This window comes from Equus przewalskii, chromosome X (genome assembly GCF_037783145.1).
Source record: "Equus przewalskii isolate Varuska chromosome X, EquPr2, whole genome shotgun sequence".
In the NCBI taxonomy this organism is placed as follows: domain Eukaryota; kingdom Metazoa; phylum Chordata; class Mammalia; order Perissodactyla; family Equidae; genus Equus; species Equus przewalskii.
In genome coordinates, this window is record NC_091863.1 from 71,491,116 (window position 1) to 71,635,294 (window position 144,179).

At 36.2% G+C, this 144,179-nt stretch overlaps 2 pseudogenes; both read left to right on the plus strand.

Annotated features, from left to right (window-relative positions):
- The first annotated feature begins 29,757 nt into the window (after positions 1-29,757).
- Positions 29,758-31,117, plus strand: LOC103551328 (endophilin-B2 pseudogene; annotated as a pseudogene).
- Positions 31,118-40,882: 9,765 nt separating this feature from the next.
- On the plus strand, positions 40,883-112,636 carry LOC139080869 (tubulin alpha-3 chain pseudogene; annotated as a pseudogene).
- The last annotated feature ends 31,543 nt before the right edge of the window (positions 112,637-144,179 follow it).

The following is a 144,179-nucleotide window of genomic DNA, read 5'->3' on the forward strand; positions in this document are numbered from 1 at the left end:
AAGTCACATGACATCTTGATAGATGCAGAAAGCACATTAGACAAGATACAGCATTCATATATGATAAAAACTCTGAATAAAATAGGTATAGAAGGAAAGTGCCTCAACGTAATAAAGGCCATATATGACAAATCCACAGCTAATGTCATACTCAATGGTGAAAAACTAAAATCTATCCCTATAAGCACAGGAATAAGACAAGAATGCCCACTTTTGACACTTTTATTTAACATAGTATTAGAAGTCCTAGCAAGTGAAATTTGGCAAGGAAAGAAAAGAAAGTCTCCAAATTGGAAAGGAAGAAATTAAATTGTTACTTTTGCAGATGACATAATTTTTTATATAGAAACCCATAAAAAATCCACCAAAAATCTATTAGAAAAAATAGATGTATACAGTAAAGTTGCAGGGTACAAAATCAATATACGAAAATTAGTTTCATTTTGATAAACTAAAAATGAATTATCAGAAAGAGGAATAAAGAGTACAATCTCATTTAAAATTGCAACAAAAAGAATAAAATACCTAGGAATCAATTTAACCAAGGAGGTGAATGACCTGTACACTGAAAGCTGTAAAACATTATTGAAAGAAATCAAAGAAGTGGAAAGATGTTCCATGCTCATGGACTGGAAGAATAGACTTAGTTAAAGTGTCAGTATTACCTAAAGAAATCTACAGATTCAATGCAATCCTAATCTGAATCCTAATGACATTCTTCCTGGAAATAGAACACAGAATCCTAAAATTTATATGGAACAACAAAAGACCTCAAATAGCCAAAGCAATCTTGGGGAAAAAAAACAAAGCTGGAGCTAACCCACTTCCTGATTTCAAAATAAACTACAAAGCTATAGTAATCAAAAAAGCATAGTAGTGGCTCAAAAACACACAGATCAATGGAACAGAATTGGGAGCCTAGAAATTAATTCACACGTCTATGGAGAGCTAATTTTCAACAATGAACCCAAGAACATACAATGGAGAAATGAGTCACTTCAATAAATGGTGCTATAAAAACTAGACAGCCACATGCAAATGAACAAAAGTAGATCATTATCTTACACCATACACAAAAGTTAACTCAAAATGGATTAAAGACTTAATTGTAAGACCTGAAGCCACAAAACTCCTAGAAGAAAACATAGTCGGTATGTTCTTCGACATGGTTTTAGCAGTATCTTTTTGATTATCATGTCTCCTCAGACAAGGAAAACACAAGAAAAAATAGGCAAATGGGGCTACATTTAATGAAAAAGCTTCTGCACAGCAAAGGAAACCATCAACAAAACAAAAAGACAACTTACCAACTGGGAGACAATGTTTGCAAATCATATATCCAACAAGGGGTTAATTTCCAAAATATATAAAGAACTGCAATTCAACAACAAAAACAAATCTGACCAAAAAATAGGCAGAGGATATAAACAGGCATTTTTCCAAAGAAGATATACAGATGGCCAACAGGCACATGAATAGATGTTCAACATCACTAATTATTATGGAAATGCAAATGAAAACCACAATGAGATATCACTTAATTCCCATAAGAATGTCTATTATTAAAAAGACAAGAAATAACAACTGTTGCAGAGGATGTGGCGAAAAAGGAACCCTCATACACTGCTAGTAGTAATGCAAACTGCTTCAGTCTCTATGTAAAATAGTACGGAGATTCCGCAAAAAAATTAAGAATAGGACTATCATTTGATTCAGCTATTCCTCTTTTGGGTATTTATCCAAGAACATGAAAACACTAATTTAAAAAGATATTAGCACCTCTATGTTCACTGCAGTATTATTCACAATAGCCAAGGCTTGGTTAACTGCCCATCAACAGTTGATTGGGTAAAGAAGATGTGCATTTATGTATAATGGAATACTACTAAGCCATAACAAAGATGAAATCTTGCCATTTGCGTCAACATGGATGGAACTTGAGGGTATTAGGGTAAGGAAAATAATTTAGATGGAGAAAGCTAAATACCATCTGATTTCACTCATATTTGGAAGACAAAAACACAATAACAAACACATAGACACAGAGAAAAGATTGGTGGTTACCAGAGGGGAAGGGGGGAAGGTGGAAGGGTAAAAGGGCATGTGTGTAAGATGATGGATGGCAAGTAGACTTTGGGTGGTGAACACAATGTAGTCTACACAGAAGTCAAAATATAATGATGTACATCTGAAGTTTATATACTGTTATAAACCAATATTACCTCAATAACAAATTAATTTTTTTTAAAAAATCTTTGTGAAACAAAGTCAGCTGTTTTCCCGGGGTATTTCTCTTGCTGACAAAATTTGTAAGAGATAACATGAGTTTATCTGACTTTTGGTAAACCTTGATAGAATAAAAGTATTATATTTAATGCTGATAACTCTAAAGACACATCTATTATAATTAAAACAACAACTTAAACTAGCTTTATTTACCAAAGATTATCCTAGATTATGTGAACTTGAAAAGCATTTTGGGTAGTTTCTGTTTATTTCTGAGAACTCTAGAATATCTAATTTTTAATTTATATAAGTGCTTGTTTGTTTTAAGTCAATTAAATAGAGCTCTTTTATAAATTAACTTTAGTAATACCTCCAGAGGTTAAAAAAAAAAAAAAAAAGAAATCATATCTCCAACATAAGTATATAGCCACATACAGACAGATACAGAGAACTTATAGTTATTGATATTTGTGGGGAAGACACTTAAGCCTTTTCATTTGCTGAATTTCCACATACCTCCCTTCTTATTTTTTTCCTTCTGATGAGAAACTTCAACCTAGAGCTTGCATTTCAAAGAATGGCTTAGTTCCTAGAAAAGATGGGGGTAGAAAATCTACATTACAAAGGCACAGATAAAAGCATTGAAGTTTTCTCTCAAATGCAGATTTTGAGACATACTGCCTATTATCAGAGGTCTAGGATAATTTAAATTTTTAAGTGCAGGACAATTCTAACATCCCAATATCTACAAGTATTTTGGAATGAATAGATGTTTTGAGGATGGCAAAGATAGATAAGCTTTTGAATTTCTGCTTGCACCACATTTCTGGTTTCATAGAGATTTATAAGACAGAGTTGTTTTTTAGTCCCCAAAGCACTAGGTTGCTGCTTAAATGGTATTAAAAGATTGACATACCCATCCACCTATATTGTAGTGTCTTTGTCTCCTCCTGGGTACATTTAGCTTAGGGGAAAAGGTCTAAAAGATATTTCCTATCAGGTTCTGAATATCGGGTTCTAATTTGGTCAAATTTTGATGATAAAATTACTAAATTCTTTCAAATATCTTGTTAGGTTTCACCTGGGACAAACAATAAATATTTTTGACAGTATTAAACAGCCCTATTAATTTTAACTTATTTTCTCCTTGGATGTTTAAGAGAATAACAGCAGGTTACCAAAAAATGCCTCTGAGTACCTTCAGCTTTGCAAGGGATCCATAAGAGGGCTCTCCTTCAAAGGTAGATATGGAGGCATTCTAAATTGATATTGAAGAATTTGCATAAGACCTTTGAAGACATTCTCCACTCCAGTGTCTCATTTGATTACAATTGAGACAGCAATTTCTTATCCGGTGTTTTGATAAGCGACCCCTAGAAGGGTATAATGGGGGAGGCTTAAGTGCTGTTTCAGATACCTCTTTTGGCTTCAATTTTTTATTGGAGTTTTCAAATATTCCTTCAATGAAGATATTTTGGAATCTTGAAGGCTTTTGGAATCTTCTGTGTACCAATTAAAATAGATATCCCATTCTGTTTTATATGGGAACCCTTACTTTCAACTGCACTCCTTAAATGAACAATGTTGTCATATTGGATCATTCCCCATATGGCCTTTGTAACTCTAAGCTGTCTTTAGTAAGACTTTTCATTTCTTGTAGATATTTACAGCTTCTAGGACCACAGTTCTTAAATATAAAATAAGCAGATGTGCCAGAAGGTGGCACACTCAAGTCTTGGGACATAAAGAGAGTCATTTCTTTTAGCTAGGCTTTCGGGTTTCTCAGAGCCAAACTAATAGCAAAGAGGAACATGTGGTGGGGTTGGGAATCGTGTGGTGTTTACAATGTAACTCACTGCATGGAAAGTTTTTTGACATTGGTGAGTGACCTAGTGTCAATCTGACCCATTCTGTGATCAAATGATACTATCTTGGGAGTCTTCTTGAAGTAGTGAGTGCTCTAACAGCCTTTCAATGATTGACTCATGCTTACTAGTTTTTGAAGCTTTCTGTGTTCCAAGATTCCTATCTAGCAATAGCCTTTACCTCATGTGCATATTAATAGAAACTAACAGTAACTGAAGAAATGTAACTGTGGATACCAGCAGTAGCCAAAAAACTAGGGGCTGATGAAAGGACTGAACCAGCAGACCTCAAAGAATGGGGACTGTGGACTGATTGCAAAGAAATGGAAAACCATAGCTGTCACTAGCAGTTACCAATGTAATCTGGGGATAGAATGAAGGGCTGAGGTTTAGACATTACTGTGGCCCATAATAGACCCAACTACAATCCCAGACCTAGTCTAACTCTTAAATTGGGCCCAATCACACTCTGGTCAGTAAGCACCAACAGTTTCCTCTATGGGGATCTGTGGCTTTGGGAGAGGACTGAACCAGCAGACTCTAAAGAATGCTGACTGTGGACTAATTCCAAAAAAGATGGAGAACTGCAAGTGCCACCAGCAGTTCCAAATGTTGAATCTGGGGAAGGATTCCAAACAAACGGGGAATGGCAGACTAAAGAGTCAGCAGCTCCCAATGTGGAATCCAGGAACAGAACCAAGGACTGGTATTTCCAATAAAATAGGGAACTGTAGAAAACCAGTTAGATCATGTGCTTGATGCAAAGAGAAGTGGAGCTGAGAATTGACAGGAACTTATCTCTGGCCCTTGGAAACAGCAAGAAAGACAGTGAACTCAAAAAGGGGTTCACAAGAGTCACACTTTGCTTCTCATTGTCCCCAAATGCCACTGGAAGTTTGCTTTGGATCTCCTCACTGCCACCAAGTTGGTTAAAAATCAAAATTCCAACTGAGTAAATTTGAAGACCTAATTGGCTTTATTAAGTGATTCATAAGGGACTTGCAGCATCCCTTCTAGCAAGTAGAGATACACCAGGGAGTTGTACAAAATGGAAGATTTTTATAGACAGAAGAGTACGACAAGGAAGTTATTAGCAAAAGAAAAAAATGGAGTTTCAGGTCAGGCCATCTTCTTTTCGGGGAAGGACATGGCATGGGTCTTATCATGAAGATTACCTCATTAGTGTTAATCAGAAAATTTCAGATTGACTATTTAAAGGTCACATTCTTGGAAGAAGTTGAAGCTGCAATTAAGTCTTGGTTTGCTGTTGTGGGGGCAAAATGACTCCATTTTGAGCCTGTTATTTCTTTTTCAATAGAAGTAAATAGTGAAGAAGTAACAAGGTTTGTTTATACAGTTTTCTTGGCCCTAAATTCCCTATCTCTGGTGATAAGGATACCTCCCTTCTGAAGTTGGGTAACTGAGGGTTTCTGTAGCTGTTTGATAACAACATGATTGACTTTTGATCTTGTTCCCAATTCAGACATAGATGAATCTTGTCAATTTGCTATTTTGTTGTTTAACTTGAGGGGTGACTCAGGTCTCGAGGATTTGAGAGTTTGTTTTGCAGAGAAAAAGAGAACACATTTGGGGAGGTTGTGATCACCTGTTGGCTGTCGGAGATTGCCCAGGGGCTTATTGGGAGTGACCCCTTTGTTTCTCCAAAGCTCCACCTCTCAAGCCCCTTAGCTCTATAGAACCCCCCTGCTTTCTGCTCTTGGGAAGGCAGATTTGAGTGAACCCGTGTTCCCACCTTCTTGTCTTGGTCAACTTGATTGGGGCCTTTCTCTTTCTCCAAGCACTGATGTCTCAATGTTTGGCTTGCTGCACATCAGGCACATGAACTTGAGATTAAGGGGTTCAGTGTCAATTTTTATGAGCCAGCCAGGAGTCTTATGCCCGTGGCTGGATGGCCCTGGGAGGGTGTGAGCAGTCAGAAGTCCCTGGCAGCTGCACAGGTATCTTTGCCTGAGTGACTTCCCCTGCCACTCGCCACTTCCCTCTGGTATCAGCTACCTTTCATTCAATGCTTGCTTGGAGTAGAGAAATGCATTGGACTTTGGTCCCTGCGAGTGAGTATGCATCTGTCTTGTCTGTGAGTCTGTTGTCAGGTGAGTTGTCAAAACATGTGCAGTCATGAATTTTCTGTCTTCAATTTGCATTTTGTGTGATTAAATGGAAAACGACCCGCATTTTCAAGAGATTCAGGAGATTGTTGGACTTCACCTTCTTTTGTTTGTCGTGCATGAGTTGGTTTTTCCTTTGTTGAGTGAGTTGCCACAACACGTGTGATTGTGAATTCCCTGTCTCTCTATTTGCATTTTTTGTGAAAAGAGGGCCCCTCATATGTGAGAGATCTAGGAGATTGTTGGACTTAACCTTCTCTTTTTGTCCTTTGGGAGTTGGTTTTGCATTTGCTTGGTGAATCAATATGACACACACAGTTGTCAATTCTCTCTCTCCATTTGAAATCAGGGACCCTTGTTTGGGAGAGATCAAGGGGATTGTTGGACTTCACCTTTTGTTTTTGCCCTGCAGCAGTTGGATTTTATCTTTGTGTGGGTGAGTTTGTCTTGTGTATGTGTAAGTTTGTTGGTTTGATTTAAATGGGCATGTCTTCAGGCTTATTGGTAGCAGTGGTGGCCTAGAAGGGAGGGTAAGGTTGATGGGAAGGTGGTGTAGATGTGGTGTGGGGTGGCCTGGTGTCCTTCCCCTATCATGGCAGCTGTGGTGGCCCAAGATGCAGTAGGGATGGAGGCAGCAGGAGGAGCATCCTGAGGGCAGGCTGGTGCCTAGTGTGGGTGCTCTGCACTCAGCCTTGCCCAGCTCAGCCCAGGGGCCATGAGCAGTGGTGGCAGCAGCAATGGAAGAGGCTTGGCACCCAGTCACTTCACTGCATGCATGATATCAGGCTGGAGCCAGAATAGATATGTCCCTGGCTCAGAAATTTGCAGGCCTTGTAGGAGGGCTGTGCCAGGGACTGACCCTGGCTGGAATACATTTTTGAAGTCTTATTTTGAAAGCCATGCAAATAGTACCCAACCATCCACTTACTGGTCTAAATTAAGAGAGATCCAACAAGGCCCTGAGGAAAACCCCTCCTCCTTTTTTTTCAGCAGCTAGGGGACTGCCTCAGGTGCTATATCCTGGCACCCAGTGCAGTACAGTGGTTCTTAATATCTATTTCATATCTCAAAGTGCTGCAGACATCTGTAGGAAACTCCAAAAGTTTGTATAGATCCTGATACTAGTTTTACACAGCTAGTAGAGGCTGCCTTTAAGGTGCTCAACAACCAGGATGTAACTGAGGATGAAAGAGAAGATAAGAAGATAAAAAGGCAAAGTGCCCTGCTATCTGTGGCCCTACAGATTGCTCAAGGGAACCCAAGGGAAAGGAAGACACAATGGGTGAGTGATCCCAGCCCCCAACAAGGGACCACAAGCCACCAACAAAGTTGAGGGTTAACCAATGTGCATACTACTGGCAGGAAGGACATTTGCAGTGGAACAGTATGAACCATCCCCAGAGAGGGATGGGATTGAACAGGACTGGGTCATGCCACCTTCCCTTGACTACAGATGTGATGTACTGGGGCCATCGGGCTCCCCAGTTAGCTCCAGGAGTCCCAGGTGACCTTGGGGTAGGAGGAGAGCGTGTTGAATTCTTGCTCAATACTGGGCCACATTCTCAGTGTTGAACACCCAAAAGGGGTCAAGGAAAGCTAGGACATAAAAAAGATTTCAGGAAAAGGAGAGATCAAAAGATTTCTTGAGCCCTTGACCTGTGAAATAGGATCAAAAATGCTGAATAATTCTTTTCTATATGTACCAGAATGCCCTGTTCCCCTTCTAGGGAGGGACATGCTATCTAAGTTAGGGGCTTCAATGGGCTAGGAACAAGATAAAATAGACATCCAAGTTCCTAAAAGTTTGCTAGTTGAGTCATAGCCTTATCGCAAGAAACATCAGCACCTGAGAAGGAAGACAGTCCCCTAAATGTATTGAGAAGTATGGGCATCAGGAAAGGTAAAATTGAAGCACATAGATCACTGGCCCCAGGTGAAACAATATCCCTTGAAGCCAGAAGCCATGATTGAAATCTTTCCTGTAATCAATAGGCTTTTAGAACAGGGATTGATCAGGCCATGGAGATTCCCATGGAACACCCCCATTTTTCTTGTTAAAAGTCTGAGAACAGGGGAATATAGATTTGCTCAAGACTTGGGGGTGTCAATGCTACACTGTGCTGAATTTAAAAGATGCTTTTGAGTCCTCATCCCCACCCCGCCCCAGGTGATGTTTGATCACTTTGCCCTTCCTTCAGCAAGAATCAGTGTGATATTGTGATTTATAATAAGAAATATCTTCATTTTGTTTCTGGTACAAAGCTCCTAAAACCCTGTGCTTTGCAGTTTAAAAGCCACAGGGGCATCATTTGTTATAATAATTACTTTTGCCCTCAGTTCCTGAAATGAGTCCAGAGCAATAAAGGTGAAATGGGTATCTTTTGTTATTCAATAACAAGCCTCTTTCAACTACATCTGAATTTGTTAATAAAGTGATTTTTGGAAAACCCCTAAGGTTGGGGGATGGTTGCCCGGGGAAACAATTGTGTGATTAGAGGGTTAGAACTTTCAGGCCAATGCCCTTCCCCACACCTCCAAAGTGGAGATAAGGGCTGAGGATTGAGTTCGATATGGAGTTCAGAGACCTTCTGCATTGGTGAACACATGGAAAATTTGGGGAGAGGGACACACCCAGAAAGGAGCTTGGGAGCTCCACATCCCTTCCCCACATGTCTTGCTCTATGCATCCTTTCCATTGCTGTTAAGTAAAATGTTTTCCAAGGGAGGGTGTCCTGGGAACCTCTGGGCCGTGGATAGTTGTTCAGAAGCACAGGTGACAATCTGGACTTGCAATTGGCATCTAAAGTGGGAGGCAAAGTGTAAACTGGTGGGATCTGATGTTATTTGCGGGTAGACAGTGTCAGAATTGAGTTAAATATGTTGAATTTCTTAATCGGGGATATAAAGTGTCTAAAGGGAAGGCACAAATATCTAAAGAGACTATAAAGTATTTGGGTTTTATAATTTCAAAAGAGCAACACAGCCTTCCTCAAGAGAGAGAAATGGTAAAAACTTGTAGACTCCTACAAGGATTCTTGGGGATGGCTGGCTTTTACCACACGTGGATCCTTAACTTTGGGTTAATTGCTAAGCCTCTCTATGATGAACTAAAGGAGCCAGAAATGGGCCCCTTTGAATGGGAAGCTACATGACCAAGCTTTCAATAAGCTTAAAGACTTACTAATGGAAGCACTTGCACTGGCCTTACCAGACCTTAGCAAAGCATTAGAAATGTAACTTGGAAGGATTCATCCTGGTACCTAAGGCCCTTCTGAGATAAATTGTTAATCAAATCCCTCATGGCAGCCCCAGTCAATGGGAAAGACTGAAAAGATTAACCAGGAAACCGATTTAACCTGGGAGAAGGTGTTGGCCTCTTCCCTTTTGAGGATCTGTGCAGCCCCTCAAAGTAGGCTTGAATTGGGCCCCTTTGAAATGATGTATAGGAGACCATTGTCAGCTTCATCAGTGGAGGGAGGTTATATACAACAGAAGGAAATAGCAATCAGGAAGCATTTAAAATTTTTAAATGAAATCCAAACTTCTGTTCAAGAGTTTGCCTCTCACAGGTCCCTGTTCCTGTCAGATGTTCCACTCTACCACACCAAGGCAGGTGACCAGGTTCTCCTTAAGTCTTGGAAGGAGCATGGGCCAGAGGACCAACTAACCCTCAAGTGGACCAGGCCTTGTGAAGTCCTACTGACTACCCACTCATCAGTCAAATTGGCTGGAACCAAGCTGTGGATTCATCACACCCAAGGGAGCCTTGGCCCCTCCATGACAAGAGCACTCAGAAGCTGAAAAGAAAAAAAAAAACAACTGGTTTTGTGAGCCACTGAAAGACCTTAAGCAGCTGTTCTGGATTAAGACAGTAGACACCAAACAATCAGATAAGTAAAATGAATTGGGTTCTTGAATTTCAGGTTCTGGAAATTTGGGTTAATCAAATATGGAATAAGGTGCTGTTCTAAGACTGTAGATAAAATCACTCAAATAATGATAATGCAAGATACAACCCACTATCTAAGCGTATTTCCAATTTCAGGTTGAAAAATGTCCTTCCTCAGTTTCCCTATCTCCATCCACTTTCAGTAGAAAGTAGCCAGAACAATCCACACCTCACTTCCCACAAGAATAAGGAAAGCAAAAAAGACAGTGAGGATTGCAGCCAGGTTCCTGAGGGTTACAGTACATATTCAATAAGAACATGATTGCCTTTTGACCTTATTCTCAAGATATACATAGATGAATTTTGTCAATATGCTGTTTTCTTGAGGGATGGCTAATTTCTGGTTTAACTTGAGTGGTAACTTGAGTCTCAAGGACTTGTGAGTTTTTTTGCAGAAGAAAGAGAATACATTCAGGGAGGTTGCGATCACCACATGGCCATTGCAGATTGCCCAGTGGCTTATCAGGAGTAACCCCTTTGTTTATCCAAAGCTCCTCCTGCCAGGACCCTTAGCTCTATAGAACTCCCCCTGCTTTCTGCACTGGGAAAGGTGGATTTGGGTGAACTCATGCTCTAACCTTCTTGTCTTGGCCAACTTGAATGTGGCCTTTCTCCATCTCCAAGCAACAATGTCTCAGTATTTGGCTTGCTGCACATCAGTCACATGAACTTGAGATTAAGAGGATTGGTATCACTTCCTTCTGGTACAGGGAAAGTCCCTAACACATGGGAGATTTATCTCCTGCTTTGAGGGAAGGACAAATTGGGGAATTCAGAATGAACTTCTTGTCACTGGGTTTTCCCAAACCTTTTCATCTTAAGATATTCAGTATGCCAAGGTTCCATATTTTGGGGTAGCGTTTCCTGAACCCCATGATAACTTTACTGTTGAAAAATTAAGTCACAGTTCTGGAAGCCTTATTGAATTTGCTGTCTCAGCTTTCCCCCCGGGGTTTTATGGATGCTAATAAAAACATTAAGTTAATTAACAAAATTGTAGAGAAAGAGAGGATAATCAAAGGACTCCTCCAGAAAAGTTGTAATTTTTAAATAGTTATTAAGAAATAAAGTGAATAAAGAAATATTAATAGTGTAGAACAAAGAGGAAAAAGAAAGAGGATTTTCATTATCCCAATAGGGTAGAAATCTTTAGATGGTTATTAAGAAATGGGACAAATAAAACAGACACTGATGACGTTGAAAAAAAGCTCTTACTATAGCACTCCCAAAGATTGGGCAGGCCAAAAGGACTCCCTGTTGGTCCCTGAACATTAAAAAGCCCCAAACATATCAGCTCTATTTACCCCAGGTCAAAGAAAGGTAAAAGGCCAGAAAGGAAAGATTATAATGATAAACCTTACTTGCAATCTCTTGGGACAATATTCAGCTGGATTAAGCAAGATAAAGATTGACAAAAGAGCCAGGGTTACTTGGCCCAACTCCATGCTTGGGACCCAAAGTCTTATGTACTCAAGTTTGTAAGATGGTTGTGGGGGTGGAGATGAAACATTTCTGGGGCTGTTTGATATGGTAGACTGATGCACTGTGGTACTAATATCCATGGTGAAGCCCTGATGTGGGCTACAATTAGATTGAGAGAATACAGAAATGTAACAATCGATAGGATTATTATAACTGAAATGTTTAAAGAGGCTTTATGTAAAGAAATTATATCTCATTTACCTGAATGACTTTTTTACTGCATAAAGGGGCATGATATACTCACTTCAAGCCAAAAACCAATCATCAAGAGGCAAGATGGTGGCAGAGAAGGGCCATTTTATTAAGCAATAAGCTAGAAAATCAGATGATGGTGTGTTAGTTAAGCAGATATTCAAAGTTACAATATGGTTTCTTTTCCACAATATGGCTTCCCTATATCAAACTTGTGTTTAATGGGTGTCAATCCCCCTCTTTTGTTGTTCATTTCTCAATCTTGAGAGATATCCTGCTGATGAGGGACATAGTTTATTCCATCTCATTGAACCAGTCTCTTACCAAGACAATGATGCAGGTGGGCTCCCAAAGTTAGGCCTATATTGTGTAAGCAAGTAACTAGGTATTTAATAAGAAGTAATTCTAGAGAAACAAAAATAAAAACAAGGTTAATGGTGGGAAATCAGTTTCTGAGCCCAGGGGAAGCCAGTCAAAAAGATTTCTAGATGTCAGAGTCAAGGCATCATTTTTAGTTTGAAATATCTCTGATGATGTCATCGTGTCTCTTTCTGAATGGCTTACAAAGCAACAGACATTAATCTCTCTTAAGTTTATATCAAGTTGTCCAGTTTCAGTTTGCAGAGCTTCAGGAAAAAGTACAATTTCAGTTCACAATGATTTCAAATGAAAATGATGGAAAAAAATTGAAAACATTAGTTTCAAGGTTTGTAGCCAGACATTTCAGGAGACTAGAAGAATTCAGGATCCAGTACAGTTTACAGATCAAAAACAAAAACCTCAAAGATCTTTCTCTCTAAGATCACCCTCATTTCTACTAAAGAGCCAAATTAAGACTAATTGGTTTATAAAATAAGTCTAGTTTCAATAAATTTGGCCTGATAATTTACATAAACACAGCAAGAATAGAAATTGATCATATAATCTCTTTTAAATCTGCTTTGCTGGAACCTTTCATAAGGAATCTCAGATTGAACCTTAATGTCCTCTTGAGGCCAGAAAAGCCAAGCCAGGGACTTGTCATCAGACTCCATTGGAAATACCTACAGATTTGGGTGAATTCCTCTCTTTTCAAGCTTCCCAATATATCCTGAGGGTCCTGGCAGCAGTCAGAGAAGTGACCTTACTTACTCACTTGGTAAAGCTGCTGAGAACCCTGTAATAATGGGACCAGGCCAATATTTCCAAGAGGCTTTATTCCATAAAGTGAACCTTTGTTCCTCAAAAGCTGTCTTTTCATATCTGAGTCTGAATGTTTCTCTCAAATATGACGTTCCAATCAAAGCTGTGGTAGTATAACCAATGTTTCCAATTGTGTCTTGTTATGAGGAGAACAGATTGTTATTGAACTTAAGCAGACAACTGTATTGCCAGGAAAAAAAATACTCACTTACTAAGAGTTTCCAAATTCTGGAAGGATCAGGTAGAGAAGAAAAAGATAAATGTCTCAGTTTTACTTACAAAGGTATAGTTTTACCAAATTGTCATAAGTTGTAGTTAGCTTAAGCAAAAGAGAAAAGGTTTCCTCAAATCTGGAAAAAACAAAACATCAAAAAGTCAGCAATATCTCAAATGAAATGTCATAAAAATTATAATCATCCTCATCAGTTCTTTCAGTCCTGTGTAATGGATTCTTGATCTTAATCTTCTGTTAGCAGAGTTATGAGGCCATCACTTTCACCATTAGAGTTCTGTAATTTCTTACTGAGTTTAGTTTTATGGTCTGAAAGTTTATCAGAAACCTGTATTCTAAAGTAAGTGTCAGAATCCTTTCCATGAACCTCTCTGAAGATGAAATACATCTGTAAAAATATCAGAGTAAAACAACTATCTGGAAATGACAAAAGACTCAAAAAGGGCAATTGAAAAAGAAAGTTGGCTATTTCTGTAACATACAACACTTTCAAATAACAACTAGAATTAAAGCTGACAACCAGGAGAGATCAGAATTTTAAGAATGTTATATAATTAAAAAAATTATATCAATAACATTTACCCAATTAATACCACCTAAGAAGGTTTATCATCACTTATTTGACAATGCTTCCCATGTAATTTAACATACCAAGTAAACTTAGTTATTTTAGTATCTTCTTCTTTATAGGAAGAGGGAGAATAAATTTCTTTGACTAGTCCCAGGGATGCTCTGAAAATTCTCATAGAATTTTTTTTCCCCTCAGGTCAAAAGAAAGACTTCATTTAGGATATGAATTTTTGGGGAAGCTTGTTAAAAATATCAAAATGTTTTAAAACACTTAGTAAAATAGAAAACAACATTCACTGTGAGACAATGCTCAGTTATCAACTCAAAGTGACAACAGAAACAATCAATAGTAAAAAGAGAGTTAAAACAGTCAAAACAAAAAGAACCCTAATAGACAGACCTCAGTCTTTTGAACATAGGAAATTATTTTAACAAAACGTAGATCTTCTATCTCTTAAGTGAACTTATTCAACAGGAAGGAAAACCCTCTTATAACCTCTTTATCAAGAGGAGACTAAAAGTCCAGGAAAATTACCCTTTTAACAGAGAGAGAACAAAATTCTAATTTTGTACCACCTCACTTTTGATATTGAAACTTGCTTAATTAAATTTATTTCAATCAGTCAACTTGACCATGCACAACCCATTTCTGAGGGTTCCTCCTCCACAAACCTTCTATAACTTTCTGTTTTACATTCATAATTTGTCCTACACCTTCTTTCTTCCCTCCTAGAACTTTAGGAAAAATTTATCTCCCTTAACAAAACAAGCAAACATATTTCCATTCTTTCTACCTTCTTTACTGAAAACACGTCTTACTTTCCTTGAATACAAGGATGTTTTCCTTATTAAATTTAGTAGAAGTTTTATCGTTTACAGACCTTAGTGAAAACCAAAATGTAAGCAATTATGAACTGTCTTTTATATAGCATTTTAAACACTTTTCATAATTTCTAGAAACATGCTACGTCATAATACAACATTTTAATAAAATACGGTACATGAATACTAATAGGCCCAAGCATTTGTTGGTTTCTCTATAATAAGAAGCTAAAAGTAGATAAACTTAGACGCATTTAGTGACAATGTTTCAGTATGTTATCTTATTTGAAAATGACCCAGGGCCAGCCCAGTGGCATAGTGGTTAAGTTCATGTGCCTGGGGTCACAGGTTCAGATCCCAGGCACGGAACTACACACTGCTCATTAAGCCATGCTGTGGCAGTGTCCTACATACAAAATAGAGGAAGGTTGACACAGATGTTAGCTCAGGGTCAATCTTCCTCACCAAAATAAAAAAGAAGAGGAAGAAAGTGACCCAGATATTCAATGAATTTTTTCTGTATGATTTTTCTTTTGGTGAGGAAGATTGGCCCTGAGATAACATCTATTTCCAATCTTCCTCTTTTTTGTTCTCCCCCAAAGCCCCAGTACATAAGTGTATATCCTAGTTGTACATACTTCTAGTTCTTCTATGTGGGATGCCACCCCAGCATGGTTCAATGAGTGGTACTAAGTCTGTGCCCAGGATTTGAACTGGCAAACCCTTGGCTGCCAAAGCAGAGTTCATGAACTTAACCACTATGCCACTGGGCTGACCCTTTCAATTAATTTTTTGTTGTTTAATTTCTCCTAGCAAAACTTTAAAGTTTCAGGTTACCAGAGAGATTTTGGAAGTTATTTTAAATATGCATGCCATAACACATAAAATGTTCACCCAATACTTTTATCTTTTTCACATTTAATTTAGTCTACTCATTCCCAATAATTACTTAGATTGCCTATAAAATTTCATGAGACAGACAAAATTAGCTGTTATTTTAAGTTATTATTTTTGCTTGCCAGTTTTGTAATAGAGATAACTTCAGCTTATTTGACTGATAAACATATAATAAAGCTTGCATGTTTGCATCACATACAATGCTGATAATTTTGAGGATAGGCCTATTTTAATCAAACCAACAAACTTAAATAAGCTTTTATTTACCAAAGATTATTTTATATCATGTTAACTTGAAAGATATTTGGGTTGGTTACACTTAGAAATAATTTATGTAAGTGCTGACTTTAAGCCAATTGAATAGAGTTCTTTAGAAATAATACCATCTGGAGGTAACAAATCACATGTGTATAACATACATATAGACACACAAACACACAAATTTTGTTTTAAGCCTTTTTTACTAATATTTGTACAGAAAACACTCAATATGCTAGATTTTTGGTGATGGTGCTCTTATGGCCATTTTCCTGCCTTTTCCTTGTTTTTTCAGTCCTAGGAATTAGTGATGGGCTAGATAGTCCCCAGAGGGCTTTTCAAGTTGTTTGAGCTAAGGGAAATGAGAGGAACCTGAACTTCTTCTAGAGGTGTATCATTAGTCTTACAAGGATTTTTTTTAAAGATAGTTGCTCTTGACTCCTCAGAAATTGAGTTGTAACTCAAATGACATTATAGGTTGATACACCTGTCCAACTACATCATCACTAATTTGCTTTTTTCCCCCTGGGTTCTTAATTTTACCTTAATTTTGGGAAGAAGGCCTAAAAACTATTTTTATCAAGCTCTGAATATCAGCTACCAGTTTGGTTGAATTTCTCATCGTAAATTGCTAAATCCTTTCAAATATCTTGTCAAGTTTCAGCTGGGACAAACAGTAACTATACCTAGCTGTATGGAACAGCAACTTCCCAGAAAATCTTTGAGTCTCCTTAACTTTGTGAGGGGCTCATTTGGGGCCTTTCTTCAAAGAAAGATTATGGGCTACCTGTAAAACTATGACCTAATAGACTTTTCTTTTAGATAACTTAATTTTTTATTAGCTTTTTGCAACAAAACTTTCAATTTTTAAAGTGCATTTTTAAATGATCTTATCTAATGGAACATTCCTTCTAATGGTCAAAGTAATTCCCCTGAGGCCGATGGCAGTTTGATAGGACCCTTAGCCACAAATGGGAGTGCAACCCACATTTCTATCCAACCATTTCTGACTGCAAACTTGAGTGCAACTGTATTTTTGTCCCACCATAATTTTGGGACCCCCCCCCCCAATCTGACAATTATCAATCCAAGGCCTCAGGGCACAAAACAATCTTGGTAAGATTCTGTTGTTCTCTGTAAACATTTACAGCTTCTGGAAACTTTTGGTAGAAAGGTGGAGCCCTTGACTATTTAAAGATTAAAGATTTGTCCTTTTTCCTTGGTTTGGAGGCTCAAAGAAGTCCAAAATGACCCCTGTAATTTTAAATAATCCTAGCGTATCTTGCTAGCTGTTTATAGTTTTTCCCATTTTAGAGGGCTTTTCCCAAGGTGGCCACAACAAACAAGGTAATTTCTAAAGACAGCTTGTTATAATCACTGAGAAACTCAGTCCTCAAACAGCCAATTTTAACAAATTAAACAGTCAGACATAGACAAACATGAATGTATACCAAATTCCAATACTCTGGGACTCTAATCCAGGGTACTCTGGGACCCTACCCCAGAGCTGGGCATTCTAACCCAGTCTTTTTGACTATCCCAGTGGCTGTAACCATTTTATATTGTCTCCCTTAAACCCACAGTCCTAGCCTTAGGACTTTAACACAGCAAAAAATCTCACCAGTGGGGCCTCTAACCCACAATCCCGATGAGATATTAGACAATTTTAGGCACAGGTGCATTTTAACAAGGTCATTAACCCAAGAGATGTCTGATCCTTGAGCTGTTTACAGACACAGACACGTAAAAAACAGCCACCAGTGAAACGATTCCCAGACTCCCACCATACATCAGTCTTATACCTCTTTCCACTCTGCCAGGGCACCCTATTAACCAGGTGGTTCCCTCTTTCAAAGAGAGGGACCCATGATGAAGAGGAAGGAATTTTTCAGTGCTATGCCCCTGAGGTAGCTTACCTTACTCCAGATGTGAGCCTGTCGACTCACCAGAAGTAGCCATTTCTCTTTCCACCATAGGGAGTGTTAGGAGGCAGCCGGCATTGGCATGGGAGAGCAGGAAGGGATAGATCCCTAAGACAAAGGGAGCCTTGGCAGCTGCTAGGGACTTACCTAACAGGTCACCCATCTGAGGTCAACTTTCCATGAGCAGGACTTAAAGTCCCCCCAGAGTTGCCAAATTTCGGTTACAGCACAAAGGGGCATGATCTGCTTGCTTCAAAACAAAAGTCAATCATCAAGAAACAAGATGGTGGCAGAGAAAGGGCATTTTATTAAGTGATAAGCTAGCAAATCAGGAAATGGTGGACTAGTATCCTAAAGAACCATCTTAAGGGGGGAACAGAATCTTGAAGCAGTATATAGGCCAGTGGGTTATAGGAGAAGGGGTTAGGAATGTTGATCTTCTGGTGTTACAGACTGGGAGTCTCCACTCCAGACCTTTCAGTTGTCATTGATGATGGCTATCAGCATAGACTCTCCCTCTGGTGGTCATCACAGTCCTAAGGAACTCAAAAGAACAAAGTTACTATCTTATTGCAGGTAGGAGGTACATACACAAGCAGGGATAATAAAATCCACAGAGCAGGTAGATCTCCTGGAGGGTGCATATCCAACTGGGTTAGTTAGTCAGAGGTCATTCAAAGTTACGATATGGTTTCTTTTCTACAATATGTCTTCCTTTATATTAACCTTGTGTTGAGCCAGTATCATTTATGTTAATGGATATGGTAAAACCAAAACCTTTTGATAAAGTCTTAATGAAGTCTACAATTAGGATGTAAGTGTTGGTGGAATAAAGGTGAAAATTTGGAGAATTTGTATGTTTGAGCAGGGTGTATGTAAAGTTGCAATGCCTTTTACCTGAAAGTATTATGGGGATGAACAGTGTGGCTGACTGGGGAACATTTTCCCTACCTAGTATAAAACAGAAGACATGCAAATCTGTCCATTAAGCAATATTATCTGGACATGCTAAATGGAAACCAAAAAGATTGCCTGAGCCCACACAATATAGAATAGAAGCTGGAGTGCTGATAAGAACAAATTCTCTGTACACTAGCTCTGTGTGGAGCTTATACTGGAGCTCATGGCAAAAGCCTGTGAGTGCCTCCCAGTCAAGATTAATAGGACTTTGTCTGAGAGTATTTCCATTTGAGGGACAATTATTAACTTGCTACTAGGCATTAATTGAAACTGTCCCTATGACTGAAGGACATAAAACAATTTTGAAACCTGAAATATCCATGATAGTTTGAGTGAATTTGTAGAAACTCTCTAAGGGGAAGGGCAGAACTCAAAGGAGTTGCAGAATAAAATAGAAATAGTTTTTATATCATCATGCTACTGGGGGAATGCGAGAAAGAGATACTCATGAGCAGGAAGTCTTTTTTACCCTAGGACTGACTTTGGAATCACCTGAGGAGCTGCCAAAACCTGTTACTATGGGGATAGTAGCATATAAACAGCTGTTAATTGACCAACAAATTGCTGCTTGGTTTACAGATGGCAGTTCCAAGATGAATGGAACTGTTTTCTGTTTGGAAAGCCACACATTAAGACTAGTAGATGGAAAGACTGAAGAAGACAAAAACAAATCAACTCAGTGGGATAAATTGCATGCTGTTTCCTGGCAGTGACAGAAGAATTGAACAGTGGGGAAAGCTCCTATGTTTGCATTTTACTGAGTCATGGGCGGTGACCAATGCCCTGGCCATATGGCTAGGCAGAAGGACAATGGAGACCTAGCCTTTTAAAGGGATGCCGATATGGGGCATAGCCCTATGAAAATCTCTAGGGAATTTGATGGGTGCATTAAAGTAGGATATGTCCATGCCCACTAGAAGAACTCCCTTCCAGGTTCTGAAGTTAATTGGAATTGACAAGCAGATATTGTCATGTGCTCCGTTAAGGTGGCCACCTGGCTCCATGAAATCAGTGGATATGGGTATTACTTCAATGCAGAGATACGCTGAACCTAGACATATTCCTATTGCACCCTCTGAGGCACAAAATACCAACTGTTCTGTTTGCCAACAAAAGAGACAAAGACTGCAGATGGTTATGTAGCAGATTTCCTTAGGGGGGAAGGTCCTAAACATAGCTGGAAAGTGAGACTGAGGTCAGTAGCCCTGTGGGGTATAAATGAGTCTTGACAGGAATAAATACTGATTCTGCACTGGACTTTGCAGACTGAGTAGTAGATACAAATACTCAAAATGTTATTGAAGGATTCAAACAGAAGATATGACTCCAATTTGGACAGTCGATTGTCATTTTCTTCAAACAAAGGAACACAATTTATAACCCATAATGTATATTTAAAAATCTTATGTCAGAATCCCTAATGGCTTGATGGGGCATGTTGTGTCTTCGCCCCATCTGGCAAAATTGGTGTTAATAGTGAATGTAGCTAGAATGATGGACTGGATAAGTAATAATGACTGAATGGGATTCTAGTAATGTACTGATATTTTTGGACTGTTATGATCATTTTGTTGAAAGAGTTTCATGGCCTGAAGCCAGGGACTGGACTGGGATATAATAAGGAATATATATTTGGTCTCTGTCCTTGGTTCCTGACACAGAGCTCCTAAAATCCTTGTAATTTTCTGAATGATGGTGGTGATAGGAGCTTCTTACGCAGAGCTTCTAAGATCTTTGGAATCTTTGAAGTGATGAGTGTCTTTATGTATGCTAAAGAAATGACTGATGGCTGGGGCACCTAGATAGTTTCAGAATGGAGGCTGGTCAGCAGAAAGAAAAAGTATGATTAGAAGGTTGGAACTTTAGCTCCACCCCTCAGCTCCAGGGAGGAGAGAGGGGCTGGAGGCAGCGTTATCAACTGATCATGTCCACATGATGAATCCTCCATAAAAATCCCGAAACTATGGGGTTTAAAGGGCTTCTGGGTTAGTGAACACATCCAAGTGCTGGGAAGATGGTGCACTTCAACTCCATGAGGACAGAACCTCCTGCACTCAGGACCCTTCTGGACCTCACCTATGAACTTCTTTATTTGACTATTCATTTGTATCTTTTATTATGTTTTTTATAATCAACTGGTAAACATGATTAGCAGACACTTGGTCCTGTCTAAAATGTCCATCAGATACTGGGTCCACATCAAAAGGTCCTTGATATTTGGTCTTGTCCAAACACATTCACCAGACATTTGGTCCATAAGACATTTGGTCCATCAGACTTTTGGTCCACTCCAAAAGATGCTTGACATTTGGTCCTGTCCAAAATGTCCATGAGCATCTTTGGTTCATGCCAAATGGTTCTGGACAGGACCTCAAGGTGAGGACGTAATGTCTCCATGGATGTTTTGGACAGGACCAAATATGACCAGATATCAAGGACCTTTTGTCATGGGCTCAGTGTCTCCATAGATGTTTTACACAGGACCAAATATCCTACAAGGGGTAAACATATGTGTTTTCCTGAGTTCTGTGAACTGTTATAGCAAATAATCAACTCTGAGGAGGGAGTTGTTGGAACCTTAAATTTATAGACAGTTGATCAGAAGTATAGGTGACAACATGGGACTTGTGTCTGGCATCTGAAGTGAGGGCAGTCTTGTGGAACTGAGCCCTTAATCTGTAGAGTTTGCACTAACTCCAGGTATTTAGTGTCATAATTGAATTGTGGGACACCCAGTTGGTGTTTGAAGAGTTGAAGAATTGGCTGGTGTGCAAAAATCTCCCATATATTTGGCGTCAGAAGTGGTGTGAGTGAAAAAAGTGTTCCTTTACATCATTAAAAATATGCAACATTTACGTAAAAAAGAAAGCCATGTGTGTATAAAAAGTGAAGAATTAAAACAAAAATGAAGACATCCCTATAATTGGAGTAAATATTTCTCCTGATGTAAATGTATATTCCAGGTATGTGTCTCTTAGGTCTGATTTAGTTTTGTATTAGTTTCTGCTTGAAATTTGTGAAAAAAGATGTATGAATTCTCTGTTCCTCTCTTCATCTCTTCATAATGATGCCCTATTTGGTGGAATAAATGTATGTAAACATATATGCTTTAACGATTAGACAAGATTTTCAGTTGCCTATAAGTGTGTGCCTTTGAAATTCAAAATGGGCTTGTTCCCTAAGTATATTACACACTTCTGACATAATTTCACTCATTCAAATATTTTGCATTATTTTTTAAGCAGAAACCTTAACTCAGTTTTATTTCCTATCACCATTAATTCCAAATAAGTGAATTCTGAACAAGTTGTTTTGTTTGTATTGCAGAGAAACACTCTCAGGTGTTGCAAATAAAATACCATCGTTAAAACTTGAGTTTTCGGTCAGGTGGGTTTGCTTTAAATCTCTGACACTTACTAGCTGCAAAACCTTAGACTGGGAACTTTGCCTTTTAGTGACTCAAAATCCATATCTATGTGATGGGAATAAAGCTGTATTTAGTAGGGTTAAATGAGACCACGAGCCAAAACTTTTTAACTCCATGTCTGGAACATAGTAATTACTGAACTCATATTTTGTTATTGTGCTATGGCTCATGTTGGCTAAAAGGTCTAGCAGCATGGCACTGATTACCTAAAATCTGAACAGTTTATTCAAAATAATTGAATCTTGATTTCATTTTTAAGTGGTTAGCCAGGGGAAAATAGCATTAAAATAGCATATCTGGCACAATACCAAATTCAAGTTAGATATTAATAAAAAAGAAGGCTCTTCCATCATTAACACATGGCTTCTAAGGCTGTCCTGGAGGTCAGGATCTTACTGGTAGAAGGGGGAAGAGAAAGTTAAGGATAACTTGGGGGTTTTTTATGAGGTATACCTAGAAATTATGTTCATCACTCCTGGCTACATTCTATTGGCCTGACCTCAACCTCAGTTAATAGTAGTACTATTACCTAACTACAAAAGAGACTGGGACATCTAATCTATCTGCCTATGCAAGAAGAAAAGGAAACAATTGTAGTGAGCAGGCAGGCAATCTTTGCCACACTGACTAAATTAATGGAATCACAAAATTCCAGAAGTACACCAGCTTTACAAAGGATTTTTTTGGAAAGTGGGAGACCATTTGAGCTGTAAATTTATGCATAATTTGATTTGATGAGAAAACACAGATATTCCATCACAAAAGGATATCTCCATTCCTTTATCTTTGAAATTCCTGATTTGCTTTCTTATCTGAGACAGGGTAATATTTATCAGAGGTTAAATATGTCTTTCTTTACTCTGCGGAAGTTATGTCATATGCATTCCTTCACAGTAAATCCATTTTTATACAAAGTTTGTAGAAGGAGATAAGGGATATATTTTCTCCCCATAATAATTTCCTCTGCAAACACCAGACAATAATCCTCAATTTTCCTGCATATATCCATTATTAATGAAATCTCCTTGCTAAGTAATGTCTGTTATTGAAGCAATAAGCTGGTGCAAAAATTCTCCCTTTCACTGTAGCTCTTGTATAACCAGCAGATTCACAATAATCAAGTCTTAAGTGAGACAGCACTGGGCAAACAGACAGAAGTATGACAGCCACATAGATTAATTACTCAAAATGTATTATCAATGCCTGGTTCACTGTAGGCAAAATCAAAGTTACTATGCAAGTTTATTATGAAATAAAGTATTTTTCTGAAAATCCTAAATTGTGTATCATGCAGTTTATATGAGAGTAGTCCGAAATGTCTCCACTACACACACACACATCTTCACCCTTATATATGTTTATATTTATGTGGCTGAGTCAATACTATTTATTTTCTGTAATACTGTTTGTTGAGTATAATATATGCTTATATAAATCCAGTATATGGTAATTTATTTAGAACTAAATGGGTGTATTTTAAAATTTATTTTAAATTTGTAAGGAAACTTTTACGATAAGCTTTATATGTTTATCTCTGTATGTTTATAAACACCTAGGTATGCACTCACTGATATGTTGCCACAATTAGCTCAACCTCCTCTATACTTTCTATAAATGCATATGTTTTACTAGAGTTTTAGAAAAAAGAAAAATGCAATAATTGATAGCTCTCTTCACATGTAGCTTTTCTTAACAGTAAGACCATGTTTCTTTCTTCCTAGCTTATTAATTGTGGGATGTTATAAAGAATGGCTAGACTTAATTAGAATAAACTTTCAAATTTTAATCTGCAGTATTCTTCTATGAAGGCTTCCCTGTTTATTATTGCCCTCATTTATATTCCTCGTCTCAGAATCCCTACTTATATTTTAGCCTGTAATATACAGTGATTATTTATTTTTCTACTCTCTCGTATTTTTGATTATTATTGGCTCTGTGAGTATTTTCTCCCTGATTGAATTGGGAGGTCTTTGAGGGTAAGCATAATGTTTTCTCCTCTTGAATCTCCTAAAGTATCTAGCACAGTGCTCTACACAAAACATGTGTTGATTTAAGTGCTAGTGAGCATATGGAGAAAAGGGAACCCTTCTACACCATTGGTGAGAGTGCACACTAGTGCAGCCACTATGGAAAACATTGTGGAGGTTCCTCAAAAAATTAAAAATAGAACTATGTTATGATCCAGCAATTCCAGTTCTGGGTATATATTCAGGAAATGAAAGGAAAATGGAATCACTAAAAGGAAATGAAATCACTATCTCAAAGAGACATCTGCACCTTTATGTTCATTGCAGCATTATGTACAATAGCCAAGACATGGAAACAACCTAATGTCCATCAACAGATGAATGGATAAAGAAAATATGATTATATATATAATGGAGTATTATTCAGCCATAAAAAATAAGGAAATCCTGACATTTGTGACAACATGGATGAACTTTGAGGCCATTATGCTAAATGAAAATAATTCAGAAAAAGACAAGTACTGTATAATCTCACTTATATGTGGAACATAAAAAACAAACAAACAAACTCATGGAAACAGAGAATAGATTGGTGGATGCCAGGGGTGGGAGACGGGGTTGGGAGAAATTGTTGGAGGTGGTGACAGTGTTCAAACTACTAATTGTAAGATGAATAAATTCTGGGGATGTAATGTACAGCATGGTGACTATAGCTAATAATAGTGTATTATACATTTGAAGTTGCTAAAAGAGTAGATTTTAAAAGTTCTCACCAAAAAAATTGTAACTATGTAAGCTGATGGATGGGTTAACTAACCTTACTGTGGTAATCATTTTGCAATATATACATATGTAAAATCACTACATTGCACATCTTAAACTTACATAGTGTTATTTGTTAACTATATTTTAATAAAGCTTAAAAAAATTGAAAACATTCGCTGATTGACTTATACATAGTGGAAAAGGAGAAAGTTGTGATGAATTAGTGATAATTTTTATTTAAATTTGGAATTCAGATAGTTGTTTAAAATGCAGGACAAATTGTTCCGTCTTGTAGAGGCAAGGCCATCAGGCCATGGGCCATGCCTTCAGGAAAAAAAAAAAAATACTGTAGAGAAGAAGGAGAGGGTCTTGGGTATATGATACGAGGCAACTTTGCTCTGTTTTCCACAGACAAATGTCAGTGATGATAGTGAGGATTTAGAGGGGAAAGTTCAATATTTTAATGCTGGGTCAAGCCAATTGTGCTTATCTTAATCTCTCTTCTTCATGTTATGACTTTTGGGGACTCTTGCCTCAAAATTACCTTTTTTTTTGCTTTAAAATGTGCTTTCCTTTAGACCACGACAGACTACTAATGAAAATGCTTGATTGTTTTTCAATTTTCAAGTCTATAGATTTCTAAGCTCTATACCGTTTATTCCCATATTACACATTGACCCTCAGGTCTAACCATTACTGTGTCTCTGTGAAGAGTGGGCATTATACATAAATGGAGTAGACAGCCGTGCATATTGCATGATCCAAGGTTTACAGGGAAGTGCTTTCACAAAAGTAGCTCGCAAGCCCTCTCTGGATGTCTCAAATTTCCATACTGAAAGCCTCTGTTAAAATACACATATGTTATTTGCTAGTGGCAAAACACTGAGCTTTTGTCTTCACTTAACACTTAGAAAAAATGAATTTACATTATCAGTCAGCCGACAGGGAAAATTACCAGATAGTAAAGCTTGGTTTGAGTGAAAGTGCCACATATAATAACAGATCAAGAAAGGTTCTCTTTCAGGGGTCGTCACATAGTGAGTCTAAATAGAGGGAAGAAGAAACAAACCTTTCTTCTGCTGGTACCCCTTCATGATCCTAATTCCATGCATGAAATAACCTACATGCCACCTCGTGTATATATTCTCCATGTCTTCTCAAACTTTACAATAAAATAGTATGACATACAAGGAAGTGCATGAACCCTGGAATTAAGTAGACCTAGAATCCAGTGCTGTATGGTCCTGGATATTTTTGTAAGTCTCTCTACCTTATCATCTTTATATATAACGTTAATATGTACCTCTAGATTGTTTTAGAGATTAAACTATTCATCTAATATCTAAATTTTCCATATGTGCATGAAAACAATGTGCATTCTCCTCTTGGATAGTAAAATACTCTGTATTCAAATTTATTGATTATGTTTTTAAAAGGCAAAATTGTGTAAAGGTTCTGCTACTTACCAGTTGCGTGATTTGGGGTAAGGCAATTAAACATCATTTGCAATAGTTTCCCATCTGTGAAATGAAGATCATATTAGTACTAATTTCACAGGCTTGTTTTGAGGTTAAGGTGAGTTAATATATACAAAGAACCTTGCACATAGTTATTAATATATCATTATTGATTTATGTCTATTCATCTAACCATTTTTGGAAAAGAGGAGCTAACTCTCTAAACTAAAATTGTGGGTCTATCAATTTACTCTTTCAGTTTTGTTAATGATTTGCTTTGCACTATTTGAGGTTATGTTGTTTGGTTCAGATTTTGCATAGTATAGCAATACTATATACCTTGGTAAATTTGAACTTTCAACTTTATTCAATGAGCTTCTATATCTCCAGTAATGCTTTTTGATTAAAATTCTATTTTGTTTATTAATATAGATATATAAGATTTATTTTTTTAGGAGTTGTCTATTTTTTTTACAAACTTTTGTTTTCCTTTTATTTCCTTTTTGTTTTAGCTGTGTGTCTTGTAAAGGACATACAGTGGAGTTTTTGTTAATCCTGTTGTCTAATTTTCACTACTTCATTTTGCTTAAACACATTTTACAGACACTTTTTTAAAATTTTGAAATACTTTAAGACTTACAAGAAATTGCAAAAATATTACAGACTTCTCATTTCAGATTCTACCTTTAAAGATCTTGGAAAGTGTCACTCCCATTCTGATAGCAAGAAAAAGCTGGGTGAATTAAAGATCAATGACTATTCCTGGACTTATCAAATAAATGAGGTTGCCTAAATTCTGAAGAGACAGGTTCATCCAGAGACATAAAACAACTGAGACATGCTTACCTGGAGAAACCATTGGACCCTATAAACTGTAGGAACATTTAAATAATAATTTTGATGAATTGCTGGAGGTTAAGTGGGGACTATCATGAGATTTAGAACTGCTTGGAACCCCAGTCCTAGAGGAGATTCCACTTTCGTGGATTTTCTTTCCAGGAATCCTACCAGATTCTAACAGAGAAGATCTGAACATGATTCTTTCATGGACCTGGCAGTGGGAGGGGCAGAGTAGCCAGTGTGAAACCATCTAAGTTCTTTCTCAATAGCAAGGTTTTACTTTTCATGGAAAAAGACTTCACCAGAAGGTGGGGCAGAAGCATTATTCCAGTTGGGAGAGAAGATATGAATTCCATCCAAGGTCTTTCTGGTTTTCTGTTTTATCTAAGAAAAAATACAATTATCAGGACACAAGGCTTCAAGGAAATAGGTTGGGAATGCTGAAGCCATGTTAGGTTATAAGGGGAATGGAAAAAAGCTATGCCCCTGTAGTAGAGAAAGAAACACTTGTGTAGGCTACAGCCTAAAAGCATAGGCCCATTAATAGACTGAGAATGAGAAGATTATAGAATGATTCCTCTTTCCTATACACTACTACCAAGCACAAGATTCTTGTTTGATAAGAGTAGATTACAATTGAAAGAGCTGTAAGACACAGACCTTTTCTGAGAAGCAGTGCAAATGGACCCCCCCAAACCAAGAAGAGAGACAAAAATAAGGACACTAGATAAATCTGAGGCCTCATGCATATAGCTACAATAAACATTAATCACCGTCTAACTCTTAGATTAACATAAGTGCTCACACTAGAGGTCCATTTACAGTGGTTACAATTACTCAGTAAAACATGCCCTATTTTCAACAAAAAATAACAAGATATACTAAAAAGGCAAGAAAAAACACAGACTGAAGAGACACAGCAAGCATCAGAACCAGACCCAGATGTGACACAGATGTTGGACTTATCAAACAGGGAACTTAAAGTGACTATAATTAATATGTTCTTGATTCTAAAGGAAAAAATAGACAATATGCAAGAACAGATGGGTATTGTAAGCAGAGCGATGGGAACTCTAGGAAAAAGTCAAAAGTAAATACTAGAAATAGAAAAACATTATAATCAAAATGAAAAATGTCTTTTGATAGGATCAACAATAGACCCAACACAACTAAAGAAAGAATTAGGTAGCTTATGGTGGGTCAATAGAAACTTCATGAACTGCAAAAAAGTAATAACGACAAAAATAGAACATAATATCCAAAGACTGTGGGACAATTTCAAAAGGTGTAAAATATGCATAATTGGAATAAAATGGGAAGAGAGACAGAAAAGAGCAGAATAAATATTTGAAGTAATAAAGCCAAGAACTTTTCAAAATTAAAGACAGATAACAATCCAAAGATCCAGGAATTTCAGAAAGACTCAAGCAGGATAAATGTTAAAAATAATAAACATAAAATAAAAACTATACCTGGGTATATCATATCCAAAGTGAAGATAACACAAAGAAAATCTTGAAGGAAGCCAAGGTCAGGAAGAGAATACTTTACTGACAGAAGTGCAAGGATTACAGTTACAGCAGACCAGTGATTAGAAACCACGTATATAGGAAGAAATTGGGGTAAAATCTTTGAATCTTTAAAAGAATTCTATAGAATGAATTGAATTCTATGTTTAGTAAAATTATCCTTCAAAAGTGAAAACAAAATACTTTCTCAGAAAATTGTTTAAAATGAGAGGATTAATTATAAGCAGATGTTCTCTGTAAGAAATATCAATAGAAGTTCTTCACTCAGACGAAAAACATATATAGGTCAAAAGCTGCGGTCTGCATATTGAAAAGAAGAATATAATAGAGGAAAGTAAAGGCAAGTTAAAATCTACTATTTTTCTCATTCTAATTGATCTAAAAGATAATGGTGTATTTAATGAAATAATCATGACATCATATTTTGTGAATATAGATTATGAATAAATTAAATGGATAACAGCAATGCCACAAAGGGCAGGAGCGAGCAATTAGAAATACTCTGTTATAACATAATGCAATGTAAGGTTATTTGAAGGCAGAAATAGATATTTTAAAATTTGTATTATAAACTATAGGGCAACAAATAAAAATATTTAAAAGAAATATGAATGATATGTCATATACCAAGGGGGAAATAGAGTACAATAGAATAAATGTTCAATTAAAAACAGAGTGGGCGGGAAAAGTGGAAAAAGAAACTAAATGTAAATGCAACAAATAGACAAAATTTACAAGGATGGTAGGTTTTAATCTAATTATAGCAATAATCACTTTAAATAGAAGTGGTCTAAATGTGCCAGTTAAAAGACAGATTGTTAGAGTGGATAAAATTAAAAAAACAATACTCAACTATTTGTTGTCTACCGGAGATTCATTTTAAATATAAAGAATTAGGTTAAACGTAATAGTATGAAGAAAGATGTTCCATGCTAACACTAATCTAGTCAAAAAACAACAACCCTGAAATAGCTGTATTTACGTCAGACAAAGCAGACTTCACATAAAGGAAAATTATTAAGGAAAAGGAAAAACATATATTGATAAAGGAATCATTTACCCAAAAAGACATAAAAATCCTAAACAGGTATGGATCTATTAAGAGTATCAAAATACATGAAGCAAAAATTTATAAAAGGGAAAAAACAAATACACAAATCCACTTTTATAGTTGGCGTGGACTTCAACATGAAGTCAGATGCAGGCATCTTCCTCAACCGGGACATGCTTTTCACACAGGAGAAATTCAGCCAGGCTGAGAAGACCGAGTTTGAGGCCCACTTTTAAAACTTTCTGGCCCAGGAAGACAGCAGCAAGAAGTGGATGGAGAAAATCCTGAGGCAGTCAGAGGTACTGCTTCAGAGTGCCACTGTGGCCCAACCCCAGTGCCCGAGTGGAGGAGTTCCCATATGAGAAGCTAGACAGGAAGCTGACCTTGTGGGTCACCAATATGGAACTGCTGCATCAGTCCATGTCAGAGATGGCCAGTGGGCTGGGCCCCACTGCTACCTAGGGGAAGACATTGATCAAGGTGGCAGAAACTGAAAAGTGCCTGGGAGATACAGAAGATTTTATCCTCATAGCCCCCACCAACTTCCTCATGTCCCAGTGCAACTTCCAAGAAGGGGGCTGGAAGATGATTTCCAAGGAGGGGTGGCTCCTCCAAAACCTGTGTCTGGACTTGAATGCCTGCAAAGCACTCCTGAAGAAGGCCAAGGCTGCAGAAGCCAAAGCCACAATGGTGCTTGAATTTCAGGAGACTTGACCTTGTAATTAAATTCTCTCCAGCAGCGCCTCCCTGCTTTGGAATGATGAGGTGGACAAGACTGAGCAGGAGCTCCAAGTGGCCCCACAGGAGGTCGACCAGCAGGCAGAAGTGACCAGTCTCCTGCTGGAGGGAATCAGCTGCATTCACATGAAGCATCTTCGTTGCCTCCGTGAGTTCCTAGAGTCTCAGACAACTTATTACGTGCAGTGCTACTGCTACATGCTGGACTTACAGAAACAGCTGGACAGATTTCCAGGCACCTTCATGGGTACGACAGAACCCACCTACCTGCCCCTGAGCAGCAAGTCGCCCACCACCACAGCTACTGTGACTGTGGTACCCTCTGTGGCTGGCCTGGCCTCTTTGGGGGAGCCTGCTCTGCCTGGTGAAGGTGGCTCTATCTACCAGCAGAACTCAGAAGGCCTGGTCCTACCTGCTAACAGAATCCAAAAGACTGTGTACTCTATGACTACAAGGTGGCTGAGAGCAGTAAGCTGGCCCTGCTTGCTGATGAGCTTGACACCATCTACAGAATGCTTGGCACGGACCCTGACTGGCTCATTGATGAAAGAGGCAACAAGAAGGGCAAGGTCCCTGTCGCCTACTTGGAACTACTCAGCTAAGCAAGCTCCCTCCCAGACCCCTGCCCATTTTGACCTGGGCAGAAGAGAATGGGTACAACCCTGCTACTTATCCTATCTGTTGGTGACCCAGCTGCTCAGGGTGGGGAGACTAACCCCATTCTCTCCTTACTTTCAGTCATGCAGTCATGAGGGGACCCCAGAGGCTGAATGATATCACCCCTTCCTCCAGCCCTGATTCCGACTTGTGGTTCTGGAGCTCCCAACCCTAACTACAGCCCCTGAACACCCCAGGCCTCCTGGCTCCTGCTAAAGAGGGAGGGGTCTGTCTGCAGCAGCTGCAATCAGCACCTAGGCCTGTGAATGGGTCAGCCACAGAGAGCCTGAGGGAGCCCTGGGGCATACTCTTGGCAAGAAGAGAGCACCTGCTTTTTAGTTGCCAAAAGTAGCAAAGGGGGAAAGGCAGGAAGCTCCCAGGGACAGTATGCTGTCCCCACAAGATGAACTGGAGTAGAGAGGGAGCCTGGCCTGAGAGGCAGGTTTGGGCCACTGAACAGCACCTCCCAGTTCTATGCTTCCCCTCCCACTCACTTAGAGCCCAAGCCAAGTATGGTGGCTATAGCCTGCATCTCTCCATTCTCACTTTTTAACTTATCTTTTTACTCTGTCTATCTGCTTGCTCTCTAGCAGTGACAACTAATAAACTATACTTCATGTGCAAAAAGAAAAAACAATAATGACAAGCCCACTACTAACATAATACTCATTGGTCAAAAGCTGAAATCTTTTCCTTGAAAATCAGGAAGAAGATAAGGATACCCACTCTCACCACTTTTATTCATATAGTATTGGAAGTCCTAGCCAGAGCAATCAGCCAAGAAAAAGAAATAAAAGTCATTCAAATTGGAAAAGAAGAAGTAAAACCATCTCTATTTACAAATGACATGATATTTTATACCTATTATAAACCCTAGAGGCTGCAACAAAAAACCGTTAGAACTAATAAACAAATTCAGTGAAGTTTCAGGATACAAAATCAATATACAAAAACCAGTTATTTCTGTACACTAATAATGAACTATCAGAAATGAAAATTAGGAAAACAATCCTCTTTACAATTGCTTCAAAAAGAATAAAGTACCTAGAAATAAATTTAACCAAAGAGGTGAGAAACTGTACACTGGAAACTATAAGACATTGATGACAGAAACTGAAGATGATACAAATAAATGGAAAAATATTCCATGCTCATGGATTGGAAAAATTAATATTGTTAAAAAGTCCATACTACCCAAAGCAATATATAGATTCAATACAATCCCTATCACAATTCCAATGCCTGAAATAGAACAAAAATTATTAAAATTTGTGTGGAACACTAAAAGACCCCGAATAGCTTCTTGAGAAAAAAGAACAAACTCAGAGGCATCATGCTTCGTTTTCTCAAACTATATTACAAAGTTATAGTAATAAAAATAGTAAGGCATTTGCATAAAAACAGACATGTGGATCAATAGAACAGAAAAGAGAGCCCAGAAATAAACCCACACATATATGGTGAATTAATTTAGAACAAAGGAGCCAAGAATATATAGTGGGGAAAGGACAGTCTCTTCAATAAATGGTGCTCTGAAAACTGGACAGCCACATGCATAAGAATGAAACTGGACTACTGTCTTACACCATACACAAAATTAACTCAAAATGGGTGAAAGACTTGAACATAAGACTTAAAACCATAAAACTCCTAGAGGGAAACATAGGTGGTAAGGTCCTTGACATTGGCCTTGGTGATGTCTTTTTTGGATTTGACACCAAAAGCAAAAACAACAAAAGCAAAAATAAACAAGTGGTACTATAACAAACTAAAAAGCTTCTGCAAAGAAAATCATCAACAAAATGAAAAGGCAACCTATGGGACGGGAGAAAATATTTGCAAATCGTGTATCTGATATATATATATATATATAATATATATTATATATATATTATCTGATATATAATATATATAAGAGATATCTGATATAAATCATGTACCTGAAATATATAAGGACTCATACAACTCAGTAGCAAAAAGAACAATGATTAAAAAATGGGCAGAGGATATGTATAGACATTTTTCCAAAGAAGACATACATTTGGCCAACAGGTACATAAAAAGGTACTCAACATCACTAATCATCAGGGAAATGCAAATCAAAACCACAATGAGATATCATTTCACACCTGTTAGAATGGCTGTCATCCAAAAGACAAGAAATAAGTGTCAGGGAGGATGTGGACAAAAGGGAGCTCTTGTGCACTATTGGTGGGAGTGTTAATTGCTGTAGCCACTATGGAAAACAGTATGGAATTTCCTCAAAAAATTAAAAATAGAATTAACATATGATCCAGCAATTCAACTTCTGGGTATTTATCCAAAGGAAACAAAAACACTAACTTGAAAATGTATCTGTACCTTCATGTTCATTGGAGCATTATTTACAACAGTCAAGACGTGGAAATAATCTGTGCCCTTCAATGGATGAATGAATAAAGAAAATGTGGTATATCTATACAATGGAATATTATTCAGCCATAAAAAATGAAATCCTGCCTTTTGCTCCAACATGTATGGACCTTGAGGGCATTATGTTAACTGAAATAAGTCATACAGAGAAAAGCAAATATCATATGATCTCACTTATATGTGGAATCTAAAAAACAAACAAAAAACAAAAAAAACACCAAACTCATAAGCACAGGGGACAGATTGGTGGTTTCCAAAGTGGGGGTGGGGGTTGGCAAAATGGATGAATGGGGTCAAAAGGTACAAACTTCTAGTTATAAAATAAATGAGTCATGGGGATGTACAACATGGTGACTATAGTTGATAATACTCTATTATGTATTTGAAAGTTGCTAAGAGAGTAGGTCTTAAAACTTATCACAAGGAAAAAAATATGTAACTACGTGATGATGGATGTTAACTTCTCATGGTGATCATTTTGCAATATATGCATATATCAAGTCATGTTATACATTTGAAATTAATATAATGTTACATGTTAATTATATCTCAACAAATAAATACATGATGCAAAAACTTACAAAATTGAAAGAAGAAATATACAAATCCACTTTTAAAGTTGGAGACTTCAACATGTCTCTGTCAATACTTTATAGATTGCAGGCATGAATTATATCCATAAGGATTATGTAAAAGACATAAAGAACACTACCAATTTATTTAATCTAATCAGTATTTATAAAATATTCCATCTGATAGCAACAGAATCAGCATTCTTCTTAGCATATGATAAACTTTCATCAAAATAAACAAGATTCTGGGCTACATAATACACAATTAAAAATTTACAAGAATTTAAGTCACATAACATATGTTCTCAGAATACAAGAAAATTCAACTATTAATGAATAGTACAGAGCTAGTTTGACAATTCTGAAATATTTGGAAATTTAACAAGAAAATTCTAAGAAACACAGGGTCAAAGAAGAAGCCTCAAAATAAATTTAAAAAGATTTTTTGTTACCAAAGTAAAATGAAAATAAAGCTTATCAAAATGTGTGTGATGTCGCTGATGAAATAATCTAAGGGAGAATTTATAGTATTAAATGTAAATATTAGAAAAGAAAGATCTTAGATAAATAATCTAAGCTTCCACCTTAGGAAACTAAAGAAAGAATACCAACTTAAAATCAAAGCAATCAGAAGAAAAAAATAAGAAAAGGAGAACAAATTAATTAAATTGTAACCAAGAAAATTATAGAGAAAAATCAATAAAACCAAGTACTGCTCTTTTGAAAATATCAAGAAAATTGATAAAAATCTAGCCAGCCTAAATAAGAATAAAAGGTATACAACACAAATTACTGATATCAGGAATGAAAGAGAGGTCATCACTACTGTTCCAATAGATATTCAAAGAATAATAAAGCATAGTACAAACAACACTATGCCGCAAAATTTGATAATTAAATGAAATAGACAAATTCCTTGAAAGAAGTAAACCACTAATACTCACTTGAGGAGAAATAGATTAAATTAGTAGTCTAAAAGTTAAAAAAAAATGAAAACACAAGGTTTGGATGGTTTCATTGGTGAATTATACAAAATATTCCTAAAAACTTATTACCAATTCTACCCAGTCTGATCCAGAAAGTAGAAGGAGAGAATACTTCCTAACTCTTTATTTCATTTCATTTTATTTTATTTTATTTTTGCTGAGGAAGATTTGTCCTGAACTATCATCTGTTGCTAATCATCCTCTTTTTGCTTGAGGAAGATTCACACTGAGCTAACATCCATGCTAATCTTCCTTTATTAGGTATGTGGGTCACTGCCACAGCATGGCCACTGAGGAGTGGAATAGGTCCATGTCCAGGAACTGAACCCGGGCCACCAAAGTGGAGTGTACTCTGTTTATGCAAACTCATCTTGGTGTCTGATCTCCATGTCCAGTGATGAGTCACTCTTCTCTTCATGGTACAAGGGGCAGGCACCTTCATAAAGGGAAATTTGTGTGCTGCTTTTAGGTAGATAAGGAGAGGCAGATAACTCTTCCTGCATCTGTTGATCCTCAATCAACCTCAACTAAAAATAATCTTTACACAAAACTGTTATGTTTTAGGGTGGCATATCCCAATTCCCTTCATAGATATTATAAGAAAATAAATCTGTAGACTAATATCTGTCATAAAGATAAAAAAATTAGCAAACAGAATCCCAGAACATCTAAAAATCATAATACATCATGATGACGAGGGGCTCATATGAGGAATGTGGCACTGATTCAACATTTGTAAGTCATCATATTAACGGACTAAATAAGAAAAATCATATGATTGTATCAATTGATTCAGAAAAAGGATTCAATGAAATTCAACACTCACTCATGATAGTAACTCTCAAAAAATAGGAATAAAAAGAAGCTTCCTTAACCTCATTAAGTGTATGTACAAAAAATCTACAGCTAACATGGTAATTAAAGATGGTTAGAATCTCAATGATTTCCGCTTAAGACTTGAAGAGGATACAAATAGCCTTTTTCACCTGTTCAACATAGTCCAGGGAAAATTCACTAGTGCAATAACTGAAGAAAAAGAAATACAAGTGATACAGATTTTAAAAAGAAAATAAAATTATCTGTTTTGCAGATAATGTAATTATCTATGTAGAAATCCTCATAGAACATAAAAACAAAACAACTCCTGGATATAGTGAGTATAGCAAGGCCATATAATAGAAGATCAATATATAAAATTAAATATTTCCTACATACCAGCAATTAACAATACTCTTTACAACAGCACCAACGTAACCTAGCAAAATATGTACAAAATCTATATGTGGAAACCTACAAACTATTGATAACTGAAGGAAGAAATCAAGAAAGATCTAAATAAATGGAGAGATATTGCATGTTCATAGATTCAAAGGCTCATTATTATTATTGCCAACATTGTTAATTCTTCCCAACTTCATAGATTCAACATAATCCCAATCAAAATTTTGTAGATATTAACGGATTCTATAATTTATGTGGTAAAGCAAAGGTCCTAGAATAAACAACATGATTCTCAAAAAAACTATTCAGCAATAAAACATCAATCAAACCACATTGTATCAAACCATGCTACAATTTGGATGAATCTGAATGCAAACTAAAAGAAGATAGTCTGAAAAGGCTATGTAGTATCTGATTCCATCTATCTGAAAAGGCTGTGTAGTATCTGATTCCATCTACCTGATATTCTGGAAAAGGCAAAACTGTAGAGACAAAAATCTCATCAGTGGTTGTCAGGTGTTTGTAGGGGTTGAAAAGGAAAAGCAAAGGAGATTGTTCTGTATTCTATTTAGATAATACTGTAGTGATGGATGTATAACATCATGCATTTATAACAACTTATAAAATTTCATAGCACGAAGGTTTAAATTAATATATTCAACTTAAAAAATCAATTTAAATCAAATCAAAAGGGTGGAACGTAGATGATGATGAAAGAATCTTACAGTATTACAAAAGTATGGCACACCTCATTGAAGAGGATGGGAAAACAGTGCTGACAGAAGTAACTTTGAAATGAGTATAGACTATAAAACCAAACAAAAAAGAAATTGTGCAGAAGCACTGTATATGAATTGGTAAATTTGTTTCTCATGGGTGTATGGGTTAACAATTCTGTAACCACAGCAAATGTTACTGTGATTAAACAAATAATTAAGTCAATAGAAGATATTTGGAGTCAGGTTTCTAACCATTGGAGTGGGAGATAATAGATAAGTAAGGTGGGAAGGCTAGAATAAACCGTAGTGGTAGTGGATTAGAGTTGCAGACATCAATACGAACTCATGTACCCTTCATCCAGATTTCCCCACTGATAACATCTGACATAGCCATGGTACATTGTCAAAACCAGGACATTACATGGTAATAGGTACTATACAATTAACTCATGTACAGATCATGTTAAGATACCACCATTTCTACGTTTTTCTTTTCGGTGTATTGTTCTATGAAATTTTATATGTATAGATTTGAGGAGTTATCATGAAAATCAAAATACAAAACTGTTCCATCACCACAAGAATACTACTTCAAATTACTCCTTAATAGTCATAATCTACCCAAACACTAACCTCTAGCAACCACTGATCAGGTCTCTATTACTATAATTTTGTCAATTCAAGAATGTCTTGTAGATTCTTCTTATATAAGGTATCTGATGTAGTCAAACTCACAGAAGCAGAGAGTAGAATGATGGTTGCCAAGGCCTGCGGGGAGGGAGTAACGGGGAGTTGCTGTTCCATGTGTACAAAGTGTCAGTTCTGCAAGAATAAAACGTTCTAGAGATCTACTGTATACATTTTGCTTATAGTTAACAATACTGTACAGTACTCTTAAAAATTCCTTAAGAGCGGGGGCTGGTCCCGTGGCTGAGTGGTTGGGTTCACGCACTCCGCTTCAGTGGCCCAGGGTTTCACTGGTTCAGATCTGGGCATGGATCTAGCACTGTTCATAAAGCCATGCTGAGGCCGCAGCCCACATAGTACAACTGGAAGGACCTACAACTAGAATATACGACTATGTACAGGGGGGCTTTGAGGAGAAGAAGAAAAAGTTAAGAGCATTTTAAAAAAGTCATGTAAATGAAATCATACAGAGGACAAGTAATAGAGATTGATTTTTTTTTCAACTTGAGACCAACCTGTTGTTTTGTACTATTCCATAATTATCCTTTTAATGTATAGAAGGTCTGTAGTGATATCCTATTTTTTATTCCTCATACTTTAATTTGTGTCTTTTATTTCCTTTTTCAGTCTCGTCAAAGGTTTATTGATTTATCATTCTCTAAAGTACAGCTTTTAGATTGATTTTCTCTAGTTTTTCTGGTTTTAGTTTCATTTATATTTGCTCTAATCTTCATTATTTCTTTCTTTCTGCTTTTTTGAGGTTTTTTCTTTCTCCCATTTCTTGAGGTTGGAGCTTAGATGACTAGTTTGTTCTTTTTTCTCTTTCTCAAATGGACATTTACTGCTTTATTTTTCCTCTAAGCACTGGTTTAGGCACATCCACAGATTTTGATATATTTTATTTTTCATTCAGTTCAATAGGTTTTCAAATTTTCTTTGATATTTATTCTTTAACTCATGGATTATTTAGAAATGCATTGACAAATTTCCAAGTGTTTAGATATCTTCCTGTTATCTTTCTGTCTTTGTTTTCTGGTTTCATTATCTTTATAGCCAGAGTACATGTTCTGTATGTTCTCAGTTCTTTTGAATTTGTTGAGATTTGTTTAATGACACAAAATATTTTCTTTTTTCCCCAAGTTTATTGAGATATAATTAATATATAACATTGTGTAAGCTTAAGGTGTACAATTTGTTGACTTGCTACACTTACATATTGCAAAGTGATTACCGTCATAGTGTTACCTAACACCTCCAACATGTCACACAATTACCTTTTCTTGTGGTGAGAACATTTAAGATCCATTGTCTTAGAAACTTTCAAGAATATAATACTCTTTCCTTATAAACTTTAAAATCGGCTTCTTCATATTCATAAAATAACTTGCTGGAATTCTGATTAGGACTGCATGCTCAATCTACAGGACCAACTAGGAAGGGATGTCAACTTCTTCCTGCAGGTGTGGGTGGAAGATAGTGTTCCTGCCACAGACTCTGCTGCCATATCAGGGAGGGGTGTGGGATTTTCTTAGTGTTCACCTGGAGAATGACAGGTATGTTTAAAAGTTTTCTGTTCTCCTCAGCAGTCCTTTTCTCATTCATTTTTCTAGAAATAGGCTTTTCTTGGGGCTATATTTTTGTCCGTTCCCACTGGCATTTCCAGACTTTTTAGCATTCATGCCAAGGTATGTAGGAGGAAAAACAAACAGAAAACAAAAACAAACAACATAAATCAAGGAACTCACTACTGGGTCATTCTTTGAGTCCCAAGCTCCCCATACTAGCCTTCCTTTTTTCTCCACATTTTAAATGCTCCTGTTAGTTGATTTATATATTTTGTCCAGAGCTTTGTTATAATTAATAATAGCAATAAAATAAAAGATTTACTCTGTCATTTTCACAACTGGATACCCATTTACTGTTTTCTAATCAATGATATAATTGGATTAATTTCTATCATTTTATATTTTGTGCTTTGCTCAATTTTCTGTGTGATTTCTTTTTATATTTTTCATTTTTTTTGGATTAGTTTCTTTCCTCCCTATTTTATTTCCTCTCATTCCAGTTTGGAAATTATACATTTCTATTTCCATTCTTTTAGAGATTACTCTAGAAATTTTAATATGCATTTTTTTCCTGAGGAAATTCCAATGTAAAGGGAAACTGAGAAATATATTAATAACTAGAGGGAGAAGTAGGGTGAAGAGAGTGTTTTCTTTTTAAGATAGGAGAGGAGGGCAAGCTTGGATATTGATGGCATGACCCCATACAGAGGGAGAAATGGAAATTGTGAGAGAGAAGTGAGAGTGTTGGGGTGATGTGCTACAGCAGACTAAAGGCAGCGAGCTCTAATGCACCAGGTAGGGGTGGACCCCGCTGGGAGCACCCGAGGCTTCTCTCCACCACAGTGGAAGTGAGTGCAGATGTGCTGGCTGGGGAATGATGTGGGGTCTCTGGAGATTCTCTTCAGATGGCTTCAGTCTTCTCAGGGAAATAGGAAACAAGGTCACAAGAGAGAGGGAAGATGGAAAGAGATGGTAGAGGCTTTAAGTTTTACAATCGTAAAATCTCTTTGGAGGCAAAGAGGGGAGAAGGCCTAAACATCCCATCCTACAGGACACTACTGAGGCCTCTGCATGTGAAGCAGGGTGCCTCTCAGGGCCTGAGGCTTTGAGGCGAACCAGTAGCTGTCTCTGCTTGAAGGACATGAGCCTGTGGATTGAAAGTGCCCCTGATTGTCCAACACAATGAGTACAAAAGATTTTTACTAATGCATACAATTGTGAAATTTCAAAATGTCAGGAATAAAGGGAAGATCTTAAGAGCATCCAGGAAAAAGAAAATTACAAAACAGTCAGGAATTAAAATGGCATCAATCTTCTACAGAGAAATCCTGGATTCTAGAAGTCATTTGGAGGAACGCATTCTGAGGGAAAATGATTATCATCCTAGAATTCTATATCCAGCAAAACTATCAAACAAGCATAAGGAAGAGTAAGGGGGATTTTTAGATTGGGAAGAACACACTCAAAAAACTTCCTCCCATGCACTTTCTTAGAAAGCTGCTGGAAGACGTGCTTCAGCAAAACAAGGGAGAGGGGACAAGAAAGAGGAAGATGTGGACTTGGAAAACAAGATCCAATGCAGGCAGAGGACAAAGAAATGCCCAGAATGATGAAAAAGGAAGTCTCAGGGCATGATTGGGCAGCAAACCTACAGAGCTACCAGTCTAGATTAGAGGAGAATGATGGAGGGTATCAGAGAAGAGATCTCCAGGAAAATACTCAAACTGATAGAACGTTTGAAACTGTGTTTGGAAAAAACCTTGGTAAGTGTTTGACAAAGTATTTGGAACAAATTAATGTCAGGCACATACAAAACTAAGCATATGAGGGGCCAGCCCAGTGGCACAGCAAAGTGCGCATGTTCCGCTTCAGCAGCCTGGGGTTCGCTGGTTCGGATCCTGGTTGTAGACATGGCATGGCTTGGCAAGCCATGCTGTGGCAGGCATCCCACACATAAAAGTAGAGGAAGATGGGCACAGATGTTAGCTCAGGGCCAGTCTTCCTCAGCAGAAAGAGGGGGATTGGCAGAAGATGTTAGCTCAGGACTAATCTTCCTCAAAAAAAAAAAAACAACTAAGCATATGAAAAAAAGTCAATTATTAACTCTGGTTAAAAAAAAAGAAACCAAAAAGCAAAAGGAAACATAATAATAAAATACCACCTGGCTTAGCAGTAAATGTTTATACAATCATATTGTATCATATCATCATAATCATAATATAAACACAAGCAATTGAATTAACCAAAATTTTGTCATATAATTATGTTGAGAGGATAGATGGAAGGGGAGAGTGAGAAAGTAATAGGAGAGCCAAATTCTCAACTACTAGAACAGGAAGTCAACAATAATGTCTAAAATTGATGAATCAAAAATAGCAGTATAAGCATATTATTTTAAAATATGGAGGACCACATAGGAAGAAAGAGTTGAAAGGATTGAAATGGATTGCCAAAGGAAGTAGTACTGGGATTGCAGAGCGGTGGGTTAAGGAAGTACTATCATCTCATTATAAGCCTTTAGGTAACTATTTGACTCAATTATATGCGTGCACTAATTTAATAAAACTAAGATTTGATTTTTAAAAATAGTAAACAAGTAGTTAAGAATTGGAAACAGTATGTTTAACTCAACCCGTTCGTTTTCACCTGGCTTATTCATCCTCATCTGTCAGGCCCAGGAAGCCTTTCTTGACCTCCCTCCCTGTGTTAGGCTAGATGTCCTACTGTGCACTGCCAGAGCCCCCTGCATTTCCCATAATGTGCACCTTTTTACACTCGACTCTTTTTGTTTGCTAAATTGCCTTTTTTCCATGTCTCTACTGTGAGTTCCTTGAGGGAAGAGACTGCATCTGCACTGCTCACCACTGCGACTCTAGTGTTAAACACATTATCAGGGAAAGGAGAAAAAGGAACACATTTACCTTCCGTTCTGTCCACGAAGTCTCTTTTAATGTGGGAAATAAACTGATTTGATATTGCCTTCCTAACCTCTTCCACTAAAGCAGCGATTTTCCAACGGAGGTGCTCTTTACTGATGCTTTTGACTGACCTTGAGATAGTGTTCAGAGAAAGGAATCCTATCAAAACAAACACAGTTTTCAAGAAAATCCACACGGGTTCTTCTAATAGAATGACGAATATGGGTGTTTGTGTGAACATATTCTTTTGAGTCCTTTACACCCAAGTTACCACTCTGCAGTCTGCAGGAACCTGTCAACAGGAGTCATCAGTTCACCCGGCTGTAACAAGGGTACTTTGCCACTTCTTTGACTTTTCATGCTGATGACAAGAATATGTGATTGCAAAGTCCAAAGAGTTGTGCCTCCGTCCAGAAATCTCCAGACAAGACTAGAAAAGGAGAAGACCCATGTGCGTTCCAGCTCTGGTTACACATGCCCAAGGAGCAGAGACAGACATTGCTCCCCCTATGTATTTTTAACTTAGCAAATTATGTAGTTAAATATCTTTACTCTCCATTTCTTGTTTACACAATTCCAGGTCTAGTGACTAAATTAAATTCTCCTCTTCAGAATATGTAGATACCTAGGCTCAATGTGGATCCCTCAATTTTCGTATCTTTCAGTGATAGAAAAATATTAGCCCATTCAATGACATTCAAGAAGTTGTCCCTGTCTTTTAATGTTTGAATGACCTTTAGTTAATTTATCCAGCTTTGAGCACCAATCTTTCCAATTATTTTCTCTCATGTGTTTCTCTTGGCACATGAATCCTTTTGGACAGACTTTATATGTGCAAGTCATACCTGAATGTGATTACATTTTCATTTTTGGACTCTGCTATAAAGAAGGCTTAATTTTTAAGTTCACTTTGTGTTCAGTTGTCAGAGTTTTTTCATCACATTATACATTATTTAATGTTTAGGTCATGTGTACTTTAAAATTTGCCAACTTGTAAGCTAAAATTTTACATGTAACCTTTTATTCAATGTAAAAATGCACAATTTAGAAGGAATCATTACAATTAAACCATAATTAAACTAATATTGCTTCATACCTTTTAAAAATCTTATTTTTTACAGGAACATTAAAAGGTACATTAGAGAAGAAAAAATTATTTTAAGTTGGAATACAGCATGCATTCCTCAGAGTTGCACTGTATTCATATGAAATCTTTGGCAAATCATTTTAAGGCTATTTTACTGTCAACTCACATTTCCTATCCAAACTAGTAGAAGTTAATTGTAAATCATTACCTGAGTCTAAAGTTCTCACTTCACAATGGAGTAAGAATTCCCCCAGTGAATCCCTGGATCTCTAGAAGTGCCTTAAAGAGTGGTATGAATTAAATGGGTTTGGATGATCATTAATTCATTTTTTATCGTCACCAAATCAAGGTTTAAATTTAGATACATAGATGTAGAAATATTTTTAATGGACAGTTTAGCATGAAATAATCATAACGTACAATTACAATAGCCAAAAAAACATTTAGGACAAGTAAGAGCTTCTTTAAAAATTAACACTCAATTCTGTGTTATTCACCTAGAATAAGTTATGAGTACCAGCTTTATGACTTCACACCAGTTTCTACAAATTTTTCCTTATTTGTAAGGAAATGAGGATTGAAATTGTGTTTGAGTGCTGGCTACTGGCATGAAATGGTGGAAAGAAGTGATAAATGAAAATCACTTACTGTTAATTCTTTTTACTAGCCTGTTGATTTTCTTCCCCCAATATTCACAGCCCAGGAAAAAAACCTCTCTATAATTTATCTTTAATAGTTATATTTTCATTACTGGGATGCTGTAGAACTTCTACTCGCACTCCTAGATCCTCTATAAATGTTTGGTAAGGCTGGTTTGGACAGGAATCTTTAGGGGCACCAGCTCCCCATCCAGACTTGCCCATCAAGAGAAGTGTTTGCCTTTCCAGAACCACAAGTTCCTTTTGTCTCTTAATTCGTTCTAAAGTTGGTTAATAGTGGCTTTCCTCACAATTTTCAGGGGATAGGAAATAATTGATAAAATTAATTTGTATATCAGGACCCACAAAATGGAGGCCATCCTAGGAGCCCAGCCCATATGACAATTCTAAACCTAAGTAAGCCTGCACTTACAGGAAACATCTGTCAAGGAAATCCAACATACACCAATCGCAATCCTCCAACTCAGATTTAGCTAGTTTATCTTACCCTAGAAATAGGACCTGCTAGCCCTATAAGGGAATCCCAACCTCCTAGCCAATCATGCTGTTTCCACATGGCCTCTTCTCTCACTCTATAAAACTCACTCTTGCCCAGCATCCCTCAGGAACAGTGCTCTACTGCTTGTGAGGCACTGTTCACCCCCAATCCATGGACTGTTTTCCCTTGCATAAAGGACATCAAACTTGTTACTAAATTTCATTATTTTTGTCATTGGACAATATCATTAAGGCTGTATATTTTAAAATTGAGAATAGAATTTTAGAATTAAAAAGTATTTCATTGGCCATTTAGTCCCAACCAACTCTTTTATTGATTTAAATCTTAGCTCCAGATGTGGTAGGTGACTTAGAAAATTCATAAGGTGGCAGTTTTATTGCTATAATTTGAAAATGGGTTTCCATATATTTACTTCAGCAATATTTTCCAAACTACTTATTTTTTCAATTTTCTGGATAGTAAGTTGATACATTAATAAACTATTTTGAATAAAAGTATATATTGCAAACTACACATAACTTAGGTACTTTGACATTACTGGCTCTTAGCAGTGACAGGTGAGAGTCAATAAAACAAAATCCACATCTAAGTGGTGACAAAGTTCACTGTCTTCTTTAAGAATAAATTTTTCCTTTTCTATGGCTCCTGGGGTTTTCTGCTGCTGGGCTTTTGTTTGAGGCAGATGTAATGGGTGGGAAATTAGTATGGAAGGGCTAAGTTGCGGGCACATCCAGTGTGTAATTTGGCACTAATTTAAAGGGTAAATTTTTAAATCTTGTAATTACTATCATAACTTTATTTTTTACTTGTACTTTGTCAATTTTCATATAGATACTGGAAAAAAATGAAATGTGGAAAAATGTTCCATGTTTCCACCTTAATTTAGGCTCACTCTATTCTTTAGGTTCTTTTTTCCCCTCTTTGACTTCTCAGGTATAAAAGAAAAGGTTTTTGCTCATTGTCCTTCACTATAGTCTCAACTAGTTCAAAGAGAAAAATGTATCTTTCCCATTTTATTTCTCCAGAGGTCCAAATGAAAAGTAGAGATGGTTAGACAGCCTTGTATATGAGTACCACTTCATAGTTGGAGCAAAATGACTTGACAGGCGTCTATAGAGCCTAAAATCGGATCCTGCTGAGACTTCCTTTCTACCACTCAATCAGCTGCCCAAGAAAGGCAGGAAATGACTGCTTTTAAATGCCATAATGCCCCTCTTTCTTCCATTACAAGAAAATGCATGCATAATGATGTCAACACATTATTACCTACAAAACTTCTCAACATATTCGCATAAAGGAGATTTGGAAACAAGCAAAATGAATTTTCTCACTGGTAGTTCGACTGGCTCATATCAGTTCCTCAGGGTAGGACTAAATTTTGCAGGCCTGCACTATACCAAAAATCAGTAATTTAATAACTGATGTCTAAATCAATAGGGCGGTGAACTATACTTAAGAGACCCAGGTTCAAAATTGAGTTGTGTTAGTATTTGTTGTATGACCTTGAACAAATTACTTTAGTAACTAGAAGCTTTGGTTTTCATACTGTGTAAAAAAGGGGGGCTTGAATAAGATAAACTTTAAGCCATTTCAAATTTTAAATGTTATGAATGCTATGTTTTGAATATTTGAGCGTGCTATTAACCTATTACATTTCAACACTATATTTAAAGAACTCATTCACATGCACTATCTCTTTGAAAACTTTACTACAATTTTATGGACAAAAATGCCGATGCTGATAAAAGGAGTTAGTTTGGTGAGATTCAAAAACTGGAGGGGTTTTTTGTTAAAATTGAGTCAAAAGATAATAAATGTTCACTCTAGAAAATTTGCAAGTATAGAGAAGCAAATTCAGAAAATCAAAATAAGATGATCAAAAGCTCTTGTGTTACCATAATGAAGAAAATCTCTTCTTGGAAGAAAATAAGCTGTGCAACAGAGATTTGTACTTACCTTTCCCAGGAGAAAGTGATCATTGGGAAATAACTGCCATGCCAAGAATTACACTTTCCAGCACCCATTCACCCCCTGGCATTTAGGTGGAACCATGTGACCAGATCTTACTAATAGTTTGACAATGGAGATGTTGGAAAAACTGGCAGAAGCTGGAAAAAGGTGAGAATTCTTACCAGAGTGAGCTCTCCTGGATCTCTATCTGTAGCGCCCAGTTGAGAGAGGAAGGTAAAATTTCATGTTGTCACTTCCTTTCCAAATTTAGACTCTCGTGAATTTCGTTTTGGGGTGCCCCTTGGTTATTGACACTCTCTCTCCCAGAAGCAGCTATTCCCTTCTTGCGTATCTCATTTTGTGTCCTGAGAACTTGGCTTGGCTTTCTGCCTACCTGGGGCACACAGGCTATTGGGTCTTGTGTATGCAGGCAGCTCAGTCACCAGGTTGGGAGTCCCCAAAATGTGGCTAGACAGAAATTTGGGTTGTACTCCATTTGCTGCTGGGTGCTACCAACTGTTGGCTGGCTCTCAGGGTAACTGTCAAAATCATTCTTTCTTTTGGCTATTTTTAAGACTGGCTTTGGATCTTGGGAGGATACAATCCTTCACATCTTTTTTGTGGATATCTCTTGGACCAAGGGGTTGTTCAATATCACCTGGAATATTTACTATTTGTCCCAGCTGAAACCTGATGAGATATTTGAAAGAATTTTTTTTGGTTAGCTCTATGATCAGATGTTGGCCAAATTGGAAGGTGGTATTCAGGGCCTGATAGGAAATTTCTTTTAGGCCTTCTCCTCCAAGCTAAATGGAACTATGTACCCAGAGGCGATGAAAAACATTCCAAAGACAAATAGATCTAAATCTAGAACATAGGAATATTTTTATTTCCATATTAGTTGAAAATCTCCCTGATATAAAGAAGCAAATTGAAAATAATGTAGTTGGATGGGTAGATCAGCCCCCTAATATCATTCAGGTTGCAACCCAGTTCACTGACAAGTTAAAAATAACTGTTCTTGTCTTACAAATTGAGTCTTTACAAGAAGAGAAATGCATTTCTAAAAGCAATTCAAAGCCCTCCTATCTTTATTTTCACTTTCCAAAAATGCAGAAAAATGCCCCCCCCACAATCCCTAAGCTTTCTGGCCAAAGTTGTTCTTGATAATAGTATAGCCCTTGATTATCTTTTAGCTGAGCAAGGAGGTATTTGTGCCATGGTTGACAACACTTGCTACACTTGGATTGACATTTCTGGGGAAGTTGATACTCAGCTTGATAAAAATCACTGAACAAGCCAGTTGGCTTTAAAAAAGGACACTTTCAATGGGGTCTTTCTTTGAATTATTTGATTTCAATTGGTTTAGGTGTTAGGGACCATGCCTCCAATGTGCACTCCAGACATTGGGAATTATCCTGCTTATAATAATAATAGTAGTCTCCCTGGTGTGCTGTATTCTCTCAAAATCTTTAAATGTATGTTCACAACTGCTAAAGATCAAGCAAATGATCTCACTAGGAACAGAACATCAGAAAAGGAACAAAGAGAATGACCAACTTGAAGAATGTGAAGTCAACATCATGACCTGTGAATACTACACAGAGACTGAGCAAAAACTGTGAGAACTCTAGAGTGTTAGCCGGGATTAGCACTAATGTTTTCAATTTTTGATCACATCTTTTGGTAGGCTGAGAGTCTAATCAAAAGGGAGAAATTGTTAAAAACAAAATAATAGGCCCAAAATGGAGTTGCTAATACTGAGTCCCATATCAACAAGCCAAAACTTATCTTAATTACAGTTTGGCTCTCCCAGAAGTGGAATCTTAAACCAGCCAATCAGGAATCACCTGACCAGCACTAGTAAGGTGATCTGCCTGATAGATTCCTGCCATGCCCTAAAGGAAAGTAATCTTGCAATAATCAATCTTCTTTTTTTCCTAGTATAATTTTCTTGTTACCACTCACTTATGCCTACAACAGTCTTTCATTTTGTACAGTTCCTCAGAGCTCCTTTCTATCTGCTGGATGGGATGCTGCCCATTTCATGAATTGTTGAATAAAGCCAATAAGATCCTTAAAATTTACTCAGTTGACTTTTGTTTTTAACCATATTTATAATAATTATATTTTCTCTTAAAATAATATAGTTGGTATTTTGAATTTATATTATCTATGCACAAACCCAAGGAATGTCAGGCATTTTTTTTTGTGAAAGTGTGTCTATGAATCATGTTTTTAAAATCTATCATAAGCTTAGCTAGCATTTATTGAGTAGTTACTAAATACCAAGCATTCTTCTAATCACTTTAGCTGTATTATTTTATCAAATACCCGCAGGACCATTTGCTGTGAGTAAACTATTATTCCTCATTTTAAAATGTGGAACCTGAGTCACAGAGAGTTTAAGTAATTTTCCTAAAGTCATATTAACTTGCAAGTTGCAGAACTGCAATTTGAATCCAATTAGTCTGGCTCAAAGACTTCAACTTCAATTAGATAATTCCATTGTAATCTGCATGTTCCTCTGAAAAATATGTCATGGATATATTTCCATATATTTTAATATTCACCTACAGTTCTTTACTGACCACATAATATCCATCATGTGTGTGCAAAATATATTTTCAACACCTTGCTTACTGTGGTCAACAAAATCTTTAGACAGGTTCCAAATTTTTACTATTATAAATAATGTTGTAACAAAATCAGCTTGACTATTGTACTTGCTTGTACATCACTGATTGTTACTTCAAAATGAATTCTTGAAATTTAAGTGGTGACACAAAGGGAAAGGGTTGTTAAAGATTTTGATAGTTTATGTAAGATTGCCCTTCATAAATATTGAGAGCATATACTTATAATAACCAATAGACTATTTCACTTAACCCTCTACAAAATATTATTGTTATTATTATTATCATCATTAGAAATATGTTGTAACATTGTGGGAGATCAGAATTTGCCACTTCAAGATGTGTCTCTTTGGCATGAGGATTATTTTTGGGAGGTTATTTGAAAAAAAACAAAAAGCTGTAGACAGGAAAAGCTCTGAAAACCAAGTGGAAGTTAGCCTTTGTAAGATACATTTGCGTTTGTAAGGGACATCTCCATTTGTAAAGATATCTCCCTCGTTGTAGAGGAAGGGGGGTGATCTTATCTCTAGAAATTCTTATTAATGCAGAAGGCAAGGACTTAAATCTTGATAATAACCTTACTCTTGTTTACTGTACTTTTTCTGGTAATCTCCCATAACTGACTCCCCCCACCCCCAACATCCTCTTTTGTCTTTAGCTGAAGATAAGATAGTATTTAATGTGGCCACCTCAGCCATTCTGGTGAGTTGCTCAGTTTTCCTGGGTTTCTCTCATGTACACATGGTATAAAGCTTTGTTTGAGTTTCTCCTGTTATTCTGTCTCTTGTCAATTTAATTCATGGACCAGCCAGAAGGACCTAGAGGGTAGAGGATTTGCTTTCCTCTCCTACAACATTACTGTTTATATTTCAATTTTTATGTTATTGTCACTAAACATCTCCCAATATTTATTAGTAATTTGTATTTCTTCCTTTATAAAATCATCTTTTCATATTATATGTCCTTTTATGAAATGGATATTCATCTTTAAAAAAATAATATATATGGCATTTAACTATAGTAAGATTTCTTAACTTATCTATGTTGCAAATATTTTCTTCTAGCTTGTACTTTGCATTTCAATTTTCTTTGAAGTAATTATTTTTTTTATTTTCAGGAGATATTTTTGTGGAGTTAAGTTTGTTAATATTTTTTTCTAATGATTTCTTACTTTTTTTGGAAACTTTTTTCCTTGAGGTCAGGCATAAATTTTCTTATGTGTTTCTTTTATGATGCTTCTAAGGCTGATGCATAACAAAGCTCTATCTTTGTTACTTCTGTGTTTGTTTCTGATTAGTTATCACAACATCATTTATTGAGTATGTGGGGACCTGGAATTGGCCACCCCAAGGTATGTCTCTTTGGCATCAGGATTATTTGAGGCTGATTGCTTTTGATAAACTGGGACAGGGAAGGAGGCTCTGAGGAACGGAACTTGCCCTTTGTTAGGACACATTTACATTTGTAAGGTAAATCTCTATCTGTAAAAGGTGGCTCCCTTTGTGTACCAGGAAGGAGAAAGGAGATGACCTTCTCTCTAGAAACTCTTAATCAATACCAAAGGCAAGGACTTAAATCTGCATTTTATTGTGCTTGTCTGGTAACCTCCTGTAACTAACTTCCTTCCCTCTCCCAACTTTGGCATTTCTTTAAGGATTAAGCATCTTTCCTTAGGCTAGGAACTGATTGCTGCGCTCATCTGTGACCACCCAGCTCCAGACAATGGACTAGCCTCCTGCTACACCCTCTGAGATAGCAGACCACTACCTGCTGTGTCCATCAAGCGCTGTGCAACAGGGTAATCTTGTGACTATTGTGGGAGGGACATTTCAATCACATGTGAAACACCCTGCTTGGGGGTATATAACCACTCTGTGCACCCCACTTCTTCAGTGCCCTTTCTTCCTTCGGGAAGAAAGGCCCTGGGCCATGGTTCCTCATAAAGCTTTGTTTAATTTTCTCTTGCTATTCTGTCTCATGTGAATTTCATCCATTCTCCAGCCAGACGAACCCACATTTGGGAAGAGGAAATGTCTTCCTCCCCTATGAGTAAATTATCATTTTCCCAAAGATTGGAATTCTAACTTTATCATACACTAAATACTTATATATGTGCATCTCTGAGTACTTTTGGGACCGACAACCCAACAGAATGTTGTAAGGAATACTTTGAAGTGAAAACATCTGAGCTACAACAAATGCAGAAAGAAATTGTACCTGAACTTCTCTTATCTGACTAAAGCAAAGTTTTAACAGTCAGCTGCCTCAAATTCTCCCTCCGCCTTCCAGGGAAGTCCATAGTGAGGGATGCCACTGACCTTGGGCATCAGGACATTCTCCCCAAAAATTGTGTAGACAAGCCTCATCAAAACCTTTAACCTTTTGAAGCCCTAAATCACCACCACAGTCCTTTTAACCTGGTATATATAAACCCCCATCCATAGCCGTTTGGAGAGCCATTCTCTTTGAGTGACCCCTGTTCCCAAATGTATGTGAAAATAAATTTTTCTCCTATTAATCTATTTTCAATTAATGTGTAACCCCCTCACCTCACTGGGACTTAAGGTGGTATAGGAAAAGTTTTCCTCCTAACATGCTTCTGAAGATAATGCCACACTCTTCTAATTATAATCACTCTACAATATGGTTTGTTTGCTTATATTTATTTTGCCAAATTAATACATGCATGCAATCACAGAACGATATAGAAAAAAAGGGCTTAAGTTTAAAGCAACATTATACACCTGTTCCTCAGATTTTTTTGAGGAGGGATTCAAAACTGTTGAGGGTGGGGGGGATATCATTAATGTTGTTTAAGGGTGCAAACTTGCAATAGTAGTAAATAAGCCATGGAGATCAAGGCATAGTCGAATAAATATAGACAACCATGTTGTACTATAGTTATGTAATGTGATAAATCTCAATACAGTGGCAATCATATTACAATATATAAATGTATCAAAGTAACACGCTGGACACCTTAAGTTTACAGGATGTTATACGCCAAATACACTCAACAAAAATATTTAAAAACTGTTGGCATGGGAACTGAATATAAACAGGAATGTTATGACTATACTTTTGTTTCTAATATTCATTTTTATGAACGTGGTCCTGAATATACACATTAGGTTTTTTGATCGTAGGCAAATATCTTATTATATTTATAATAAGATCAACAGCCAGAGTAACACTGTAGCATCAGAACCTCATGCAGCAGCCTGACAGTGACCACAATGAGAGCCAGATGGAAAACCCTCCTACGCCAATGATTTCACTCCATAAGTGAGAACACAGAAAAAATAAATTCTCTGTGCTTATAAAGAGCAAAGAGACTATTTTCCCTCTCCCTCTGATAGTGTCTCTTTGGAGACATAATAGGAAGTATCTTTAGTCTACCCTTTTGGTATGTAAATACTCTCCTCAAGGGCCAGATAGATGTATTGACTCCAGCTTTTAAAACCCAGAGATCTTCCAAGGTACTGGTTTAACTCCCCCTTGAAATTTAACTGTTCCTTCAGGAGTTAGGAAAATCTCTCTAGAGTTCTCACTATCTATACAGTCATAAACTGTCTTCCGGGGCTTGCTATTAGCCCAGAAATCAAATTACATGAAAATTTGTTCACAAGGCTTTCTGTAGAAATATCAAAATATGTTCTCTATAGTCCTACAGTCTCTAAACAATATGCTTATGTTTGTATTTAAAATATAAACTGTAGATAACATTTATTAGTGTTCTAGTAATATAAACAATGACTAATAACAATAAATACACAGTTTCCATTTTTCCTCTCTTTATCTCAATATAATTTCATCACTATTTTAAGTTCTTCCATTACTTTTTTCTATAAAATATAGACAGTGACTCTTCATCCTCAGTGTTATGAACTAAGAATATTATTGATGCTACCCTTCTCTCCAACCTCTCTCTCTTCACTTCCACTTCCCAAACTGTACCTTTTTTTATAAATTGCTAACGTTGAGAGGATTTCTTTGTGCACCTATTTTTGTTTCCATGTTTTCTTGACTGATTGAAATTAAAAGTTAATGACCAAGGGGCTGGCCCCGTGGCCGAGTGGTTAAGTTTGCGTGCTCCACTGCAGGAGGCCCAGTGTTTCCTTGGTTCGAGTCCTGGGCGTGGACATGGCACTGCTCATCAAACCACGCTGAGGCAGCATCCCACATGCCACAACTAGAAGGACCCACAACGAAGAATATACAGCTATGTACTGGGGGGCTTTGGGGAGAAAAGGGATAAAAATAAAATCTTTAAAAACAAAAGTTAATGACCAAGAAAATAGCAGTTTTTCAATGTTCATGTAAATGTTCTTTACTGTAGAATTGAGTGTCATAACAAAAGTTATATTTCCCTTGCTGAATGTCATGTCATGAAAAGCCTCCTACAGCATTGGATAGAAGCAGCAGAAGGCTGTGGCCTTTGTACCTGGGGCTCCTCCCACTCCTCATCCTGTGGTTGGTAGGTGAGCATGGTAGTTTTACCAGTTTGTCTCTCATTGCTGCCCGAGGGGGAAAAATGGATTTGAGAAGGTGAATAACTTCATGATGTTGCCAGCTAAAAGAGGCAAACTTGGTGGGATGAACAGGAAAATTCTACAGATTTATTGGCTAATAAATTGGTCTTGGTTATGGCAAGTGTCAGAACAACCAGAAACTTAATGGGGCAATTGTGGAAATGAGAGAAGCATAGAAGACTGAGCTAAGCTCTCCATATATCCCTAGCTATATAGGAAAATATATGGAGGGTGGGGAAAATATGAAAGAACCTAAGAAAATTTAAAAGCCTTGGGAATACTTCTGGGTTCAGCCAAGATGAAGTAGCCCTATTTCTCTCAGTTCCTCCTCTGACAACAAAAAATCCTGGGTGTAACAACAAACAAGAATAGGAAGACTGAAAGACAAAATGAAGGCAGACTGTCTGGGGCCTGCAGACTTGAGGTAGTTATTGCAACCCCTAAATGGGGACAGGGGTCATGGAAGACTCCATCCTAACACTGCCAATAGAAAAAGACAATGAAGATACAAGAAAAGGCTGTTCTCCCCTAGCCAGAAGACCAGGAAAAGAGTGGCCTAACAACAGTAAACTTTTCTTTGGCAAACCCAGCCAAACGCAAATTGAAAAACTACACCCTTACCTTATGATTTCAGCAAGGCTGAGCAGGAAGTTCCATCTTCCAAAGAAGCAGGTCACGGCACTCCAATTCCCTGGCAGAGTGATGTTAGTAGGGCTGAGTGGGAAGTTATCTCCCATCTCTTGCCTAATGGAAGCAAGGGCCATTCTCATTATCCTGCCAGGTGGTGTGAGTGGAGGTCCTTTCGCCCTTCACTCAGTGCAAGCAGGCAGTGCTTTGATTCCACTTCCCACATAGTGTCAGCAGGAGCTAGTGGCAGGCTCAGATTATATCCCACCTTGGCAGCAATGAAACTTAATGAGGCAGAATAAAGCAGGGCTACAAACCAATCATCTTTAGCCCTTCCTCCCCACCCTGGTAAAGTTTGACCCAGTACATGTCCAACTTGACAGAGCATCAATGAGACTAGACATGGTTGTGTGAGTTGGGGTTAGTAAGCATTCTACTTTCCCCCTACCCCTGGTGTCAGTGGGGACAGAGAAAAGCTGAAAGTTCATACTCACCTAGCAACAATGAGAAAGAATGAAGTAGTTAGAGGCAAGGCTAATTGGCATATTGATTTCCCCAAACTCTGGAGTCAACAGAGCCCCAAGGGTAGTTGAGTCTCTACCTCCATCTGGCATCAGTGAGACTGAATAAGGTAGTATAAGTTGAGACCAGTCAGTACTCTGCATGTGTCTTCACTTTATTGTGTCAGTGGAACTCTATGTAGAACTGAACTTCCCTTCACACAAAGTATCAATGAGGCCAATTAAGATGGTGAGAGGTTGGAGTAGTTTAGTAGTTAGAAGGTTTTAGTACTTTACTTGCCCCCTCCCCTTCTCTGGTGCCCAGCAAGGAGCACAGATTTCACCCAAGTCTGTAGCAACAGAGTGGTGTAGTTCAGAACTCTGCTTCTCCTCTCCATGGTATGAGCAGTGCCCAGTGAGGACCTGGTCATACAACTCTCCTTGGAGGAAATGAGAAGTAGTGAGTCATTAACCAATTTCTGTTGGAAAGCTATGATCAAGGCCATGGAGGAGATGAGCTTTCACTTCACCAGTCATCAATGGAACACTGTGAATCATTGGCTCACCCTTGCCAGGAAGGGTTATGGCTCTGTAGGAAGCTAGATATATGCACCAATGGTCCCTTTATGCTTCCTCTCAACAGGAAGACTGCTGAATTGCTTTAAAAAAGATTCTTTTAAATAGGAGTCTTATATTTGAATATATAAAATGTCTGTGATAAAATGGAAAATCACTTCTTGTACCGAGAAACAGGAAGATCACAATTTGAGTAAGAAAACATAAAGAAACATTTGCTGACACTAAGATGAATCAGATATTGGAATTATTTAATAATAAAGTTAAAACAGTCATCATGAAAATGCTTCACAAAGTAATTAAGATTCTCTTGAAACAAATTAATAATTGAATATCTCAACAAATAAATAGAAGTTGCAAAAAATCTAAATGGACATAATAGAATTTAATAATCAAAAGAAGATACGCACATGCACTGTATCTGGATAAGCTCAAAAGAAGAAAAGTATAGATGACAGAGGATAGAATGAGTGAACTTGAGAAAATAGACTGAAAAACCAACAGAATCTCAGTGACCTGTGGGATAATTAAAACAGAGCTAATTGTCATATCATTGGAATCCCAGAAGGAAAAGGAAGTGCGGTACTGGAAAAGTATTCAACGAAATTATGGCTGAAAACCCCACAAATTTGGCAAAAGACAAAAGAATACACATTTAAAAAGTTGACCAAACTCCAAGTAGGATGAATAAAAAGAAATTCATACTAAGCTGAAAACAAGGGACAAATCAAAAATCTTGAAAGCGGCCAAAGAGAAATGAAACCATTGACATGCGAACACAAGTTTGTATGATAGCAGATTTCTCATCTGAAACCATGGAGACCAGAAGGAAGTTAAATAATACTGTTTTCACATACTGAAAGAAAAGTACTGTCAAATGAGAATTCTATCTCTGGTAAAAATACACTTTAAGAACAGTAAGGAAATCAAGGCGTTCTTTGATGAAGTAAAACTGAGAATTTTTTGATAGTCAACATACCCTTGAAGAATGGCTAAAAGAAATTCTCTAAACAGAAAGAAAATAATGATAGAGGAAGACTTGTGACTTCAAAAAGGAAAGAATAACTGGAAATGGGTAAAAATAGGGGGATATATAATAGACTATATTTTTCTGATGAATTTCTTAAATAATATTTTATGATTGAAGTAAAAGCTATAACACCATTAAATGTGGGGCTCATTGTATGTAGAGGAAATAATTAAGACAATTATATTTTAAAAGTAGAAAGGATAAAGGCATTTAAGTGGAATTGAGGTATCTACCATTCATGAGAACTGGCAAGATTTTGCTACCAGTAGACTGTGATAAATTATGTATATAAATTTTAATACACAGAGCAACCATTAAGGAAACAATACAAAGCATTATACTCAAAATTGACAAATTACAAAATCTCAAACTAGAAAAAGTATACAATATGAATAATCCTATAACCGTTAAAGATATTGAATTTGTAAGTAAAACTCTTAAAAATGACATCTCTTGGTGATTTAACTAGAAAATTCTATCACATTTGTTTTTAAACAATCTTGTCCATAAAATAGACAGGAGATAAAACTTCCAAAATAATTATATTAGGCCAATGTTATGCCAAACTAGACAAGAACTTAAATAAAAACAAGCATACAAAGAAACCTCAAGATCAATATTTCACATAAACTTAGATATAAAACACCTCAACAAATAAATATGAATTAAATCCAAGAATGTACAAGGTGAATCATACACCACAATCAAGTGGGACTTATTCCAGATGTGCAAGGCTGCTTCTAAATTGAAATTAATCCATGTAATCCATTATAGCAACAGGCTAAAGAAGAAAAATTATATGATCATACCAACCGACACATAAATAGAATTTGATATAATTTCATTCACTATAGAAAATCCCAGTAACCTAGAAATATAGGGGAAGTTCCTTAACCTGACAAAGAGTATTTAGAATAATACTGCAGCTAATACAATATGTAAAAGTAAAAGGCTAAATATTTTGCTTTAAGAACAGGAAAAAGGTGAGAACGTCTGCTATTCCTTCTCTTAAACATAATACTGCATAGTCTAGCCACTGCAATACAGCAGGAAAATTTAATTAAAAACCACATCATGTAGTTTGGAAAGGAAGGAGACAACTCTCTGTGGATGCATGAATGTCAACTACAAAATCTCAAGTAATCTATATAAAATTCTTCTAACACTGAGGCAGTTCAGCAAGTTTACAGTATACAAGAGCAATACAAAAATCAATCACACTTTCATCTACTAAAAACAAATATGCGGCAATGAAAATTCATCATTCATCCAAAGAAAATAAAATATTTAAGTGTAAATCTAAGAAAACTTGTATAGGATCTGTATTCAGGGAATTACTAAATGCTGATGGAAAAACTCAAAGAAGACCTAAATAAATGGAGAGACCTACCATGTTTATGAATTAGAAGCTTCAAAATAACAAATATTTCAATTATTCCCAAATTTACCTATAGGTTTAATGCAATCCCTATCAAAATCCCAGCAAGCCTTGCATAAACATAAATAAGCTAATTCTAAAATTTATATGGAAAGTGCAGGCTAAAAATATCTTAACAAAGAATAATAAAGTGGGAGGTATCACTCTATCCAATAGTGTCTTAGTGTATAGCTACAGTAAATAAGAAAGTGTGGTATTTGCAGAGGGATTCACATATAGTTTAACGGAACGGAAGAGAAAACACAGAAGTACACTCTCCCAAATATACTCAACTGATTTTTGGCAAAGTTGCACAATTTATTCAATAAATGGTACTGGTGCCATTGTATATCCATATAAAAAATAATGAAGCTCAACCTGTGCCTCAGAACTGATTCAAAAATTCACTCAAAATCTCTCTCAGACTTAAGCATAAAACATAAAATTGTAAAAATTTAGGAAAAAAGCCAGAAAATCTCTGGGATCAAAGACAATCAGTACAATGATTTCTAGACTTGGCACTGAAAACACAATCCATTAAAGGTAAAATTGATAAATTGGATCTTGTCAAAATTAAAATCTTCTATTCTGTGCTATGCCTTGAGAAAAGGAAGAAAAGACCAACTAAAATTTGGGAGAAAGTATTTGCAAATCACATATCTGAGAGTAAACTTGTATCTAGATTATATAAAGAACTATTCAAACTAAATAGGAAAATAATAAAAAGCCCAATTAGAAAGTGAGAAAAAGATACGAAGGGGATATAAAGATGGCTAATATGTATATGAAAGAATGTTCAACATTATTAGCCATAAGGACAATTCAAATTAAAACCAAAATGAAATATCACTACACATCTATCAGAATGTCCAAAATAATTTTAAAATACTGGTCATAACATAAAATGCTGGTGAGGATGCAGATAATTTGGATCATTCATATATTACTGGTGGGAATGTCAAATGGTACAGCACATCTCTTTTATAAGAGAGTACAAGAGGGGTCATTCACCCTACTTAATTTTATGTCCTGAATTACTCTGATAATAAAGACAGGCAAAGAAAGAAGAAAATACACAAGTGAAGTGCAGAGTAATATCGCCCATAAATGCACACAGAAAAAATCCTTAACAAAATACTGAAGAACAAATCCAATAAAATATAAAGATGATTGTAAACCATGACCAAGCATTTTTTATTCTAGGAATGTGCAGTTGGTCTAAAATTTTAAAAAATAAATTAATGTAACATACCACATCATTAAAATAATTGACAAAAACATAGTTATCTCAATAGATGTAGAAAAATATTTGATAAATATCCAATAACTAATTATGATAAAAAATACATGAACATTAGATATAGAACAGAATTTCCTCAATCCTATAAAAGACATCTATGGAAAAAAAAAACACAACAAACTAAAGCTAGCTTTCTATTGAATTATATAACACTAAATGCTTTATATTTAAGATCAAGAAGAAAGCAGAGATGTCTATGTTTACCATTTCAGTATAATATTATACTAGGAGTATAGAATGTACAATAAAGCAAGAAAAATAAATAAGACATAAAAATTGGAAAGCGAGAAGCAAAATGTCTTCATTCACTGATGACACGTCCCCATATGTAGAAAACCCAAAGGAATCTACCAAATAAAATGAAAGAAATCAAAACAACTTTTGATTACTAGTAGAACTAGTAATGGATTTAGCAAGGTTGCAGTATACAAGATCAATATAAAGAAATCAATTGTATCTCTATATCCTGTCAAAAAGAAATCTGAAAATGAAATTAAGAAAACAATGGTATTCACAATAGGAAACAAAGAATAAAATATTTATGAACAAATTAACTAAAGAAGTATAAGACCTGTACACTAAAAAAGACAAGTCATTGCTAACAGAAATTGAAGATGACATAAATAAAAGAAGAGAGATACCATGCTTATGGACTGGAAATGTCAATGTTGATAACAAAGCAATTTTCCACGAATGGATCTGTAGATTGAAAGTAATCACTACCAAAATGCCAGTAGGCTATACACTATTTGGGTCAATTCACTTTTTACAAAAAGGCCAAAGTAATTCAGTGGAGACAGGATAGTTCTTTAAAAAAATGAAAGTGGAACAATTAAGTATCATATGAAATAGTGATAACTTTAAATATTTATGTCACACCATACAAAATCGACTCAGACTGGATTCTAGTCCTAAATATAAGTAGTAAAACTAAGAAATATCTAGTAGAAAATATATCAAGGTAATATTGTGATCTTTGGGTAAACAAAAGATTCTTAAATTTGATTCCAAAAGCATAAACCATAGAAGAGAAAAACAAACATGTTAAATTGGACTTCATCAAAATTACAAACTCTTTCTTTTCCAAAGACTTTATATAATAATGGAGAGATAAGCCACAGACTGGGAGAAAACATTTGCATATTATATATCTGTTGAAAGACATATAAATAATATTCAAAAAAGTCTAACAATTCTATTTAAGAAGTAAAAAAGAATACAATTTTTAAACAAGCAAAAGATTTAAATAGACATACCACCAAAGATATACAAATGGATAATAAATGTATAACAACTTTCTCTATATTATTAGTCATTAGGGAAATGCAAATTAAATCTGTAATAAGATACCATCACACAGCCACTAAAATGGCTGACTATAAGGACTGAAGATAGCAAGTGTCAGTAAAAATGTGTAGAAGTTGGAAGTCTCATACACTGTTGGTGGAAATGTAAAATGATACAATCACTTGGAAAAAACAGCTTGACAGTTTCTTAAAAAGTTAAAAATAGGGGGCCGGCCTGGTGGCATAGTGGTAAAGATCGCCCACCCCACTTCAGTGGCCCAGGGTTTATGGGTTCAGATCCCAGGCACGGACCTGCATACCGCTTGTCAAGCCATGCTGCAGTGGCATTCCACATACAAAATAGAGGAAGATTGGCACAGATGTTAGCTCAGGGACTATCTTCCTCAAGCAAAAAGAGGAAGATTGGCAACAGATATTAGCTCAAGGTCAATCTTCTTCACCAAAAAAATAAATTAATTAAAAATAAAAGTGAAACATACACTACTATTTCTTCATATCTATCCAAGAGAAATGAAAACATGCTATCTTTTTTGACCTGTGCGTGGATAACCTTAGGAGCATTATTTAGAAACAAGCTAATGGTATTTACATCAATATGGGTGGACCTCATAAACATTACACTAAGCATTAGCAGCCAGACATAGAAGACATTTATTTTACATAAAATTTCTAGAAAAGTCAAAACTATAGAGACTGAAAGCAGATCAATGGTTACCTGGTGTGTTTTGATAGCAAAAGAGCATGAGGGAATGATTTGGTTAATGGATATATTCTAAAATTGGATTGTGGTGATGGATGAACAAACACATAAATTCATCAAAGCTAATTTAACTGTACACTTAAAATAGCCAATTTTTACAATATAAAATTATACCTTAATAGAGCTGTTAAAATTCTTTTGGAATTCTGTTGTTCTTTCAAAAGTATATATTATTTTGCATGAATTGACATTTGAAATGTCAGTATTAAGCTTTTGTATCTAAGAAAATGCATGGTAAATCTGTTCAGATTTTATTTGTATCATTAAATAAGACTTACATTTTATATATCTGGGTCCTTTGCCATTTATGTTTAATTTATTCTTAAGTATTTTATAGGTTTTTTTTCTATTGTAAATTTTTCTGTTTTCTATGTGATTATTTCTAATATAAATATAAAATTTTAAATGTATAAATTTCTATTTTCAGCACCAAGTTAATTTACCAACATTTCTTATTAATTTATTTTCTCTTGGGTACCCTAGGCATATAACTATATCAACAGCCAACTTGATTTTATTTTTCTTCCATTCCGAGTTTATATTAGTTTTGTTTTTATGCATTCACTTAAACTTTCATGACAGTCTTGAATGCTAATTGAGATACTGGAAATCTCTGTCTAGATCCTGATATTAATTCAAATAGTTTAATCCTCAATAATTTAGGATAATATTTCTTGATTTTGGGTAAGTAAAATTTATTACAGTCAAGTAATTTTATTTATCACTCTTTTACTTATTGTCTTTTGTTATGAAACACTGCTTAATTTCATCAAATATTTTTCATCATCTATTTGTGAAAGTAAATAAAGAAAATCTCATTTAAAATGGAGTTGGAAAACCCGGAAAAAGAAACTCTCACACAGATGCCACTCATTGCAGCCTGCATCACCAGCAGGAAGAAGAAAGATAAGAATTATTTTGACAAAAGAGGACATTAATCACATAGGAATTTATCTCTTGCTTTTAAGGAAAGAAAAAAGATTGCTCCCTGCTCCAGCAACAATGCACCACCACTTGTAGCCAATGAGAAACCACCCAACCTCAAACTCTTGTTCTTCTCCAATGAACCTTATTTTGGGAGTGTGTGAGGAAAATTGGCCCTGAGCTAACATCTGTGCCAATTTTCCTCTATTTTATGCAGGATGCCACCACAACGTGGCTTGACAAGTGTTGCTAGGTCCACACCCGGGATCCGAACCTGTGAACTCGGGCCACTGAAGTGGAGAATACCAACTTAACCGCTATGCTACCAGGCTGACCCCTCCAATGAAATTTTGTTCAAAACAACCCTCTCCAATTTCCTTCTGAAATTTAATAAAATCTGACCTTCTCTTTGTCTCTTTGGACTTGCCTAATTTTTACCACAGCTTATACGTCCCCGATTGCAATTCCTCTGCCATTCCTGAATAAACCCATTTTGCCAATAAAATAACTGGCTGTTTTATTTTTAAGATCAACATTCCATTGTGATCAGAAGTAGAATTCAGAGAAAACCCCTAACAACCCTGAGGCTGGTGAGCAAACAGGTGTCAATACCCACCAAGCCCATTGAGCTCACTGTTTTCTCATTGACTCCGGAGTTTGAGGATTAGTCTCTCCTGGATCTGAGCTCTGCTCTCTGTGTTTTGAGCTCTCCAGCTTTATTCGGGATCTGTTTTTATGAAGGTATTGCTATTCCTGGTGATTACTCTTTTGTTTTCTCCTTGTTGAAGCTTCCTCGTAAGTCACCCATTCTGTTCAAAAGAGGGAAAAACATGTAATTCTTGATGTTTTAGAACAGCTGTGGGAACATTGGGCCCCTCATAGCTAGGATGTTTTAGGGACTGCAAAGGCAAGACAGCTTCCACCTGGTCCTCGGACCAGGATCCTATGCCTTTCTGGAAAATGGGTGAACTTTTGGATAATTCAGAATTATAATGGCCATTCTGGAGAAGTCTCCCTTAAGGGGCAGCATTGAAAGACAGGATTCCAAACCCCTCATCAAAGAATGCATTCTTTGATTGATATTCAGAAGCTTCTAAAAGATAAAATGACTTGCAAAAAAACAAAACCAAAACCAAAAAAAACAGCTCTAGAAGGATCCATACAGCATGCAAATAAAAAATCTTCAATGAAAAATTTTGGCCATCTGATCAAGTAATCTTAACCTATTCCATCTGTCAGATAAACAATTTAGATCCAACCATTCGTTTGAGCTTTGTACCTGAGACATGACTTAAATTTTTAAAAGAAAAAGCTCTAAGAACTCTATGTCTGTCTGTATATTATGTATGTCTATGTATGTATGTTATGGGTATGTGATATTTTTCTACCTCCAGATAGTATTGCTAAAATTAATTTGTAAAAAGCTCTATTTAATTGACTTAAAGAAAAATTAAGTATTTATATAAATCAGGTATACTCTCAGAAATATAAAAACTAGCCCAAATGTTTTTCAAGTTCCCATGATCTAGAATTATCTTTGGTAAATAAAAGCTAGTTCAAGTTTGTTCATTTAATAAAAACAGGTATGTCTTCAGAGTTATCAATATTAAATGTAATGCAAACTTATAACTTTTTCTACCTAGGACTCCTAGTCAAATAAGCTTGTGCTATTTGTTACAGAATTTGTCAACAAGATAAATAACTTATGATGGTTAGCTGTTTAATGTCTAATAAAAACATAACTGTTAAAAAGAAATGTTTTAAATATATGTAAATAAGATAATTTATACTAAGTTAAGCTAAATAATATTCATTAAATATTTAAATCATTTTCAAATAGGATAAACATTAAATGCTAAACAATTTATCTACTTTTGACTTTTTAATTTTTACAGAAAGCAAAAGCATATTTGGGTCTATAAAAAAACATAACGTGCCACACTGAAAAATTTACTGTGAGGAAAAATATACTTCTAGAAATTATAAAATGTATTTATAAGTTTGCTAATCTACTAGAGGATAATAATATATAATAGGCAGTTCACAATTGCCTGCTCTTTAGTTTTCACTAGAAAGCAAAGATTACAAATAGCTAAAAACTTGGAAGAAGAGCTGTAGTGAGAGAAGGACATGCAATTATCCACTACTCTGCTAGCTTCAGGACTTGCATTCAAGGTGGAAAGCAGGATACTTGGTTGGAGACCTCAGTGTGTCATTTTGCAAAGCTAGGAGGGCAAAAGATGCCACAGGTTAAGATCCAGATTAACCACTTTTGACAAAGCCTGATCAGGACACTAAGAGCTGGAATGTCTGCGAAAGTGAGGAAAAAGAAGGGGAGGATGTTATGGTGATTGATAAGGAATCTGACAAAATGCCCCCTGCCCTTGGGCCCCTAATACAAAATTTTAAATTGCAATTACCCCAAAATGTCTAGAAGAAAAGTTGCATTTTTTTCTCTGTCCCTTGAAGCTGTAAATCTTATTATGTCTTTGAAGTGTAAACATTCCAGGAGATAACAAAAGCGTTGACCACAAAGACTGAAGAAATAAAAGAGGCCCTTTTAAAAATACAGACTGCTATGGAAGTTCCCTTGCAAAAATTGCTTTGTAGAAGAGCTAAGGTTTTATTTCTTTTTTTTTTAGAAAACTACTAGAAATAATAATGATGAAAGAAAATGACTGTATACGAAAAGTAAGATGTATGTTTTTGGTAAAAGGCAATATGAGGAATGGAGATGCCCTTTTTGTTGAGGAAAAAGAAAGTAATTATGTCTCAAAGTAGAATGATTACCAGAAGAAGAAAGAAAAAAAAAAATAAGACAAGACTGAATAAAAATAATGTTATAGACGGTTTCTGAAAAAAGAATCCTTGAAAAGGAATTTTAATGTATGATCAACATGGCTAAAATTTCAATGAATTTAATTATAATAAATCTTAATATCAAAAGTACACTGGTGCAAACTTAGAATTTGGGATTTTTGCCACTGAAAAGGACAAAGACTTTTTTTGTCTTTAATGTAATCTGCCTAAGAAACAAAGATTCTGTGTTTTGTTTTTATGGGGTCTTTGATTAATCAGAAAAGCTGAACCTTCTCAATATTGAGTTAAGGCTTCTTGCAGCTATGAAGCCTTCTATATGTGCCTTAGAAATCTTTTTATTATTTTCATTAAATGGATAATTATTGTTTCATAATGATCTGTGATCATATTTAGTCAAATGTCCAAACCTTTTGATATTTTTGACAAACTTCCCCAAAATCTAATTCTTTTTTTTACAATGTTTTTATTTTATAGAGGTCATAATAGTTTATAACATTGTGAAATTTCAGGTATACATTATTATTTATCAGTCACCATATATATGTGCCCCTCACCCCATTTGCCCACTTCCCAGTGCCCTTCCCCTCTGGTAACCACTATTCTGTTTTCTTTGTCTATGTGTTTGTTTATCTTCCACATATAAGTGAAATCATGTGGTGTTTGTCTTTCTCTGTCTGGCTTATTTTGTTTATCATACCCGCAAGGTCCATCCAAGAAGACTGAAGTAGGCCTGTATATATTTTTCCTGTATATATTTTACTTCTTACCTTATCCTCTCCCTCTTTTTCTTGGAAAGACAATGCTCTTAGCTGTATTTCTCAATTTATTGCAAAAGGGGAAAACTTATCTAATTGTTGGGCTTGCCACGAGAAACCATTCATGACAATTTGTGACCCTTTAGGTTATCCTGTAATGATTTTTCTTTACTTGTCCCAAATGCTACTGCTAATTTCATTGTGTCCCATTGACATCAGCTACAAAGCAAGACTTTTAAAACCTCTCATTGGTCCACTCCATTAACCCTCCATGACCACATTAAATGAGAACTTACAGGAGGGATCCATGACTCCAACTTTGCCTCCATAGACAGAGACTTTCTCCTTTGGGTCAGGATGAGTGTCAATGAACACATGATCAGAAATCTTTCCCTAACACTGGGAGAGCTAGCTTATTCCACATCCAAAGCAATATCAGCTTAACGACAACCACTTGACTCATTGGCTAAAGCCATTTTGGACAGTCACATAGCCCTTGATTGCCTACTTGCTGAACAAGGAGGCATATATACAATAAGAAATACAACCTATTACACACAGATAAATGCCTCTGGAGAGATAAACACTTAATTACACAATATCAGGGACAAAGCCATTGGTTACATCAAATTTTACCTGATGATCTCTGGTCTTGTGACCTATTTAGCCGATTACCTTCAGGTTTGAGCTCCTGGTTTAGAACCATCCTACAAACTAACCTGTCATATTACTTTTAACTCTGCTTTACATAATCATTTTTAAGCTTTGTACCTGTTGCCTGTCAAATCTTTGTAAAAATGTCATAGCCAGTAAGGTGATACTGGCTTGATGCTTTGAGATGATCTCCAATGCTTACAACCTTGAAAAGATATAGATTTAGATGAGAAATACCTGAGAGTTCTCTCTCCTACCCTTTCTTTTTACTCAAATGTGGCCTCAATGGCTTCCAGTCTGCATATTCCCTCTGATGTGGGACACCATAACCAGAAAATGTTCCTCCTGGCAGCAAGCAGGGGGGTGGGGGGGAGCAACACTACATGTGGAAAACCTAACTCTTGATTAGTAATACTATCTAGGAAAGATTTTGATCAAAAGGAGAAAATGTGTAAATAAATACAGGAAACTTTATTTAAAATGGAGTTGGGAAGCCCTGAAGGGGGAACTCTCACACATAAACCACTTGTTGCAGCCTGCATAACCAGTAGGAAGAAGAAAGACGAGAATGAATCTGACAAGGGAAGACATTAATCACATGGGAATTTTATTTCCTGCTTTTAAGAAGAAGAAGATCCCTCCCTGCACCAGCAACAGGGTGGTGACCCCCACATGTAGCCAATGAGAAACCACCACAACCTTGAACTCTTCTCTAATGAGCTTTTGTTCAAAACAACCCTCTCCAATTTCCTCCTAAAACTTAATAAAATGTAACATTCCCTTTGTCCTGTCAGACTTACCTAAGTTTCACCATACCTCGTATGCCCCAAATTGCAATTCTTCTGCCATTCTCAAATAAACCCATTTTGCTGGTAAAATAACTGGCTCTTTTACTTTTAAAGTTGACAATCTATATGAACAAATAAATTTTTTCTTTAATTTGTCATGTTATTACGTTGATAGAGTTCTTGAAACTGAACCATTTTGTTTATTTCTGCAATAAAACCTACTTTTAAATGTTATTTACAATTTTATATTTGTGTAAAGGAGGCAGATGGTTCCATAGTTTTTCTTTCATCCTCTTTTGGAAAATTACAGTGCAACACTTAAAGTCACTTCAAAAAATCAGCTGGGGAGCTTTCTTTATTTTTTAAATATCCAGGGATATTTTATGTAACATTGAAATTATCTTTTCTAGGATATCATAGAAAACTTAAACATCCAGAAATAACCCAAAAGTCAAAATATTATATATTCATGGAATTATATAAAAGATGACTATTATGTGCCCCAAATATTTAAAGATTTGGATAATTGTTCACCCAGGATATTTTGATAAAATCAGGTTTGAAAGTATAATAAAATATGGTATCAACCACATAGATTTAAAAGCACACAAAACACAAAAGCACATAAAGATACATATTTGCAAACTTATAAGCAGATCTTAATAGGCATTAATAAAATGTGAACATATACTACTCATTTATTCATATGTCTAAGTTTAAACAAAAAAATTACATTCTTCTCAGATAAATTCATTATATAATAATTTTGCAAAGAATTGTGCGTGAATTTAGTAAGTTCAAAATTGATGACGTGTTTACTGTTACATATTTTAGATTTTTTTAAATTAATGCACAGCAAAATACATTAATTCTTACTAGAACATATTTGCCACTCGACCAATGGTCTGCTGTAGAACAAAAAGCAGCAAAACAAATAAAGGAGTGGTCAGTTATTTATTAACCTGCCCAACAAATATTTATCGAGTGACAAACACATTCTACTTATTGATCTCGATGTTGAGGACAGACCAGTAAACAGAAAAGAAAAAAGAAGAAATAAACCAAACTATCTTGCAATTTCGGGATTTATGTTCAATTGGAGAAGACAGATAATGATCACAATAATTAAGTAACATACATGATAAGTCAAAGTGTTAAGGGGAATAATAAAGCGAGGAATGAGGATATAAGCATGTGTGTGTATGTGCATGTCAGCAGGAATGCAATTTCAGATATGATGGCCAGGAAGGCCCTCACTGAGAAGCTAACATTTAAGACATGAAGACATGAAGCAGTTGAAGGATTAAAGAGAGAAGAGTAGTCCATAAAGAAAAAAGAGCAAGTTCAAAACCTTCCATTGGTGTCAGCCTAGTGTGTTCTTAGAACAACAAAGAAGCAGGTGTGCAGGGAGCTGCATAAGGAATGGGGGGCTTTAGAGAGCAGATAGGAGGGGAGCACAGAAAGGTGGCAGGTAACTAGATCTTGTAAGGACTTGTTAGTCCTTATAAGGAATTTGACTTTTACTTTTAGTGAGATGAAAAATGATGCAAGATTTATGAGTAAAAGAGTAATAGAAGATTTGCATTTTAACAGCATCACTTTTGCTTTTCTACTGAGGAGAGAATAAAAGGAAAATTGAAGAAGTAGGGGGATTGGTTATGAGGATATGGCTGTAATCTAGTTGAGAGATAATAGTTGCTTGAGCCAGGATCCAAGCAGTGGACATGATGAGAAGTAGCCCCTTTCTGGAAATATTTTGACAAGAGAACCACCGAGATTTCCTGATGCACTTAATGTGTGGTGTGAAAGAAAAAGGAGTCAAAGAAGACTTCACTGTATCTTTAGGACAGCATTGCCATTCCCTGAGAAAGGAAAGATTGTGATGGACGATTAGAGTATGCCAAATGAGACTATACACCAAGGTAGCATAAATAAAAATGGATAAAAGGAGGAAAATAAAGAGTCTATGTGAAAAGAATTAGCAAGCCTTGGTTAATGACTAGATGTGAGGAAGAGTTGGAGTGAAGTGTTTAAAACAACTCAATTAGTTCTGTCTTGGATGGCTAGATGGATAGTGGTACATTCAAAGAGAAAAAGAACACAGGAGGCTGAAAACATTGGGATTGGGACTGGAATGGGATGAATAAAGAGTACAGTTGTGGACATTCTGTGATTAAAATATTTGTAGGGCTTTTAGATGGAGATAGCCAGAAGCCAGCATGGTACATGGCTGTTCGAATACCTTTATATGAATTATCTTTACTGTCAGGAGTAAAAAGGAAGACTCGAACACTCCATCTTGCCTCCTCCATTATCTCTCATGCATCCATTGATAGAAGTCAAAAGAGAGCCTCTGAGTTTTGCTCAACATTAAGATTATCCTATCTAACAGCTTCCATATATTCATTGGCAGGAATAAAGAATGTGTCTCACATGCTTTAAATGAGACCACCACCTCTGCTGACCTCCATTGATGGAAGTCTCAGGAACAGTTAGTATGACTGACTCTATACATGTTTTCATGTTCTCATTGGCTGAACATGTTCTCATGTGCCCCATTTTTTTCATTGGTTGGTATCAAAATGGAACCATCTTTTATTGATGTATTACTGCCCTCCAATGCCTTCAGGCCTCCATTAGTTAGAGGGAAGTAGGAGCCCCAGAAATCAATGTGCTCCTGAACAGTTCAACATCCTCTCATTCCCTACAGCACTGAAACATCACCACCAATTGGGACCATAAGGACTAACTTGATTATGCCATATATGCCCAATTATGTCAATATCTGCAAAAAGTTCAGGACTCCTAGGTCATATCTTACATCCTTGACTCTAATCTCAATGTGGTCCTACATATTCAATCTCTATCTCCATCTCTTATTCTTCCTCAACTTATGAAATCATGATATAGGGCTCTCTGAATCTGATAATCATCTGTACATCTCCTGTAACTTTAACTTCTTCTGCAAATGATCTCTTCATTTTCTTGTTCTACCTGTGGCCCGGCTCTTCCTTGAGGAAAAGAACATTTCTTCTTTTGTAGCCTTTTCAATTGGTAGTTTTATTGTTTTCCTCTTCCACACTCCTAGATGAGTATGACTGTGCCTAAAGGTGAGTAAAGTATCTTTTACCTCTCTCTACATTTCATTTTTTAAAATTATTTTATTGAAGTCATATTGGCTAATAACATTGTGATAATTTCAGGGTGTGCACTATTATATTTCATTTTCTATATAGACTGCATCGTGTTCACCACCAATAGTCTAGATTTTTTCTGCACTATACATATGTGCCCCTTTACCCCCTTTACCTTGACCTGCCCTCTTCCCCTCTGGTGACCACTGATCTGTTCTTCTTATCTATGTATTTGTTTATCTTCCATTTATGAGTGAAATCATATGGTATTTACCTTTTTCTGACTTATTTTGCTTAGCATAATACCATCAAGGTCCATCCATGTTGTCACAAATAGCACAATTTTGTCTTTTTTATTTCTGAGCAGCATTCCATTGTATACAGATATACCATATCTTCTTTATCCATTGATGGGCACTTGGGTGCCTTCCATATCTTGGCTATTGTAAATAATGCTGCAACAAACATAGGGGCGCATAAATCTTTTTGAATTATTGATTTCATGTTTTTTGGATATGTGTCCAGTAATGGGATAGCTGGATCATGTGGTATTTCTATGTTTAATTTTTTGAGAAATCTCCATGCTTTTTTCCATAGTGGCTGCACCAGTTTGCATTCCCACTAGCAGTGTATGAGGGTTCCCTTTTCTCCACATCCTTTCCAACACTTGTTATTTCTTGTCTTGTTAATTATAACCATTCTGATGGGTGTGAGGTGATATCTCATTGTAGTTCTGTTTTGTATTTCCCTAATAATTAGTGATGTTGAACATCTTTTCATGTGCCTGTTGGCCACCTGTATATCTTCTTTGGAAAAATTTCTGTTCATATCCTGTGCCCATTTTGTGATTGAGTTGTTTGCTATTTGTTGTTGCTGAGTTGTATGAGTTCCTTATATATTTTGGAAATTAACCCCTTGTCAGATATATGGTTTGCAAATATTTTCTCCCACTTGGTTGGTTGTCTTCATCTATTGATGGTTTCCTTTGCCACACAGAAGTTTTTCAGTCTGATGTAGTGTTATTTATTTATTTTTTCTTTTGTTTCCCTTGCCTGAGTAGACATGGTATTCAAAAAGATACTTCTAAGACCAATGTCAAAGTGTGTACTGCCTATATTTTTTTCTAGGAGTTTTATGGTTTCAGGCCTTACATTTAAGTCTGTAATCCATTTTGAGTTAATTTTTGTGTATTGCGTAAGATAATGGTCTACTTTCACTCTTTTGCACGTGGCTGTCCAGTTTTCTCACCATCATTTATTTATTTATGTATTTATTTTGTGAGGAAGACTGGCCCTGAGCTAACATCTGTTGCTAATCTTCCTCTTTTTGCTTGAGGAAGATTGTTGCTGAGATAACATCTGTGCCAATCTTCCTGTATTTTATGTGGGATGCCACCACAGTGTGGCTTGATGAGCAGTGTTAGCTCCATGACTGGGATCTGAACCTGCAAACCCCAGGCTGCCAAAGTGAAGCTGGTGAACTTAACCTCTATGCCACCAGGCCGGCTCAACCAACATCATTTATTGAAGAGACTTTCCTTTATCCATTGTATGTTCTTGGCTCCTTTGCCAAAAATTAGCCATCCATAGATGTGTGGTTTTATTTCTGGGCTCTCAGTTCTGTTCCATTGATCTGTGTGTCTGTTTTTGTGTCAGTACCATGCTGTTTTGATTACTACAGCTTTGTAGTATATTTTGAATTCAGGGAGTGTGATACCTCTAACTTTGCTATTTTTTTATCAGGCTTCTTTTGGCTATTCGGGGTCTTTTTCATTCCATATAAATTTTAGGATTCTTTGTTCCATTTCTGTGAAGAATGTCTTTGGGATTCTGATTGAGATTGCATTGAGTCTGTAGATTGCTTTAGGTAATATGGACATCTTAACTATGTTTATTCTTCCAATCCATGAGCATGGAATATATTTTCTTTATGCTTTCTTTGATTTCTTTGAATAATGACATAATTTTCAGTGTACAGGTCTTTCACCTCCTGGGTTAAATTTATTCCTATCTACCTGTCATTTTTTATATCTAATTCATCAGTAAATTTTGTCAGTTTTACCTTCAAAATATATCTTTTGTATGAATTTGTAACATCTCTACTGTTGCTACCTTGGCTCACACTATCCATCTTATATGGATTTTCACAATAACTTCCTAGTTCTTCTCCAGCTTCTACATTAGCTTCTCTTAAATCTAATCTTAACCCGAAAACCAGAGTTTTTTCAGTTAAAGCAAGAGTCAGTTTATATCACTTCTTGCTCAAATCATTCAAGTGGCAAGAATAAAAAGCAAAGGGTTTACCAAGGTCAATAAGGCCGCTTTTAACTTTCTGATCTCATCTCCTGCTACTACACCTATTCCTTACCCCAATCCCCTCATAATACCCTTCTTACTGTGTCTGAAAACACTAGTCTCTGGCCTCCCACAAGGAATTACATTTGCTATTCCCTTTGCCTTGACTTCTCTTTCTCTAGATAAATGCGTGTCTCTCTTCATCATCTCCTGCAGGTCTCTACTCAAATGCCAGCTTCTCAAGGACAGCTTGACTGATCCTCTAGTTAAAGTTTACACCACTCTTTCCTGCCATTGCCTATCCTTCTTCCCCACTTTAATTATTCCATAGCACTTATACATCTAACATATCGTATATTTTATTTATGTTTATTTCTGGTTATTTTCATCTCCTGTGCTAGAATGTATCCTCCATGAAAGCAGGCAATTTTGTCCGTTGTGTTCACTACAAAGCACCTAAAATACTGCCTGGGAAATGGTAAGTAGTTGCTTTTTGAATATGTAATTTAATATTTTATCTTATTTCATCCTTTTAAACAGACATTGTTATTCCCATTGTAGAGAAGAAACTGAGAAACAGAAGTTAATTTGCCCAAGATCACACGATAAAAGTGGTGTCGTCAAAAGTATTACAAAAGCAGTCTGGTTCCAGAGTTCACACACTTAACCACATCACCTTAATGAAATGTCTAACCTGTATGGCCTTTTTCTCATACAAATTTGGGTTGACATCATATTTTACTTAATATTAAATATTACTTGACAGCTGAAAATGACTTCTAATTTAACTCAGTTCCATTATTTTACAGACAAAGGGATTAAGATGTGCATTTCAGAGGTCAAATAACTGGTGGTTCCAGCAAGACTGGAAAAAAATACTTGAGCTTCTAGGACAGGCTAATATTTTTATGCTTCTCAAATGTATATTTTTAAATAAATTTTCAATATGTACTGAGAAGGAAGGGTAACAAATATATTAAGTAAGAAAACCTTAAGTAAACCCTGACAGGGAGTGCTATGTTGTTACAACCGCTTCAAGTCTGGCCTTAACTTTGCTTGTTCCACTTAGCAAAGAAAGTATCTGCAGTTAGCCAGCACTAATTTTATTTTAGCAACAATTTAGTGTTTGTTACTTAAAGATGTCTCTTCTGGGTTTTGTGACTCATCAACAAATGGTGGTTTACGTATTATTTTCCCTTTTCATGAGAGGAATATATGTATAGCCATGCACTGCATAATAACATCTTGTTCAATGATGGACTGCCTGTAGCATAGTGGTCCCATAAGATTATAACAAAGGTGAAAAATTCATATTTTCTAGTGACATCATAGCCCTCCTAACATCATAGTGCGTTGCATTACTCATGTGTTTCTGGTGGTGCTGGTGTAAACAAACTGCACAGCCAGTCATACAAAAATATAGCACACACAATTATGTACAGTACATAATAATTGATAATGATAATCAACTATGTTACTGGTTTATGTATTTACTATACTATGCTTTTGTCGTTATTTTATTTTTTTTGAGGAATTTCTTTTTTTCTTAAAGATTGACACCTGAGCTAACAACTCTTGCTGGTCTTCTTTTTTGTTTCCCCCTGCTTTTTCTCCCCAAATCCCCCCAGTACATAGTTGTATATTTTTAGTTATGGGTCCTTCTAGTTGTGGCATGTGGGATGCCGCCTCAGTGTGGACCAATGAGCTGTGCCATGTGTATGTGCAGGATCAGAACTGGTGAAACCCTGGACCACCAAAGCAGAGCACGCGAACTTAACCACTCGGCCACAGGGCTGGCCACCTTATCGTTATTTTAGAGTGTACTCTTTCTACTTATAAAAAATTTTACTTTAAAACAGTATGCCATGTTGCCCTGGCAGCAGTCTCATAAATCTTGTGTTTACTACATACCTTGATTGCATTATTTTCTCTTGTACTTGAATTAATCATGTTTTGTTCATCATGGCCCTTAAGCATGCAAAATCCACTGCTGATGTTGCCAGTAAGAGAACACATTGAGCGATTTTCCTGGAAACAAAATTAAAAGTGATTAAGGACTGCAAAGGTGGAAAATCGGTGATGGTTATTGCTTGCTAGTCAGGAATGTCCCATTCCGCCATAGCTACCATATTGAAGAATAGGAATAAAGTGACAGAAGCCATTAAAGGATCTAATTGAAGGCAATGAGACCAACAAAAATTCTATAAGGGCCTATATCAGACATGGAGAGACTTCTAATGACTTGGATTGAAGTCCAGACACAGAAATCTGTCCCTCTCAGCACCATGACAGTCACTGCCAAAGAAAACGTTTGTTTATGATGTTGAAAGAAAAGGCTGTGCCTGACTATATGATGTTGAATTAAGTGTAGCTCTGGGTGGTTTAAACAATTCAAGAATTGTTATTTATTATACAATATGAAAATGAGTGGGGGGAGTCTTCAAGTGCGCATGTGAAGGCAGCTGCTGAATTTTGGAAACTCTAGATAAGCTGATGGTGAAGGAAAATTACTTGCTAGATAAATGTTCAATATGAAGGAAAGCTTCCTTATCTGGAAATGGATGCCTGAAAGGACTTTTATTCATAAGGGGGCCAAGTCAATGCAAGGTTTCAAGGCTTTTAAGGACTGGATAACAGTCTTGCTTGAGGGGCAATGTTGCAGGCTAGAAATTGAAACCCTTTGTGATCCAGCTCATCTTCCAAGATGCCCTCCTGAATTCCCCTGCCAGCAACATAGAGAAGGAGTGTTTGGAGAATAACACACCTTACAAGATTTTGCTTATTGTTGATAATGTTCCCAGACATCTTCCCTTCATTGGTGCTCTCCATCTCGATATAAAAGTGGTGTTTATCCTTCCAAACAGCACCTCTCTTGTCCAACCAATGGATCAAGGAGTTATAGTTTTTAAGGCCTACTACCTGAGGAGGACCTTTGCCCAAGCTTTTGCTGCAACTAAGAAGACACTAATGCACTTCTGGAAGGATTACAACATCTATGTCTGTATCAAGAACCTTGCTTAGGCTTGGGTATTGTCACCAAGAAGTGTATGAGTGGCATCTGGAAGAAGACACTCAAGAGGTTTGTCCATGACATCAAAGGATTTGCCAAGGATAAGGATGTTGCAAAATCAACAAGACTGTGGTGGAGATGGCAAATCACTTTAACCTGGGTGTGGATGGGGATGACATTGAGGAGCTCCTAAAAGTGGTTCCCGAAGAATTGAATAATGAGTTATTGAAACTGGAACAGGAATGCATAGCTGAAGAAGAGACAAGAGAAAAAAGCTGCGGGAGAAGAAAAAGAAGAACCTCCAGAAAAATTCATAATGAAAGGTTTAGCAGAAGGCTTTGCAGACCTCAACAAGCTCCTTACAAAGTTTGAAAACACGGACCTCAACACTGAAAAGTTTTCATTAATAGAGAGGAATGTTCATGGTGTGTTATCTACTTTCAAGCAATTCTATGATGAAAAAAAGTAACAAACCAAGCAAACCATCATGGACATATCTCTGAAAAGAGTGACACCTCCTTAAGAAGAGCCTCAGGCAGGTCCTCCAGGGGGCATTTAAAAGAAGATATTGTTATCATAGGAGATGTCAGCTCCATGTGTGCTATTCCCCCTGAACACCTTCCAGTGGGACAAGGATGTGGAGGTGGAAGACAGCAATATTGATGATCCTGACCCTGTGTAAGCCTGGTCTAATGTGTGTGTTTGTGTCCTAGTTTTTAATAAAAAATTTAAAAAGCAATAAAAAAATTTTGAAATAGAAAAAATAGAATAAATATATAAAGAAAGAAAAATTTTTATACAGCTGTACAATGTGTTTGTGTTTTAAACTGTTATTACAAAAGAGTCAAAATGTTTATAAAGTAAAAAAGTTACATTAAGCCAAGGTTAATTTATTACTAAAGAAAAATATTTCTTTATAAATTTGGTGTAGCCTCAGTGTACAGTGTTGATAAAGTCTACAGTAGTGTACAATAATGTCCTAGGCCTGCACATTCACTCCCCACTCACTCACTGACACCCAGAGCAACTTCCAGTCCTGCAAGCTCCATTCATGGTAAGTGTCCTATACAGGTGTACCATCTTTTATCTTTTATACCAAATTTTCCTGTACCTTTTCTATATTTAGATATGTTTAGCTATACAAATATTTACCATGGTATTACAATTGCCTACAGTATTCAGTACAATAACATGCTGTACACGTTGGTAGCCTAGGAGCAAAGGCTATATGCTATCACCTAGGTGTGTAGTAGGCTATACCATCTAGGTGTGTGTAAGCACAATCTATGATGTTTGCACAACAATGAAATCACCTAACGATGTATTTCTCAGAATGGATCCCCATTGTTAAGTGATACATGGCTGTATATAAAACATTTCTAATAATTTTTTAGGTTATTGCCCTTTGAGTAGGTGTCTACCAACTAACTTAGTCTGACTCTGAATGACAGGCAAAACTGATTAGGTCTTCTAACATTCATATCAGTACTTTTTCTTAGAATGGTAAATGTCGGAAAACATTTGAAAGTAACCTGAATTTACTTGTCACCAATATTGAGCAAAAATAAATTTGAATGATCTCAGCCATAATAAATTATGAGTAGGAACCACATTGTATCTGAGAGCTAAAGTTTGGTATCCTTATGCATTTCTGAAATGAACATGATATCACAGTTATTATTCGTAAGAAATTAATTACTATAAATGGATTAATTGTGAAAATGCCAACAAAATTGAGAAATTGGCATTAGTAAACAATTATATTTCAAGTGTGTTTTCCTTCCCAAAAGTCAATAGCAACGTTAAAATCATAATTGTTTTAAAGTAAGGAAAATCTTTTCTGGACTCACTTTTGGAGGAGATAATAATATATTACTAGGACTCTCAATTCCATAGATAAAAAATAAAAAGAACCACTATATGCAATAGATATTTAAAGAAAGTTGATAGAGATACATTGTCCAAAATAAAACTCATGCTGAATTACATAGTTTCCAGGGATTGGTCACAATGAAATTAGCACCAATTTATGACAGTTTTGTTAGTGCTTGCAAGCAACTGTCATAAATTAAGCTTGTTAAGCAGAGAAACACTAATGAAACAAGGGTTTCATTTACACATGATTACTGCAAATTCAGAAGTCACTATAGTTCGGCTAAGCTAATTTACTTTTGGTTAAACATATCACTTATTAGATTTGAGCCATTTATTTTGACTTTAACAAAGAGCAACATTGTTATGTAATCTTTTGAGCATAAAGTCCTCTCAAGTAAAAGTTTTATTTATATTCCTGGGTGTTTAAAGGGCATATTACTACACATAGATTCATGTATGAATTAAATTTCACTAGATTTCCTTCTCTGTATCAAGTTCATAACTATTATCCCTAGGTGATAACAAAGGACGTATGGTGTTACTTCATTTTATAGTAGAGATGGCTCTTTTAGATTTTTTCCACCAGAATCTAAAGTCTAATGCTAGCCATTCTCAGTTCTGCCTTAGGGTTGAAAGAGATGTCAGAATAAGTGGATATATTATGATCAAGAGTGAGCATAGATTCTGTGCCTCTCTCTTGCCCTGTGATATTCATACTGTTGAGAAATCAGGTCAGTTCAAGAATCAGTGTCAAGATTTGTGTTTATAATTGACCTTGAGAAATTTTAGAAACGGATTTGGTTTGAGGGTCTTTCGTTTATCTCTAAGCCATCTTGAATTTGCTGTAATCCCTTCTGACTAGGACCATTTAGCCTAGCGATAATCTCTCTATCTACCCATTCTTGCATAAGCAGCTTTGAGTCTGTTTCAGACTCTGCTATTGTGAAAGGAGAAAGGAGCAGAGTTCAAATCCCAACAGTTCCTGAAGATGATGAGACTCTAAAGCACCTAAGGGGCAATATTTTTTATTCTCTGGAGTGTCTATTTGTTGACCAAATGAAGATCTCTGGGGAGAAAGATTAATCAGAGCAACTACATGTTCATTTTTATAGCTAAAGAAATACTTTTTGTTTCTCAGTGTTATATCAAGTAAATATAGCAGTCCAATATAATTTAAAAACTGACAATTATAGGCAATATACTAATAAATTCGAACTTGCTACTCCTGCAAGTACAGCTAGTATTAGTTATGCCTTTGTCTAAGATATACTAAAACTATATGTATTATAAATATATATTTTGAATTTTCTTTATATTATGATATTTTGACATTTTGAAAAAGACAAAACAAAAGGTAAATTTTTGGCTGAAGAGAGACAGCCTCTCCTGGGCTAGCCAATTCTACAGATAGCAAAAAGCCCAGCCAGAAACATGCCTTTGATATGCAAACTAACCAATCCATGGTCATTCCTCTTCTATCTGGTTTATACATCTCAGAAGGCAATATTCCTTTGCCTTAATAATTGCAGGACCAGGCACCAGGCAACTAGAGATCACATGTATGGTCCAAAGCCCACTATAATTATTCAAACCAGCCAGTCCTAAACTCTTCACCCTCAGTGCCTTGTCTTTCCCTAGGAAATTCCAATAAGGCATGGCGTAACATCTGCTTTCCTCCTCTCTTCTGTCTCTTCACCACTCTGTTGTCTTTCCAATATGGCATTGTGTGGCTTGCCTTACCTCCTGTCTCTAGGACCTGTAAACCTTTTTTCCCTAAGCCTCTCCTCTGTCTCCTCTTGTGGCTGCACCTGAATGACCAACTTATACAAGAATATAAAACACAGTTCTGATGTAATATATACATTCAGGAAATTGCACTACATGATAGGTTTTGCCATTTGTACTGAAAAAGAGATATTTAGTCTGCTCAACTCATACCTAGCAAATAAGGACATCTTTCAACTCAGTGAAAGATTCATAATTCCTTTCAATGCTTTACTTTGTCTAATCAAAATTATAGAATGGAAAATGACTCAATTTGAGTATTGTGGGAGATCAGAATTTGCCACCCCAAAATGTGTGTCTTTGGCTTGATTATTCTTATTTATTTTTGGGGGGTGAGGAAGATTGTCCCTGAGCTAACATCTGTGCCAATCTTCCTCTATTTCCTATGTGGGATGCTGCCACAGCACGGCCTGATGAATAGTGTCTAAGTCCATGCTCAGGATCCAAACCTGTGAACCGTGGGCCACCAAAGTGGAGCATGTAAACTTAACAACTATGCCACCAGGTTGGCCCCTGGCTTGATTATTTTTAAGGACAAAAGACTCTGGAAGAGACTTTGGCCTTTCCCCAAATTGCCTAAAAGAATTTAAGATAGAAGGGCCTGTCCCAGGATGAGCTGTCACCATAGATAATTCTAGGTGTGGTAGACAAGAAGGCATCTAGCAAGGGCTATTTTATCAAAAGATCTCTTTCCGGTCCCATTGTCTATAGGTGGCCCAGCAAACACTTGTTTATCAGACATTTGCTTTTCCAACTCCATGTAAATTGCCCTCCTCCCCTTTGAAGTCCCAACCCACTGACCCCAACATCCTCCTTTGTCTTTAGCTGAAGATGGTATTCAAGGTGGTGGCTTTGGTCATTTTGGGAGTTACTCAGTTTTCCCTGGTTTCTCCCATGTACACATGTTATTAACCTTTGATTTTCTCCTGTTATTCTGTCTTATGTCTATTTAATTCTTAGCACAGCCAGTAGAACCGATAGGGTGGAGGAGTAGTTCTTCCTCCCCCACACTCTCATCAAAAGTATTTATACTTTAAGTAACTTGTTTTAAATGAAACTATTTAAATAGGTGCTCAGCCTTTCCTGTTAAAAGCAGTTTTCAAATACACCTTTACCAACATTACTAAGTAAAAACTTTGTATATATTCATGTCTACATGTAATACATCTATCCTATTGACAGGTTTATTTCTTTATTAAGTATACTAGACTGGCTCTTGCATAAACTGTCCATTCTATTGAAGCAAATTAGCCTAGATATGTAGTAATGATATTTTTCATGGACTGAATTCTCCAGCTTGTTGCTGACTTGTTGATAATATATGAGAAGTTGACTTGCTGATGTGTGTAAGTTTGAGTTATTTAATATACTATTTCATCAAAGGAACAATAATACTAAATTTATAAACAGATTGTAATGCAGAGCTTAAAATATGTGATAAATTTAATCAACAGCACATCAGAGTCCTGATATATAAGCAATGGAAAAGGAATTTTAATTACACAATTCTTACATATTTGATTGAGAATCAATTATCAAGTGGATTTTTTTCCTTAAAGATTGTCACCTGAGCTAACAACTGTTGCCAATCTTCTTTTTTTTTCCTGCTTTTTGTCCCCAAATATCCCAGTGCATAGTTGTATGTTTTAGTTGTGGATCCTTCTAGTTGTGGCATGTGGGACACCGCCTCAGCGTGGCCTGATGAGCAGTGCCATGTCCATGCCCTGGATGCGAACCAGTGAAACGCTGGGTCACCAAAGCAGAGCACACGGATGTAACCACTCAGTCACGGGGCTGGCCCCCATCAAGTGGATTTTAAGTACTTAATTTACAAACCATTTTATTTTATCTACTTGTTATTATTACAAATTTAAATATTGTCAATGCTAATGCCTGTGGGTATATAAAATGCAATAAAAATTACAATTGTCAAAATAATATTAATCCCTGAAAAGCGTTGCCTCATCAACCATTGCACATTTTCTGAGACTGCAAAGTTCATATTTTAGTACATTATGAGGTAACTGCTTGCAACTTGTGTCTTACAATGTAGCCAAGTGTGTTTTGGGCCCACAAAAAGTTGTGTAATTGAAGCTATCTGGTAAAGAACAGTACTCTTCAGAGATACATGCCTCTGAAGGCAAATTATCAATTAGCATTAGCAAAAAGTGCCACCTAAATATTCAGTCCTTATAGAGCATAGTCCAATATCACATTTTGACACAGACACTAAAAGAAAAGAATACAGTGGTGGATAAGAAGATGTGACCTTTGAGGGCAGATGTATCTGGACTTGAATTCTGACTCTGCCAGGTACTAGTTTGTGACTGGAATTAAACTCCTTAAGCCCCAGTCCCTTACCTTACAAAATGGATTTTGACTGCTCTGTAGATGGATTCTATCTATGAATGTTGATGATAATATTTGATTTGATGTCATTGTTAATTCTGCTTTCTAATATATATGTCCATTCACGTGGCCTTTATCTTCTAAAACTACAATTATCTATCTATGATATCCTACTTGACAGTAATTTATTATCAATCCATTCCTTAGTCTCTACAGATAGAAAATTTTTTTAGAATATCTGTGGTGACAAATTTTTATTTTTGTAATTAACATGCATCGTTATAGTTTTCTGTTCAAGAATGACATATAATCATATAAATATATAAATGTGATCATATATAACCTTTTGAGAGTAGCTTCTGTTTCAGCATAATGATTTTGAGATTAATCAAGGTTTTATGTCTATCAGTAGTCCATTCTTATTTATCGCCAAGTAGTATTCCATTGGACAAATGTACCACAATGTTTATCCATTCACTCAATTAAGGGCATTTTGGTTGTTTCCCTTTTGGGGGGAATAATGAGCAGAGCTGCTATAAACATTTGTGATCATAAGTTGTCCTTTCTCAAGGGTCAATACCTAGAAGTGAGATGACTAAATCGTGTGGTAAATGTATGTTTGTTTGATTTTGTAAGAAATTGAGACATGTTTTATTGAGTGGCTTGCTATGTTGCATTCCTACAAGTAATGTGTGAGATTTCAAGTTGCTCCCAATCTTCATAAGCACTTGGAATTGTCAGTAGTTCTTATTTCAGCCTTTGTAATAGGGAATATCTCATGCTGTCTTTAATTTTTCCTTCTATAATGGCTAATAATGTTGAACATCTTTTCAGGTACTTACTTATCATCCTCTTTAGTGAAGTGTACAATCTTTTGTACATTTTTTAATGGAGTAGCTTGTTTTCTTACTGTTGAGTTTTGAGGATTCTTTATATATTCTAGATACAAATTCTTCATTTTATGTTATGTGAAAATATTTTCTCAGTCTGTAGATTATCTTTCATGCTTTTCTCAATATCTTTTGAAGAGAAAATGGTGTTAATTCTGATGAAGTACAATTTATCAAGATTTTTATTTTCCTTTTATGGATCATGATTTTGATGCAATGACTAAGAACACTTTGCCTAACACCATATAGGTCTCCTTTCTCTTCTCATTTTATGCTGTAATTGTCTTAGGTATTATATCTACATAAATTGAGAACCCCATCAAAATGTTATAATTTGTGCTTTCAACCACCAAACATCTTATAAATGACTCAATGAAACAATATTTTATATTTGCCCAGATGTTTATATTTTCCATTGCACTTTCTTTATTCATGATGTTTCAAATTTCATTATCATTTCCTTGCTATCTGAACGGTTTCCTTTGGCCATTCTTTTAAAGTAGGTCTATTCACAACAGCTTCTGTTAGGTTTCCTGATCAGAGAATTTCTTTATTTTACCTTTGTTTCTGAAAAATATTTTTCTGGATATAAGGTTCTGGTTTTAGAGTAGCTTCCTTTCAGCACTTTAAAAATGCTCCCTAATAATTAGTAGTGTTTAACATATTTTCACGTTCTTGTTGGCCATCTGTATATCTTTTTGGAAAAATATCTGTTCATATCCTCTGCCCATGTTTTGCACACATGGTTTGTTTTTGTTGTTGTTGAGTTGTACTAGCTCTTCATATATTTTGGAAATTATTCCCTTGTTAGATATATGATTTGCAAATATTTTCTCCCAGTTGATGGGTTTTCTTTTCATTTTGTTCATGGTTTCCTTTATCTTGCAGAAGCATTTTAGTCTGATGTAGTCCCATTTGTTTATATTTTCTTTTGTTTTCCTTGCCTGAGTAGACACGGTATTTGAAAAGATACTGCTAAGACCAACGTCAAAAAGTCTTCTGCCTATATTTTCTCCCAGGAGTTTTATGGTTTCAGGTCTCGCATTCAAATCTTTAATCCATTTTGAGTTAATTTTTGTGTATGGTGTAACAAAACTACAATGAGATATCACCTTACACCCTGTTAGAATGCCTGTAATTACCAAACAAGAAATAACAAATGTTGGAGAGGATGTGGAGAAAAGGGAACTCTCATACACTGCTGGTGGCAATGCAAACAGGTGCAGCCACTATGGAAAACAGTATGGAGATGTCTCAAAAAATTAAAAATAGAAATATCATATAATCCAGCTATCCTACTACTGAGTATTTATCAAAAGAAGATGAAATCAACAATTTAAAGAAATTTATGCATCCCTATGTTCATAACAGCATTATTCACAATAGCCAAGATGTGGAAGCAACCGAAGTGCCCATGAGTTGATGAATGGATAAAGAAGATGTAGTGCATATATATATATATATACACACACACACAATGGAATACTACTCAGCCATAAAAGGACAAAATTGTGCTATTTTCAACAACATGGATTGACCTTGAGGGTATTATGCTGAGCAAAATGAGTCAGACAGAGAAAGACAAACACCACATGATTTCACTCATCTATGGAAGATCAACAAACACATGGATAAAGAGAATAGATTAATGGTCACCAGAGGGGAAGAGGGTGGGCATAGGGCAAAGGGGGTAAAGGGGCACATATATATGGTGATGGATAAAAACTAGGTTATTGGTGGTGAGCATGATGCAGTCTATACAGAAACTGATACATAGTAATGTACACTTGAGATTTACACAATGTTATAAGCCAATATGACCTCAATAAATTTTTTTAAAAGTTCCAATTTCTTTTGACCTCTGTAGTTTCAAATAACATATCCACTGTCATTCAAAATGATGTTCACAAATAATGTGTTATTGCCTTCTGGATATTTTGAAGATTTTTTTTTTTGTCTTCAGTTTTCAGCTATTTGACTATGATGTGTCTGAGGGTAGATTTCTTTGGGTTTATTCTGTGTGGAGTTTGCTAAGACTCTTGAATCAGTAGGTTCATGTGTTTTGTCAGATTTGGGAAGTTCTTAGCTAGAGTTTCTCCAAATATTATTTCTGCACTAATCAATTTTTCCTCCTTCTTTGATTCTGATAACCTGAATGTTAGACATTTTCCTATTCTCCCACAGCTCCCTCATAGTATGTTAATTTAAATAAAAATATTTTTCTCTTTATTGTTCAGATTAGATTATTTCTATTCATCCATCTTCAAGTTCACTGGACATTTCCCCTGCAATCTTCACTCTGCTATTGAACCTATCCAGTTCTTTTTCTTTTTGTTATTGTATTTTTAGTTCTAAGAGTTCATTTTTTTCTTATTTATATCTTCTCTTTACTCACTAATACTTTCCATCTCTCCATTAGTTTCAAGATTGTTTGGTTTTACTCTTGAACAATTTTTATAGTAGCTATTTTGAAGTTGTTGTCAGATAATTCCAACATCTTTGTCATCTTGGTGCAGGCAATGTTGTTTTTTCCCATGTGAGTTGATATTTTCCTGCTTATTCATAAACTGGATATTTTGCATTGTATTCTGGATATTTTGAATATTATTTTAAACTCTGGGTCTTGTTTAAATCATATGGTAAATGTTGCTGTTTTGGTTTTAACAAGCAATCAACCCTGTTGAGTTCCATCCTCAGGTTCTGACAAGGCTTCTGTGATCTGTTATTCCAAGGTCAGTTCCATTTACAAAAACTTTCCAATGCTATTTGGAGGGTTACTTTACTTCTCATATTTTACTTCCCAAATTTATGTATGCTATTTAGGGTTAAATGAAAGTATGCATGGCTTGGAGATGAATCCAGGAATTTATAAACTTTAAGGGGTCACTTTCTGGAGCTTTTCTCTCTCATCTGTCTCTCTGATACTTTGCAGTTTTCCTCGATTGTCCTTTTCTGATCCTCTATCCAGAAAGTTGTATTTTCCTTCAGGTCCAACAATTACATTCTGTAATTGCTCACATTGGTACCAAATGGCAGGAAAGCATGGAAAGGATATAGGCAATGAAGGTTCACCCCACACCCTTGGGACCACATCTTCTCTGATTAGTTAGGAATGTTTTCCTCCTAAGAGTTTGTCCCATGAAGATCCCCTGCTGCTACTACTCCTGCCAAACTCCAGAGGATTACTTGGGAACTGAGTTATGAGGAAGTGTAGAAAATGTAGGGGCTACCTGCGCTTTCTCTGAACCTTATGAGGCATCTTTCCCTTTCTTTATGTCAAAATTAGAGGGGTTCTCCTGGAGTTCTGTCTGCACTGATGGCCACTTTCAGATTTGGGGTGGTGTTGTATTCAGGCCAGTGCATACCAGATGGAAAAAAAAGAGGTAAAATCTCCATTGTTTCATTGGTACTTTAAATTCTGATCATTCTCACCAATTTATCTTCCACTATTTATTTTTCAGAGTCTTCAAATAGCTGTTCCATGCTTTATGTTGAGGTTTTATAGCTGCATTTATTGGGAGACACAGGATGGAGAGTGCTTATTCAATCTTACCCAAACTGGAAGCTGTGGTTGAAATTTGAGTAAATATAATCCCTGAATAAATAGAACTAAAATCTAATTTAAAAAGTCAACAGACTCATGGAAATCTCAGACATCCTTAATGGAAAAACATCAGAGAGCTTATAGGCTTGAATGTACTGGTGGTTCAATTTTCTGATGTAGTGTGCCAAGTTCATTAAATTCTTTAAAAAAGAGAGCAGGAGTGAATGCAACTTTTTGAAGGTGTGCGTGTACATTCATCATGTTATGTGTTAGATGCATATTGACTTTTCTTTCATGAAGGGACAAGAAGGAAAAGTCTTTAGTGATGGCCTGTTTTAAAAGTCGAAGAAATGTGCATTAGACCATTTAATCCTGTGTCCAGATGTATACCTTTGAACTTTTTAAGACACTTTCTTTTATATCTGGTTTTCAACAATGAAGGATCCACTAAATAACAAGGACTAAAATAATGTGGTAATTAAGAGCACCAACATGGAACACACAAACCTGCGTTCAAATCCTGGCTCAGCCTCTCTTATTACCTATGTGACCTTGGGCTGGTTGTGTAACAGTATATTAATCTTCAGTTTCTCCTTTGTATAATGTGAGTAATAACCCATATAATAGAAGTATTAACACACAGAAGAGTTTTTGTAAAAGTTCTTAGTATAGCGCCTAGTCTATCATGGGTGCTAATGAATGTTAGCTTTCCATCACAATTAGCAATTGGAATGAAAGTGAGGGAAGTAGATAGCACTTTTTCTCTATTACACATCATGTTCAAACTTGATATACAGTAAGTTTAGCAGACAAACCCTCCCACTCTTTAAATATTTATTCTTCCACTTAAAACCTACCAATTTATTTTAAAAGGCAAATTTTATATGCAACATAAGAGATCTCAAATGTTAAGTAGCAAATGCAAGTTTTACCTAGAGGTCTCTTTACTTTACCCTTAATAATCATCATGTACTACCTTTAGAACATAAAAGTTGTCAAACCACATATATAAAATGACACATTTTTAAATGATTTTTAATAAAAAGTTTTATAAAAGTTGGCTAACCTAACTCAAGATGTTTTATATGTGAAATAGTTACCCAAATATTCCAAGTATCAGAATCATATAATTACGAGAACTCTTTTAATATATACGCTTGGAGATTGAGACATGCTTACCATAGCTGCCTCTCTGTGTTTTATCACTGTATGTATTATGGTATTATTGTCAGAGAAGAAAAATTAAGAATTTGGATAATATAAAGTCAAAAGTCAAGTGGACAAGTACTGAATTGAGTTCCTATGGTGTGCTTTGTTAGGTCCTATTACAAATGTAAGAGTAATGTAAAATTGTTACTGCACTCAATGAATTTGAAATGTATTTGTGAAGAAAGCTTACACATACGCACTTCTCCCCTCACACTTGGCAGTTTATTGAATATTTCAAAGAGTGGGAAAAAAAGATGTTAAGATAGTTACTTTCTTAAATTACTATCGTCAAATCCAGAAACTTCTTGGATTGAAGCATATCCTCTTTTTGTTTCCTCTAGTTACAGTAGATGAACTGTTCCAACTTTTGCATTACCTATTACCTTCAGTTCCATCTTGTTTCCTTGGGAATTTTTGCTCTATTGATTATCCCCATGTTCCTCTATAGAAAATGATTGCCATCAACAGTTAAAGATACTCAAGTCTCTAAAATAATTTAAAAAGGAGAAACCAATAAATAATAAATACGACAAATCTTTTTCAACATAAACACCACTTCGGTTCCTCTCTTATCCTATTTCTTTTTTTTTTTTTAAAGATTTTATTTTTTCCTTTTTCTCCCCAAAGCCCCCCGGTACATAGTTGTATCTTCTTCGTTGTGGGTCCTTCTAGTTGTGGCATGTGGGACGCCGCCTCAGCCTGGTCTGATGAGCAGTGCCATGTCCGCGCCCAGGATTCGAACCAACGAAACACTGGGCCGCCTGCAGCAGAGCGCGCGAACTTAACCACTTGGCCACGGGGCCAGCCCCTCTTATCCTATTTCTTTTTATTTATGACTAACCTTCAGAAAAGAGGTAAGTGGTAAATGAGGAAGCAGCAACACAGTACAAACAATTCTTTCCTAATGGGATCTTGTTTCTGCTTAGTCATTTTAATTAAAATTCTCTTTTCAACGCACCAGTGATTTTTTGGTGGCCAAATGCAATGGGTATATTTTAGTCCTCAACTTAACTCATGAACATGTTCTTTAACAACATAGACCACAGTGACCTCTTGATTTTGTGAAACCAGGTGTTATGGACTGAATGTTTGTATCCTCCCAAAATGCATATGTTGGAGCTCTAACCACCAGTGTTATGGTATTTGGAGGTGGGGCCTTTTAGAGGTACTTAGGTTTAAATGAGGTCATGAGGGTGGTGCCTCCTTGATGACATCAGTGTCCTTATAAGAAGGGAAACCAGAGGTATTTTCACCACATGAGGACACAGTGAGAAGGCTGCCAAACTTTTGTAAGCCAGGAAGAGGGCTCTTACCAGGAACCAAACCTGCTGGCACCTTGATCTTGGATTTCTCAGCTTCCAGGCAGTGAGAGATAAAAGTCTGTTGTTTAGATCACCTAGTCTATGGTATTTTGTTACAGCAGCTTGAGCAGACTAACACATCATGCTTTTGTGGTCTTCTTTCTTTCTCCCTCATCACTCCTTCCAAATATGCTCTCAGGGTTTTTTACCATAGCACGTATTTCAAATATTGGAATTCTTAGTGGGTTTTTTGTTGTTTGTTTTTTGTCCTAAGTCCTCTTCTTTTTTCACACTTGACATTACACATTTGACTTTGATGAGCACTTATAATCCCTGTGGTTTCAATACCTATCTATAGGTCGTGATGACAACTAAATTTATATACCTGTCCAAGATAATACTCAGGAAATCTTATTTCTATATACAAAATGCATTCTTAAAAATTCCATTTGGAAATTCCACTGATGTCATAAAAGAAAAGTGTCTAAAATTGAATTCATTATCTTTCTATTCAAATAAGCTGAAAAATGTCTTCTTTGTTCCTTTTCAAAATCAATGAACTACAAATTATCACATTCTGTCAAATCAACTTCCTAAGTACCTCTCAAAGATTTTTCACTTCTGTTCATCTTCGCAGCCATTACAATATTCTTGTCCACGATTTTTTACTATCTGGATTAATTACCAACAAAAACCCCTCAAAACATATTAACTCATTTTTTTGTCTCCAGTATTTATTTTAGGTTTTGTTGATATACCATTTATTTATTTTATAATTACAAAGTTAAAATGTACTTTAAAAAAAGGAAAGTTTGGAAAACGTTAAAAATATAATTTCTTATAATACCACCGTATTTTGAGTGTTTTGTAGGGAGATGTATAAAACAAAAAGTAAAGTCTCTCCTCTACATGCACCAAGTATTTATTCTGGAGATAAAGATGGTTAAATGTTCTGTGTACACCTTCTGATGTTTTTTATATTTATATAAGCATAGCCACCAACTTATGCACAACATATATAAAATTTGCCCCAAATTGTGATCAAGCTATACATATTCTGTACAATTAACTCTTTCCTATTTAATATTTCATGGAAAGCTTTGTAAATAGTTATGTGTGGGTACGTATCATCTTAATGGCTGTATATTATTATATTTTATGGATATTCCATCAGTGAACACTCCCTATTGATGGACCTTCATTTTGTGTCCAATATTTTGCTGTCTCAACCAATATTTTGTTGTGCTGCACTGCATAACTTTATGACAAAACCCTCTCACATTTCTGCCAGTATTTCTGTAGACCTACTTCTTGCAAAATTCAATTTCTGGGTCAAAGGCTTTTAATTGTGAGATTCATTAAATATTTCCCTCCAAAATAATTGCTCCAAATTACACATTATAAGTAGAGCCCGTTTCCTTGTCATATTCCAAACGTAAAGCTTTTAATTTTAATTTCTGTCAACCTGAGATGCAAAAAAATCTTATTGTTTATATAATTGATATCTTTCATTAGCAAATTTAAACATCTTTTTATATATTTATTTTCATTTCTGTGTATTATTTGAATTTACTAAAAAACTTTCTACTCAATTTGCTATTTGTATTTTTTCTTATTTATTCATGAGATTTTTAATATAGGTATAAAACTTTGTTAGTTCTTTGTGTTGTCTGTCTCTTGCTCTTTTTTTAAAGCTGTTTTGCTCTCAGTGATTTCTGAATTTTGCATCATGCTTAGAAAGGCATTAGCCACTTCAAGCCACAATATTTATATTCATTTTCTGTCACTTATATGTGATTAGAAACACAAGTGCCATGTGTTTGATCAAAGACATAAGCAAAAATGTAGTTATATGATTAATTTTACTTCTCAGTGATCATCCTCCAACTAATAATTAGAGAATATTGGAGAAATAGAGAGATTTCTCTATGTGCTTCGGGCTCTCACTCCATCTTCAGACACTATTGGGATTGATGCTCTATTCATCTTCCCTTCATATTTCATTCTATCTTTTGGATTCTGCCCAAAGATAGTTGCTTGGAAAATGGGTATCCAGAGATTTATCCATAGGGCAAAAGCTCCATGAACTGAAACATCCTAATGTACATTCTAGGAAAAAAATCAAGAAAATATAGGAAAATTAATTGTATAAATATAATGACATAGATTGATTAGCCTTATCTTCAGAACAATAGTAATAATAATTAAATATTATGCAAAGTACCTATATTAAATAGGTTCAATAAGGATGTGTTTCTCTTTCTATCATAAAATAATTCAACAAACTAATTTTGTTATCGTGTCCTTGTTATGGAAGGATTATATATATCGTTTAATTAGGTAGTATAAGCCCATTATTAAAGAATGGGGACTACACTTCTTATGTGGCAATAATGGCTACAAGGTCCTCCTAGAAAAAATGTGCTTGTGTTTTTTTTATGGTTAAAGAATTACAGTTTTACAGGTTGGAAAGTTTGTCACATTCTAATAGGCCAGGAGCACTGACAAGGGAATCTCAAAGAAAGATATTATCTTTTCAGTTATAGGTATTATAAGTGAAACCCGGTACAGGTGTGTTGGATGTTTTTTAGAAGATGTTACAAGAGCAACAAATATTTGGAGACATAAACGTAAATTATAACTGTAGAAACATTGCAAAGCCTCAAGACAGAAATAAAATTTTAAGCCATAATTGGAAGTGGTTGCCAGAATAATAAGGAAGTCATTTTTATAAATCAACACTTCTTGTTAGACCAATGTAAATAAAATGGTCAAGTAAAACAAAACATTTAATTATTGATATTAAATGAGGAAATCATTAAGCAACTTATGAAGTCAAACCTGTACCTTAGAAGATGAAATTGGACCACAAGAGAGATAGAAATACTGCTCCTATTATGCCTAATCACATCTTACTTTTCAGTCTCTCAAACACACACATACACTTTGCATCCTAAAGAAACCAAACTTCATAGGGTTACACAGTCTGCTTTTGGTACCCAAAATAAGTAAACCCTTGGAGATTATTGCAAGAGTAGATTCCTTGTTGTTGTTGCCGTCAAGCTGATTCCAACTCCTACCGACTCTGTGTATGGCACAGCAGAACATTGCCCAGTCTTTCTAAGCCATCCTCTCACCTTCCAGCACTATAGCGGACAATGCTCCACTTTTCTCACTATCTTGACGTCTACAACCTCAAACCGAGCTCTGATTATCCATCTCCTGGGCTACTATGACAGTCTTCTAAGTGTTTCCCCTACATCCACTCTCCTGTTCCTCAAATGCCTTCTTGACAAAACCATCAGAATGATACTATTAAACATGCAGATTTGATGAGGTATCTCCTTTAACCATTATTGTTCAATGCATTATGATTTCTCTTAAGGTAAAGAATAAACTTTTAAAATATCCTATAAAACACATCACCAACTTTTACATGCTTAATTCTCTAACCATATCCTTATCTATTGCCAACCTCTAACTTTTTATTCTATCCAACTAAAATTATTTTAGTTCTTATAATACACAATTCTTTTTTGCCTTTGTATTTGAATGATTGATTTATTCTGCTTGGAACTATGTTCATCTCCCCATTTTGCTTGTCTAACTGTTGCTACTCTATCATTTCCATCCATTTGTCTGTCTGTCTATCTATCTATCTATCTATCTGTTATCTAATCTATCTATTGTGGTTCCAGGAGAAGCTTTCCATGAGCCCTCAAAAATGGGTTAGGTACACATGTCATATGTTTTAACAGCATCCTATACTGGCTTTATTGGCGCTTTTATTGTAAGCAGATGTTTTGGTTGTCTCCCCAACTATATTTTAGAATTTAATATTCTGTGTTAATTTTTATACACTCAGTGCCTCACACAGTGTCCAATACATAGGAGGCCCAAAGAAATATTTGTTCAATTAAATTTGATTGAATACAGGTAACAACAGGGAACAGGACTCCTCAGAGAAAGAATTGATGGGTGCAACCTGGAGTAGTGAGAAATTTCATGCTTTATAGTAGAAATTGAACAGATGGAGAGAACCGAGGGAGAAACTAATATAGTGAACAGCAGGAATAAAGGCAAAGAAGAAGAGTTGAACATATCCTAACTTTACCAAGAAGTAGCTGTGTCACCATAGGCAAATTGTTCAATTTTTCAGTGTTTAAATTTTTTCAAGCAGAACACTGTGCGCCAGTTATCAATCCCAGGGGAGCAGAACACTGGGCATCTATTACCAATTCCAGGGGAGGACTCGAAACACTTCTGCTCACTACATTTTGGTATTAGAATTGCCAAGGAAAAGACGATACAGTCTAGCACTGGATGGAACATTGTTTTACTTACATAGAGAAGAAACAGAGCAAGATCAGTTTCAGTAGTGGGCATCAGTCCTCAATGGCCAGCGATTCTCTACTGGCAGCCAAGACAGGGCTGTTCGCCTACATGCACCCCTCTTCTGCCACAGTGGAAGGATCCAGTCTGCTCCCCGTGGAGGATAGATAAAGCAGTCAGGTTGGCCATATGCCATATGACACACATGTTTAAGCAGACACAAAAGAGCACAGGTTGGGCTTACAACAGAGAAAGATATTCCCACACAAGTTGAGAATCCCAGCACAGGCTGTGTGGCTCTTTATCTCTTAGTAAGGAGTTTTTCAAGGCCTCAGGCTTATTCTTAAGTGGCCGGGTGGGGGTCAAAAGACTGCATGCAGGAGACTGCATTTCCCAACCATTTTCCTGTCAGTGAAACCAGAAAGATAATGGTATGTATTATTGCCGTTCTTTAGAGTATATACTCTCATATGCAAATTGATGGCATATTTTAATTGTTCAAAACTGTCAATAGTAAATTAATATAAATATTTTATCATAGAAAATTGTATTATCAATTGATGTTTAGCCAATCACCCCAAAACTTCATGGCTTAAAACAACAACATTAGTTCATAGTTTCTGTGAGTCAGGAAGCCAGGTGTGGCTCAACTTCGTGTCAGCCAAGTGTCATGATGCCTCACAAAACTGCAATTAAGGTGTCAGCCAAAGCTGTAGTCTCAAATGAAAGTTCAGCTGGGAAAGGACCCACTGCCAAGTTCAATCACAGATTGTTGGCAGGATATAGTTCCTTGATGTTTATTGGACTGAGAAACTCATTTTCTTGCCAGATGGCCAACTCCTTTAGGCCAAATATGTGAGAAGAGCCAGAGAAGAAGAGAATACTAGCAAGACAGTAATGGTAGTCATTTATGACCTAATCTTGGAATTTACATCTCGTTACTCTTGCCTGTTCTATTCATAAATGCAAATCAATAAGTCTAGTTCACGTGCAAGGGGAGAAGATTATATAAGGGTGTGAAAACTGGAGGCAAAGATCATAGGAAGCCAGTTTAGAGGGGTACCTAATACAGCCCTTTTCTCAAGAATAAAATGAGTGTATAGCAGTTATGCTGCTAACATGTGGAAGAACCATCATGTAAATGTAAGTTGTTGGGCTCCTAGGGCAATGTCTTTTTTTCCAGTGTTGCCCAAATATACACAAGGTAAAATATTAGGTAAGTAGGTGCACTATAAGGAAAAACATTCTCAATTATATAATGGAAATGTTGGATTAAGCAAAGTTAAATAATTTAATTGTAGAATTTCTCAAAAATTTTAATTTAGGGCCTGGCCTGGTGACGCAGCAGTTATGTTCGCACGTTTGGCTTCTGCAGCCCAGGGTTCGCCGGGTCCCTGGTGTGGACATGGCACCACTTGTAAAGCCACGTTGTGGTAGGCGTCCCACGTATAAAGTGGAGGAAGATGGGCACGGATGTTAGCGCAGGGCTAGTCTTCCTCAGCAAAAAGAGGAAGATTGCTAGCAGTTGTTAGCTCAGGGCTAAACTTCCTGAAAAAAAAAATTAATTTAACATGGGAATAATTACTTTGAATCCACAGTATTTGGTTTCTACTGTCCAGTTTCTGCCAGATACGTTTGATCGAATGACTAGTCTTTCATGAAAATCACAGGCAGAAATTTTTCTATACTATGCTGCTTACTGTGGTGAGTTTAAAGGGTGGATTGAAGTGGGAAAAATATTAGAGTCAGGTTTTGGCTTAGAAGACTGTTATGGTAATCTGGATGCATAGTGGTGAGTATTTAAATTCTTTGAGGCAGTGAAAATAGAGATGGACATATTCTAGGAAAAGTCTTTCTGACTCTTCTGGTCTTGGTTTCTTGCCTTTCTCACAAGATACAGGAGTCTTCTGATCCCAAATCTAGGATTTCTTATAAATACTACATTTAAGCAATGCTAGCACTGTTTTGATTTGTTTGTTTTAACTATAATAGCATCCGGATGTTATCTGGACTATGGAAGCAGCTTTTTATCCGCAGTTATCAGAATCAGGGCAACATTCACAATTACATCTAGCCTATGACTACTCACGTGAAACTCCAAAGCATTTCAATGAACACAGACAAAAAACTAAACGTGAAACACTTCTGTCTACGATGAATAACATGTATGTTCATATTGGTTACTTTATTATTTCCAGTAGAACTAGGATAAATGCAGAATAATATAAAACAACAATTTTAAGAAAAATCTGAACTGGGTGAGAAAAACAAGATGGGCTTTTAATTTTCTAAGGATTTTCTGAGTTATTTTGTTGTTCTCTCTATTAATGTCCTTGCTCTTCAGGCATAAATGCTGCAGGAAAGGATTCTCAGATATCGGTCACCTACTCTTTCTCAGCTAATGCTGGGAATGTGGTGAAGGCCAGATTGAGTTTGTTGGCAATTATTGTTCTTAAGGAATAAAACATGAAACTAAAATGGCTTTTATTGTTTCCCTTTTTTATTGAAGTAAGAACATTTAACACGCAATCCACCATTTTAACTCTTTAAGTACACACTACAGTATTGTTAACTATAGGCACAATGTTGTGTAACAGATGTCCAGAACTCTTTCGTCTTGCATAACTGAAATTTCATACTTGGCTGAACAGCAGCTCCTAATTTCCCCCTCCCCACAGTCCATGGAAACTACCATTTTACTTTCTGCTTCTACGACCTTGACTATTTTAGATACCTCATATAAGTGGAATCGTGCAGTGTTTCAGTCTATGACTGGCTAATTTCACTTAGCATAGTGTTCTTAAAGCTCTTCCGTGTCGTTGCCTAAGGCTGAATAATATTCCACCATATGTATAGACAACATTTGCTTTATTGATTCATCTGGCAATGGACTTGAGGTTGTTTCCACATCTTGGCTATCATGAACAATGCTGCAGTGAACATGGGAGTGCAGGTATCTCTTTAAGATCTTGATTTCAATTCTTTTGGATAAATATCCAGAAGTAGGATTGCTGGATCATATGGTAGTTCTATTTTTAAATTTTTGAGTAACCTCCCTACTGTTTTCCATAGTGACTGTACCAATATACATTCCCAACAACAGTGTCCAAAGGTTCCCTTTACTCCACATTCTCAGAAAACACATATCTTTTGGCTTTTTGACAATGTCCATCCTAACAGATGTGAGGGAATATCTCATTGTGGTATTGACTTGCATTTCCCCGATGATTAGTGATGTTGAGCATTTTTTCATATATCTTTTAGTCATTTGTATATCTTTCTTTAAGAGAAATGTCTATTCAGGTCTTTTGCCCATTTTTAATCAGGTTATTTTTTGTTTGTTTTTGCTATTGAGTGGTAGGAGACCTATATATTTAGATACTAACCTCTTACCAGATATATGATTTGCAAATATTTTCTCCCATTCTGTAAGTTGCTTTTCCTCTCTGTTAATTGTTTCCTTTGCTGTGCAGAAGCTTTTTAGTTTGGTGCCGTCCCACTTGTTTATTTTTGCTTTTGTTGCTTGTGCTTTTGGTGTCATATTCAAAAAATTATTGCCATGGCAAATTTCATGAAGATTTTCCCGTATATTTTCTTCTAGGACTGGTAGAGTTTCAAGATTTAAGTTTTTAATCCATTTTTGGTAGATTTTCTATTATGATGTAAGAAAAATATGCAATTTCATTCTTTTACATGTGGATATCCAGTTTTCACAGCATCATTTGTTGAAGAGAATATCCATACTCTGTCAAATATTAGTTGCCCGTATATTCATGGGTATAGTTCTGAGCTCTCTCTTCTGTTCTATATATCTATGTCTTTGTTATGACAGTACCATATTGTTTTAGTTACTGGAGTCTGGAAATATAATTTAGAATCAGAAAGTACGATGTCTCCAGCTTTGTTTTTTTTTCTCAGTATAGATTTGGCTATTTAGAATTGTTCTTTGTGGTTCTATATGGATTTTAAGATTTTTTTTCTATTTCTATAAAAAAATGACCTTGGGATTTTCATAGGGATTGCACCAAATCTGCAGATTGCTTTGGGTATTGTGGGCATTTTAATAATGCTTTCTCCAATTTGTGAACACAGGATGTCTTGCCATTTATTTCTGATTTCTTTCATCAATGATTTATTGTTTTCAGTATACAAGTCTTTCACTTCCTTAGTTAAGTTCATTCCCAAATATTATATTCTTTTTGATGCTATTGTAAATTAGATTATTTACTTAATTTCTTTTTTGGATAGCTCCTTGTTAGTGTATAGAATCACAACTGATTTCTGTACATAAATTTTGTATCCTGCAAATTTACTGAATTTGTTTCTTAGTTCTACCAGTTTTTGTTATTTTTGTATGTGGAGTCTTCAGGAATTTTCACATACAAGTGAATGTCATCTGTAGACAGAGATAATTATCTTCTTCCTTTCTAATGTGGATGGCTTTTACTTCTTTTTCTTGCCTCATTCCTCTGTCTAGGACTACTTGTACTATGTTAAATAGAAGCAGTGAAAATGGGCATCTTTGACTTGTTTCAGATCTTAGAGGAAAACCTTTCAGTTTTTCACCATTGAGTCTGATGTTTTTTGTGGGCCTATCATACATGACCATCATTATTTTGAGGTAATTTCCTTATATTCCTAGTTTGTTGAGAGCTTTTATCATAAAAAGCTTGAATTTTGAATTCAACGTGTTGAATTTTGTAAATTTTTTTTCTACATCTATTGAGACGATCTTGTGATGTTTGTCCTTCATTCTGTTAATGTAGTGTATCATATTAATTGATTTTTGTATGCTGAAGTATATTTGCACCCTAGGGATAAATACCACTTGGTGTTGGTGAATGATACTTTCAATGTGCTGTTGAATTCAGTTTGCTAGGATTTTGTTACAGATTTTTGCATTTATGTTCATCAGGAGTATTGCCTATAGTTTTCCTTTCTTGTAGTGTCTCTGTCTGACTTTGATATTGGGGTAATTCTGGCCTCATAAAGTGAGTTTGGAAGTGTTCCATATTTTTCAATATTTTGGGTGAGTTTGAGAAGAATTGGCATTAATTTATCTTCAAATATTTGGTAAAATCCTCTGGTGTGGCCATTTAGTCTCAGGATCTTCTTTGTTGGTAGGTTTTGATTATTGATTCAATATCCTTAGTGTTTATAGATCTGTTCACATTTTCTATTTCATCATGAATCAGTCTTGGTAGTTTGTATGTTTTTAGAATTTATTCATTTGTTTTAGGTTATCCAATTTGTTGGAGTATAATTGGTCACAGTAATGTCTCGTAATCCTTTTAATTTATGTGGCAGCAATTATAATGTTTCCTATTTCATTTGTGCTTTTATTTATATGAGTCTTCTCCCTTACATTCTTAGCCTGTCTAGCTAGCAGTTTTTCAAGTTTATCTTTTTAAAAAATCAACTATTAAGTTCTTTAATATTTTTCTATTATTTTATATTCTCTATTTCATCTCTCATCTTTATTATTGATTTATTTCTGCTAAAGTTGGGCTTAGTTTATTCTTTTTTATTTCCTTGAGCTGTAAAGTTAGATTGAGTATTTGGTATTTTTTTCTTTTTATTGTGTTTATTATTATGAACTTCTCTCTTAGTATTGATTTGCTACATCCATAGGTTTTGTATCTTGTATTTTCATTTTTGTTTGTTTTAAGATATTTTCTAATATTCCTTTTGATTTTTTCTTTGACCTATTGATTATTCAGAGGTGTGCAGTTTAATTTCCAATTATTTTTAAATTTTCCATTTTTCCTTTTGCTATGGATTTCTAGTTGTAATCCTCTGTGATCTGAAAAGATAATTGGTATGTTTTAAATCATCTTATATTTATTAAGACTTGTTTTGTGACATAACATGTGTTCTATCCTGGAGAAGGTTCCATCTGTGCTTGAGAAGAATGTATATTCTGCTGCTATTGTGTAGAATGTTCTGTATGTGTCTGTTAGGTCCATTTTGTCTATAATATTGTTCAAGTCTAGTGTTCTCATTGATTTTCTGTCTGGATGTTCTATCCATTATTGAATGTGGAGTATTGAAGTTTCCTACTATTATTGTATTCCTGTCTATTTCTCCCTTCAGTTATGTCAATATTTGCTTTATATATTTAGGTGCTATGATGTTGGGTGCATATTTATTTATAATTATTGTATCTTCCTGGTGAAATGGCCCTTTTATCCTTGTATAATGTTCTTCTTTGTCTCTTGTCAGAGTTTCCGACTTGAAGTCTCTTTTGTCTAATCGAAGTATAGTCACTTAATATCTTTTTCCATTGCTTCACTTTCAGCCTTTCTATGTCCTTAAATCTAAAGTGACCCTCTTATAGACAGCATATAGTTGGATTTGTTTTTATCCATTTAGGCACTCTATATCTTTCATTTGTGTGTACACGTGTGTGGAAGGAAGATTGACCCTGAGCTAACATCTGTTGCCAATCTTCCTCTTTTTACTTCAGTAAGATTGTCACTGAGCTAACATCTGTGCCAATATTCCTGTACTTTACGTGGGATGCTGCTACAGAGTAGCTTGATGAGCAGTGCTATGTCCCCACCCAGGATCCAAACCTTTGAACCCCAGGTTGCTGAGGTGGAGCACACAATCTAAACTTCTATACAACCAGGCCGGCCCCTATATCTTTTGACTAAGGAATTTAGCCCATTTACATTTAAAGTAATTATTGACAAAGGACTTACTATTTTCATTTTTTTCTTTTCTATTTTGTAGTTCCTCTGTCTCTCTTTTCCTCTCTTGCTGTCTTTGTGTTTCCTCAATTTATTGTATTGATATGCTTTAATATCTTTCTCTTTTTCTTTTGCATATCTTCTATGCATATTTTCTCTGTGGTTACTATGAGTCTTACATAAAACATCTCATAGATGTAATAATCTATTTTAAGCTGATAATTTAACTTCAAGTGCATACAAAAATTCTACATTTATACATCTCCTCATACACTTTAAGTAATTGATGTCATAATTTACATCTTTTATATTGTGTTTCCATTAACATATATTTTATATCTATAGTTATTTGTAATACTCTTGTCTTTTGACATTTCTACTAGCATTAATAGTGTTTTAATGACTATTAAAGTATTACAGTATTCTGTATTTGCCCCTATATTTACTTTTACAAGCAGATACTTTCATATGCTTTTGTGTTGCTATTTACCATCTTTTCATTTCAACTTGGAGAACTCTCTGTAGCCTTCTTTGTAAGGCAGGTCTAGTGGTGATGAACTCACTCAGCTTTTGTCTGTCTGGGAAAGTCTTTATCTCTGTTTCATTTTTGAAGGGAATTTTTGCCAAGTATAGCATTCATGGTTGGCAGCCTCTTTCTTTCAGCATTTTGAACGTCATCCCACTCCCTTCTGGCCTACAAGGTTTCTGCTGAAAAATCCAGTGATAGTTTTATGGAGATTCCCTTACACATAAAAAGTCATTTTTCTCTTGTTGCTTTCAAATTTTCTCTTTGTCTAGACTTTTGACAATTTGATTATATTGTGTCTTGGTGTGGATTTATTGAGGTTCATCTAAGTTGGGGTGCACTGTACCTCTTGAATCTGGAATCCCATTTCCCTGCCTAGATTTTGGAAGTTTTTAGCCATTATTTATGTGAATAAGCTTTCTCCTTCTTTCTCTTTCTCCTTTCCTTTTGTGACTACCATAATGTGTTTATTGGTCCTCTTGATGGTTTCCTGTAAATCCCTTAAGCTTTCTTCACTCTTCACTCTTTTTCTTGCTTTTTTTGTTGTTGTTGCTGTTGTTACTCTGAATGGATAATTTCTAATGACCTGTCTTTGAATTTTCTGATCCTTTCATATTCTTGATCTAGTCTCCTGTTGAACCTCTCTAGTGAATCTTTTAGTTCAGTTGTTGTATTCTTCAGCTCCATGATTTCTGTTCGTGACTTTTTTTTTTTTGTACTGAGGAGGATTTGCCCTGAGCTAACATCTGTTGCCATTCTTCCTCTTGTTTTTCCTTTTATGTGAGCTGCCACCACGGAATGGCCGCTAATGGATGAGTGGTGTAGGCCCATGCCCAGGAACCAAAGCCAGGCTGCCAAAGCAGAGCACACCTAACTTAACCACTAGGCCAACAGGGCTGGCCCTGTTCATTACATTTTTATATTTTCTATCTATCTGTTAAAATTTTTACTTTGTTCATGCATTGCATTCTTGACATTTTGAGCGTCTTTTTGATAGCTGTTTTGAATTCTCTGTAGGTAAATCATGTATCTCTAATTCATTAGGGCTGTTTTCTGAAGATTTATTTTGTTCCTTTGTTTGGGACATATTTCCCTTTGTCTTCATTTTCCGTGACTTTTTGTGCTATTATCTGCACATTAGATAAAATAGCTACTTCTCTTAGTCTTCAGGGATGGGCCTTGTACAGAAAGCTCTCAGCAATCAGCCTGATAAGAGATTTTATGGGCCTCTCCAATCTTCAAAATAGTCCACCCTACTTCTTTTGTTCTTAGCAGCTCCTGGGAATCTAGAGTATGCCAGGTCTCATCAGTACTCTGAGACAAGTGAGACTTAAGCCAATTCCTTAGGCAGCCCACAGAAATGGTGGATCATCAGATGTTCTGTCCAACTATTTTTCTCTCTAGGGAGAAGCTGGGGGCTGGAGTTTTTCACCTACTCACTCTGTACTGAGTCAGAGGGAAGTGTTAGTGTGGCTGCTAGTTCAAACTGCCTTCTTTGTTCTCACTGGCCCCCATGTGGATAGAGTATGTTGGCTCTCATTAGTGCTGTGAGACAGGCAAGACAGAAGCCAGTCATTTGGGCAGTCCCTAGAAAAGTTGGGGTATTAGTTATGTGGTCCAGCTCTTTTCCTTCCCAGGGAGAAGCTGGCAGGTGGAGTTTTTTGTCTACTTGCTTTATGCTGAGCCAGGGTAGTGGCTATGTTGACTGTAAGCCCAAACTGCCATCTTTGTTGTCACTGGCCCTTAAGTAGCAAGAGTTTGCTGGGTCTTGTCATCACTCAAAGACAGACAAGACAGAAGCCAGTCCTTTGGGAAGTCCCCAGAAAAGCTGGGAGTACTAGACACGTGGTCCACCTTTTTCTCTCTTAAGAGAGAAGATGGGTTTTTCATCTACGCACACGGTACTGATCCAGAGGGAGGGCTACAGCAATTGCCAGCCCAAACTGCTCAAAACTTTCCCTTTTATGTCTTCCTTTCAATCAGAAGATATTGAGAAATCTCCATCTGGTCATTTATTTGTTTCACTAATAGAAATAAACTTTGCTCCACTTTTGCATTTTTTCTCTCTTTCTAAGCATAGAACATAAAATGCCTTTTTCTCCCTGTACTTTTCTCATCATTTTTTTAATTTGTTTATTTTGCTTCTGTGTTGGTTGATTAACTTCAAGTAAAATACTACCAATGCCATCTAAACCTACCTTATTGTGTCTGTTAAAAAGAGGTTAGCTTAATATATAAAGTTCAACAATAAAACTCCAAGTACATTTAAGCATTATCTAGTATCCATTTACAAGTCCATTTATGATTTTTTCTTGTCACTTCACTTCTGTATGATCCTATTGAGTGTTAGTCCATTAGCAAGTTCTGCCAAAGGCTATCTTGAATAAAGACATTTAGTGAGCTGACAAGTAGCTGTGATTATTGATTTGTGACAACCAAATATATATAGCCCCTATTTTTATTTAGTAGGTACCATAGCATTATATAGAAGATATACTTTTACAGTGAAAATGACCTAATAAATATTTTACTTTTCAGAATTTGTCAAAATAGTAAATTCAAACAATATAAATCTGTGTTCTGCATGCTTATATGTTTTAATATTACTAATGATGCTTCCTAATGGATAAAAATAAGCACATTATTGTATATTTCACAATGACTAGAATCTTTGTCATATATAATAGAAGCTAAATTTGAATGTTTTAGCTTTGAAATGTATAATCTGAGACTTATGCACCCTTATTTGAATTTTTAGTCAAAAGTTGCACTCAATACAATGGAAGAATACAGGAATTATGAAACATTATTTCTCGATGCCAAGAGAAGGGGAATTCTAGAACATTTATGTTTGAGTAAGTCATTATCAAAAATACTTCACTTCCATGCTTACCTCAGTATCTTGGTAGGTATGGTCCACAATATTGTGAATTTAAGACCAAGGATTCAAGCCAAAACAAACGTGGCATTTCCAAACCAACAAAAGCTTTAGGGGAAAACAAAACCTTGGTCTTATCTAAACCAACAGTGAAGTGTCTGTCAAGGAGCAGTTTAAGCAGAAGCTAGATGCTTCTTTACAAGATGTTTTGTAGTTGTTTTCTTTTGTCAAGAGTAAAGTAAAACTATAATTAAGATTCTGTAAGTCCTAGAAGCAAGGATCATAAGAATCAATCAACATTGGATCCACCATGAGATATATCAGAGGTTACTTTTAAACTTAGTCAACCCGTTTGGGTAAAGGTTTAGGAGCAAATAGTTAATTAGCCTGCATTGTTAAAAGCAACATTGTTATCCAGCAATAATAAAAATTAAGTTAATATTAAAGGTAATTTAATATTTTTAAGTGAATAAGAAATAATGACGTTACATCGACTACGTACATTGTATTAGTTATGTCCAGTGGAACACTTGATTTTTGACCCATTTTGCAATTATTTGCAAATTTATTTGAGCATTCATTATCTTTCTATTTATGTGTTGCACTTTGACTTCTTCTTCTTTGACCCAGTTATAATATCTTACTGGTTCTCTCATTATTAGTGAGTTAAATAACATATTTTTCACATGTTTATTTTACGTGGATCACAATTTTGCCTCTCTTAAAAAATTATCCTGTAATACTTTTGAAGGTTATCCACTGCAATGGCCAACAGATTCACCTGACAGAGCCAGGTAAACTCAGGTAAACTGTTACCAAAAAATGTATCTCATCGGTGGCTTTAGCACAGGCATATCTTTTCCTAGCTATCAGAAGTGTATCTCAAACGGCAATAAAATTATAAATTTTCTGACTCTCTATTGCCTAAGTTATTTTTTTTCTCTCTACTGATTTCATGTTTTCTTTTTCATCTATTTACAGTTTATAAGTTATTCCTCATTGGTGGCCAGCAGTGACTGGGAATTTACTTTTATATTATGAACATCTGGTGATCTCTGTAAATCTATTAATAATTATAGAGATTTGTACTCTTTTCTGAGGCCTACAGCAGATAATCTTCTTTGTAAGTTTCTATTTGTCCACATATTTTTAGTTCAAATCACTTAAGATTTGTGTGACCACTGGGAAGGAAAATAAGTCTTTTTCGTCTGGATCAATAAACTTTTCCATTTCTTTTATGTTGCTTCTCTTGACCTAAAGCTAAAATTGTGAAAATGATGTTAGAAGCTACCCAAGTATTTAGATGTTTATAGGTCTATAACTCAGAAAGAACTTTATCTGCAATAGTGTGATTATGTAATGTTTTCTAATCTTCAAATTGTGCTAATAAACTTGATTATGTAGTCTCTTAAATTAAGGAAGCTCTGCTCTAATTGTCTTATAGAGAAAAATACTACTTACATAAAAAAATTCTTAAAATCCTCCCAAATAAGGAACACTAAAACCCTAACATTTTAAGTATGCCAAACTTCTACAACAACAACAAATTCTTATGAAAGCTAACTCAGAAAAACTTTAAGAAGCCAAGTTCATATAATTAAGGTAAAATTTTGGTAAACAAGGCTAGTTTGAGAAACTTGTTTTAGTATGATATATAATACAAGCACACATTTTATTCTACTTTTTTCCCCCTGAACTGATATAGGTTTATTAGTCAAGAAATCTAAATTTACAACAAAGTAATATTTAAGATCATGGGAACGTAAAACATTTCTGAGCTAGCCTCTATGAGAACCAATAAGTGAGTTAAGAAATGTCGTGTGACACAAGATTAACATGCAAAAATCAATTGAATTTTCATACATTAACTACAAACAATTGGAAATAAAAATTTATAAAGACATTCTACTAACTATTACTCCCCCTAAATGAAATACGTAGGAATAATTATGGACAAAACATGTATAGGATCCATATACGAAATTTACAAAATCCTGATGAAAAAATTGAAAGACTTAATGAAGACAGATACAATATTCATGATTAGAATATTAACACAGTAAATATGTCAATTATCTCCTTATCCCCAAATGATCTCTAGATGTAATATATCTTATCAGAATCACAGCTAGGTATTTTGTTGTAGACATAAGCAAGTTATTCTAAAATGTATACAAGCTTTAAAATAGTTAAAACAATATTTAAAAAAAGAATCACTCTTTCCAATGTTAAGAAATGCTACGATAATCAATATGATATGCTGCTAGTGGAGGGATAGAAATATAAATCACTGGAACAGAATAGAGAACCAAGAAATAGACCCTCACAAATATGCTTAATGGTTTTTGGGTTTTTATTACAAAGACGGAGAAACAATTCAATGGAAGATAGAGTCTTTTCAACAAATATTGCTGGAACAACTGGGTTTCTATAGGCAGGAGAAAAGAACCTTGAACTAAACTTCACACTTTATACAGAAATTACCAAAAAATAGATCTTAGACTAATTAGTAAAATGCATATCTATAAAATACTTAGGAAAAAAACTTAAAAGAAAATCTTGATGATCCAGGGCTTTGCAGACTTCTTAGACTTGAAATCAAAAGCATGAAAAATAAAGGTAAAATTGATCCATGTAGAGCTAATTTCTGTGTATAGTTCAAGATAATGGTCTACTTTCATTCTTTTGCATGTGGCTGTCCAGTTTTCCCACCATTTATTGAAGAGACTTTCCTTTCTCCATTGTATGTTCTTGGCTCCTTTGTCAAAGATTAACTGTCCACAGATGTGTGGTTTTATTTCTGGACTTTCAATTCTGATCCATTGATCTGTTTGTCTGTTTTTGTGCCGGTACCAGGTGTCTTGATTACTATAGCTTTGTAGTATGTTTTGAAGTCAGGGTTGTGATGCCTCCAGCTTTGTTTTTTTTTCTCATTGTTTTGGCTATTTGGGGTCTTTTCTTTTTCCATATAAATTTTTGGATTCTTTGCTCTACTTCTATGAAGAATGTCATTGGGATTTTGATTGGTATTGCATTGAATCTGTAGATTGCTTTAGGTAGTATGGACATTCTAAGTATGTTTATTCTTCCAACCCATGAACATGGACTATGTTTCCATTTCTTTATGTCTTCTTCAAATTATTTCAATAATGTCTTATAGTTTTCAGTGTACAGGTCTTTCACCTCTTTAGATAAGTTTATCCCTAAGTATTTTATTCCTTTTGTTGCGATTGTAAATGGGATTATATTCTTGATTTCTTTCTCTGCTAGTTCATTGTTAGTATAGGAATGCAACTGATTTTTTTAAATTGATTTTGTACCCTGCTGCATTGCTGTAGTTGTTGATTATTTCTAACAGCTTTCTGGTGGATTCTTTAGGGTTTTCTGTATATAAAATCATATCATTTGCAAATAACAAAAGTTTCACTTCTTCCTTTCCAATTTGGATTCATTTTATTTCTTTTCCTTGCCTAATTGCTCTGGCCCTATGTTCATCGCAACACTATTCACAATAGCCAAGACATGGGAAAAATCCAATGTCCATTGGCTGATGATTGGATAAAGAAGATGTGGTGTATATATATATACACACACACAATGGAATACTACTGAGCCATAAAAAAGATAAAAATCATCCCATTTGCAACAGCATGGATGAATCTGGAGGGTATTATGCTAAGCAAAATAAGCCAGACTGAGAAAGACAAACACCATATGATTTCACTCATATGTGGAATATAAACAAACACATGGACTAAGAAAACAGCTCAGTGGTTACCAGGGGAAGGAGGGTAAAGGGGAGCACTTATGTGGTGACAGACAAGAAATGATGTACAACTGAAATCTCACAATGATGTAAACTATTAAGAACTCAATTTTAAAAAATTAACTTTCCATAAAAAAGATAAAATTGATAAATGGGACTGCATCAAAATTAAAAATTTTACTGTGTAAAAGACCACATGAAGAGTATAAAAAGTCAAGATACTGACTGGGAGAAAATAGTCACAAACTACATATCCTGTAAAGGACTAGTATCTAGAATATATAAGGAACTCAAAACTCAGCAGTAGACTTTTGCTTCTGGAACAGAGAAATCAGGAGTTCATTGCATCCATTTCCAAGTGAAACAACTATGATGTTAAGATTATGAAAAAAAAACCCAAACATTTACAGTATCTGGAAATTTTCCTAAGAGAATACAGCAAATGAAGAAGCACATATTCAAGAAAATCTACTAAATCTTAGTAACAGCACTGAGAGTGTGTGGCACTTGAGCCATGACTAACTAGCTTCCTTGCTTGCTCCCAACTCCATCTCAGAATGATAGAAGTTCTGCTCCAGCTGGGAGTGGACAAAAACACTGCTCCCTCTCCCCTCAGCTCCCAGTCAAGGGCTATGATCTCTCACATGAAGGGGCAATCCACCAGCATTTCACATCCACTTCATCTGTGAGTTCCAGAGACTAAATTTCTTCCAAATATGGCTGAAAAGTTGGAGCTCCATTTCTTCACTCAGGCCCTACCTGTTGGGTAGAGGCTCTATCTTATCAAAGGCAGGACAAGAACAGAAAGTTCCTCATTGCTCTTACTTAAGCTTGATATAGGTTAGAAAATCCATGCCATGAAAGTCACACTGAAAAGAGTAGAGGCTACTATCTTCTTCCTGTGACCTACTCATAAAACTTGGATGTCACACCCACCCCAAATTCTAAAGTCATGGCTCATAGATTTTGCCCAAGAGGAAAGTCTTTCTATAAAAATATAGAGCTCCAAAGCACTCCTCAAAGGAGCTGAATTGATTTTTACAAGAGTATGAGAAAGATCAAGCCTAACGGTGCCCTTCAAAATCATGGAGATTTTGATGGGAAACAACTAAGAGGAAACTGTTAGCTCTCTGGTAACAACAAGCAAAGTCATAGGTCAGCTAGTTTACCAGAGAGAACAAGGGAAATCGATAGCTGAGTATAGAACTCCTTGAGTCAGAATAAACCTTAAAGATTGGCCTCAAAAACTATTTATTCAGAGAAGTCTGGGTGTAGTTGGATCAGATAGTAGAGCAGTTTATGACCCAGGGCATGTTTGAAAACAATAGAGAAATCAGCTGGCTTTTAGTGGATCCCAAAGGCTGAGAATGATACCAAACAAGAGATACAAACTATTAGAGAGATCAGGGAAAGAGCCATTAAAACAGAACACTGCTAAAACCATTATCATCCAAGAGGTTGCACTCTCTGAATAGAGACATCAGAATAGTCACGCTGTGGGGGAAGCAGATTTCATTAAAATAGTATAGCCAAGTCACTTAATGAATAAACAAGCAAACAACAAAAGAAGCAAGCCCAAGTGGAGAGGAGAATCAGTATGTAGATTTGCTTCAATATATTACCTTAAAATATCCAGTTTCAACCAAATTGAAGCACATGTAAAGAAACAGGAAATTGATATCCATACAGACACAAAGAGCAAGCAACAAAAACTGCCTGTAAGAGGATCCAGATGTAAGATTTAACAGCAAAGACTTTAAAGCAGCCATTATAAATCTATTCAAAGGACTAAACAAAATCATGCTTAAGGGAGGAAAGAAAAGGACTGTGACAATTTCTCATCAAATACAAAATATCGATAAAGAGATGCAAATTATAAAAAAATAAAACCAGTGGAACGTCAGGGGTTTAAAAATAAAATAACTGAAATGAAAAATTCACGAAAGGAGCTCAAAGATAGATTTGAAGTGAAAAAAAATAAATGAACTTTAATATAGATCACTAGAGATTGTCCAATTGAAAGAGCAGAAAGAAAAGAGAATGTAGAAAAAGAAACAGAACCTCAGAGAAATGCAAGACACCATTAAGTACAACAATATATGCATAATCGAGTAGAGGAGAGGAGCTAAAGAAAGGAGCAGAAAAAATATCTAAAGATTTAGTGGCTGAAAACTTCCCACATTTGATGAAAAATATTAATCTACATATCCTAGAAGTTCAACACAATCCAAATAGGACACACATAAAAAGATCTACATCAAGACACATCATAGTGAAAAAGATGAAAGAAAAAGACACTTGAAAGAAGCAAGCAAAACAACTCTTCATTAACAAGGATATCCTAATAATATTAACATCTGACTCCTCATCAGAAACTATGGAGGCCAGAAGGCAGTGGGATGATAGTCAAAGTGGTAAAAGAAAGATACTGTATACCAAAAATCTTATACCCAGGAAAACAATCTTTCAAAAATGAAGGCATAATAAAGACATACCTAGATAAACAAAAACTGAGAAAATGTTTTGCTAGTGGATCCATAATAAAATAAAGGAAATATCTTCAGGCTGAAAGCAAATGATGCCAGAAAGTAATTTGAATCTGCAACAACAAATAAAACAAAAACAGAGATCTCTTGTAAAGTACTTATATAATCATAAAGACAGCATAAATGTATTTCTTCTTTTATTAACTGGCTTAAAAAGCAATTGTATAAAACAATATGTATACAGTGGTATTATTAGGCCTATAACATACAGAAATGTCTTACATTTGACAATAATAGCACAGTGTAGGCAGGTGGGAGCAGGGCTATATTGGAGTAAAGAAATGACATTGGATAGTAACTCAAATCCACAGGAAGACATGAAAACACTCAGAAATGATAAATAAGAAAGTTAACACAAAAAAACCTACAAATATACCTGTTCCCCTTTCTTCTCTCAGCTTCGTTAAAAGACGTGGTATCATATAAAGCAACAAAAAGTAATAATTATAACAATAAAGTGTTGGGCATTAGCATTTCTAGATATACTATCTGAGGAATCTGGCTCCAAGCCAATAATTTTTGTGTGATTTTTCAGGCCCAATCAAAAGCAATTAAAAAGGCTTTACCTGGCAGGCCTCCTGGAGGAAGGCTACCCTCCCCACACCAGACTTGGTGCACAGCCAGTGCCTTACACTCTCTAAAGGAAGCTGCAGTCAAAGACTCGGGTTCCCCTGCCTGGTCATGCTCTGAAGCATGGTTGCATTCTCAGTCCAGGTGCCTTCATTCCTAGGTGTCTTTATCTGAGGTCTTCAGCCAAAATCCTTTTCAGGGGTCTCTGCCAAAGCCTCATAATGGGAGGAGTAAGGGGAAATCTTGAAGATACTTTTACCCCCAGCCAGCCCAGTGGCTCAGCAGTTAAGTGCACACGTTCACTTTGGTGGCCCGGGGCCACTGGTTTGGATCCTGGATGTGCACTTACACGCTGCTGGTCAAGCCATGCTGTGGTAGGCATCCTACATATAAAGTAGAGGAAGATGGGCACGGATGTTAGCTCAGGGCCAGTCTTCCTCAGCAAAAAGAGGAGGATTGGTGGCAGATGTTAGCTCAGGGCTAATCTTCACCAAGGAAAAAAAAATATATTTTTTTCCACTCTGACTTAGTACTTTTCTACTCCTAGCTCTTCCCTTCTCCCTACCCCCAACCACAGGTCCATAGAACTGCCAGAATCTTTTGTTCCAGACTCCCTCAAGAGTAGAATGATTTCCATGCCTGTGCTGATCCACACAGCTTTGGAGTAGTGCACTGTTTAATGGGAGAAAATGGGAGAAATGGGAGTTGATGCTTTCTCCAGTTTTGACTCTTGCTTATACAGTTACAGTAAGTGATTAAAGATTTCACTGTTGTATTTGTTTTAGCTTGTTGCTTTAATTAGCTACCCTAACATCATAATTTAGCACTCTCTCCCAGCTCAGTAGAGCACCTAACAAATTGGAGCAGTGAGCAGGGTAATCAATTAAGCACAGTACCAATCTGGGAGAGAAAAAGCTTGAAGATCCTGTAGGTTATGTTTAGGATACGCTAGCAGAGTCTGCAGAACATTTTATTGGGGTGCTAGATTGTATGCAAGAGTCTGAGGGTCCTATGGGGCATTTTGCCAATGGGTCTTAGTAATTGCTAGCAGAAGCCATAGCTCACTCTTGGAGGATGCTAGTGGATTGTTTATGTAAGTTTCTCAGTTCCAAGGAGGATCTTTGGTCCTTCGCTTTAGCCTCCAACTAACTCCCCAGCTGAGTTCACCCAGGGGGTCAGATTAGAGATCCAACAGAAGGGTTCAGAAAAAGCAAAGGAAGCAGTTTCCCAGCCACTGGTTATGGCCCTCTGACAATGACACTAGGAGGTTCCTGTGAGCTGAGTAACTCTAAGCAAGTCCCTGGCACAGATAATCATCCTGTTTTGGCAAATTGCTAAAACTTCAGGAAAACCCAAGTGTAGAGCTCTTTGGGATCATTTTGCCAGTGGCCCTGAAAAGAACTTAGAGACTTATTTAAATCCTCTCTGAAGGTAATCTTGCTAAAGTTTAATATGGGAAATTGGCATGATGTGGGGCACATTACCACAAACCTCCTCCCTTCTAAGTACCCTGATAGTGTCCACTGCCAGGATAACAGAACTCAAGCCACAACAATAACAACAGCAGCCACAGCCTTCCAGACACTGCTCCGCTTCAGGAAAGCCTGGGCTTCACTTAAACTTGCCTGCCCTGCACAATCCGTGGGAATCTCATCTGGGAAACAACTGTCTTTCCTGGTTTGCTGCTCCACCTGGATCTCCACTGCCTCTGCCCACTCCAGAAAACTTAAAACCAAATCCTGGCAGGCAGCACCTGTGACTGACAAGGTTTCTGTTTCCTCCATCCCTCCCCTATGGGCCTGGTGTTAGGCAGAGGATTCTGCCAGCTTTTGGGTCTTCTGCCTAGACCCCTCAGCTTTCAGAAAAAAACAATGTTATGTGTTAGGTCAATGTCCCTTAGTCCAAAGGAAGGACCAGAGGCCACATGACAAGGAAGAAAAAAGAGAATTGTACTTCTTGGGTCTTCGTAGATACCAGTGCACAGGTGACTGTGATCACTACAATCCCTAGCATAAAGATGAGGGAAAAACAAATAAATCTCTCTGGTTTTGGGTCTGAAACCACCACTATACAGACTTTTGTCCAAGCCTAAATATAGGTGTGTCTCGTTGCGTCCCTACAACAATATGTATTATTAGTGTTGATATGGACCACGTACACCAACCTCAATTGAGTGACTTGGCATATCCTGTCCTCCATCTTGACCTCCCTGCAATTCAATGGGCCCTGAATGTCAAACTGACAGAATTCCAGACTGACCTGGTCACATCCGCTCGCATCCACTTCTCCCTATCCACCTATGCCCTGGTCAACTCAGCCAAGAGGGCTTACCATGAGAAGCTGTTCATGGCTGAGATCACCAAAACCTGCTTTAAGCCAGCCAACTAGAAGGTCAAGTGTTACCCTTGCCATGGCAAGTACATGGCCTGCTACGTGTTGTACAGGGGCACATGTTCCTGAAAGATCCCAATGTGGCCATCACCACCATCAAGTCCAAGCACGCCATCCAGACTGTAGATTGGTGCCCACTGGATTTAAGGTAGGCATCAGCTACCAGCCCCCGACCATGGTCCCTAGTGGAGACCTGGCCAAAGTGTAGTAGTCTGCGTTCCTGCTGAGCAACTCCACCACTATCACTGAGGCCTGGGCCCACCTGGACCATAAGTTTGATCTCTTGTACACAAAGCAAGCCGTTGAGCATCGGTACATGGTGGAAGGCATGGATGAAGGGAAGTTCTCTGAGGCCTGGGAGGACCTGGCAGCTCTGGAGAAAGATTACAAAGAGGTGAATGTGAATTCTGTGGAAGCAGAAGCAGAAAAAGGGGAAGAATACAGAATAGGAGAATGTGGCAGGCATTCCTCTGTTTCACTCTCTCTTGCCACCCTTCAGCATGGCTGGGTTCAAGTTGCTTACAATTAAAGTTTCTGCATTAAAAAAAATATCAAGGACAGCCTGGTGGTACAGCAGTTAAGTTCGTGTACTCCACTTCAGGGGCCTGGGGTCACCGGTTTGGATCCTGGACGTGGACCTATGTACTGCTTGTCAAGCCATACTGAGGTGGTGTCCCACATATAAAATAGAGGAAGATGGGCATGGATGTCAGAGCCAATCTTCCTCAGCAAAAAAAAAAAAAAAAAAAAGGATTGGCAGCTGGTGTTAGCTGAGGGCTAATCTTCCTCAACACAAACAAACAAAATGTCTATGTATGCCTCTGCTAGCTTTTCCCCATACGCCTTTACAGGAACTGCTACAGTTAGGGCCATTGTAGAGAAGTATGTGGAAGACTTTAAACCTACCTGCTTCATGGGCTATAGCAAATAACCTGGCCATTTGATCGGGTCACTGGCAAGCCTTGACATGATATATAAAGCGAACCACCATATAGGGAAAATACATTTGGATAAAAATGAGTTCTGCTATTAAAAAGCTTTTTATTACCCATGTGGATGCTCACCAGAGAGTTCTCTACACTTAAAAGGAGAAATTTAACCAATAATAAGACTATGTTTGTCAACTAAATTTTGAGACTAAACTGTCTTCTTCCCCAGAGCAAGTAAATATGCAACTGATTGCCTCCTGGATCTGTGAGAAGATGGCCCATGGGAATTCCGACACCATCCTAGACTGGGCCTACATGTATGGAATGCCATTATCCTCAAAAAAATCCCAGAACAACATGGAAAGGCCTGTTTTGTCTGACAGATTCCAGCCAAGGCTCAATACATTGCACAGGGACAGATTCCTGAGCCAGTGGGCCAGGGCATTCTTGGCAAGTAGTTTCATGTTGGTCCTCTTGTCCCATTCAGAGGGTCTCACTGGATTCTGCCTGTAGTTGACAATTTTTCAGGTTTGGCCTAGCCATCTCCATATGTTCCACTGACATAGGCCACAAAATCCAAGCCCTACAAGACATTTAGTCCCTCTTTAGGCTTCTTGAGCACATTGTGTTTGGTAATGGCCCTGGATTTGTGGTCCAAGCTACACATTAGTTGGCCCAATCACGGGGCATATGATGGACTCTCTATGTTCCCTATCAGCCCGAAAGTCACAGGGGTGATTGAGCATTCTAATAGAAAATTAAAGAACAAGCTTAAGTGGCTGGTGGAAGGAGACAAGACAACCCCACTCTGGACTACAGATCTCAAGCAAGGAATCTGGAGCCTCAATATAGCGATTCCTTAAAAGGGCGTTTCTCATCTGTGCCACGTTTGATCAGATGGTCTGTCTGCTTCCTAAAATTGTACATCCTTCCTTCACAATTTTTGACATTTTAGTCTCTATGGGGTCCCTGCAAGGGCCTTCCATTGCCTTTGACCTCTTTTTGAAGACCCAGATAGAAGAAAAATTAAGATAACTTTTAAACAGCGATGGATAAGAGATTATGAAAATCCATTTAAAAATGTTTTAAAAATTTAAGATTTATGCTAATTCTTAAACTTGATATATTTATATAAAAACGTCTTTCTGTAAAAACACTTTTATTCCTTTTGCATATAACACTTCTAGACAAAGAGACTGGATTAAAATAGGAGATATTTTTAAAAAATGTAGTTTTAAGTACTAAATGGAACACATTGATAATAACAACAACAATGAAAACCTAAAACCTAGCATCTAAGGAGGTATAGAGAACAGGAGAGGACATAAATGATCTTTGTTTATTAGAAATGTTCTTAAAAGCTTTTGTCTCTTTTTGAAGAAAAACCCGCAGTACCATTTTCCAAGCTACTGTGAGTGCTTTGGATTCATACTGCTGAGACAATAATCGCACTTGACAGTGCTAACTATGAGACAGCAGAGGATGGCCTCAGCTCCTGCACTTTCCACTCGAAACATCTTCACATGTCATCTATAGTCAGGAAGCCAACAAACTGATATCACAGATAAATGAAACTGTTTGGAGCTGACTGTCTCAATCAGGTCATTTGGAACTGAGGACTAAGCGGAATTATATGGAGTAGACTAGAAACCTTAGAGCAGAAGGCCAGGATGGGAGGCCGCATTGAGAGCCCTGTTAACCTAACTGCCTGTTTAATGTATGCCCTGTTTGGAGTGCCATGACATTGCAAATTCTTTGTTTCCAAATGGAGAGATTGCATGTGCCCTCTGGGATAGTACTTCTTATATTTGTACCCTATTGTGACACTGCCTCAGACCTGGAAGACATTCAGGTCAGCATCAATTTACTGGCCAGAGTTGTACTGTGCCTAAATTGATGCCTTAGGCCAGGGAAAAGAAATCACACAAAAAAACTTAAAGAAGAAGCCTCCTGGCTTCCTAAAATAAACTTTAATGGGCTATGGGACATCTTGTCCTAGCTTGGTAACTATTGGGACTCATGATTACATTCAATCCTCCAGGAAAGCCTGCTCATCTAATTTGGAGAGATCTTGATCATCGCCCTAGTGCACTGTTGCTTCAGACTAATTACCTGGTTTTTGTCACAACCCCTTAAAGTCCAACTCATTTGGGTCTCTGATGGGATAGTATGTTTCTTGCTGAAGTCTGGAAAAATCAAGAGGTAAAGTTGAGGACTCTGGTTCCTAGCCAAAAACATTTGGGTGATTTTTCAGACCCAACCACAGGCAATTACAAAAGTTTTACCTGATAGGCCTCATTGGGGAGAGCCGCCCTCTTCACATAAGACTTAGTAAACAGCCAGTGCATTACAGTCTTTTAAGGGAGTTGCAATCAAGGACTCAGGCCCTTCTAGCCAGTCATTCTCTTATGCATATTGACTTCATTCCTAGGTGTCTTTATCTGAGCCATTTGGCCAAGGGCCTCTTCAGGTACCTCTGCTGAAGCCTCCTTATGAAGGGAGGAGAAGGAAACATTGAAGATACTTTTTCCCATCCTGACTAAGTACTCATCACTTTTTCACTCCTAGCCCTTCCCTTTCACTGCTCCCCCAACCCCAGAGTTCACAAAACATCTGAAGCTTTTTGTTTGGGCACCTTCAACAGTGAGACCACCTCCATGTTTATGCTCATCTTCTTAACAGTCAACTGATATGCTGCTCCAGGGGAAGAAATGATATGGGGGAGTTGATGCTTTCTCTGGTTTTAGACTTTTGCTTACATCATTGTAGGAAGTGATGAAAGGCTTTACTGTTACTTTCATTTTGGCTCATAGCTGCTTTAATCAGCTACTATAACATCTGGAAACTCAGCTTTCTCTCTCATATCTGCTGAGCTCCTGACACTATGTATATCGATAATAGCACAAAAAGGGGAAAGGGGATAAAGTTATACAGGAGTGACATTTCTATTTCCCACTAGAATTAAGTTAGTCTAACTCTGAAGGAGATGCTGATAAATTAAGATATGTACGTACCCCTAGTGCAACTACCAAAAAACAGTTTAAAAATATAGTGAAAAAAATCATTAAAAGTACTAAAATATTATACTAAAAAATATTGGTTTAATGAAAATAAAAGCATTAAAGGAGAATAGGGGAAAAAAAGAAATGAGACATATAGAAAACGAAAAGAAATATGGCAGGCATATTTCCAAATGTATCAATATTAACACTAAATGTGAATGAATTAAACAATCCAATTAAAAGGCAGAGATGGGCACATTAGATATAAAATAAGTTGCAACTATATACTTTCTACAGGAGATACAATTTAGATTCAGTGATAAATATAGATTGAAAATAAAAGGAAGGGAAGGATATATCAGAAAGCAACAAAATTAAAAAGCTGAAATGTCTATATTACTAACAGGAAAAACATATTTTAAATCAAAACTATTTTTAGAGATGAAGATGGATATTTTACAATGATAAAAGTATTAATCCATCAGAATAACAATTATAACATACATACACCTAAGAAGAGTGTCCCAAAATACATGAAGCAAGACTAGAAGAACTGGAAGGAGTAATACAAAATTCAATAATAGTGGCAGACTTCAATACCTGACATTTATTAATGGATAGAAGAACTAGTTATTCTGTGACTAGTAGATTAACAAGGAAATAAATATTCAAACAATAGTGTACACCAGCTAGACCTGATAGACATTTTTTGAACACTCTATGCAACAACAACAAAATACATATTCTCATTCACACATGGAACATTATCTTGCATTTAAAAAATTAGAGACATAATATTTTCTCAACCATAATGAGGCAAAATTAGAAATAAATAAAAAGAAATTTTGGAACTTCATAAATATGTAGAAATTATACAACACAATCTTCAATAAACAAGAGGTAAAGAAGACACCTAAAGGGAGATCAGAAATTACATTGGGATGAGTAAAAAAAAAGAACACAACACTCTAAATCTTATGAGATGCACTTAAAGCAGTGCTTCAAGGGAAATTTATTGCTGCAAACTCCTATATAAAAAGAAGAAGAAATATATGAAATCAATAATGTGACCTTTTACCTTAAGCAACTACACAAAGAAGAGCAAGGTAAACCAAAGGCAAGCAGAAGGAATAAAATAATAAAGACTAGTATGAACATTAATGAAATAAAGACTAAAGAACAATAGCAAACAACAAAATTGATTAAATTTTGCTCACACAAAAGACACATACACACAAAAGAAGATACCAATTACTAAAATCAGAAATGAAAGAGGACCATTACTACTTACCTTAAAGAAAATTTAAAAATGTTATAAAGAAATACTATAAATTACTATATGACAAGTTAGATAATTTAGTTGAACTGAACAAATTTCTAGAAAGACGCAAACTACTGAAACTGGCTAAAGAAGAAATAGAAAACCTAAATAGACCTATAACAAGTGAAGACAATGAATCAGTAATCAAAAACTCAGACCTAGATCACTTTTATCACTTTTTTGGTGAATTGTACCAAAATATTTTTTAAAAATTTAATAACTCTTCACAAATTCTTTTCTTTTTTTTTTCTGAGGAAGATTCACTCTGAGCTAACATCTGTTACCAATCTTCTTTTTGCTTGAGGAAGATTCACCCTGAGCTAACATCTGTGCCAATCTTCCTTCATTTCATATCTGAGTTGCCACCACAGCATGGCTGCCAACAAGTGGTGTAGGTCTGCACCCAGGAACCAAACCCAGGCCACCAGAGCAGAGTGTGCTGAACTTAACCACTGGGCCACAGGGCCAGCCTCATCTTCACAAACTCTTATAGAAATGAAAAGGAAAGAACACTGCCCAATTTATTTTGTGAGATCAACATTATCCTGATTCTAAAACCACACCAAGTCATAATAAGAAAAGAAATGAACAGACTAATATCTCTTATGAATATAGACACAAATATCCTCAACAAAATACTAAATAATCAAATCTTGCAATATAAAAAAAGATTTGCAAATAATGACCAAATGGGACATATCCAACAAAAGCAATATTGGTTTGACATCTTACTATTGGCCAATCTAATATGCCATATCAAATTATTAAAGAGCAAGACAACAATGACAATGCATGATCATCTCACTAGACGGAGAAAGTATATATGAGAAAATCCAACACCTTCTCATGATAAAATAACTCAAAAAGCTGGAATAGAAGAAAATTTAATCAACCATATAAAGAGCATATATAAAAGGTATAGAGCTAACATCATACTTAATAGTTAAACATGAAATGCTCCTACCCCAAGATCAAGAACAAAACAAGGATTACCAGTCTCACCATGTCTATTCAACATTGTGCTGGATGTTCTAATCAGGGCAATGTGGCAAGGAAAAGAAATAAAAGTCATTTAGACTGGAAAGGAGGAAGCAAAATTATCTGTTTGAAAATCACATGATCTGGGATATAGAAATTCCTAAGAAGTTCATGTAAAAATTACTAGAACTAATAAGTTCAGTAATTTTGAAGAACACATGAGTAATATACAAAAATCAATTGCAATTTATACTCTAGCAGTGAAAATATGAAAATTAAGTTAAGAACACAATTTTATTTAAAATAGCATCAAAGCCTAAAATACTTTGAAATATATTTTACAAAGAAATGTAAAACTTGAATGACCTAAATAAATGGAAAGTCATCCCATGTTCATGGATCAAGAAACTTAATATCATTAAGCTCATAATCCTCCCCAAATTGATCTGCAGATTAAACATAATCTCTATCAAAGTCTCAGCTAGGATTTTTTGCAGAAATTGACAATTGATTATGACAATCATATCGACACGAAAGGAACAAATATTAACCAAAACAATCTAGCAAAAGAAGAACAACATTTAGGAATTCACACGGCCTGGTTTCAAAACTAACCACAAAGCTACAGTAATCAAAACCTTATGGTACTGGAATATGATAGACCTATAGGTCAATGGAATAGAAGTGAGAATTCAGAAATAAATTCTCACACTTATATTTGATTGAATTTTGAAAATTACCCCAAGACAAATCAACGAAGAAACAAAAGTCTTTTTTAACAAATGGGCCAAATTAAAGTGGATATCCACATACGTAAGAGTGAAAGTGGACTAACTGAGAACATATACAAAAATGAACTCAAAATGGATTAACTATCTAAATATAAGAGCTAAAAGCAAAAAACAAAAACAAACAAACAAAAAAACTCAGAAGAAGACTTAGGTGTATATCTTCATGAATTTCTAATAGGCAATGGTTTCTAAGATATAATACTAAAAGCACAAGCAAGAAATGATTAACATAGATAAATTGGGCTTTATGCAAAGTAAAAACATTTGTACTTCAAAGAGCACCAAGAAAGCCAATAGGTAACACACAGACTGGGAGAAAACATTTGGAAAACACATAGCTGATAAAAGATTTGTATCTAGAATATATAACGCACTATTATAACTCAACAATAATAAGAAAAATACCTCAACTTTAAAAAAAAATGAGCAAAGGTCTGAATAGATGTTTATGCGCGCATCATTCCAATTAATTCCACAGTCTGGGGCTTGTAAATAATACACTAGCTGGTAGATATCATCAAGCTGGCACAATAAATCATTGTGAACTTCAGTTACAACATCCAGTCCAACTTACATTTAATTCAACCAATATCTCTTAAGTATCCTTATAAAAAACAAAATGTTTTAAGTGAAATACATCACACACTTATAAATAAGATACATTTTTATTTCAGAAGAAAGTCATAGTCTGACAGTTTTAACATGGGTAAGTATAACAAATATTGCTAATCCATGCCTCTTTAATTGAGAATTTGTGATAGTTGGACAGGAACAGAGCTCAAGATCAGCTGCATGCCACACACAAATATATACTTGCTAAAAACTTAATTATTCTAAATATAAGTAAAATGAGAATGTCTATATATTTAACTCAATAAAATATATTTGCATCTTCATTTAAAATTTACTTACAGAAAACAATGTAGTTGCTATGTAACTATAGACCAGGCAGGTTCTATATAGGCTGATACATAAAAAAAATCTCATTTAATGAGAATAATTTTTAAACATGTTTTATTAAATTATTTGTAATGAGCCTCTACTAACTTATAAATACGCTTACGAGCTTATAAGTAAGCCTCTACTCTTGAAAGATATTCATCAATTAAAAGTTTTAGACTTTGTTTCTGCAATTTAAAGTTTTAGATTTTGTTTTATCAGCACTTTTTATCAAGTAGCAATTATTTCTACAATGTTGCTATAGTGTTATACCTTTGGTTACAGCAGCACGGTTAGAAATTTGTCACCTATACAAACCAAACTGATTTGCAAGAAATTAGTGTGATTCACTTCTACTCTGAACATATTGCAGGACTAGCTGATTGTACAATATCAAAAATATCCCATTGTTTCTTCAAGTTTTTTAAAAAACCTCCATACAAGCAGTGTTTATGAAAATATACTCCACCACTTCCCATTATGAGAACCATGAGAACTTGTACAATTATATAACATCTCTGTGCCTGTTTTCTTATCTGTAGATTTGTGATAAGTGTATGTCTACATTATACAGTTGTTGTAAGGACATATCTGTCTATCTATCAATCTGACTATCTATATACAGAAAGAGACAGACGGAAACAGACAGAGAAAAAAAGTGGGTGCTTGGTACTTAGTAAACAGTAAGTGTAAGTTATTATTCTAAAGAAGTTATGAGTAACAAAGATAATGATGGATATTATTTATTATACAAATACTGAGAAAAGTTAAGTAACTTGCCCAGGGTCACAGATTTAGTAAGTGATAGAATCAGAATTTGAACCCAATCAGATTGAATTTGAGCCTTAAATTATAAACAACACTGCCACCAGCAGTCTTCACTGTATTTCATGTAGAATATTTTTTTCCTTGTTTGCCAATGTTTTAAAGGATAGTAGTTAAAATCATGATCATTAGAGTCAGAACATTTAAGTTTATGTTATGGGTCTACCCTTTACTCACTATATGTCCTTCAAAAAAGTTATATGACCAGTCAGTCTGTCACTTACTCAGCACATACATATAAACTATATAAAATATATATTATGTGTCAGGCATTATGGCAGACAGGATGAGGCGCTGCTCAGCTCTCCATACAAAAAGTCCTTGCTGCCCAGCTGTGAGGAGTGTGGTTAACTGACAGTTTCCCCCAATAACTCCTGCAGCCTCCACCTAAGCTCTCAAGCTAACATGCTCTTCTTCGAGTGGTGCCTGCTAATGGCAGAGTAAGAGAGTGGTACAAGAACCTCATCATTTCCATCCAACATGGGATTCCTGTAATGAGCTATCTTTGCTCTGGAGCTACACATTGCCTGGCAGAGGCTTTTGTCTGATAATTTCCCCTACCTAGTCTTACTTCCTCCACTTTTCCTGCCACGTGTATGACTCTGCAATAAACCTTGTATACTTCCAACTTCATTTCATTGTCTGTTTTCCAGAGGAACAAACCAGCAACAGACACTGTACTAGGTATTGTGGAAATAAAATGTGTTCCTTCTTTTCAAAAAGATGGTCATCAGCCTTAGAGATATTACATACAGAAACAAAGAATAAAGGTAAGAAAAATTGAGACAAAATTGATAACTAAACAATTTTGCTGACCCTTTATAACATTCCATTGATAAATGTGTAAAGTCAATTGAGAAGTTTATATTTTTAAGCTAACATTTATTGAGTGTTTACCATGTGTTAGGGACTGCTTTAAACATATTACCAAAATCAACTCATTTAATTTTAACAGCATCGCTATGTTGAAAAGATTATTCTTCCCATTTCATGAGTGAGCAAAGTGATACATAGGTTACATAAATTTACCAACGATATATTTTGTAAGAAAGCAAGGGAACAGAGTTTCAAACCTTGGTAGTCTGACTACAGGACTCATAGTCTTAAACTTTGTGTACCACTGCCCCTTTATAGTAATTCCATTAAAAAAGAACGAGAAACAAGACTATCAGATATTGCCTTCTGCTTCATTGCATGAATAATGAATAAATCATTTGTTGTTAAATTATCATTATTATCATTATTGTTATTTTTATAACATTTGATTTCTGTTCTGCCTTGGATCCACTTTGATGTATTTACCTAAAGCAATAACCTTCCATCTGATGTAATTGTTTTCTTTTTTTTTTTTTTAAAGATTTTATTTTTTCCCTTTTTCTCCCCAAAGCCCCCCGGTACATAGTTGTGTATTCTTCGTTGTGGGTTCCTCTAGTTGTGGCATGTGGGACGCTGCCTCAGCGTGGTCTGACGAGTAGTGCCATGTCCGCGCCCAGGATTCGAACCGACGAAACACTGGGCCGCCTGCAGCGGAGCGCGCGAACTTAACCACTCGGCCACGGGGCCAGCCCTGATGTAATTGTTTTATAACTCTCTTCTAAGTTTTCATTCTTTTATGAAATATTTTAATCTATCTTACAAAATATCACTCTCATTTGAATCTTGGGGCTATATTACAAGTTACATAGTATTTTCCAAAATTTGCTCATGGACGTATGTTTCCCTTTTCCTTATTTTCTTAGGCTATAAAAAGCAATCCCCAATCGGAAGGAGAAGCATTCTCCAGAGAGCCAGGTCACAGTACAAATTCTTCAGTATATGCTTTCCAGTTTCCCAATTAGGATATTGCCATTGGTGAGGATGTTTTACAACAGAATCTGTTCTTTTTGAATCTTTCTATTATTCTAGTGGAAAAATTTAAGTGTGAATCTACTCAGCATAGAGATAGCATTACACTTTGATTTATTTCCTCCCTCTGATGTGGCCAGGGCAATCTGGCTGTGGAGTCTCTGATACTTTGCTTAATGAGGTAGTGAGAGAATGTGTAGTTTTATGGAAGCTGTGTTATTTCATTGTCTCTACCCCAGGAATTAAAATTACATAAAGCTCAATCTCCTCAAATCATTATAAGAATTGGTGGATATATATTTAAATACAACTAAATATCTATTTGGGTGAATATTTATGGCAAAATTAGAAGTTTTTTTCCTTTGATTCTGTTGTCTTGAAGACTTTTTTAAAATGTATTTTTAAAATCCCCTTAATATATGAGATAATAAATTTTATGGCAATTAAACATTTTGCTACCAAAAACTTTTTGAGTATGGATTCTACAATAATAGAATCAAAGAACCCTTGCTTGCGTGGAGGGGAATTCTTCTATGTAGGTGAAGTAGGCTGCTATCTATATGGTTTAAGTGGAAGAGCATCATGAGTTCCTCTGCTCCAAAATATTTTATCAGTCTCACACAATGCCTAAAATAATACAATAATAACATATGCTTTATATAAAGTCTTAACAGTGTTTTGTGATTTTGTTATCTGGCATAACTTAATGGCTTAAATGGATTTATTAAAAAAGAAAAACAATAATAATAACAACAACAAAAGTTTTTCTTATCCGTTTTCACACGACAAGAATTTGACCTCAAGGGACTATTCTAAGAAGTTTCGAAGGTGCAAGGGAGCTTTCGAACAGCTTCTAGGAAGTAAAGTGTCAGATGACAAGCTTGTAGCAGAGTGTAAGTTGACCAAATATGAATAGCTCATCTCATGAGCTCAGCCTATACTTAGCTCTCTCTTTTGGGTTGATTGTCACGTGTATCGTCTCTGATTCTTTGTTTGGTAAGCTTACAGAGGCTGGTGGTCTGGGCCCCTGTGCTACTGACCTTTCATTCATCCTGACTCTTGGTTTAAAATTCAGTAGACAAGTTCTATTGATTGGGAAGACACAAGTTAGATCAGACTGCAGATCCATGCTGCATTCTCCAATCCAGCCTCTCTAATCCAGCTGATATTTTGATTTCTAATTTTTATGACTATGTATTTCTTGGTTCAGAGAGTAATGTGATTATTTTGATTTTTCAAACCCATTCCCCAATTACCTTTTCTGTATCTTATAGAGGGAGTAGACATCAAATTTTATTCAGATACAATCCATGCCTATATCTGAAGCAAAATGCATTCAAGGATTTTCTAGAGAGGTCTATCACTGTATAACCAATGTCCTTCCTTCCTTGTAAAACTCTCAATTCACGCAAAATCTTTTATTCAACATTTGTGTAACACACTGTGCTTGTGCTAGGCAGAAACTAGGCTGAACTTGGCATGGTTTTGTAAATCAGAGAATTACCGATATCTTATGAATAAAAATTTTAAACAATTAATATTAAGTAGTAAATACAAATCAAAATGAAGTGTGTTAGAATAGGCATTTAAAGGTGAAAAGTGAAATTAATTTGGACCAAAGGTAATTTGGTTAGTCCCCAATTAAGATGTGACATTTGAGCTGTTCTTGAAGAACAAGTATAATTTAAGAGACAGAGAAGTGCAGAGTTGGCGTTTTGGCTGAGGGAGCAATGCAGCATATACGGGAAACACAATTAACACGGGTTAGTTAAAACATAGAACATATGGAGGGATGAAGAGGCAATAAAGTTGAAACAAATTATTTCTGAAAATATTATGTGTCACAGTCTAAATTGAAAACGTGTATAGAACTTCTGCCCCCAACACCCCTCCTTCCAAAAGAAAAAAAAAGGTGCATACATGAAAACAGATTCTTGGATATAATGGTTGTTGTGGCCTAAACAACTTGTTCCAAAAGTTTTCCTATGAAAGTGAAGGTAGTGTTAACTGGAGGACACATCAGGTAGAGGGAGGGTAATTGTTTCCTTTTTGTTTGTGTGGCTTTACTGTTGTTTGATTCGAACAACGTGAGGAAGTAAAAAAGCTGATGAGAAGAATCTAGTTGAAGGAAAGAGGTTAAGTACACTGAGGAGAGATGACAAAATAAGATAGTGTGAGGTTCTAAGAAGGCAAATGGAGACAGGAACCAAAATCAAAATTGACAGAGTTAGAAGAAAAGCTATACCTTTATTTTAATAGAAATAAAGGATAGGGTGGACACAGATATAAGTAGATGGACTTGTTTGGTAGAAGTTTAAGATGTTATATTCTGTTTACTTCCCTTTTCCTTGTAAATAAGAAATTGAGGCCATCTGCTGAGAATGATGGAAATGAGAGATTTGAGGACTACTTCATCATCTTCAACCCAGGAAAATAAGGCTATAGTCAAAATTTGGAGGGAATATATAGTTGAGAAAGATACAGAAAGCAGAACTAATCTCCTTGCAGGATTCTAGTTTAGTTTCTGAAAACTTATTGGACTAAACTATAGAGAAAGGAAATCAAGAGATACAATATCAAAATGTATAACTTTTGAATTTAATATGAATACATTGCAGTTTATTTATCCATTTATATAACTGCACTGGAAACATTGAAAAATATTAACATTTGAAATAAACCACTGGTATAAACCACTTTCATATGTAACTAGTGCTTTAACATTTTTATTTTGCAGAAAATGAATATAATATTTCTATTTTACTGTAAGGGAGACTTAGAGTTGAAATTTTTAGATTGCCAAAAACCATTGATCTCATATATGTTTAATGTATGGAATTATACCTTTTAGGATAAAATAAAGCCAAAAAATAAAGTTAAAACATTTAGCCAAAATATCAGATAATTTGCTTAATATGTATAAACTGAGCATCTAACACATCTTGTCCTACTGGGCTTATTCAGAGAAGTTGGACATTTGTATACTACTTGTTTAAAAAAAAGGGTAAATCACTTGAATTATTACAGCTGCTACCTTAAATAAATCTCTGTGTGATGTTCTTATGTATAGTATAAAAGAAACAAAAGCATACATTTTCTCCTAGGTAACTATAGAAAAACACAACTGAAGAGCATATTGACAACTAAAACACCATATTAAGGAAGTATGTCAGCAACATGGTAGCATAAGATGTTCCTTCTTTTATGCTCCTTTTAAATCAACAAATTAGACATCCATATAGGAGCAAGAATGCCTGTGTGAGAGCTCCCAGACTTTGCACCTTGTTCCAAAGGACACAAGAGGAATCTTGCCCATCAGAGCAGCCAGTAGGAGATAGAAAAAAACCCCATATGGGCTGCAGAATCAGAGAAACCAGGGACACCCTTTGGACTCGTCCTACCACTGTTTGGTGAGAATTAGGTAAATACTGATTTGGGTAAGCATTCACCTATGAGAGGACTTTCAGAAGTTTAGCATTCCAAAAGGAAGAATCCAACACATCATTCAAGAAAAAAATACAGAAAGAAAATATATGAGTTTGGTTACAGCATAAATGGTAAGAGAATCTTTCCTGGCAATGCCACACTCTCAAGAAGTCACTGATTGGGGCTGTTTTATCTGGTGAAGGCAACCTTTTCCACAGGGAAAGACGAAGGTGGTGAGAAAAAGCCCAACTACCCCACTGGGGGAAACCCATTTCTCTCCACTTGCACCTGGAGTACTAAGGTGGGAGCTCTGCAACTGAGGGCAGAGAGGATATTGAGAAAGAGGCAGATAAGAATTTCAAACAGCCTTGAAGAGATTGCACAGCATAAATTTTACCTACGTGCTTCTGGGAGTGCCACCCATAGGGATTTCCCTACCAGGTGCCCCAAATGCACTGAGTGCTTGACCCACACCACCCCCCACTCTCCTGCCAATTCCTTGTGCATGCTCCAGAGTGACTTCATGAGAACAAGATCTGGTAGACAGGGAGTATGCTCACAAAGTAGGCCATGGTTGGTGGGCAAGGAAGAAATCACAAAATTGAGCTATAGTGCCACCTTCTGGAATACAAAAGAAAGATTTTTAATAGTCAGCCTGGTGAATTCTAAGAATCGGAGAACACATCAAGCTTAGTTAAGAAGGTATCTGCTACTTCAAATGCAAAAGCAGAGGTGCAGAGGCACAAACAATATGAAAATCAAAGAAATATGATATCACAAAAATAAAATGATAATTCTCCAGCAAGTGAACTCAAAGGCATGGTATACTGTGATCTAAGTGATAAAAAATTCCAAATAGCTGTTATGAAGAAATTCAATGAGCTGCAAGAAAACTCAAAAGACATTTCAATAATCTCATGAATAAAATTAATGAACAGAATGAGTTCTCTACTAAAGAGATTGAAATTCCGCAAAAGAACAGAAATTCTGGAGCAGAAGAATTCAGTGAATGAGATGAAGAATGCAATATAGAGCATCTGTAGCAGGGTAGACCACATGGAAGAAAGAATAAATAACTTGGAGCACAGGAATATAAAAACAATACAATTAGAAGAGGAGCAGGAACTAAGATTTTAAAAAAGTAAAGAAAACCTATGAGAGCTATTAGATTCCATCAGAAAGTCAAATATCTAAACAATTTGGGTTCCAGAATGAGAAAAGAAGGAGAAGGGGGAAGAAAGCTTATTTAAGCAAATAATAGGTGTGAACTTCCCAAACCTGGAGAAGGACTTGGACATACATGTCTATGAAACTAATAGAATACCCTATCAATTCAATGTAAAAAAAACTTGTCCAAGACACATTATAATCAAACTCAAAAATTAATAATAAAGAAGGAATTTTAAAGTCAGCCAGGAGGAAAACGTAACCTACAAAAGGAACTCCCTTTAGGCTATCAGCAGATTTCTCAGCAAAAACTCTACAAGCCAGGAGACAGTGAAATAACATCGTCAAAGTGTTGAACGATAAAAATTGCCAGCCAAGATTACATTTTCTGGCAAAGTTATCCTTCAGATGTGAAGGATAAATAAAGGCTTTCCCAGACAAACAAACGCTGAGGGAGTTCACCACCACTGGACCTGCTTCACAAGAAATGCTAAAAGGAGTTCTTCAAGCTGAAATAAAACGACACTGATCAGCAACATGAAAACCCTTGAAAGTACAACATGAGAACACACTCATAAAGGTGAAAAATAGACAGCCAGAATTAGAAAACTGTAATGCTATATTAGAATGATGTGTTCACCACTGAACTATAGTATAAAAGTTATAGGAAAAGAGTAATAAAAATAACTACAGCTACAATGAATTGTTAACAGATACAAATATAAAAAGAGGTAAACATCAATAATATAATAGGGAAGAGTAAAAGGGTAGAGCCTTTATAGGCATTTGAAGATAAGTGGTTATCAGCCTAAAATGGACTGTTTTATCTACAGGCTGTTTCATGTAATTCACAAGGTAATTACAAGATAAAAACCTAGAGTAGATCCACAAAAGGCAAAGAAAGAGGAAACAAAGCATACCATCATGGAAATTAACCAATTTATGAAAGTAGGCGAAGACAGAGAGAAAAAGAAACAATGGAAATAGAAACAACCAGAAAGCAATTAATAAGATGGTATTAGTAATTCTATATATATGAATAGTTACTTCAAGTGTAAATGGAATGAATCCACCAATCAAAAAGCAGAGTAGTTGGATGGATTAAAAAAAAAAACAAAAACAAAAAAACAAGACCAAACGTATGCCTTCTACAAGAGACCCGTTTCAGATTAAAGGATGCACATAGATTTAAACTGAAGGGTTGGAAAAAGATACTCCATGATAGTGGAAACTAAAGAAAGCAGAAGTAACTATACTTATATCAGACAAAAATAGACTTTATGCAAAAAATAGTAACAAGAGACAAGGAAGGTCATTATAAAATGATAAAAGAATCAATCCACCAAGAAGATTTAACATCCATAAATATGTACCCAACAATGGAGGATGTAAATATATTAAGCAAATACTGACAGGTATTAAGGAAGAAACAGACAACAATACATTAATAATAGAAGACTTCAATACCCTACTTTCAACAACGGACAGATCATCCAGACAGATAATCAAAAAGGAAATGATGGGCTTGAACCATACATTAGACTAAATGAACCTAATAGACTTATATAGAATATTTCATCCAACAGCAGCAGAATATACATTGTTCTCAAGTGCATGAAGAACATTCTCCAAGATAGATCATATAATAGGACACAAAACAAGTCTTAGAAAATTTAAGAAGATGGAAATCATACCAAGTATCTTATCTGACTGCAATGTTATAAAACTATAAATCAGTATGAGGAAAGATGGATAATCTTCAAGTGTGTGAAAACTAAACATACACTCTTGAACAACCAATGTGTCAAAGAAGAAATTAAAGTGAAAATCAAAGAAAATATCAAGACAAATGAAAATAGTAACACAACTTATCAGAAGCTATGGGATGCTACAAAAGCAGTTCTAAGAGGGAAGTTTATATGATAAACACATATAGAAAAAATTAGAAAGATCACAAATAAAAATCTAACTTTACACATCAAGGGACTCAAAGCAGAGCAAATTAAGCCCAAAGCTAGCAGAAGGTAAGGAATAATAAAGATTAAATTGGAAAAAAAATGAAAAGAGATCAGAAAAACAATGGAAAAGATGAATGAAACTAAAACCTGGTTTTTCAAAAAGATAAACAAAATTGGCAAACCTTAATGAAATTAAGAAAAAAAGAGAAGAATTGAAGGCCAGCCCAGTGGCACAGCCGTTAAGTTCGCACCTTGCACTTCAGCAGCCTGGGGTTCGCCAGTTCTGATCCTGGGTGTGGACGCAGGCACTGCTTATCAAGCTGTGCTCTGGCAGGAGTCCCACACATAAAATAGGGGAAGATGGGCACGGATGTTAGCTCAGTGCCAATCTTTCTCAGCAAAAATGAGGAGGATTGGTGGCAGATGTTAGCTCAGGGCTAATCTTCCTCAAAAAAAAAGAAGAAAAGGGTCAAATAAATAAAATCAGAAATGAAAGAGGAGAAATAATAACTAACACTACAGAAACACATAGGATCATAAGAGACTACCATGAACAATTATACATCAACAAATTAGATAAACTATACTAAGTGGATAAATTCCTAGAATCATACAACTGACCAAGACTGAACCAGGAAGAAATAGAAAATCTGAACGGGCCAATAACAAGTAAGTAGATTGAATCAGTAATAAAAAATCTTCCAACACAAAACATCCAAGGATCAGATGGCTTCATGGGGAATTCTACCAAATATTTAAAAAAGAATTAACACCAATCCTTCTCAAACTCTTCCAAAATATCAAAGAGAAGGGAATACTTCCAAACTCACTCTACAAGATCAGAATTACCCTGATACCAAAGCCAGATAAGGACTCTACAAGAAAAGAAAACTATAGACCAATATCTCTGATGAACATGGATGCGAAAATTCTCAACAAAATATCAGCAAACCAAATTCTAAGAACTCTCTAAAAGAATTATACACCATGACCGAGTGGGAATTATCCCTATGATGCAAGGATGGCTCAACATATGTAAATCAATAAATATGACATACCACATTACTATAATGAAAGAGAGAGAACATACGTCAACGTAAGAAAGGCCATATAGTACAAACCCATAGCTAACATTTTACTCAACAGAGAAAAATTAAAAGCTCTTTCTCTAAGATCGGGAACATGACAAGGGTGGCCATTCTCTCCATTCTTATTCAACATAGTCCTGGAATTCCTAGCTAGAGCAATCAGGCAAGACAAAGAAATCAAAGGCATCCATATCAGAAAGAAAGAAGTAGAATTATTACTATTTGCTGAAGCTAGGATCTTATATACTGAAAATCCCAAAGACTTAACTAAAAAACTGTTAGAACTAATCAATGAATTCAGTAAAGTTGCAGGATATAAAATCAATACACAGAAATCAGTTACTTTTCTCTGTACCAACAATGAAACATCTGAAAAAAGGAATAAAGAAAATCATCCCATTTATAATAGCATTAAATACAATAAAATACTCCAGAATAAATTGAACCGAGGAAGGGAAAGATCTGTACAACGATACCTATAAGACTTTGTTAAAAGAAATTAAAGACATACACAAATGGAAAAACAGCCCATGTTCATAGATTGGAAGTTATTTTTGTCAAAATGTCCATCCCACCCAATCTATACATTCAATGCAATCTGTGTCAAAATTCCAATGGCATCTTTCACAGAAATAAAAAAAAAATCCTAAAATTTGTATTTGCCAAAGCAATCAAGAAACAGAACAAAACTGAAGCAACACATCCTGAGTTAAACTATACTACAAAATTATAGTAATTAAAAGTAGTATGGTACTGGCATAAAAATAGACCAACGGGACAGAATGGAGAGCCCAGAATTAAACTTCCACATATATGGTCAACTAATATTAGATAAGGGGGCCAAGAACATGCAGTGGGGAAAGGATACTCTTTTCAACAGATGTTGTTGGGAAAACTGGATCAGTTCGTGCAGAAAACTAAAATTGGACCCCATCTCACACCACTCACAAAAAAATAACTGAAAATGGATCAAAGACTTAAACATAAGACCTGAAAGCATAAAACTCCTGGAAGAAAACATAGGCAAGAAGTTCCTCAACACTGATCTTACCAATGATTTTTTGGATATGACACTAAAAGCACAAACAGCAAAAGAAAAAAATCAACAAGTGAGATGACATCAAACTTAAAAGCTTCTGCACAGCAAAAGAAACAATCGACAAAATGGAAAGGTGCCTTACAGAATGGGAGAAAATATTTGCAAACCGTGTACCAGATAAGGGGTTAATATCCAAAATATAAAAAGAACTCATACAACTCAATAATAAAAATATAATAATCTGATTAAAAAATGGGCAAAGGAACTAAATAGACATTTTTCCAAAGAAGACATCCAAATTTCGAACAAGTTCATGGAAAAGTGCTCAACATCACTAAATCATCAAGGGAATACAAATCAAAACCATGATGAGATATCACCTCACACATATAAGAATGTCAATTATCAAGAAGACAAAAAAGAAGTATTGGCCAGAAGGTGTAGAAAAGGGAACCATTGTGTACTCCTGGCGGGACTGGAAACTGGTTCAGCCACTATGGAAAACAGTACGGAGCTTCCTCAGAAAATCAAAAATAGAACTACAATACAATCCAGCAATTCCATTTCTGGGTATACATCCAAAGGAAATAAAAACAGGTTACTGAAGAGACATATGCACTCCTATATTTATTGCAGCATTATTCAGAATAGCCAAGATATGGAAACAACCTAATTGTTATTTGGTGAACAGATAAATAAGATACGGTGTGTATACACAATGGAATATTGTTCGGCCACAAGAAAAAGGGAAATTCTGACATTTGGAACAACATGGATGGACCTTGAGGACATCATGCTAAGTGAGATAACTCAGACAGAGAAATACAAATACAATATGATATCTCTTGTATGTGGAATATAAAAAAAATGAAATTGCAAATGTAGAGAGGAAAACGGTGGTTACCAGAGACTGGGGGGGTAAGGGAATGGGAGAAATGTTGTTTAAAGTTACATTCTTGCAACTAGAAGATTAAATCCTGGAGACCCAATACACAGTACAGTGATTATAAACAACAAAATTGCATTATAAACATTAAACTTGCTAAGAGACTAGATCTTAATTGTTCCCAACACTAGAAGAAATAACTATATGATGTGATAGAGGTGTTAGCTAACACTACAATAGCAATCGTGTCGAAATAGAAATGTATCAAATGAATGTGGTGTACACCTTGAAATTACACAATGTTGCATGTCAAATATATCTCAATAAAAAACACTGTATTAAGATATGTTCTATTCTTAGTGATCAGACAAAAATAACACAATATCTGTTTTTATGTATCTTACCCGGCTCATAAAATCTGATGAGGATTAAATGAGTAAATACATGCAAAGCACATAGAATAGCACAAATTTGGTCAAATAGAACAAAATGTCATTTTTTAAAAAATATATTTTCCCTAAAGGTATGTTTAGTTTTGGGTATCCCTGCCATATTTTGTGCTTTCATATTTATTCATCCATCTATCCACCAATTTATTCATTCATTCAACACATTTATTAAGTGCCTACTGCTGCTAGGAATGATGTCAGACATTTGGATATACAATCAGGATAAAAGTCAGCTATAGCTTCTGTCCACATGGAGCTTCGTGACACATTCATTCTGCAAAGGCCACAGTTTAGATATAGAAAACACAATCAAGTCTCACTAGATTGAGTAAAATACTACTTATTAAAGGACAAAAAATGAGTTGCAAATACTTGCAAGTGTTGAAGAAGCAGATTTTATACAGAACTTCCAGAAAGAAATGCAAGATCCACAACTCAAAACTGGCCTAGCAAGAGATTTGCTATTGCTGTTACCACCACCACTTATTTAAGATCTACCCTACCTCTTTTATAATCAGGAAAACTATTAAACCAGAAGTCAGATGCAATCATTGCTCAGCATCAACAAATATAGTGGTCTAGCAAACAATAGCACCTCCATCACTGCTGCCACAGAACAAGGATGCGTCTGCCACTGTATCTTCAGAAAAGTCATTTAACCGATGAATTGGCTTAATTTCTCATTTGAAGTCCTTAGTAGGCCACCTGCTTGGTTAAATATGAAAAATGTACAATTAAAGGGGGGATAGGAAATCTAATTTTTAATTTTCTTGGCTCCTTTATCCTAGAAGACAAGCAAAAGGAAAATTGGTTCAGTATTGTGTGTGGCAATCCAGCATTTACCAGAAGCTTTGTACCAACAATTCCACACATCTTGCCTGCCTGGATGCTGCCCCTTACTCTGGGATACTGTAGTCTCTTCAGAGATTAGAACCAGCTAAGCAGATAAGTAGTAGAGAAAATTAACACCTACTCTCTTCCAGGCTTGTGGCCGATCACACGGCACATGATTTCATCATAAAGTTTTAATGAGTACTGACGGGTTAACGCATGAAGTTTCCTTAGATGATCTTGAGTTCCTAGTCAGCATTTACTAACCAAGCGTTTTGCAGAGAATTGGGTTTGTTTATTATGTCCACCTGGATCTGCTGCTAATAAGGAATATTATATGTACTGCTCAGACAAAAATCTTAACTTTCCCTTGCTTTTGATAGGAGCATCTTCATCTTTGAATTTTACTCTTTTTATTCTTCCTATTTAACTCATCTTTATTACAGCTTTTCTCATAGAGATGTACATGAACCACAGTTCAGCTATACTTCAATATTAACATATTTTCCCCACATAAATTTGGAATATTCCCTATGTGGACATTTTCTCTTCAATAACCACTGTAACTTCTCCAGAATTGCACATATGCAGACTTTCCTTAAAATCTCTTATTTTGTGATCTTTGTCATAGTGAGACCTCAGTTTCTAGGGGATGGTACACCAATATGAACTGTATCGTTCAGATAGTCATTCTTGATCAGTGCTCATCATCCAATCTTTTACAATTGACACTTTTTGCCTCTCCCTCTTTATTTTTCACTAAACATCTCAAAATGCATATCTTGATAAATTATGTATATTTCATTATAAAAAATAATTATTAACTGGATTAATAAAAATAATTAATAACCCTGGTTTACTCTCTTAACTTCAAATTTGTTTATCTAACTCCATATTTAACACTCCTCTTTGGTATCTTTTGGACATCTCAAAGTTAACATGTTCAAAACTGTGCTATGAATCCTCCAACTTAAGCCGCTTTCTCCTATCATCTCCTTCAGTTCGATTAATGCCAATCGCATCCTTCCAGCTCATCAGGCTAACTTTTGAGCCATCACTGATTTCTATTTTCCTCTTATCCACCACATGTGATTCACCTGAAAATCCTGTCAGTTATTTCGTAAAAGTGTACCCAGAATTTCGTCACTCTCTTATCCCTCCCATTGCTACCATTCTGTTCCACATCAACTTTATTTCTCGCCTGGATTATTTTGATAGAATTAATCTCCTTCCTTTAGCCCTTGCCCCCTCTTCAACCCTTTACACAGCAGACAGATCCTTTTAAAATATGTCAGATCATATCACTTGTCTACTTAAAACTTTCCAGTAGTTTCTTTTTTATCCCATTCAGTAAAAATATGAACACATAATATCCTATGAGGCTTATATGATATGGCCCCTATTACGTCTCTGACCTCATTTCTTACTCTCCTTCATATGACAGTCAGCTCCAGCAAGCCACACTGGCATTTATTTTTGCTTCCTTGAACATACCAGGGATGTTCCTGCCTCACACAATTTTCCCTTGCTGCTCTCTCTCCCTGGAATGTTTTTCCCCAGAATATCTACACGATTTTCTTCTCTGTCTCCTTCAGAAAATTTATGCAAACATTAGGTAGTCAATTATACCTTCTCTGTTCACCATATTTAAAATTTATCCCCCAACACTCGCTATCCTCTTTTGTACTTTATTTTCCTTCACAGTGTTTATCACCATCTAACATAGTACTTGTTACACATATTTATTTTACTGTCCATATATCCTAATCAAAAAGTAGTTTTCTTCCCCTTTAATGTGTCCTCAGGACCCAGAACAGTGTGGATCACGGGGTGAACCATCAATAAGTGTTTCTCAAATGAACACCGAGTAAATGTTTTACTAAGTCTCTATGTCCAAATCCAGAATATTCTCCCTTTTATGAAAACTCAATGCAGCACATTATACAAATTTACATTTTACTATATGGATCCAATGTAGGACAGTGATTAATAAAATGTTAGGCAGTCATTACATTTTTTGGTTACTAGAATTTTGAATGAGCAGAACTCATGGGATAAACAAAAGAAAATTCATTTGTTAAAATTTCAATTGTTTATTTTAAATAAATTCACATTTGTCACATTTCCCTAACCTTAGATGTCAACTTCACAGTTCCCATGATGTTTCTATTCATTGCCAAGTAATTAAAAAATCTGTCAGTTGGTTTAAGCCATAAGCAGAGTCTCAATTCAACAATTAGAATGTCCAGTCTATGATGTTAATAAAAATTCTGGGAGTTCTCGTCAAGATGGCGCTGTGAGCAGACGTTGAACTCGCCTCCTGCCACGAACACAACCAGGTTACAGCAATTTTAGGAAGAATCACCCTGGATTGAAAACTGAAAACTGGATAAAAAGAAACCCCACGACAAGGGACAGTCCTGATGAAAGCAGAAGAGGCAGTAACTCCGGCCAGAGAGGAAAAAAGCCACCTTTGGGAGCAGAGGAGCTTCTCAGCTGGCCAGCCGGGAGCCACCCTAAGGTACGCAGCCCTCCCTGGAGTAGTGAGGTCCAGCGTGGGGGCAACACTGCTATAACCATCCTTTGGACTCAGCCCAACTGAGGGGGGGGGTCTTACTGTCTGGCTTTGCTGGCTGTTAACTGCAGCAAGGACACCCCAGAAAAGCTATCAGCTAAAAGCCAAAAAGATCCAGGTCTTAAAGGGCCCACACACAAACTCACTCACTGCAGCAACCTAAAATCACCAGAGAGAAGGCTGACTGTCCTTTGGTGAAACAAGACTCACCTGGTGGGCTCTGGGGGCATCTTGGTGAGAGGAGGATCCTCTCTGGAGACTGAGACATTGGTGGGGGCCGTTGTTCTGAGCTGGTCCAGGTGTGCTGATACGGACACAGGTGGGGGCCATTGAGGTGCATCCCTTGGGCTGTAAGCCCAGGGGTCTGCCACACCCACTAGAGCACAGATTTAATCCAGTTCAGCCAGGGCAGGCAACCCGCCCTAGGGACTGGCCCCACCTAACAGCAAGCCCTCAGGCTACTTTTCAGCCTGCATTGACTGAGTGCCTTGATCCTCTACAGGCAGGCAAGGGTGTCTGCCTCTGTGGGGCAGGCCTTGTGTGAGGACCAGGTGAACTGTGGGGTGCATTGGGGCAGAGGTGGGGGCCTCTGCACTGTGGCGGTGGGGTACACTCCAGGAGGTTGAGAAGTGTGCACAGACCAGGACTGTGTTGACAGTGTATGTGGTCCAGAGGGGGGTGAGGCCTATCAGGGGCAGAAGCCTTGTGCTTCACAAATAGCCATAAAAAGGATCAGCCCCACCTTCCAAAGCCTGAACCAACTGAATGCCTCTATGCCAAGGGCTAGCCCCATTCAGCTGCACTCCTAAGAGAACTGACATTAGCCTTGTTGGCCTCAGGCCTATCACAACTGTAGCTGCTCAGCCTAGCAACCAGTTACACTGGGTACCAACCCAATTAAGAGGACAATTGCAATAAGAGTGTGCTAATAGACTTTGTAGCCAACAGTGCTGAGGCCCCTCCAAACCGGATTTACAAACAGCTGGCCAGGGAAGGAAAGATCAGACTCCCTGGGTGCCTGCAGTGGGAGCAACCCCGCCACAGCAGAAGAACACAAGTAGCCCACAAAGGGGTCACTCCTGGTTCTTATGGTCTGGAGATGAGAGGGAAGCACACTGCTGGGCCTCATAAGGCATCTCATACATAAGGACACTTCTCCAAGATCAGGAGACATAGCTGACTCACCTAGTACAAACAAAATAGCACAGAGAAAGAGGCATAATGAGGAGGCAAAGGAATACTTTCTAAGCAAGGAAACACTACAAAACACCAGAAAAAGAACTAAGTGAAGCAGAAATTAGCGACCTCCTTGACAAAGAATTCAAACAAAATATAATGAGGATGCTCACAGACATGCAGAGAAGAATGGATGAACACAGTGAGCACATCAGCAAATAATTGGAAGATATGAAAAAGAACCAATCAGAAATGAAGAATACAATACTCAAAAGGAGAAATTCACTAGAGGGACTCAATAGCAGAGTAGAGGCAGCAGAAGAACAGATCAGTGAGCTAGAAGAAAGATTAGAGGAAATCACCCAAGCAGAACAGAAAAGAGAAAAAAGAATTAGACAGAATGAGAAAAGTGTAACGGAACTCTGGGACAATATCAAGCATGCTAACATTCGGATTATAGGGGTCCCAGAAGGAGAAGAGAGAGACAAAGGGGCAGGAAATTTATTTATTGAAATAATAGAGGAAAATTTTCCTCACCTGAGGAAGGAAACAGACATCCAAGTTCAGGAAGCACAGAGAGCTCCAAACAAGAGAAGCCCAAAGAGGCCCACACCAAGACATATTATAATCAAAATGTCTAAAATTAAAGACAAAGAGAGAATCCTAAAAACAGCAAGAGAAAGGCCACACGTGACATATAAAGGGAAGCCCATCGGGCTCTCAGCAGACTTCTCAGTCGAGACCCTACAGGCGAGAAGAGAATGGCACAACAAACTTGAAGTGCTAAAAGGAAAAAACCTACAACCAAGAATACTCTATCCATCAAGGCTGTCATTCAGAATGGAAGAAGAGATAAAGAGCTTCCCAGACAAGCAAAAATTAAAGGAGTTTATCACCAATAAACCAGTTCTACAAGAAATGCTGAAGGGACTTATTTAAGTGGGAAAGCAATGACCACAAATAGAGATAAAAGAAAATAAAAATTACCAAAAAACCCAAAACAACAAGAAAAAAACAGGCAGTAAAATCACTTGTAAGGTAAAAGTGTAGAAAAGGTAGCAGATCAACTACCTGTGAAGGTAATATGAAGGTTAAAAGACAAATGTACTAAAATCACCAATTTCAGTGATAAGAGGGTAATGGATAGACACACACTAAACAAAGGACTATATAAGATGTGAAAAACATATAATGTGGGAGGAGGGGAGTGAAAAAGTAGAGCTTTTAGAGAGAGGTCAAGCTAAAGGGTCTATCTACTCAATATAGACTGTTATATGCATAGTATATTAAATAGGATCCTCATGGTAACCACAAACCAGAAACCTATAACAAGCAGGAAAAAAAGTACGACAAAAGAAATCAAACATATTACTAAAGATAGCCATCAAGCCACAAGTGAAGAGAGGAAGAGTAAAAGAAAGGAACTGAGAAGAACTACTAAAACACCCCCCAAAAAAGAAAAAGTGACAAAAATGGCAATAAATACATATTTATCAATAGCTACTTTACATGTCAATGGACTATATGCTCCAATCAAATGCCATAGGGTGGCCAACTGGATAAAAAAACAAGATCCATGTATATGGTGCATACAAGAGACACACTTCAGACCCACAGACACTCACAAACTGAAAGTGAAAGGATGGAAAAAGATATTCCATGCAAATGGCAAAGAAAAGAAGGCAAGGGTAGCAATACTTATATCAGACAAAATAGACTTTAAATCAAAAACTGTAATAAGAGTCAAAGATGGGCACTACATAATGATAAAGGGAACAATCCAACAAGAAAATATAACACTTGTAAATATCTACGCACCCAACATACGAGCACCTAAATATATAAAGCAATTATTAACAGACATAAGAGGAGAAATAGACAGTAACACAATAATAGTAGGGGACTTTAACACTCCACTTACACCAATGGATAGATCATCCAAACAGAAGATCAATAAGGAAACACTCACCTTAAAGGACACATTAGACCAGATGGACTTAGTTGATATATACAGAACATTCCATCCAAAAACTACAGAATACACATTCTTTTCAAATGCTCATGGAACATTCTCCAGGATTGATCACATATTAGGCCACAAAACAAGTCTCAATAAATTTAAGAAGATCGAAATAATACCATGCATCTTTTCTGACCACAAAGGTATGAAACTGGAAATCAACTACAGAAAGAAAACCAGAAAAACCACAAAAATGTGGAGATTGAACGAAATGCTACTGAACAATTGGGTCAATGAAGAAATCAAAGAAGAAATCAAAAAATTCCTGGAAACAAAATCTGTGGGATACAGCAAAATCGGTTCTACGAGGGAAGTTTATAGCAATTCAGGCCTACCTCAACAAAGAAGAAAAATCCCAAATAGACAATCTGAAAGTGCACCTAAAGGTACTGGAAAAAGAACAACAAACAAAGCCCAAAATCAGCAAAAGGAAGGAAATAATAAAAATCAGAGCAGGAATAAACAAAATAGAGACTAAAAAAACAATAGAAAAAATTAATGAAACCAAGAGCTGGTTCTTTGAAAAGATAAACAAAATTGACAAACCCTTAGCTAGACTCACCAAGAAAAAAGGAGAGAAGGCTCAAATAAATAAAATCAGAAATGAAAGAGGAGAGATTACAACGGACACCTCAGAAATACAAAAGATAAGAGAATACTATGAAAAGCTATATGCCAACAAATTGGATAATCTAGAAGAAATGGATAAATTCTTAGAAACATACAACCTTCCAAAACTGGACCAAGAAGATGTAGAAAATTTGAATAGACCAATCAACAGTAAGGAGATCGAAACAGCAATTAAAAACCTCCAAAAAATAAAAGTCCAGGACCAGATGGCTTTCCTGGTGAATTCTACAAAACATTCAAAGAAGACATAATACCTATCCTTCTCAAACTCTTCCAAAAAATTGAAGAGGAGGGGGAGCTTCCTAACTCCTTCTAGGAAGCAAACATTATCCTGATACCAAAACCAGACGAGGACAAGATAAAAAAAAAAAAATTACAGGCCAAGATAACTGATGAACATCGATGCAAAAATCCGCAACAAAATTCTAGCAAATCAAATACAACAACATATTAAAAAGATCATATATCATGATCAAGTGGGTTTCATTCTGGGGATGCAGGGATGGTTCAACATCTGCAAATCTATCAACGTGATACACCACGTTAACAAAATGAAGAATAAATATCACATGATCATCTCAATAGATACAGAGAAAGCATTTGACAAGATACAGCATCCATTTATGATAAAAACTCTAAATAAAATGGGTATAGAAGGAAAATACCTCAACATAATAAAGGCCATATATGGCAAACCCACAGCAAATAGCATTCTCAATGGAGAAAAACTGAAAGCTATCCCTCTAAGAACAGGAACCAGACAAGGATGCCCATTGTCACCACTCTTATTTAACATAGTATTGGAAGCCCTAGCCAGAGCAATCAGGCAAAAAAAAGAAATAAAAGGGATCCACATTGGAAAAGAAGAAGAGAAACTATCACACTTTGCAGACGACATGATTTTATATCTAGAAAACCCTAAAGAGTCCACTAAAAAACTTTTAGAAATAATAAAGGAATACAGTCAAGTTGCGGGATACAAAATCAATGTACAAAAATCGGTTGCATTTCTATACACTAACAACGAAGCAGCAGAAAGAGAAATTAAGAATACAATCCCATTTACAATTGCAAGAAAAAGAATAAAATACCTAGGAATAAACTTAACCAAAGAGGTGAAAGATCTGTACACTGAAAACTATAAGACATTGTTGAGAGAAATCGAAGAAGACACAAAGAAATGGAAAGATATTCCATGCTCTTGGATTGGAAGAGTTAGCATTGTTAAAATGTCCATACTTCCTAAAGCAATCTATAGATTCAACGCAATCCCTGTCAAAGCTCCAACAACATTTTTTACAGAAATAGAACAAAGAATCCTAAAATTTATATGGAACAACAAAAGACCCCGAATGGCCAAAGGATTCCTGAGAAAAAAGAACAAAGCTGGAGGTATCACACTCCCCGATTTCAAATTATACTACAAAGCCATAGTAACCAAAACAGCATGGTACTGGCACGAAAACAGACACACAGATCAATGGAACAAAATTGAGAGCCCAGAAGTAAACCCACACATTTATGGACAGCTAATACTCGACAAGGGAGCCAAGGTCATACAATGGAGAAAGGAGAGTCTCTTCAATAAATGGTGTTGGGAAAACTGGACAGCCACATGCAAAAGAATGAAAGTAGACCATTCCCTTACACCATGCACAAAAATCAACTCAAAATGGATTAAAGACTTGAATCTAAGACCCGAAACCATAAGACTTCTAGAAGAAAACATAGGCAGTACGCTCTTTGACATTGGTCTGAGCAGCATATTTTCAAGTCCCATGTTTGACTGGGCAAGGGAAACAAAAGAAAAAATGAAGAAATGGGACTACATCAAACTAAAAACTTTCTGCACAGCAAAGGAAACCATCAACAAAACGAAAAGACAACCTAACAATTGGGAGAAGATATTTGCAAACCACATATCAGATAAGGGGTTAATATCCAAAATATACAGAGAATTCATACAGCTCAACAACAAAAAAAAACAACGATCCAATTAGAAAATGGGCAAAAGATCTGAACAGAGATTTCTCCAAAGAAGATATACAGGTGGCCAACAGGCATATGAAAAGATGCTCAACATTATTAGCTATCAGGGAAATGCAAATCAAAACTACAATGAGGTATCACCTCACTCCGGTCAGAATGGCTATTATTAACAAGACAGGAAACAACAAGTGTTGGAGAGGGTGTGGAGAGAAGGGAACCCTTGTTCACTGCTGGTGGGAGTGCAAACTGGTGCAGCCACTATGGAAAGCAGTTTGGAGCATCTCAGAAAATTAAGGATAGATCTACCATGTAATCCAGCTATTCCACTGCTGGGTATTTATCCAAAGAACTTGAAAACACAAAGGCATAAAGATACTTGCACCCCTATGTTCATTGCGGCATTATACACAATAGCCAGGACTTGGAAGCAACCTAGGTGCCCATCAAGGGACGAATGGATAAAGAAGATGTGGCATTTATACACAATGGACTACTACTCAGCCATAAGAAATGAGGAAATCCAGCCATTTGTGACAACATGGATGGACCTTGAGGGTATTATGCTGAGTGAAATAAGTCAGAGGGAGAAAGTCAAATACCATATGATCTCACTCATAAGTAGAAGATAAAAACGACAAAAAAACCCCCACATAGCATTGGAGATTGGATTGGTGGTTACCATTGGGGAAGGGGGGAGGAGGGAGGGCAAAAGGGATGATTAGGGTCACATGTGAGGGGATGCACTATAATTAGTGCTCGGATGGTGAACATGATGTAGTGTATACAGAATTTGAAATATGATGTACATCTGAAAAAAATTTTTAAAAATATTCTGAATTTAACTTTAAATCTTCTTCCCTCAGAACCGGTACATCTCCTAGTGAAGAAGTGTCGGATGGATAAGGGCACAGAGGAATGAGGATAGAACCCTTCTTACTTAGACCGGCATTACTGAAATCCAGCTTCATGCTCTCTGGACCGGAGAACAAAAGCTGCCCCTTTTGCTTTTCAGCCATTTTGTGAGACGGTTAGAGATTCTCTGATATGATCCTCTCTTGTGAAATCTCTTTTACTTGGGTGGATGCATTTCCATACTGAGTGGTGATTTATAATGCTTATTTCAGCCCATTGACATTTACTTCCAGTTCTTGCTGCTGAGTTTTCCTCTTCTCCACTAGGTAATTATATCATTGATGGCCCTGGCAGGAAACCAATTGCTCACTCAAATTGAGTAATTGAGTAATTGTAGGAACATTTAAAAATGGATAATTTACAAAGTTGCCGAGAGTGTTTGGGAGAGCAATATGGTATGGTACTATAAGCTAGAATCAGCAACAGTCTGGAGCCTAAGCCTAAAGAGAAACAGGAATAGTTACCAGAATCCAGAGAAAGACAGCAAAAGTGAGAGTGAGAGAGAGAGTGAGAGCTGTGAAAGAAAGTTGAAAAAGCTTTTGTGAGAGGGACTTGACCAAATGAGGCAACATGGCAAGGAGGGAAGCAGGGGAACAAACACCCCTGGTTTATTCTTCTTCCACCTTCCAGTCTCCCATTACTGCCTTTCATTAAACATACCCAACCTAAAGCTGAGCCAAATAAAACTTTGCAGTGCAGTCCACTTAAGTGATATTCTCAGGATACACAGGAGGGTAAAGAATGTGTCTAAAGAAATAAAGGAGGCCGAGCCCTGTGGCTGAGCGGTTGAAATTCCACATGCTCTGCTTTGGCAGCCTGGGTTCACGGGTTCGGATCCCAAGCACAGACCTGCTCCACTCACCAGCCATGCTGTGGAGGTATCCCATATACGAAAAGTAGAGGAGGATTGGCATAGATGTTAGCAAATGGCTAATCTTCCTCAAGCCAAAAAAGAGGAGGTTTGGCAGCAGATGTTAGCTCAGGGTGAATCTTCACCAGCCAAAACAAAAAGAAGAAAGAAATGATATTTAGCACAATATTTGTATTAGACAATAATTAAGATTAATTCACATTAGCATTTGTGCTTGGTCACTGTTTGTCTTTCTTGTATTGATTTTCTAATCCAAAACATACACACCCTTTCCACCAACAAAATCTTTCGTGTGAATTTATCCCAGTATATCAGTACACTCATGACTATGCCACCAACCAGCTAGTCAGCCTATGTCTTACACTGTATATTTCTGAGAACGGCATTGCATCCCAGTCCATAGTATCCTCCATCAAAGCTCCCCA